The 143,494-nt window shown below is 36.1% G+C and overlaps 12 protein-coding genes across 17 annotated transcripts; 8 read left to right on the forward strand and 4 right to left on the reverse strand.

Moving 5' to 3' along the window:
- Nucleotides 1-263: 263 nt before the first annotated feature.
- On the reverse strand, nt 264-21,364 carry LOC110690647 (pullulanase 1, chloroplastic-like). Its single transcript, XM_021867500.1, has 28 exons — nt 20,904-21,364; nt 19,809-19,956; nt 19,662-19,714; nt 19,237-19,345; nt 18,706-18,842; nt 18,391-18,590; nt 18,106-18,255; nt 17,646-17,706; nt 16,968-17,088; nt 15,496-15,586; nt 15,307-15,400; nt 15,092-15,187; nt 14,864-15,004; nt 14,453-14,503; nt 13,334-13,404; nt 13,073-13,165; nt 12,080-12,170; nt 11,853-11,924; nt 10,629-10,685; nt 9,518-9,586; nt 9,318-9,374; nt 9,152-9,226; nt 2,437-2,525; nt 2,218-2,295; nt 1,966-2,104; nt 1,595-1,704; nt 1,384-1,483; nt 264-775 (listed from the first exon to the last, which is right to left on the reverse strand). Exons 1-28 carry the CDS (start codon nt 21,117-21,119, stop codon nt 665-667), a joined length of 2,880 nt encoding a protein of 959 aa, XP_021723192.1. The 5' UTR covers nt 21,120-21,364; the 3' UTR covers nt 264-664.
- Nucleotides 21,365-23,357: 1,993 nt separating this feature from the next.
- LOC110690648 (GDSL esterase/lipase At5g03980-like) lies at nt 23,358-26,331 on the forward strand. The gene is made up of 5 exons (XM_021867501.1): nt 23,358-23,835; nt 24,301-24,474; nt 24,597-24,745; nt 25,045-25,318; nt 25,840-26,331. The coding sequence occupies exons 1-5, from the start codon at nt 23,526-23,528 to the stop codon at nt 26,082-26,084; spliced, it is 1,152 nt and encodes a 383-aa protein (XP_021723193.1). The 5' UTR covers nt 23,358-23,525; the 3' UTR covers nt 26,085-26,331.
- A 794-nt stretch (nt 26,332-27,125) lies between these two features.
- On the forward strand, nt 27,126-33,056 carry LOC110690810 (GDSL esterase/lipase At1g31550-like). The gene is made up of 6 exons (XM_021867695.1): nt 27,126-27,202; nt 30,280-30,436; nt 30,802-30,981; nt 31,476-31,615; nt 32,245-32,518; nt 32,645-33,056. The coding sequence occupies exons 1-6, from the start codon at nt 27,143-27,145 to the stop codon at nt 32,875-32,877; spliced, it is 1,044 nt and encodes a 347-aa protein (XP_021723387.1). The 5' UTR covers nt 27,126-27,142; the 3' UTR covers nt 32,878-33,056.
- Nucleotides 33,057-39,813: 6,757 nt separating this feature from the next.
- Nucleotides 39,814-51,811, forward strand: LOC110690649 (protein FAR-RED IMPAIRED RESPONSE 1-like). Of its 3 annotated transcripts, XM_021867503.1 has the most exons (4): nt 39,814-40,855; nt 40,982-41,093; nt 42,127-43,417; nt 51,238-51,811. In XM_021867503.1, exons 2-4 carry the CDS (start codon nt 40,986-40,988, stop codon nt 51,561-51,563), a joined length of 1,725 nt encoding a protein of 574 aa, XP_021723195.1. In that variant the 5' UTR covers nt 39,814-40,855; nt 40,982-40,985; the 3' UTR covers nt 51,564-51,811. The 3 variants fall into 3 exon arrangements, with proteins under 3 accessions (XP_021723195.1, XP_021723194.1, XP_021723196.1); XM_021867502.1 differs by having other exon boundaries at nt 39,814-41,093; XM_021867504.1 differs by lacking the exon at nt 51,238-51,811 and adding an exon at nt 43,742-43,857 and having other exon boundaries at nt 39,823-41,093.
- LOC110690650 (protein FAR1-RELATED SEQUENCE 2-like) lies at nt 43,891-45,348 on the forward strand. The gene is made up of 2 exons (XM_021867505.1): nt 43,891-44,832; nt 44,932-45,348. The coding sequence occupies exons 1-2, from the start codon at nt 43,906-43,908 to the stop codon at nt 45,235-45,237; spliced, it is 1,233 nt and encodes a 410-aa protein (XP_021723197.1). The 5' UTR covers nt 43,891-43,905; the 3' UTR covers nt 45,238-45,348.
- A 2,404-nt stretch (nt 51,812-54,215) lies between the features above and the next one.
- LOC110690769 lies at nt 54,216-56,088 on the reverse strand. The gene is made up of 7 exons (XM_021867660.1): nt 55,843-56,088; nt 55,737-55,744; nt 55,552-55,651; nt 55,359-55,451; nt 55,193-55,282; nt 54,968-55,102; nt 54,216-54,375 (listed from the first exon to the last, which is right to left on the reverse strand). The coding sequence occupies exons 1-7, from the start codon at nt 56,086-56,088 to the stop codon at nt 54,265-54,267; spliced, it is 783 nt and encodes a 260-aa protein (XP_021723352.1). The 3' UTR covers nt 54,216-54,264.
- On the reverse strand, nt 55,743-56,731 carry LOC110690770. The gene is made up of 2 exons (XM_021867661.1): nt 56,678-56,731; nt 55,743-56,596 (listed from the first exon to the last, which is right to left on the reverse strand). The coding sequence occupies exons 1-2, from the start codon at nt 56,729-56,731 to the stop codon at nt 56,114-56,116; spliced, it is 537 nt and encodes a 178-aa protein (XP_021723353.1). The 3' UTR covers nt 55,743-56,113.
- Nucleotides 56,732-74,218: 17,487 nt separating this feature from the next.
- LOC110690651 lies at nt 74,219-86,857 on the forward strand. Of its 4 annotated transcripts, XR_002505124.1 has the most exons (8): nt 80,944-81,012; nt 81,957-82,029; nt 82,115-82,198; nt 82,302-82,514; nt 85,128-85,218; nt 85,333-85,437; nt 85,524-85,964; nt 86,596-86,857. XR_002505124.1 is itself a non-coding variant. In XM_021867507.1 (7 exons), the coding sequence occupies exons 4-7, from the start codon at nt 80,659-80,661 to the stop codon at nt 82,587-82,589; spliced, it is 840 nt and encodes a 279-aa protein (XP_021723199.1). In that variant the 5' UTR covers nt 74,219-74,540; nt 74,644-74,690; nt 74,811-74,904; nt 80,251-80,658; the 3' UTR covers nt 82,590-82,690. The 4 variants fall into 4 exon arrangements, 2 of the variants coding, with proteins under 2 accessions (XP_021723199.1, XP_021723198.1); XM_021867507.1 differs by lacking the exons at nt 85,128-85,218; nt 85,333-85,437; nt 85,524-85,964; nt 86,596-86,857 and adding exons at nt 74,219-74,540; nt 74,644-74,690; nt 74,811-74,904; nt 80,251-80,904 and having other exon boundaries at nt 80,949-81,012; nt 81,957-82,198; nt 82,302-82,690; XM_021867506.1 differs by lacking the exons at nt 85,128-85,218; nt 85,333-85,437; nt 85,524-85,964; nt 86,596-86,857 and adding exons at nt 74,220-74,540; nt 74,644-74,690; nt 74,816-74,904; nt 80,251-80,904 and having other exon boundaries at nt 80,949-81,012; nt 81,957-82,198; nt 82,302-82,690.
- A 9,577-nt stretch (nt 86,858-96,434) lies between these two features.
- LOC110690811 ((-)-germacrene D synthase-like) lies at nt 96,435-98,478 on the reverse strand. Its single transcript, XM_021867696.1, has 4 exons — nt 98,342-98,478; nt 97,714-97,855; nt 97,124-97,372; nt 96,435-96,889 (listed from the first exon to the last, which is right to left on the reverse strand). Exons 1-4 carry the CDS (start codon nt 98,476-98,478, stop codon nt 96,581-96,583), a joined length of 837 nt encoding a protein of 278 aa, XP_021723388.1. The 3' UTR covers nt 96,435-96,580.
- A 1,199-nt stretch (nt 98,479-99,677) lies between these two features.
- LOC110690771 (protein FAR1-RELATED SEQUENCE 6-like) lies at nt 99,678-102,511 on the forward strand. Its single transcript, XM_021867662.1, has 3 exons — nt 99,678-99,728; nt 100,496-101,786; nt 101,868-102,511. The coding sequence occupies exons 1-3, from the start codon at nt 99,678-99,680 to the stop codon at nt 102,509-102,511; spliced, it is 1,986 nt and encodes a 661-aa protein (XP_021723354.1).
- A 5,895-nt stretch (nt 102,512-108,406) lies between these two features.
- On the forward strand, nt 108,407-112,787 carry LOC110690653 (acetylajmalan esterase-like). Its single transcript, XM_021867508.1, has 5 exons — nt 108,407-109,077; nt 109,791-110,003; nt 111,123-111,271; nt 111,769-112,042; nt 112,314-112,787. Exons 1-5 carry the CDS (start codon nt 108,801-108,803, stop codon nt 112,538-112,540), a joined length of 1,140 nt encoding a protein of 379 aa, XP_021723200.1. The 5' UTR covers nt 108,407-108,800; the 3' UTR covers nt 112,541-112,787.
- Nucleotides 112,788-129,240: 16,453 nt separating this feature from the next.
- On the forward strand, nt 129,241-134,555 carry LOC110690654 (probable pectate lyase 5). Its single transcript, XM_021867509.1, has 4 exons — nt 129,241-129,915; nt 130,518-131,376; nt 131,899-132,104; nt 133,976-134,555. The coding sequence occupies exons 1-4, from the start codon at nt 129,752-129,754 to the stop codon at nt 134,247-134,249; spliced, it is 1,503 nt and encodes a 500-aa protein (XP_021723201.1). The 5' UTR covers nt 129,241-129,751; the 3' UTR covers nt 134,250-134,555.
- The last annotated feature ends 8,939 nt before the right edge of the window (nt 134,556-143,494 follow it).

Here is a 143,494-nt window from a genome sequence, read left to right on the forward strand (position 1 = left end):
GTTTTCCAACTCTGATAATCTGTTTTATCAAGCTGTAAAATTGTGTTCAGACTATGTACTGTGTGCTGGATACGTGGTAAGACAGTGTTTATTGTGTGCAGGATATCTGACTTAAAAATCTCGCGTATCATCAATTCAAATCGCAAGGTGTATTTACCCTGTTGTGATCATTTCTTTGAACTAAATCAGGAACTCCAGCAAGAAAGCGTGATCTCAATCAACAATCATTAGAAGTTCCCCTCCTTGTTAAGAGTTCAAGACAATGAAAAGCATGTATTCACGGCATGGAATTTATTGAACAACAGTATAGGAAAAACAACAGATTTTTTATTCTGCCACATTGTTTTATTTCTGCATAACAAAATCACTACTACAACATACGAAGCGAGTAAGATTAAGGCAGGTCTTACAGGAAATTTGAGATGAACTACGAAGTGAAACTGACTTACAAAACCTTAAAATTACTTTTGGAGAGAGATAAAGACTTAAAGACAGTTTTTATTTGTGGCATTATTGTTCTGAAGCTATGAAACTATGAGCCTGCAGTAGTTGCGGGCATTGTCGTGTTGTATGTGTGTTGAACATTGTAGGTGTGCAGATAGGAACTCCACTTCATGACACTCCTATGCAGTCGCCATCTTGGACATCAACTTCCAAGTTCATCTTAAACATGTCGTGGTTCAACAAAAACAGCAGTCGTCTTAGGAGGTACAGTAAAGCATCCAGTAGAAGGCTCATACTTTGACTCCTTAACGATCGTGTCTCCTGACATTGACTGCAGAGTGCAGAAGGAGACAACAAAGAATTAAAATGAGTGACAAGAATTAATTTTGTTAAGAGTGACATAGATTATTAAGTTGTAGTTCTAGTTCACAAATCACAGAATTTGAGAAACGTCATAGGTCATTATAAGTGGGTTTCCCTTCCAAAGGTTTATATAAGATTTCAAGGACGAGATACAAAATTAGTGGTGAGACTGGTGACCATAGTTTCTTTTTTTAACGTGCTATAGCACCTACCAGTTATCTTAAGGGATGGCAACAGGCTCCTTCGAATATGGATTGGTTTGCAATAATTCAGTCCGAGTTATATTTGTATAGCAAGTCATTATTCATGGATCAATTCCACATAAGGATAATCTGACAGTTATATTATAAAACTTTAGGTCAGGATTATCTGGTTCAGAATAAAATCATGCTGTCTAGTTTCAGTTAGACTAGGAGTGGTAAATTTTAGGTCAGGATAATCTAGTTCAGAACAAAATCATGTTGTCTAGTTTCAGTTAGATTTGGAGTGGTTTATTTTAAATAGTCATGCTATATAAATTTGACAATTCTAGATATTTGGACCAAGAGTGAACAAGAAAGCATAAGTATTTGTTACCAGTACTGGGTGTAGCTGTAGAGATTTAGCTCGAAAATCTGGGTTAGTAAATTTGGTTTCAGTAGGCTGAACATTGATCATTACAACAATATATTGGAACCTGTAAAAAAAAAAAGGTATTAATATACTTCTTCCCATCTATCAAATGTTAGTAGCTGACAAAATTAACAAACTTAAACTACAGAGAAGTGCAAGAGTTTCACAAAATTACTTGGGATCTATTTGCGACAAGCCAGAGGCACCCGCATGACCATCTTCAATGCTCATAGCAATAAGTCCAGGAATCCAAGAAGGGACATTATTGTGGAAGCGTACTCGATCCTGAGAAACATCGAAGATCACACATAAATTTTATTTCTGCTACTCAGTAATCTAATTAAATAAAAGGAATATGACTTCATTTTTAAAATGCTAAGATCAAACATATAATCTTATAATCCTTCCCTAGTAACATAACTGCTCATATTAGCAAAATATAGGCCCATGCAGTTAATTAAAATATATATCTTGGTTTTAGTTGAAAGATCGTATGTTTTTGCGAAACCATATAGTTTGATAGTGATGCAAATAACCTGCTTTTACCTCAATATCCTTGGCACTTCTTAAACGGAAAAGTGGGGAAGAGTATCTAATTTGCAATAAGTTGGTGAAATTTTCAACAGCAGCAATAATGTGACTCTTGTCGGGCTTGTATGATGGATTTTCCAGTCTTTGCTTGATTCTGAAAGGGTATATCCATGAAGATAAATATATTTAGTATTTGAGTTGAGCAAGAAGACGATAATGATGGAATGGCAACATGATATGAAACCATATAAAAGAAACAAAGCTTACATAGGCCAATTGTTCTGATTTTGATCCTTGGGAGGAAGGCCAACGCCCCAGTTGTTGGTATTATAGCTGAAGTCCAATCTGATGAAAGACATAAGAACAGGAGTGCATAAGTATATAGTGTAGTGAAATAAGATGAAATCATCATTGATAACACCATTATAAAATGCTTGGAATATAGCTGACATTTAGACAAAAAATACAAATGGAATCATCACAAACCTGTTAAACCAATCACCAGAGTTGTAAGAATCACGGTCAAGGGACTTTGAACGTAGTAACTCATCACCAGCATGGAAAAAAGGTATTCCCTATATTCGTAGAAGACATTCAGAAAACATGGTATTTTATGCAATATATATTGTTTTAATCAGAGGCATATAAGCTTAAAAACATTATATAGTATGAATCTATTCAGTCACACCAAGTCAAGGACCTTTCTGTTTTCTTTATTGATTCTGTATACGTTTCTTCCCCTCTCTAGTCGAGTATGTTTAACTTATGTCTTCATCACTTCTCACCACAAATTCTCTATTGCATAGAATACTCCGATAACAACTTCAATTTAGTTGAGAAACGTTAGGGGTAAGGCCAGAATGTGAAACCTTCTAAAGCCATGCCAAAGGAGAAAATTTACCACAGTTGTAACATTTTTTTTATACAGGTATTCTAGTTTCAAATTCAGTAATAACTCAGAGTTTGTTCTGGAACATATATTTATCTCCCCCTTCTCAAGTTATAGCAACACTTACGCTTTGTTTGGATAGCAAAGAAGGAAGGAAAAGAAGGGGAAGGAAAATGGAGGAAGGGAAGGGAAAAGAAAGGGAGGGGGAGGTGAGCTCCATTTTCCCTCCAAATCTCTCCAATTTTGGAGAGATTATGGTTATTATAGAGAAAGGGAAAATGGATCCCTCCCTCTCCTTCCCCTTCCTTCCCCCAATCTTTTACCCAAACAAGAGATTTTGTCCCCCTCCATTTCTCTTCTCTTCTTTTCCTTCCATTTCTTCCTATCCAAACAAAGTGTTAGGCTGTGTTTGAATAGAACTTTTGGAAGGAAAGGGAGGGGAAGGAAGATGAAGGAAGGGGAGGTGAAGGAAGGGGAAGGATGAAGAAAACCAAATCCCAAATCCCTCATTTGGATAACAGAGAAAATGAAGGAAGAGAGAGTGAGGGAATTTGCTAGTTCTTATGAATTTTACTCATGACCGAGTTAATGTGTTTGTTCTTATGATAATATGAATTGAAGTTTTCAATTTTTCAAAATCAATAATTTACAAATCAAAACATCAAAATATAAAATTCTGGAAAATATAAAATTCTTTCATCCATAAATTTTCCAAAATAAGAAATTCTGGAAAGCAAATTTTCTTCATTGTCGATTTTCCAAAACAAAATTTCTGAAAATTGATTTTTGCCAAATTAAAACCAAAATTTCTGAAATTTGATTTTCGAAAATCAAAACAAAAATTTCTGAATGATGGTTTTAGAAAAAGAAGATCGTATTTTCAGGAAATTGGTTTCTAAATATCAAAACCTTTTTTTTTTCTTTAGAAAATCGATTTTTGAAGATCAAAATCAATTTTGTGAAACTTGATTAATGAAATTAAAAATCAGATTTCATGAAAAATCAATTTTTGTAAATCAAAACCAGAAATTATGAATCTCAACATTAGAATTTTTTATACTTTAAAATCTATTTTGGAAAACAAAAGACGGATAATGGTTTGGATATGTCGGCAAATGATGCGGCGAAAGATGACAGTGGAAGATGACGGCTTGTGTTAGAGGTAACTGAGAGAATATGAGAGATGAGAGAATATTTGCCGTGCCATTCTCATTGATCAAAAGTCAATATATAATACAAGCGATACTAGGTTAGGGTTAAGGCTATATTAGTAAATTACAAACTAATTATATACGAGATTATTTACATAATCTAATACTCCCCTGCAGTCAAAGCGGGAGGACCATGAACGCTTAGACTGTCCCGAAAATCATCAAATAAAACCTTAGGCAGACCTTTGGTGAAGATGTCTGCAAACTGGTATCGGGAAGGCACATGTAGGACACAAACTTCACCCCTTTGATCTTTCTCACGAACAAAGTGTATGTCCATCTCAATGTGTTTAGTGCGCTGATGCTGAACTGGATTACTAGAGAGATATATCGCACTAACATTGTCACAATAAACCAATGTTGCTTTCGGAATAGGAAGAAAGAGCTCGAGCAACAAATTGCGAATCCACCGGGATTCTGAAACCACATTGGCAACCCCTCTGTACTCTGCTTCACAGCTGGACTTAGACAAAGTGGGTTGGCGTTTCGAAGACCAAGAAATCAGATTATCACCAAGGTATACACAATACCCTGATGTAGAACGACGAGTGTCCGGACACCTGCCCCAATCAGCATCCGTGTATGACACAAGAGAAGAAACAGGAGATTTATGCAACTGCAAACCAAAATCTGTCGTACCTCGAATATATCGAAGAATGCGTTTCAACGCATCCATGTGCTCAACAAGGGGTGAGTGCATAAATAAGCAAACCTGCTGAACTGCATAAGAGATATCTGGGCGAGTGAATGTCAAGTACTGCAAAGCACCACAGAGGCGCCGATAAGAAGTAGGATCGTCATACAGAGCACCCTCCTGAGTGCTCAATTTGCCTTTGGTGTCAACAGGAGTAGGCGAAGGCTTGCACTTTGCCATTCCTGCTTTTTCCAAAATTTCCTGCGCATACTTCCTTTGAGAAAAAAATAAACCATTTTTACCTCTAGTAACAGCAATACCCAAAAAATAACTCAGAGGACCCAAATCCTTCATAGCAAACTCAGAGCTAAGCCGAGAAATAATATGTCGTCGGAGAGAATCCGAAGAAGCAGTAAGCACAATATCATCAACATAGAGAAGTAGATAAGCAGTATCATTACCATGGCGATAGATGAACAAAGAGGTATCAGATTTGCTATTAGCAAAACCAATAGTAGCCACAAAATCTGCAAAACGTTTGTACCACGCACGGGGTGCCTGTTTCAGACCATATAGTGACTTCTCCAATAAACAGACATGATCGGGTTTGTCAGGATCTTTAAATCCCAAAGGTTGATACATGTAAACCGTTTCATTCAAATGACCATGTAAGAATGCATTTTTCACGTCCAATTGATGAATTTGCCAAGACTTAGCCAAAGCAATGCTAAGAACCACCCGAATAGTAGCCGGTTTAACAACCGGGCTAAATGTCACATCACAATCAATGCCCTCCCTTTGAGTTTTACCATCACTAACAAGACGAGCCTTATGTCTCTCAAAAGACCCATCAGACTTAGTCTTATGCCGGAAAATCCACAAAGACCGAATTATGTTCACATTCGGTGGTCGCGGAACCAATTTCCAAGTACCATTGTCAATAAGAGCATCATATTCTTTCTGCATAGCAATTTTCCAATTATGGTCACGAAGAGCGGTAACCGGGTTCTTAGGAATGGGAGATATGGAGGTAGTAGTATGATGTGTTTGATCCTGGTATTTGGGATTTGGTTTAACAATGCCATGCTTGCTACGAGTAGCCATGGAATGAGAAGGCATCGGTGATGGTGCGGGAAAGGAAGAGGGAGGAGTAGAGTGAGTGAGAGGAGGAGGGGCACCTCGGAGCTCTGTGTGGGTAGGACCCGAGTGGGCCGTGGCTGATTGAACAGACCCACGGTCCACAGGGGGCCTATTCTGCCCAACAGAGGTGGCGGTGCCCGGAGGTAGGGTGGCTGGAGAAGATAGGTTGGGTGGAGGAGAAGAGGGTGCAAGCACGGAGGGAGGCAGCATACCCCGCAGCATGCTTGCGGGCTGCAAGCATGCACCGCAGGCTGCCTGCGAAGCTTGCTGGCCTTGCGGGGTGTTGCGAGGAGCTGCCCAGCCAGCACCCGATGGAAAACGAGCGGGCTGGGCAGTAGCTGCTGCATTCTCGCCACTATGTGTGGGAGATGCGTGCGGCTGCTCGGGAGAGGCAAGAAAATGCCGCAAGAGAGGGCCATGAAAAGGAGACTCGGCCTCACCCAAAAAATCATAAGTGTGAGCCATGGGTGAATGAATTTTAGAGAAGGGAAAAGACAACTCATCAAACCACACATGTCTTGCTACAAAAATTTTTCGACTCGACATATCATAACACCTATATCCTCTATGATTCGAAGGATAACCAAGAAAAACACAATGGACGGAACGAGCTTGGAGTTTATGTATCTTAGAGGAGGGAAGAAGTGGATAGCACAAACAACCATTAGGCGGGATTCTTTTGATAAAGAACTTGAGTTGGGGATTTGTAACCAAGAAGTTTTGTAGGCAAGATATTGTGAAGGTAGGTAGCCATGTCCAATGCATAGTGCCAAAAGGAAGGGGGCAAAGAAGCATGACATAGAAGAGTTCGAATGATATTGTTTATCGTTTTTATTTTTCTCTCGGCCTTACCATTTTGAGGAGAAGTATATGGACAACAAAGACGGAAAGTCATGCCATTTTGATGACAAAATTTAGTGAAAGCATCATTGTCAAATTCTCGACCATTGTCACATTGGAAAGCTTTTATTTCTCTCTCAAATTGAGTTTTAATATATGTTCTAACACGATTGAATAAATTATAGACTTGAGACTTAGAAGAGATGGGGAAAGTCCATAAAAAATTCGTGTAATCATCAAGAAATAGAACATAATATTTATGACCAAGGGAGCTAAGGACGGGAGACGTCCACAAATCACTATGAACAATATCAAAAGGCATAGTAGTATGAGTCGTAGAATCATAAAAAGGAAATTTCATTAATTTTCCCAAAGGACAAGAATGACAAACATGTTTATTCGCCTTATTACAATTGATAAGATTGCTACTACGCAAAGAACTCAAAATTGCGTTTCGACGGAATAGAAGAAGAAAAGAGTTGACGATTGTTGAAGAAAGGATAAAGATCGCCACTGCTATTACACCTCACTATTTTGCTCCCCGTCTGCAAGTCCTTCACAGAAAACCCAAAAGGATCAAATTCAATTGAAACATTATTGTCAATAGTGAATTTTCTAACTGAGATAAGATTTTTGACAAGTTTGGGAACATGGAGGACATTTTTGAGTTGGAGTGTGTTTGGATTCAAGATTTTGTGACCATAACCGTGAATTGGAATTTTGCTACCATCACCAACAATAATCGAATTATTATTATTTCTATGTAAATGAGAATATGACGACAAGTTACCTTGAGAGTGTGTCATATGGGATGTAGCACCGGTGTCCATATAATAATTCGGGTCGGCAAGAGTCATAGTATGCATAGCTTGCTCAATGTTGGTTGGCATATAACCTGAAGCTTGAGATGGATCGTTCACAAAATAAGCTTGAGATGGTCTCGGTCCTAGCACACCGGACTGAGAGGACATAGGTCTAGGGGCTGCCCACTGTTGTGACCCTTGACCTTGAGAGGGATTTGGGCAGGGAGGCATCGCCCACGGTGTTGGCTGCCAATAGTGCCAAGGAGGGTATGCTGCCCACCCTGCCTGCTGCTGCTGTGGCGCTGGTGCTCCACGCTGCTGCTGCTGTTGCGTGGAGCCACCACGCTGCTGCTGCTGCCCGGCACCACCCTTCCCCTTGGTGGTGCCGCCCTTACCCTTATTCTTCCGGCCACCGGAATGCTGATTCCCCCCACGAGAATGAGAATTGTGAGATTGATCGTTGTTGTTGTGCGGTGCCGAGAGAGAAGCTTGCGAGATATGAGCCTCAGCATGGGACTCGTGAGATAATTCCGCAGCATTCCCCTGTTCCTCCAACTCTAGCATAGAACGGAGGGTGTCAAACGAGGGTAAAGGGTTTAGATGACGAACGGAAGTGCGAAAGGGTTTATACTCCTCCGAGAGACCCTTTAAGAGTTGCAAAGCCATTCGATTATCGGAGACAGGATCTCCAACATTCTTCAAACCGTCAGCCAGAGATTTGAGTTGGGAGCAATAGGGACGGACACCATCAAATTGTTCTAGCCGAGTGTTTGTGAATTGGGCATCAAGTTGCAAAGCCCTAGCAGACTTGTTATTTCTGAAAAAAAATTCCAATCGATTCACGCATCAACGACTTTATCATCCGAATCAATGATGGAATTGAGAAGATCAGGGGAAATTGTGCTATAAATCCATCCACGCACAATATCGTCAAGTCGTTGCCAAAGGTTCTTGTCAACTGGTTCGGATTCCTTAGCGGTGGCCGGAGTAACTGGTTTTTCTGGTGGTTTGATATGGTTGAGGACCAAATTTGCGCGGCAATGCAATTGAAACACAGTAGACATTGTACTGCTTGCCATCGTAATCAAGAACTATGGGTATACAGGCCTTGATATTGGAAACGACAGTAGCAGGGTGAATCTTGGAGGATTCGGCCATTGATAAGGAAGAAGATTAGAGGAGAAGAGAAGAGAAGAGCGGAAGCGAATTAGGTCGTATCGTAACCTAAACTCGTGATACCATGAGAGAATATGAGAGATGAGAGAATATTTGCCGTGCCATTCTCATTGATCAAAAGTCAATATATAATACAAGCGATACTAGGTTAGGGTTAAGGCTATATTAGTAAATTACAAACTAATTATATACGAGATTATTTACATAATCTAACAGTAACAAACGAACAGTATGTGTGGGAGAATATTAAAACAAGTTTTCCTTCCTAATCTTCTCTAATTTGGAAAGATTTGTTTCTTAATTGTGGAAATAAATTATTTCCTTCCATTTCTCTTCCTCCCAATTCCCTTACCTCCTATTTTTGCTATCCAAATGGAGGAAAACTCATCTCTTTCTTTCCCTCCCCTTCCCTTCCCTCCATTTCTCTCCATCCAAACAAGCTGTTAATTTCAATTGGCATTAGTATAGCACAAGATTTTGTAAAATACAAAGAATTAAGAATTGTAACCTGGGTAAGAGCTATGATACTTGTAGCTAGATGATTTACCCTACATCTCTCGTCCAGCGAAGTATAGGTAGCAGTCTGGATAACCAAAGAAATTATATTAAGTTCAAGGTAAGATAATCTTCAGCCCCTTGACTGGAAAAAATTATGGACTTTTGCAAATATGCACCTTCAAACTGACAATATCGAAAAGAGTTTCATTATCATGAGCTGAGACATAGTTGATCTGCAGATATAAGGTAAATGTAAGAAATAAACAAAACATATTTAGCAAGCCTTGGGATGCATCTAATGAAGTTTTATATTCAAACAGATTTTTTCACCAAAAAAAAAAAAAATATTCAAACAGATTTTCCAATTGATACTCACAGTTTCTATAGGCTGCATAGCATACCCAACCGGTGATCCACCATAGGTATAAACTTCAGAACCTTTTACCTGGAAGGCGAAACAAAGGTTTACGCAAGTTGACCAGCATAAGAAGAAAATAGAAACAGAGCATATAGGACCTTATCATCACCTTCAGAAATCAATGATAAGCTCTAACAAAATAATCAAGGGCACTACTGCACTAGGAGGAATTCAAAATATGAAAGATTATATCAGATTAAGCTGGGATTTGATTCCAGTTCCAACTCATTTTGCAGTCCACGGTAGATGATTCTAGGTAGTGTCATTTGGAAGGCACACAAAGAATTGAATAAATGCTATAGCTATCAAATATCTATAGAAAAATGACTTGCAATGGAGTTTAAAAAAAAATGTCAACTATAAGCTTATTAGGTGTATTCTAAGTTTGGCTAAATGGACGTCATAAATTTAGGATAAAAATATTGATATCATGGAGATCATTGTCATGAAACTTATAACAGAACCCATAAAGTTAAACACCCTCATTTTCACATCAATTGCTTAGCCATATAGGCGATTTGACATCATTCACATTACCCACACCAATTAACCTTGAACTTTCTGTCAAAGAATCCCCATAGATGATATGGATGACATGTTATGGAATGATCAACACATATAGGAAAGATAGAGAGGTGATGCATACATCTTTGAGGGCTAATGATAGTAAATTGCTATTGATCAACGGAGACATGTTACGAAATTCAGGTGCTGATGATGAAAGATGCTGCTAATGATAGTAATTGTTATTGTAATGCTAGCAGAAGAAACATAGCAAAATTGAACACAAATCAACAGTGATCAAGTCCATTTAAAAAAGTCCATTTAAAGAAGTCCAATTTAAACTAAGAATAAGATTTCAAAATGGAGCCTGATAAAAAAATACCATCATATTAATAGCTAAGTGATACGACTTTTTTTAAAGGCTCTAATGAATGGTGAAGAGGAGAGAGACAAAAATATGAAGCCCACATCATATTAAAAAAAAAAAAAAAAAAAAAAAAACCCTTTTGAGATCAGCAACCAAAAGAATTTGTATTCATCAGAATTTTGCTGTAAAAGTAATTACCTGTCTGCCATCACAGTTAGTCAGCATGAAGTCTCTCAAGTTTGCTGCCAACCCAACCTAATTTATACCAAAGAAAAAAAAGAGAGCTTGATTAACTCACTGCAATAACATAAATAAAGAACTGAATCTGTTGCTGATTGCTCTGTAGATGGTTCAGATGGCAAAGAATATTACAATTACAAAATTGAAAATATAGCAGAGATTATATGGCAACCGTGACTTCAAGAAGGAAGTGATGACTTTAAGAGACAGTTGTCAGTACAAATTAAAGACATTGAATCTATAATCTGCCTGAAACATTACTAGTCCACCTTCAAATTTTCCCACTAAAAAAGGAGGGAGAGAGCGCAGGGTGGGTAATTGGTTTTAGCCTTACATATATATTATACCCTTCAGAAAGAGTGAACAGATTGAACACTGATACTAATCACAAAATGAACCTATCCCTTCCCTGCATTGGGATTTAGATTTTATCCGATATAAAATCCTTCTAATATGACATCAGTCAAAAAGACATATAAAAGAGCAATAATAATTTGAATACATAACTCCTCTGCCATCAGATTATTCAAAATTTCTTTTTAGGATGTCCCAAAAATTTGTTAGCTTTGCAGTGACAATTTTGAAGGGAAATTGTGTTTGGTTGGAACTTGTAAGACATAAAGATATTAGGAGACCAAAAAAAGATGTTCCTTTGATTTTGTACCTTTCTTGAGTATGATAAGTAAACGCAGATGGAGTATACACGATTTTTCACCTGTCAATCTCTCATTCTTGACAGCAAAACCGCCCATCAAGAGCATAATAATTACTAAAAAAAAATGGGACTGTTCTCTATACATTATGAAAAACATGATATATGTCAAATGAGTAAACTATTCTGATCACATCGAAGGTAAACGAAAAGACAACCCTTAAAACCTCTACCTATGGAAAAATAAGAATATCAATGTCACTCCAATTACCAATATTTTTCAAAATAAAAATCATTACTCTGCTGAAATACTTAAAGATAAACATAAAAATTAAAATGTACCAAAAATTTAGTCTTTATCTTCTTCAAGCAAGAAAAAAATTATACAAAGCAAATCCTTTGCAAGGCAACTGCTTTCTTAAAACAGCACAGAACGAGGTACAAACTAATTTTATAAAGAATTAATGTTTAACCATTACTGTATCCTTGTCATTATCAATTGAAAAAGCAGAAGGAACTGAGTAAAGAACCTGTATATGATCTTTTGCCACAGCGAGCATACGATCTGCATTAGCTTTGCCACCATGGTCATTATCATTAGGCTGCAGATCAGGAAAGATTAAAAGATTCAAGAATGCCTGTTGCTTCATTTTACTTTATTGACGAGAATTATACAATTTTAGATAAAAGATTTCAAACACAGAGAAACTACAAAGACAAATTACTTAGTGGAAGATCCACATGAAGAATAATTTACCTGTAAAGATAAGCCAGTCACGTAACCTTGCTGAAGAAGGGGGCCAAAAGGGCCCCCGCCAAGCACTGCATCTCGAATTCGATCATTAAAACTGAACAAGATTTGGCAGGATTAAAAGTAATTGACTGATAGTAGTTCTGCTTGGCTAAGATATTATATATACAGAAAGCATAATAAGTCAAGATGATTGAACATTTTATTTATTAAGGAAATGAAAATAAATGTGAATAGTGATTACTTTAAGTTAACCCACTTAAGACTACAGGGATAAATTCCTCACATCACTTCAAAGAATTAAAGTGACTTGTAGTTTAGTGGCATCCTCAATTCCGCGTCACTTGCCCAGAAGCACTGCCCAGGTTTGATACAAGGTGACAAAATTATGTTCTCGAAGATCTTTAGCGGTGGTTCCCAGGGGAGAGCTTTCACACCATACTTTGGTATTACTTATAAGGCCTCAGAGAGCCTGACCCAACAGGGTCAGTCTTGGTGTCTTACTAACTAGTAAGCTTCGTGTACTTGGTACAGTCTATATCCATGAGGCATGTACACTTTTTGTCTATTTGAACACTTATAGATTTTGAAATCCAGACTGACAAGAAATGGGTTAGAAGTCATAGGACTCTTGCCTTCTAAGCTATCTTTTAGTTATGCTTGCATACTCAACCCAAACATAACTAATGTGGATAGGAGATGTTTATATTGTATTTCTTTTCATTAGTTATTCTATCTATTGCAAGTTTCCATTACATACTTTGCAGTTTGGAACTCATATAATACAATAGGATATTCAAACTAACGACCCAATCCCAGGCTACATACTAGTTAATATAGAAACTGAACAATTAAAAACCACATGATATTCCCTCTTTTGTGCGATATAGACGTTAAGTTAAGCACAGAGTATACATGACATTCATTTTGATCAACCATTTTTGGTCACAAAAATATACATATCACATGCATTGAAGGGGACAAACATTAAACATTTACCTTCCAATTCCTGTGCCACTAAGATTCATTTGAGATGCATTTACTCCACGTGCATTATTTGCAACCTCACCAAAGTCCCAACCTTCACCATATCTAAAGGAAGATCAAATGGTAATCCAAACAATAGAACCAAGACAGAATAGACAGGATTTATTTATTTTTTTTTAAAAAAAAAAAGCAAACTCAGACTGGAAGGGAAATACAATTATACTTGTGTATACAAGTGATAAAATTTAGAGACCACCAACGGTTGTCACTTACATATAAATGCTTGAACCTTCTACACCATCTTGGGTTTTTGAAAGGCCTTGGAGCATACTTGTTGCTTTCACCTGTAACCAGTTTAAAAAAAGTTGTTTAGATTTAAATTTTGAGCTGATTGCGTGACACATAATCACATACTTATAGAAAGCAAACCAAAGAAGTAGTGTATTAACTTAGAATTCTTTTCATCTATCAACCAATCAACCAAAGCCTTAATCCCATAAGAGGGGTCGACTACATGAACAGTGATTATTCCGTGTAGCGGGTATATTCTTTTCATCTAGATACAGGTAAAAGAGCCAATTAAAGTTATTTCCAGCCAAACAGTTCAGTCAGCTACCAGGCAATTGTTACTTTCATTTTTTTTTTTTTTTTTTTTGTTTTACGCTTGAAGGTAAGAAAATAGTAATCATTAGGAAGCCTTCCTCGCAAAGGGAATTCCTAGTGTATACTTTCAATTGCACAATTCAGAAATTGCATATTTAACTAGCCTATGTTTCCTCTAGGAATAAAAAAAAACTGAGAAATGGTTTGAAAGGGAAAGATTATACATAAAATAATAATAATACCGTATACTACCTACATTTCTTAATAGTTGCATCAATTTGACTAGACATGTTTGCCAATACATTGCTTTGACCATTAATATCTTTAATAATGCTTTATAACAACTATAAAAATATATTTTTTGAAAATATACATTGAGATTAACACAACAGCAATTAATGATGAGATTTAGTTTATATATTAGTAAACAAACGTGGCCAAAGGTAGTATAGGAATAGCATAAAAGTCAAGATGGTGCAACTATTGAGAAATGGAGGAAGTAGGTTATAAGAGAGTGGAGGTTCTCTGGACAGCAAAGTAAATTAGGTATCATGAAATCAAGATTCAAGCAAAACTATTTATCTATTCACAGGTTACTAGGAATAGGAATATGAAGAGCTTATGTATTTATCTATTACATGACCGATTACATTTCACTCACCCATCAGTCAAGGTTATCTAAATTAAGCTAGAAGAATAAGAAAGAAAGATCAAAATCATCATGACATAGAAGTACCAGTGTACTACAATCTGTAATTAAAGAAAACTCTTAAACTATCAAATACATACCATTGTATGTTTCATGATGTGGCCCATGAGATCAAATCTGAAACCATCAACCTGCAAGAAAGGGTGGTCATAAAATACAAATTACAGACATTTGCATGATGAAATTGAGATAACAAAATAAAGAACTATTGAAAAACAATAATTGACAAAAAGGGAAAGCTCTCAGCCTAGTCTAACACCAGGTGCTAGTCCTAAAGCGTTCTGTGCCCTGCCATCTAAAGCTAATAGCATACACACAAGATAATCATATTCAGTTTTCTTGTCCGTTAATAAGAGGCCAAGCTGCAAGCCATTGTCTATGAAAAGGAAGATTCCAAGGCTTCCCTCTTCTTTCAATCCAGCAATAAGCAACAAAATCACAAAAGAAAGTATAAGGGAGAAAGATTTGACAATTCAAAATCAGTCAATCACCTTATAATTGACGGACCAATGTTTTAAATCATCCAAAATCAGACGTTCAACCATGTAATGCTCACTAGCCGTGTCATTTATGCATGTGCTATTCTCAATAGCACCATCATTATCCCTTCTTAAGTAGTAACCCGGAACAATCTATCAATAATACGTTTAACATCAGGTTAAACAGATGGGAATGAAAATTCATAGGAAAGCATAAAATGGAATGAACAATATGCACACCTTGTCAAGAACAGAGTTTACATCGGATGGCCCACTGCTATTTAAATGGTTATAAACAACATCCAACACTACACGAAGCCCGATATGATTTAGTGCCTGTAACCAAGTCAATATTTTAGTTTTATGATGGAATGGAAAGCTAGATCTGAATTCTAGCTCTAACAAAGATCACTTTTTCCCCATGATTAAAGAAGACTAGAAGGCAAGATACACACCTGGACCATCTTTCTGAACTCAATTATACGAGATGGGCCATTAGGATCGGTTGCATAGCTTCCCTTAGGTGTCCCCCATAAAACAGGATTATATCTTCATAAAAGGAAAAATTAGTAACAAAATATCAAATAATACTGCAAGAGAAGGGAATTTTGAGCTAACTATAGTCCAAAGGGATTGAAGCCTACCCCCAGTTATACCCATCCTCATCACGGATGGCAGTTATTTGAGCTTGTTGCTCTTCTGAATCAGGTGGTAGTGTTTCTAACATCTTAGTATCTGAAAAAAGGTTCTTATCATTGAAATGACTAAACAAAGAGCCCGATAAATACTAAAATTACTATAAAATTCAAATGACTTCATGGAAAATGGATAAGAATCAACTAAGAGACGGCAAGAAACCAATAGGAATACTAAAATATGCTAAAATGGCCGAAAACAAATGCAAGCTAAATTCGAACAGCCATAGACAGCTTGTTCCCTAAGGACCTTTCATCCGTTTCAAGTAAACATCTCATTTTTTAATAAAACCTTTTTTGGCCAGAATCAACATTCAAGCATTAACCACAGTGGGTAACTTCCTAGATATGATACAGTGAGTGGTGCACACTGAGCAATACACCAAGCTTTTAGGGCCCCATTTTTGTTCCCATCCATTGGGTCTATACTCACATCTATCTAAAATTATAAAATATCCTATTTAAGAACCTCAAATAAAGAATTGAGGCATATCAACAAAGAATAAGACTATTCTCAGATTTACTGACAAAGGAGCCTAAAGGAACGCACCACTTTCAGAGAGCCAGAACTAAGAGACAATAAAAGGAGATTTATTCTGGCAAAACTTGGCGATTTTTCAGGAATATAATGTTATGTACTGCCTTAGTATTTTCTGATTTAAAGACTAATTAAGAGATAAAAGCTTGATACTTTGATTAATAATGGCTGAAAATTGGATACAAAAGGATAGATTAATAGCTTAAGGCTATCACTCTCTTGATAACTTTAGGTTATCACTCTCCTAGTAACTTGAGGTTACTACTCTCAACATTTTTTTCCTCACAATTCACATGATAGCTAATGCATACACTATCCCTTATTTATACTAAGGCTTAGTTAGGAATAAGGGCTACTAACCTAAAAGTACTAAAATTCCCAAACTACCCTTGTTAATGTTAGTCTATTACATATAACTTAGTGTCAACACATGTAGAGGCACAGGCCATATAATTTTAGATTTAAATCCTTATCCCCAGGAAAATATACCTTGACACAATGCTTGCAATAAATTTTTTTAAGTTGACACATTCAAGTGTAGTTAAAATCATGGTTTATTATTCTACATGCTCTACAACAAAATTGATAAGTTCTTTGAGGGCTATAAGATCTTGCAGACTTGAAGTATTCAAGCAAGAGAATATGCTTGCTCTCACATATTAGGCAGAAAAGTTTCAATAAAGTCTATGCTGCTTAGAATGTTAGTGTTTGCAACGCAAATGGAAACTTCAGTTGGGGAGCAATCAACTAAGCAAATAATTTCAAAGGCTACTAACACAATTTCAGCAATGTTTGCTCCTATATATAGATAAAAGTTCATTGTTATGTGTAATCTACATATGTTAGCATCAAATTGTTAGAGAAGACAAGCAATAGTAATTACCAACAAATTTCCATTTCTTTTTGTCATCATCAACTTCAGCAAACTGGAAGCTTGGCAGTAGATGCACGTGAGTAAGACCAGCAGCTGATAACTTCTTCAAATGATTAACACCAGCAGAGTCCTTCAAGTAGAAGTTTAATCAGTAAGGCTTCATAAAATATCCTTTCTCATTGTAAAGGTAAGCTTAGCCACTATAATTATACACACAATGAATGTAAAGGTCTGCTTAACCAATGTAATTATACACACAAAGACTGTAAAGGTGAGCTTAACCAATATAATTATTAAGGTCTTGTTTCCCAACACTTGGTAATAGTCATTGTAACACTCAATAACACAATTTCTTCCTGTGAGCGATGGAATCGATTACTACACTTTGGATCAGATGCAGCATCAAGTGAGAAATTCTAAATAAACTTGGCTAATGTGAAGAGTAAGGGAAATGAAATTGGTATTACAGTAGTAGTATTACACCCCTTTCCCCTTTCTACTGATTTCTATAATTGATCCTTCTGGGGGAGGGGGGGGGGTTGAAGTACTTTTACTTGAACACGATCAGTTACAGGATTCATAATTTAAAACACGAGTCAGTTCAGTATTGAAGTTGATATACTGAAGAAAACATCCAAGCAAGAATAAAAAGTTTTTAGAGCAGACAAACAAAAATTATATAAATACCTGTGATGTAAACGCAAGGTATCCACCACGAAGGTCAGGGCTTACAGTAAGGTCGTAAGCACTGTAAAAGAGCACAGTTGTTAAAGCCATTAGCCCACAAATCCTCAACAGTGCCCAAATCATAAGATTGATAACGTTAAATCACAAAGATCAGAAAAAAATAAAATTGAAGCCCTGGAGATTTACAATGGAAGCATTTATATAAACCTAAATCTTCCCAAAAATTGAGCCAACCCAAGTGTGCAAATTGTCAAAAGTTATTTCCTGAAAGCTGTTCATTTTTCCTGGTCTCAGTAAATTAATTTCATTCAAAAGTTGTAGCAAAATAGTATCTATCACTAACAAGGGATATATATATATATATATATATATATATATATATATATATATATATATATATATATGACAGTAAAATTCACAAAATTTGTATTTTCTGTTTCCAAGATATTACAAAACCCACCTGAAATCTCTTATGTGCAGCTCATAGATACTGATGTCAGAAGGAGAAAGAAGATGAGGCTTTTCATCAGCCAGATTATCCCATCCTTCAGGCTTTAGTGATTCAGACTTTATATCAGCCAATAACGTTCGCTTTACATCTGCTGAAACCCTATTTTAACCAAAAAATAAAACAAATGTACCCTTAAATATATGTTTTCTATTGATCCTGTTGATAATAGCTATAGTAGATGAAGGATTAAAAGCACTGCATTCCCCTTTCACGTTTGAAGGAAAACTGACATACCCTCTGGCATATGGATCAATAGCAAAGCATTTTTCAATTCTCAAGGTGGTATGATGGTAGACAGTGACTTCATACACATAGTAACACCCTTCCCAGCTTCTTGGTCCAACAACAATCCAAACACCACTTGATTCATTTAGCTGAACAGTTTGTAACGGTTCACCACCTAATGGGTCCCTATATATGCTCGCATTCACGGCCTACTTGTTTAAACAGATAGCACACAATTTCCTCAAATAAGTACATAATGATCTAAAATAAGTGCAAGTCGTGAAAGAGATCTGGGAGACAAAAGGAAAGAGAAGGACAACATACTTGAGCAGTAGGAGCCCATAAGTTTAATGATATGGAGTCCTCTGAGAAAACAGCACCTAGAGGACCATCATAAGAATATAGCTCATCGATAACGCCAGGTAGTTGCAAACCAGTAACATTTCTGCAAGCCCCATCACCTGTACAAGTATAAATAAAGCATTGTCAGTAACCAGGGCTAGACACCAGCATGCTTGTCACGATCAAGGTTTTTACCAGAGACATCAGATGCACCAGGAAATTCATCAGATGGACAGTGAAGAACAAAGATTGCATATATGCAAAAATGATTATACTTAGAATAATTGGATGCATCAATCAAATTTTATTATTTTTCTAGTGTTGAACACAAAGGAAATAAATTGCCACTCAAACATTGAGAACACAGAAACTACTCAGGAAAATTCTCATGTCCTTTGTAGCTGTAAAGTGGAGGATAACAAGGCAACTATAAGAACTAATTTATCTTTCAGAATGGCGTCAGTTTGAATAAATTTCTTTTAAATTGGCCAAGGTCACAACTTGAAAGCTTACCACTGAAAGCAGCAACTGCTAGTTGACACTTCAGCAGACTTTCGACATCCAGGTTAGCAGGAGCTCTGAAGGCTGAGTAACCTCTAATATGAGGAAATTTTTCAGTAACCTAAAAAATGTAGATAGATTAGATCAAAGCAATAAAGAAAGAGAGTATTCAAGCACTGGATCACAAATTTTACAAAAGTACATACTAGTATGAACTACAAGCATGATTTCATATCACTATCCTTGTAACTTTGCAAATGGTATTCATACTTTCAAGGAAGACTTGATACGAACATGTGGAGTTATGAACATACATATGTGTTATTAGACAGGTAACAAAGAGGGGGAAGGGTAGGAAAATTATAATCCTATTTGCTAGATAATAGAGGAAAGTGACAAGGACAGTGCATATTATCGCGATTTATTAAGCAGCTTACATGTGCTGGCAATCCCCCATTGACCTTGTCAAGCTTTATCTTCACATCATAGCCTGTCAACTCATATAAGAGCCAAGTTAGGGTAGAGTCTCTTTTCCATTATACATGAATGTACATATATCAGAGAAGTATGACATAACACCAGACCTTCTATCCCATCATTCGTAACCCTTAGTGCAGCAGTTTTACTTGCAAACAAGTAGTATGAACCATTTCCAACATCAACATTCCAGGCAAGGATATACTTGCTCGGCCAATATGCTCTAGAGCTATTTAAAGTCCCTTGCAATTCAATCTGCAATAATCAAGTTTTCACTAGCCATTAACACATTTGTAAGGTGATGAATCAAAGCTTTGTAGGAAACTGCACCTAAGTCACTACCATGATAACTGTATAGCATAATGATTAAAACCAAATCTAACACATTAGGCTGGTTCGGCTAGCTCCATAGACTAATTGCCTCATGAATCCACCAAAAAAACACAAGTTATATACTTGTTTAAAGACATTATAAGGAGTCAAAATTATCTCAATGTAGCTAGTAGATAAATCCTTACTATCCTTCATCAAGGAACCTTAAATTATTCACCCAACCTTCACAAAAATTAGTGCTCTTACCATTTTAAATAAAAATTATCTCCCGCATTAGTGTGAACTCTAAGGAAAAGAATCATAATGGTCGATACCAAAAGTAATACTAATCGAAAAATGTAGAATTATGTGATGAAAGTGAAGCTTTTTCAAGGTAATCCTTCTTCAACCTCCCATCACCTAGTTTCAATTTTGCACTTAGTCAATCCGTAGAGGTTTAGATGTATACAACCTTACCTCTAACTAGTCGAGGATAACACAAATCATGATACATTAACCTGACCCTAAGGGTTAACTACCTTCACACTATGATTAGCCACTCTCATATTAAAAATATATAAACTTTTATGAAACTACATTCTTCCTCTTTTTGTCTCACACAAGGGTCTTTAACTCTCAACGTCAACCAAACATTTCTGTTCCAAACTTCCAAGTAAAAGAACACACTTCACAAATCACAGAAATATTTATGTCAGTCACTCCAAAATTTCCAAATATTCATCAATTTCATACTCAAATACTCCATAATTTAAACAGAATATACACTGACATAAACAACATAACAATACAGAAACTTACTCTTTAACATAATTATTCATAAATTTGATCAAAATTTCTAAAAATCAATAAAAACAACAATAAATTTATACCTGAGAAACAGAATCAACTTCAACAGCCATTGAGCAACAAAAGCAAGATAAACCCTTCTTTGATGAAGAATGGAAGATTCTAGAATTAGACCCAATGAAAATGGAATTTGAGAAAGATGGTAATTTCTTAATCAAACTAAAATTAAAGGGTACTACACGAAGATTATGGTTATGAAGATTAGAAGAAAGAGCAAAGGGGTTATATGGTGAAGACATTTGAAGATGAAGCTTTTGGTTATGGCGGTCGAAGCAGAAAATTTAGTTGAGCAGACGAAGAATGATGGTGTAAAGTGGGAAAATTGTGTAGATTTTGATGGAAAATTGGGAATTTCATGGTAAGTCTGTTAAGATTTGTCATTTGGGGCAAATTGTTTCGTCTTTCTCTGCAAATATCTCCATGCTATCTTTGTCATTCGTGTTATTTTCTGTGATAATGAGTCTAAAAGAGTGATGAGTGATGTTGAAATGCTGATTCTTTTAAAAAGTTTCTTGTTCGGGTCCAGGGCTCATGGGGTAACGGTTAAAGTGCGCGGCATGGCCGCATGGGTCGAGCTAACATGAGGGTCGGTCAGGTACGAGCCTACCGTGATATGAGGGGTGCGTGACATCGGTGATTCAAGGGGTATTGTACAACTATGAATCGACTTGCTTGTTTTTCACCAATTTACTTCGTACAAAGTAAGGAGTCTGTTAATATGACATGTGATTTAAGTTGTATGCTTGTACATGACCTTTGTTTATGAAAGATTGACATGACTCTAACACGTTTTTTCTTGGTCTAATAAATCAAGCAGAATTCGCTTAGCTTAGCATGACATATTGATTAACACGTACAACCTGACCATATAAGGTTATGAACTTATGATGATAACAAGCAAATATCAACTAATGCCTTGTAATCTTCGTCTTAATTTTTGTTGAATTGAAACGTATTGTTCGATTTAATATTATATTTACCGAACTGGATTTGCTCCATTTACTGAACCTAGCTTATTAGTTATTTAACTATATAATATTATTTTAAGGTGAAGTGAACGTGACCTAAATCCTTTAAGTGACTCGGTTAGAGCTAAGGAAAAGCTTGAAGCACAACAAGCTTTAAGCGAAACTAGAGCAAGCTAGTAAGATGGAAGATCAAGTAAGAAACGTGATGAAGCTTGACTTAATTTGATTTATTTAACCCTCTTATATTTAACCATCTTATTTGTTCTGACACAACTTTGGGAGCATTGGTGAGTAAAAAGCTTGATAATATGTTTGGGAAGGAAAGGGAAGGGAGTAAGAACTTTAGCTTGCATATTTCTCTCACTAAATAGGTCCATTCTAAGTGTTAATTAGGAGAAAAGAGAAGGTGGGGAGGAATGAAATTGCCTTGCATCTCCCTCGTAATTGGTCTTTCCACAATTAATGTGTAATAAGCTTGACAATATAATATGCTTGGACATAGAAGGCATCAAATAGTATGGCCTCATTATTGGTCTTGAGTCTCTTGAGTAGCCAAAAAGGGTTATAATGGGCCTCGTTTCACTAAAGATGTTTTTAAGTAAACTTGGGTTGTCCAAGTTACTCTTGAGTCTTGATGGGTTTTATCTTTACAGGCTCAAGTAGAGCCGTCAAAACTCACATTTTTAAGTTACCCAACAAGAAATACCTAACTTGAATTCCAAATTATATCCTAATAACCGTATTATATTAAAATAATTAAACATAATGGCAATAGAATTAAAAATGAGCCAATCTGAACTTAAAATCAACCTAGCTCAAGTCTTAACAATAAATAATTGACGACCCGACTCGAATTGACATGACTTGAACTCAATATGAATGACGCATGGGAACCAACTTATGGAGGGATGGAGGAGGCTTGGGCAATGGTGGGTGTATATATTAGGGAAGACACTAATATAGAATTTCAAAACTTACATTAACTCCGTAACAATATTTATTTTTAACATAACTAATTCCCTACGGCAAATAAGACGTGAAGCTAAGTATGCTTATTGGTGTGGATGGTAGTTTATTTAGAGGTGGGCACTAATAATGAGGTTTGGTCTTAACATTGATGATTGCAAAATTCTGATTTATTTAACATACAATAATAATGCAATTCATATTGTTACGTAAAACTTAATAATCTCAATAATATGGCCCATCATTTTTATCATTATTTAATTTTATGTGACCAAGGTCTAGTATTGGGGGATATATGATTGTCCATTATTATTGTATTATTTGAATTTCTATGCTTAGAGATTGATGCAATTTATAAAAAATTACATGCTTATGCTTTGGTTCTATCTAAATTAAATCACACGCCAAATTCATAAGCAAAGCAAAGCAACTAGCTTGTGTAATTTCTAAGAAATAAAAAGCTATTCAAAATGAATGATGAAGCATAAAATCTTCTCTAAAAGAATTCATAAACCAAATGATTTCATGCACATTCTAACAAAAGAATAAATATAGTTATGGAGAAATTGTCTTCATATCATCAAATAGTTTGTTGCCAACAAAAAAAGGTCAAAACACATTATTATGATCATGTCAAAACACCTTATATATACTCCAACTCTTTAAGCAATGAGTAATCCATGAGTTGTAGTTTTCGGTTGATCAACAACAATGGAACACTTCTTGTTTCGGTTGTTCATGCAATCTCTCTTGTTCTCCTCATTGTTGTTATGTGCTAGTGCTACTAATGTTACTCGTGACCGAAACGTTGTGGGTGACTCTCTTGTAAGCAAAAGAGATCTAATTAGATTGACTAGGGAGATTGAGGCTATCTACCAATTTGGTGACTCTCTTTCCGACACCGGCAACTACATCCGAGAGGTCAATGGGGAAGAGTCCACCTATAGTAGGCTTCCTTATGGCCAAAGCTACCACCCAACGGGTCGTGCCTCCGATGGCCTTATCATGGTGGACTACATTGGTACGTATCATGAACTTAGATATATACTTCGTATATGATATATTGGTTTAATGTATGATAATATACTTTCTTTGCTCTTTTAATACTTAGTTTTAGTTCAGACAGTGTTTTATGACTTTATTAAAAGACATTAAAAAATATATTATCCACTTAAAAGTAATAACTCACCTTAAATTAGATATCAGTAAATCATTCTTCTTTCCTTTATTCTCCTTTAATTTGGTACGTAGTCAAGTAAGTCAACGGGTTTGATTAAACCACAATGAAGCAAGATAATGATGTCCAATTTACCATTACTAGAAATAACATGCATGATTTAGATTTATGACAACTTTTTCTATAAGGTATACTTTTAATGTCTCACAATAAGTTATACTCGGTTATATATATATATTTATGTGTGTTTTTGTGTCGTGTTTTTTTTTTTATGGGTGACTAATAATTATATGGAATTGTGCATGATAGCAATGTTCTTCCATCTACCACTGCTGAGTCCATATCTTGCTAAAGGAAGCGACTTTAGACACGGGGCCAATTTTGCCGTAATAGGCGCAACTGCTAATGGCAAATACAATTCTTTGGCTAGGCAGCTTGTTTGGTTTAAATATCACCTCATGACTACTTATCATAATTCAATGGGTACATTCTTGTTTAATGCTACATTAATTCGTTGAATTTTTTGGTTAAATTTCCAAAACTTTGGATAACTCTATTCATTCCCTTAATTTCATGTACATAATGATTTGCATGATTAATTGCAGCAATTAAAAGACAACTACAAAAGTCATTGGTGCTAATGGGAGAGATTGGAGGTAATGACTTCAATGGTCCTTTTAACCAAGGCAAATCAATAAAGGAGGTAGCTAAGCTTGTCCCCGGAGTTGTGCAAACCATAAAAAATGCCATCGAGGTGAGTTGAAACTTGAATGACTAATTAAATAGAAAACAGGCTAGTCACATCAATTTAGTTCGGGTTATATTGAGTCTATATTTCTTTTAAGAGAATTATGGAGTACATACTAATTTTGAGGTCATATTATTCAAGTCAATCTTAGTTATGGTCAAACACGGGTAAATTAAACTTGTTTTGTGTATAATCCAAGTGTAATTTGGTTTGGGTTGGATGATTAGGTTAGTTTTTTTATAATATTATTGCCATTACAAAGAGTAGGTGATTCACAATATCAACATTTTTTGCATAATTTTCAGGAAGTGATTAAACTTGGGGCTACTAATATTGTGGTGCCCGGGAACTTTCCTATCGGATGTGTGCCTCTTTATCTAGCTAAATTTGCTACAAATGATAAATCTAAGTATGATAAACTTGGGTGCTTGAAAGACTACAATAATTTCGCAAAGTCCTACAATATAAAGTTGATTCAAGCCATCAAGCAATTGCAACAAAAGCACCCAGATGTGGCAATCGTATATGGAGATTACTATTCCGCATTGATATGGGTCATTGCTAATGCTCGACAATTAGGTAATGTTCAAATACTTTGTTAATTGAACTACGTTGCATGAGTACAAGCTCTATATATTACAGTTTAACCACATATACAGATAAATGAGGTTTCATCTTAAATAAAGTCAAGTAAAAATTAAAGTCGCCTTTTATTCATATACACACTTAGTCATGAATACCTTATTGATTGAAACTATACTTATTAAATCTTCTTCTTTAATTCTAATTTGACAATTAAGTCCAACATCCTCCACCTTTCCTTTCAAAGTAGGCCTCTATTAAAAACTGACTTACAAACCATATGTACTACTCGTATCTTGCTTTCATTTTTAATTATATATTCATACCACCTTGTGAACCAAATACCAATGATTTCTAACACTCTATCCCCCCCCCCTCCAAGCAATGTTTTGAAACAATATAAATGTTGGATATAATAATACATTTACTCGTAATATTGTTTGGAACATGTTCCATAAACATCATTAACTTTAATTTGTACTTCGCATACAGTTAACAAATTGTATATTATCTTACAGGGATTGAGCAGGATGAAACCACAAAGGCTTGTTGTGGATATGGTTATAATCCTTATAATTTTGGCACAACTGGTTGTGGCAGCCCTGGATCTCCCATTTGTCGAGACCCTAGTAAAAGAATAAGTTGGGATGGAATTCATTTGACTCAACAAGGATACAAAGGGGTTGGAGACCAATTATTAGAACAATTCGTACCCGTACTTGAAAAACAAATTCGAAGGCGATTGAGGAAACCTATTAGGTAAAAACCTAAGAGACAAATCAAATGATCTTAGGTGATGTGAAAACAATTCAAAGAAGACAAAAGGAGTCCATATATGTTTACTTATTTTATGCTCAACCATCTCTTGGCAACATTTAGTGCACTTAGTAGATATTGCTACTTGAGAGTTTTACACAATGGTTGACTTCACCTTTTTATATATATATGTGGTCAAATCGAAGATATAAAAAAATTATACTCAGTTAATATAATATACAAGTATTTATCTAGCTTGTACAATCTCTCTTTGCATCAATTTTGTTATACGGGTATAATTATACATTTTATGAATATAGTAGTTTTTGCAATTCGGCTTATTGCTCGTATGAGTCATATCATGTATGAAATATAATGAAAAAGTATCTTTTACTTAATTTTTATGTCTCCTTGTACATTTTTTTTGTCGCATGCTTTATTATTTGTTACAGTCGTTTTTGGCGTCATTATTAAGAAATTAAATTAATTACGATTGATGAGTTTTAATTTTGAGATGATGATTGATGAGTTTGAAGTCCAACATCATATCAAATGAACAATAAGACAACATCCATATTAATTAGGTAGGTATATAAAAATAGGAGGTGCGATATTATCAGCCTTATATTCCCCCCCCCCCCCCCCTTAACTTATTTTCTTACTTCTTTTTTACCTTATTTTTATTTACCAAATAAGGAAATGTAGCAAATAGAAATACACATCCAAACGAAGCATAAGTAGCAAATAATAAAAGACAGAGGGAAACTTTTTGTGAAGGTAAAGAAAATCATTTTTTTTTTTGGTGAGCACGAGGGGCAAGCTCAATAAAGAAATCATGATTTAATTATTAATTATTGTAAGAGTAAGATGAAATAATCAAATTTGGGTGCCTTAAACATTGTTGAATTTCATGTTATGCATAGGTGATCTGAATTAGTTGTCACACATTAGAATTAAGTGAGAAAGTAACACTATAAGCATTAAACTCATTCTCATTGATAAATGGTTACAAAATTAAATCTCACTTGTCTAGTGTGCAGATCACATTTTCCGCTATCACCGTTCATGACACACGGTTCAACACTTCCTATCATCAATTGGTTTTCAGATACATCATGTGAGCTAGTAAGTGTTCCAAACTCTCTTATTATTTGGGTAGCGCATATCTAATTTGTTAATCTTAATAGCGCATATCTAATTTGTTAATCTTAATACAATGTAAAATTTTAACTTATTACTCCCTTCAACCTTAATATTTTGTCTCATTTGAATTTTCACGATCTACGAAATACACCTTAAAATATAAATATATTCAAATCTATACATTAAAATAATATAAAAATTTGATATTCTTATACCAGAAAATATAACAAATCTAACTTGTTTTCACTTGCCTATATTATTATTTATTTATTTCTTAGAGATTAATGAGGATTTTTAGTGGTCAAAACATTCAAATTTTGACCGCAAAAAAAATAATGGAGTTCAAAATGTTAGAGGACCAACTCAACCAAAAGCTTGAGACCCGAGAATATGTTTTATACTCTATCACGTTTCCTCACACGAGAGCTCGTTGGGCTAGAAGTGTGGATGTAACATGAGCCAGCCTCATACCCAGTTCTTAATATTTCACTTAAAGGTGGGAGGGTGGATAAGATTTGAACCTTTGACCTCTATGTCACGTTGACTCTAATATCATGTTAGAGGACCAACTCAACCAAAAGATTAACCTAATATGGTTGAAACCCAAGAATATGTTTATCACTCTATCACAAAAATTGGTATAGAGAAGTAATTTTATAGATGTCACTAACAATAAATCTATCGCATAAGTACGGGGCCCAAATTTGAACAATATAAATGCTTTCGTAATAAATTGGGTGAGTGGAATTCATGACGAGTCTAATATATCTGACAAGAATAATCTAATGTTTGACAAAAATATTCTAATGGATTTTGTGTGAAAAACTACCTTTTAAAAAAAATGTTGTAAATGACTACCTCTTTTTTTAAAAAATGTTGTAAATGACTACCACTTGCCGGAATCTGGCCGTTGACTCACTTTTCCGGCGTTGACCACCCCATGTGGTGGCCTTTTCTCATTTTTGACCATCCTCACCCCCTCCTCCTCCTCCATTTTCTAGTTTTCAAGCACCCGTACCCCTTCGCCGTCACCTTCCCCTCCCTTGTCTAGTTTCCGACCACCCTTACACACTTCCAACTGCCGCGCTTGTTGCCCCTTCGCCTCCCTTTTCCAATTTCCGGCCATCCCCCACCCCTTGCAGCGCTCCTTTCCCCTAGCCCTCCTTAACCCTTATTGCAGCCCTGGCCTCAAATAAATTATCAATTTCCGGGCACTCCCCTCCCTACCCCCACTTCCATTGAATCCGGCAGCCCTTTCCTTGCCAACCTCCTTCAATTTACTACTCATTATTCCCCCGAACACCTCGAAACCCTTCCCCTTTCCCTCAATTCTTGATTTCCGACCAACCCCTCAAATAAATTATTAATTTTTAGTCAAATTTCATCCCACCCACGCATCAAAAACCCTCGAAATCCCGCCCACCATCCTTCGACCCCCTCAAAAACCAGATCGCCTTCCTTTCCTTTCCTTTCCTTAATTGAGGAGTTATGATGTTGTTGTTTGAGGATCGCGGAATTGGGGAGCAATTGAGGGTTTGTGTTGGATTTGTCGGGGTGGAGGCGGTTTCAAGTGGGGTTGGGTTGGTTTTGGGATGCGTGGGGGCGGTTGTAAGGGTGTTTTGAGGTGGGTTGAGGTGTTGTGGTGGTGGGGCGGTGGTCAAGATGGCGACATTGCTGGTGGTGCATGCATAGAAAAAAAAAAGAAGAAAAAAAAAAGGTCATGTGACCTGCACGTGGGTGGTCAACGCCGGAAAAGTGAGTCAACGGCAAGATTCCGGCAAGTGGTAGTCATTTACAACATTTTTTTAAAAAGAGGTAGTTATTTACAACATTTTTTTTAAAAGGAAGTTTTTCACAAAAAGTTGTATATAAAAGGTAGTTTTTCACAAAAAATCCTATTCTAATATATGACATTAATAATTCTAATAACTGACATTATAATGATGGTCCTTTAACACTAATATATGACATTAGACTATTAGATTTTCAATTTCAGATATTAGATTAATAATGTCATATATTAGAATGTTATTGTCAAATGTTAGAATATTAATGTCATATGTTAGAATATTATTGTCAAATATATTGGACGCACAGTAAGTCCAGTTTCACGCAAAAGTTTCTCAAATGCTTTTACGTATTTGTACTACGGATATTAGATTTTACTATTTTGAATGCACATGTATTATTATCATGCAAGGTATTAGTCAAGCAAATTAGCAAACATTATGCCAAATAAAGCAGCATTCAGATTGGATTGATTATTTATTTATTTATTATTATTTTATTATTTTTGTGTTCCACCCAATTCATGTCCTTTGTTTAATTAGGATTCGGGGTTCAATTCTTAGTGATTTGGTTCTAGTCCTCTCCTAACTATTGTTGTGGGGGATCGAAGACATGGTCCTCCCTATATATCCAGATCAAGATAGTCTTTCTCAAAGCTTTTATATTTCTGGGGAGAAGGAAACTAATCAAAGCAATTAAGGGAGCTAATCATATCATATCATACAAAATAAAATACAATTAAAAATAGATATGTATATGTTAAGATTGCCATATAATATGAGGCTTTTTTCCTACTATGAGGAGATATTATATAGCAATATCTCCAATCCATAGAAATATGGAAAAATCATATTGTATCATTTTATGATTGTGCATGGAATCTGTCCAAAAAAAATCACAAAAACAAGCTAATATGATTCCATGCACATTTTTATTTAGTAAGAAAATATATGGAGAAATTGCCATATAATACTCCTCAGATTATGATATTAAATTGACAAAATTGCAAATATTACCTATAATTTCCTAAAGAAAAGATTTTTATTATGCTTTTTACCTAAATAACACTGTTTTGGCCCTTATAAAAACAGTCACATGCAAATTGTTAATCAACAAAATAAACAATGAAGCAAGTATTATTTTACGTGTTGGTGCAATTTCTTTTGTTCTCCTCAATAATACTTGTATGTGTTAGTGCTACTACTATAACTCCCAATGGTTTGGGAGCCTCCCTTAGTAGCAAAAGAGAGCTAACTTCTTTGGCTAAGCAGTTTGATGCCATCTACCAATTTGGTGACTCACTTTCCGACACCGGCAACTATGTTCTAGAGCCCAAAAGCAACACCGTCTACAACAGGCTCCCTTATGGTCAAACCACACACCCAACGGGTCGTGCCTCCGATGGCCTTATCATGGTGGATTACATTGGTATGCTTCATTAACTACCTTAGCTACTTATATGAAATATGTGAATACGTCGTGAATATGTATCCTCAAATTTATTTGTTATTTATTTTATATACTATATACATCCGTTTCTTATTAGTTGCAATAAAAAAAAAAATTATATGTTTTATCACAACTAATAATCAGCCCCTTCATTGCAATTAATGAGAAATACTTTAGCGCGTCACAAACTAAAATATTGTACAAACTATAAAAGTTGTTATCCTATTATAGCATGATTTTATATTAGAATATGTTAGGGCGAGACCATCTAACCCAATACTTGCGCTTTTTAACTTGGTAATTTTGATCGACTAACTAATTATTTCAATGTATTTATGATATAGCATCGTACTTCAATCTACCACAACTGAACCCATATCTAGCCACCGGAAGCGACTTCACCCACGGAGCCAATTTCGCGATAATAGGCGCTACCGCTAATGGTGGACTTAACGACAATTCCTTGGCTAAGGAGCTTGATTGGTTTAAAACTCACCTCAACTCTACTTACTCTAATCCAGCAGGTACATATTTCCTATGTCCCAATCTACTTGCAATATTTTGACTGAACACGCTTGCCAATGTACATGTTTGACCGTCGATATCTTTTATTATATATTTACAAAAGCTAAGTTGGGACGGAGTGAGTACATTGCACTTGGATGTTTTTTTTTTTTTTTAAAAAAAAATTTAATTAAATGAAGAAGTTTGGAATTTCATTTATAACAAAATGATCGGTACGTAAAAATTAACATATCTCAAGATTGCCTAAGTTTTTCATTAATTAACAAAATCATTTTGATCTGTTTCCTTAATTAAAAATATAGTTTTGGAAGAAAAATATTGCATAATTAATATATCTTCTCAACAGTTATTACTTTAGTATATACGAGTAATAAATGATTGGTACATTGTTACGTGCTTAAATTATCAAAGCATAGATTTACCATGTCAACATGTTCTCTTAAATTGTACGTACGTACTAACGTACATATTATTATGATAACAACAATCAAAGAAAAACTCCAAAAGTCGTTGGTGCTAATGGGAGAAATCGGAGGCAATGACTTCAATGGTCCTTTTTTTCAAGGACAACCGATCGAGGAAGTATCTAAGCTCGTTCCGGGAGTCATAAAGACCATCCACGATGCAGTCGAGGTAAGTTGAATCTACAACTGACTTAAATTAGGGCTTGTTTGGTTCAAATTATTTTGCTTATCTGATCTGGCCTGGCCTCGTCTAGTCTGGTCTAATATGGTCTGGTCTGGTCTGATGTGATCTTAATTTCAAATTTGACCAAACTTTGACCTCAAATATATGATAATCTATACTATCAAGTGGGGTGTTGTTAGATTTGTACTAATGTGTATTTTATTAATATGTAATTTTCATAAGTTTTCACATTACGAAATTCAAGATATTTAGCGATAAAAACTGCACGCAAAACGATGATCTGATTTGAACTTATTTTTTCTTAAATAAGTAAAAATAAGGTGAACTAAACAAGAACTTTGAATATATATGGATCGAGTTTGATTTGGATCAATTTGGATGTTTTTTTTACGAGAATTTGGATGTTCGGTCAATATAATATTGGTTGATATATTTTGTTACAACCATAAACATAATTGTGTATTAACCATTAAAATTTTCTTATAGATAATTAATCAATAATATATAGTCATATGTTAATTTTTGTTGCAATAACAAAAACTATGTTGTACATATTAATATCGTATCAATTGTAACCATGTTTCGATCTAATCCTTTGCTTGATTATATTTCAGGAAGTGATAAGTTTAGGGGCTACTAATATTGTGGTACCCGGGAACTTTCCAATCGGATGTGTGCCTATTTACCTTGTTAAACATGCGACGAATGATACCTCAAAGTATGATGAACTTCATTGCCTAATTGACTACAATAACTTTGCAAAGTCCTACAATCAACAATTACTACAAGCCATCACTCAATTGCAAAGCGCGCACCCGGATGTAGCCATCGTCTATGGAGACTACTATGCTGCCTTGACTTCGGTCATCACCAATGCCCAACAATTAGGTAATCTTATTCAAATAATCTTACTTAAAATTATCACGCTGTCTTCCAAAAAAAAGGTTTTGGTTTAATTTCTTGTCGTTGTTTGGTTGTGAAGTATGTTAACGAATATATATGTATATTATATAGGGTTCGAGGAAGGTGGCACTGAAAAGGCTTGTTGTGGAACCGGCAATAATCCTTATAACTACGGTGATAAAAGTTGTGGTAGTCCTGGAGCTCAAGTGTGTCCGGACCCTAGTAAAAGAGTAAATTGGGATGGAGTTCATATGACTCAAGAAGGAAACAAAAATGTTGGACAACAATTGATTAAGCAGTTTGTATCTGCACTTCAAAAACAAATTCGAAGACATCGTAGTTGACAGTGATGTTGGAAAAAAAAACACAGAATATACAAAGATGGCCAAAATAAAGGATACACCTCTTATGTATGTTCAACCATAAATGTTTAGTGCATTTTGCTACATAAAATTTAGTTTGCTTAATTAATTTAATGAACACAAAGATCAATACAATATGTTTTTCTTGTTCACCAATTTAATCAAATTAACACCTTCAAATTTTTGTATGCTTCTTGCCTTCTACTATTGTGAAAGTACTTGGATCTTACCTTCCATTTAAATCATCCCTTGTTAATTTTTATATTTAACCTTATTTATCAAGAACAATAATTTTTCTTCATCACTATAACTTGCTAAAGGAAACACAAGGGAGAGAAGCCCAAAATCCCACAAACAAGACCCCACAACAAGGTTTCATCCTAAAACCGATTGGCACATATTCTTAGGTGCACACTCATGCACCTAGAAATAGGTGTAACAACAGCACAATATTAACATTAGCTTTTCAGAAAGTGAACATGCATTAGGTTTCTTCTCCTTCATTTTTTATTTTCTCTCTCCTCTGTTTTTTTTTTATTTTCCCCCTTTTTTACCCTTTTTTGATTGAATTTGTTTCTTACAACATGAAAGTAGTTATTAAGTAGTATGAATTTTTGTGTGAATTTCGATTTTGTGCTTTAATTTCGATTGATTAAGGTATATATGAATCTTTGAATTCACAAATTATACTCTATTTTTTCTCCTTCCTTCTTTAATTCCTTTTTCCTCTGTTTTTTTTTCCTTTCTATTTTTCTCGTTTTTTCGATTTAACGATTGAATATGTTACTTACAATATGGAATTGGTTGTATATCTGATTTTTTGAATTCATATGAATTGATTTTTTTTTTAGCTTCGATCAATTTCATTTGTGTATGAATTTCATTTGATTTTCTGCATTTTTTTTTATCAATGAACATAATCATGCAAAATATGAACATATGCATAGGTTCCCTTAAATGTGAACATTAGCTTTTAATAAAGTGAACATAAGCATAAAACATATGAACATATGCATTTCAAAAAGTAAACATAACAATTCAAAATATGAACGTAAGCATTGGTTTCCTTAAAGTGAATATAACCATTTAAAAGGTGAACATATGCGTAAAAAATATGATCATATGCATTTAAGAGAGAGAAGTTATGCTTAAACAAACTTAATGAGAACAACAAATATTTACTATGAATATTTACATTATATGAACATATAAAATATTATTATGAATATAAGGCATTTTACTATGAACATAAAAAATTGAAGAAATAAAAATAATATGATTATGAAACATATGCAGCATAATTCATAAGTATTAAAAATATGAACATATGCATTAAAAATATGAACATATGCATTGGTTCATTTTTGAATGCGTATGAACATAATTAAGCATTTCAGAAGGTGAACATATACATAAAAAATATGAACATATGGATTTAGAAAGTGAATATAAGCATTTCAGAAAGTTTACAAACGGGTTCAAAATATGAACATAAGAATTCAAAATATAAACATATGCATTTCGAAATGTGAACATAAAATATCCGTTTGATTACACTAATTTTTTTGACAATTCCAATAATAAATTTCGAACAATAATCAAATAAAATTAAGTGATAATCATATAAATTCAAACAAAATTAAGTGAAATTTACATAAAATTGCCTTTTGGGGGAGGATTCTTTTCATTTTTCATCTCTTTCCTAATGTCCATTGAAGTTTTTGCAGTTTTTTAGTGAAAGAATGAAATAGAGGAGAGATAAAGTGAAAAAGATGAGAGAGAAAATCATATAGAAGAAGAAGATTTTTGAGTTTGGAAATGATGTTACATTTATTGGGTGTGGGTGGGTGTATTGTAGTTTCCGTGTTTTTTAGTTTTAGGGCTATTTTTTAATTAGGTTGTGTGTAATTAGGCTTTTGGGCTACATTGTTACACCTATTTAAGGTGCACAAGGGTGCACCTTAGACTAATTGACCAATTGGCATTAGAAGGAGTAGCCCGCTTGGGTTATAAACTAAAAAGTCTTTACTTTTTTTTTTATTATAAATATATATATATATATATATATTTTTTACTTTTTTGTTTTGTTTTTTTTTTTAATATATATATATATATATATATTACTTTTTTGTTTTTTTTATTTTTTATTCTTAATGTGGGACAAACTATATACTCACAGTTGTACCCAGTGGCGTATCCAGGAATTCCGAACTGTGGGTTCGGAATCTTAAAAAACAAACGATACTCATATATTAATTAAATATTCAATATAAAAGTTCAAATTTTTTATTACAAATAAATGGATTAAACAGTTATAAAATAATAAATAAAAAAAACCCTACAAAAGCATTCTTCGAGTTTTATACTTTGAAAGCGTGCTAAAACATTACTACTTCTATAAATGATAAATCTATAATTATATTGCAAAAAATCAATATTACACGAAAATTCGAAAAACAAAAATCCCAAGCCCCCAATAAACACAAATTTGATAATGAAATTTTTTTCTAATTATCAATTAAAAGACCAAGTAAAAATTTTAAATTCTAAGTTTCTAAATTCAATTTATACGTCAACAATATATCAAAACTAATTAAACAAATCAATAATTAATCTAATTATCACTAATTTACAAACAAATAATTATTTAAGAATTAAGAGGAGTAGAGGAATAAGAGGACTGTTGAAACTAATACGTACTAAAGGATAAAAACAAGGTTAATTTTTAAATTACCACCCAAAAATGTAACCATTTTCGAACTAACCACCCGATTAATTTTTTATTTTAAATAACCACCCCTTAAATTAAATAAATGCTCAGATTACCACCCATTTTAAAAATCCGGTGGATTTTCCATCTGTAGGCCCCACCTAACACTTATTTTGACCCTTTTGATTGATTTTTTCCCCGATTTTTCTCTTTAAAAACGCTTTCTAAACTTTAATTCACATTTCTTTCACCAAATTCAGTTCAGTTCAGCTTCTAATTTCCTTCTTGTAGGCGTCGTTCGAAGTGCGCCTACGTTAAAAGCATGTTGTGAATATGCTTGGCACTCATAGGAAGTGGGAATTGACATATACGATAAGGGACACGATTAGGGACAAGGAAAGTAGGGAGCCGCCAACAAGTTTTTAAGGAACTTGTAAACCGTTCACGGATCATAAAAGGCAACCACGATAAAGGGACAACGATAGGCAACCACGATTGACCCGTGAAGGTTACACCCCATTCATAATCTATAAGATTACTAACTCCATATGGTTCGGAACCACGAAAGGAGGATCGGGGATGATGGTACGAAGTGAGTCATGGAGTCACATTCGCCCGTATTGGCCTCTACTCGATTCTTATAGTGAAAATCATTCCTGCGATCTCAAAGGCATACAATAAAATATTCAATTTGCTCCAAACTATTATTAGGCTAAATTGGTTGAATATTAATGCAACATATTATTCTAAAATATTAGTGATCACTTGATTAAACAATAAGATTAAAAAGGAACCTAAACCGGTTGTCCAAATTATCTTATTAGGCGTGATTTTCAATTACATATTCCCTTTAAACATGCAATATGGTGATCAAAATAAATAATAGAATCAATATTAATATAAAAACCAAATTAATCATAATTCTAACAACATAAAAATCGTTAGAAAAATAACAATAATAAAAAGAGCATGATCCTTACTTTGATTCTGTTTGTTTGCAACTACAAAATAATAAACGAGTTAGTAACTTCAAGGAAATAATAAAACAGTAATTAAATTAAATTAAATTAAATAAGGTTGATTTTGGGGCCAAACCCTCAAACGATTCTACCTTTCACGCCTTGGTTTAAGGACAGATCCTCGAGTAAAATATGGACTCCTTTGAGTGCTTGAAGAAGGAATTTTGAAGTGAAAAGGGTAGGCTAGTGTTTAGGTTAAGAGCATAGAAGAGAGAAAAAATAAGAGTAATCGAATTCTGGTCTCCCCGTACATCAGAAATGAGGGGGTATTTATAGGGAAATGTGCTGAGGGAGCACACGGAACCCTAAAATGATAAAAACCCTAAAAAAGTATCCCGTGACACGGTCAGAATGTACCGTGACACGGTTAGACTGTACCGTCAGACGGTACAAGTTCCCGTGACACGGTCAGTTTTGGAGTGACGCGGGAAATTTTCAGAAAACGGAACGGAAAATGCGTTAAGGGTTTACGCGGAAAGGACACGGAACTTCCCGTGTCACAGGAAGTCCCACCGTCAGACGGGAAGAGTTCTCGTGACACGGTCAAGCTGTACTGTGACACGGTCAGTTCCAGTCCATTTTTCCATCTAAATTCATTTTTAACCCTAATTTCTTTCGGCTTTTTAAGTGCCGATTGATAATTTCGGGCTTTTTCTGACTTTTATTATTCGGGCTAAAATAATAAAAAATAAATAAATAAAATATTTGGGCCAAAAATAATAAATAATAAAATAAAAAGGTTTGGGATTAAAATTAATTAACAAGTTTGGGCTAAAATTAAAACTATGCTTTTACCAAACACCAAGACTGATCCATGGACCTTTCAAAAATATGAATTTAATAAAATACGATTTTTTAAGCACTCTTGGGATTAAATACTAAACCCGACCAATAGTGGCGGTGAAAGGTTATTTATCATCGGGTTTGGTTTCGGGGAGACATTTTTAGGTGTCTACAAAAGCCCCCATTTTTAGGTGTCTACAGAAGCCCGGACGTGGGCTGTAAATGGTCCGATTGTCCCCGGACGTGGGCCGTAGATAAGACCTGCAAAAATAAATTTGCCAATGGACTCGTATACACTGTGATTGACTTGACAACTAACTTGACCAAGTTTGACTTGATGTGACATGACATGTGTATGACTTGTGTGTGTGTGTGTGTGTATATATATATGTGTGTGTGCAGCAAGCAAACGAAAATGCAAAAGCAAAAATTTTCCGTCAATTTTTGTCATGAGTGGAGGATACCGACTTTCTCCCGAAAAAGAAAGATGTGAAAACTGAACTTTTATTTTCGAACTTCCTTCGATGAAAACTTGGAAAAAGTTTTTGAACTTCCACAAAATAAAATAATGAAAAAGGAAAGAAGTTTTGAACTTCCTCCTTGAGCAAGACGAAATAAATCGTATGGATTGAATTGCTTGTCCTGTAAATAATGTATGCATGATGCATGTTCTTAGGCTAGGAGGCTAAGGACAATTACATCATGTGACACGATAGATGAATGAACTTAAGTCATGGAGCTAAGCATCATATGTGGTGTAAAGAAGCGATTTTGAACGTCACTTAGGTCTGGAAGCTAAGCACGTATAGTGATTATTGCATAATGAACGTTGCTTAGGTCAAGGAGCTAAGCACGATATGCTTTGTATGATTAAAAATCATTGATATATAAATGTTTCTTAGCACATTATGCGAAACAATGAACATTGCTCAGGTCAGGAAGCTAAGCAAGTATACAATGTTTCTTCTACTGAATGTTGTCTTCAAATATGATGAAACATGCACAGTGTTGAAACAAGATTTCATGATAAAGGGCTCTTAAAGGGAAGGATGATTTGGATATGAATATGTGAGTGAAGTGTGTGAATGTGATACTAAGGCTGGCTGCAAGGGTTATGGTGATGGAAAGAAATGTGAGAAGAGTCAAAGATGATGGCTCTTTAGGCTGGGTAGGCTAAATGATGTGGGTTCAAGCCCCCAAGTCTAGCTCTAAATGGGTAGGGGTAAACATTGGATATCCTTTGACTCGATCATGCATGGATATGAATATGAATGTGGCCGCACCTCGATGTGAGGTTGCCTACGTATCCGTTAGGAATCAGGCCGAACGTAGCTCTAACTGAACTTTGCACAAGTGTATGTACACCTCAAAGAGGTCTTTCAAGGGTTGTTTGTAAAGATTTTTTAAAATTTAAAAGATAAAGAGTATGCGAGGATGATAAAGATGAAAAGAGTATGCGAGGATGATAAAGATGTGAAGCAAAGAACCCTAACGCTGTTGTTTGTAAAGATTTTTAAAAATTTAAAAGATAAAAATCATTTAACTTTTAAAGGTAATAAATTAGGAAAATATCCTATTTAGAATAAATGATTTCCAATATATAATCTATTCAAAATTTAAAAAGATAGAAATTTAGGAAAAAGATCATAATTAGAATAAGTGATTTCCAATATTAAAATGCAATTTCTATACTTAAAATATATTGATTCCATAATTTTTGTTTATTGATTAGTTCGAATCATTGTCCAGGTTCATCGTATTATAATTTGCCATCGAAGTAAATTCTATTATAATAATTGGAAATGTCCAATGTTACGTTTGGTCATTATCTTTTTATAATTAATAAAATTCAGTTAAAGTTATGTCATATTTGTATTTGGGTCAATACCTTTTTTTATCACAAACAGTGTTTATAATTCGATCTCCGATTTTTTGGATCAAAAAAAGTTATGAAAAAAAATGTGTTACAGTTTCTTCTCAGATTTTCATGACGAACATATATTACCGAAAAAGTTTAAATTTTTTATTTCTTATACCTTAAATCGCTATATTCGAATCCGATGCTTGATTTTATACAATTAAAATCTATAATTCAAAGATTAAGAATCCACCCACAGGATGATAGAAACCGATTATGTGTACCATAAAATTGCGAAATGGCTATATAAATCAAGCCTATTTTTCGATCACAATTGATGCGCGATTGAAATTAAGGTACATGGAACATAAAATCGTGGTTGATTTCATTATTTGATGAAAAATTTGGATGAACTAGGAAGAACATTGATGAACATCGAAGAATGACGAAGAACAAATTTTCGATTTTTAATTTTTTTTATTCTTAATTTTAGATTTTATTAAAATTAGATTTAGATAAAATAATTTCGAAATTAAATTAAAAATTTCAGAAAATCAATAATTGAAATTTGAAAAATAAGAAAATGAATTAGAAAAGCAAAATACCTTAACTATCCTTAAATAAGGTTTGACCAAGCTAAAAAAATAAATCTAAAAACAACCAATGAAAATTAAGTATAGTGATGGTCATTGTGAGAGTGACCGAGGAAGTATGTACCTAGGGCTGGCAAAAGCTGACCCGACCCGACAACCCGACCCGAACCCAACCCGAAATAAATGGGTTTTGATAGAGATTTTCAACCCGTTTATGTAATTGGGTCAACCCGAACCCGACCCGAAGTTAAATGGGTCGGGTTTAGGTTGAAAATCCCAACCCGAAACCAACCCGCATAAACCCGTTTATTTAATTGGGTCGGTTTCAGGTCGGGTCAACCCGAACCCAACCCGCTTAACTTAATAAAAAAATAATAAACGCTTAACATAATGTACCACTACCTGGTATGGGATATGCCCAACCCATACCATAATAAAAAAATAATTTTTGCAATTTTTTTAAAGCTAAAAAGAAAAAAAATAAGTAAAAGTGACAGGAGGGGGTAAAAGGCTGAAACCCGCTAAATTGAATCCAACTCGCGCGAAAGGTATTACGAAGGCCGGAAAACCGCTTAAACTATATCCAAGAAAAACAGAGTAGATCTGGTTCCGCAACCTGTCAACTGTATGAAGAAGAGATCGTTCTTCTCAATTTTAGGGTTTATTTTTGTTAATTGAAACATTATGAGTGAATTGGTTGGGTTATAATTACTCCTTTTGAGTAGTATAAGTGGATTTTCGTATCAGTGGGTTTTGGTAGTGTTGTTTTCAATTTCTTCGTAGTTTTTTTGAAGTATCTATGTAATTTGTGTTGGAGCTATGTTTTAATCTCTAAATAATTTCTTTTTTGCACAATTATTTAATTATTTTGTAAATAATATACTGCAATATGGGGAGTATATGATAGAAGTTGTTGGATCTTAGTAGGCCAATTTTATGAGCTGTTGAACTTTCGGTGAACTTGTTAAGGCCATTATAAATTTCCTTGAATTTGGAGGTGGGCTTAATTTCTGAATTGAATTTAGTATAATTCCTTAGTTCTAAATTGACATTAATACATTATTTGGAGTTGGTATATTTGCTTTGTTTGATATGGTCCTTGACTCACAAACTTGTATTGTAGTGACATGGCTTTAGTTGATGATGATTTCAACCATTCGGAGCATGGTTCGGAGGAGGGCTTTTGTACTCCTCTTCGATGTGTGGTTGAGACTCAAGAAGGACAGATTCACGAGGTATAATTAGTTTTGTGCCTCTATGTTTTTTTATGTTCTAACATGTCAAAGTTGTTTTGTGGGCATTGTTAATACATGTACATCATTTTAAATCAAGTGAATTGGAGTACAGAAATTATATATGTGAATTGGAGTACAGAACAGAAATTATATATAGGAAGCAAAAATAATGCATGACACAAAACAGTAAGCTAATGGGTAATCATCCGAAACTACAAAGGTGTAAGGCCAACGGTTTGCCTCAACATTCAACTGCAATAAATTTTTAAAACACATTAGTACTTTTCTAGCAAAGAACTGACAAATTTGTTCAGTTCCTAAAAATCAGAAATTTGCTTGATTATAACTTGAATACCTGCTGTTTACCATCAGGACTTGAACTTTAGAAATATTGAACTTTGAAAGCTTATATTATTTGTGTTTGTTTCTTTTTTATGTGAAGGAAACTTCGTAATAGATTGTTCACATAGCAATCTTTCCTGTTTGGATGTGAGAAACAGAGTTCATACAATAGGACAACAATAAAGAAACCCAATATATCAAAATAGGATGTTTTTTAGAAAACCATGTAAGTGTGAACTTAAATAGAAGCTTAATACACCACTTGCTCCACAAAGTATTCAATGAAGGTTGAAGACACCTCAGATAATTTTGTCATTTTGTTTCAATTAAATCATCTTCACTTAACTGAAGTTTATCCTACTACAGTATTTATGCTCCTTACACCTACCAAACTTTATACAATAAATCTACAATTGGTCTTGAAGAGTAGTAAGAGCAATCCAATGAATCATAGCAATTATAAGTAACCTCTGTCAAAGTAACAATGCCAGAAAACAATGTAAGAATAGATGATTTCCTAAACACATGAGGTGAAAGATCCTTATAAGGTCTGTGAGCCTGTAGATAATCAGAAATATTGAACTTCCTTATAAGGTCTGTTATACTTGTCAAAGTTGTTTTGTGGGCAGTTTTAATTGTAGACTTCCTCATTAGAGCATTTAAAGTTTAATGTATTGTGTTTATTTGGCAGGTGGAGTTGTTATCAACCCCTATTGATTCAGTTGTAGATGAATTCAACCATTTGGAGGAGGGCTTTTGTACTCCTTTACGTTGTGTAGTTGAGAATGAAGAAGGACAGGTTGAAGATAAACTTAACGACCCTGAAGTAGGTATGGTTTTCAGTAGTTGGGAGGAGGCTGACAAATTCTGGAGGCAGTACGGGAAGCAGCGAGGTTTTGGTGTGCTACGTGCAGCTGGTAATTACAAAACTGAGAATGGTAGAAGTGATAAAACTAAGCTGAGGAGTTACATATGGAGATGTGAATGTGCTGGGCAGCCTGATATAAGACGAAAAGTTAATGGGAAAAGGGTTTATGGTGGTGGTTTAAGTTTGCAATTAAATCGTAGGAAGACGAAGAAATGTGGTTGTCTTGTGCAAATGAGGGCAGCTTGTAAGCAGGATGGTTCATGGGAAGTTAAGAAGGCAGTTGTAGTGCATGTGAATCACAATCCTACTCCCCGGAAGTCGAGATATATTTCAATGTTTCGGCAAGGTGAAATAAATAGTGTGGTTAAGAGGAAGCTCTTTAATGACTGCAGTGCGGGCAGTAAAGTGACACAAGTACATCGTAATTTGGCAAAAGAGAGGGGCGGAGTTGAGAACATGGCCATAACCGAAAGAGACCTAAGGAATGTTCTAGCTAAGGAGAAGAAGTTTAAGATGAGTGGTGGTGATGCAAATGCAATGCTTGCCTATTTTGATAAGATGAGTGCCGATAATCAGAACTTCTTTCACAAATATAGGGTAGATGATGAGGGTAGGTTGACCGATGTGATGTGGGTTGATGCCCGGAGTAGGGTAGCGTATGAGGAGTTTGGGGATGTTGTGTGCTTTGACTCGACATACATTACTAATGAGTATAAGCTGCCTTTTTCTAATTTTGTTGGTGTCAATCATCATGGCCAGACCATATTATTAGGATGTGCCCTTGTATCTCACGAGGACACCGACACATTTGTGTGGTTGTTTAACAATTGGAAAGAGTGCATGAGTGGCAAAGTCCCTGGTGGTTTCTTGACAGATCAGTGTCCGACAATGAGAAAAGCATTGAGTATTGTAATGCCCGGTGCGAAGCATAGGCGGTGTTTGTGGCATATTCTTAACAACTTCGGCACCAAATTGGGAAAGTATTCGAAGTATGAAGAATTCCATGACGTTCTGCTTAATGTCATATATGACAGTTTGACCGAAGAAGAATTTGAGGTTAATTGGACCCTAGCAATGGAGTCATATGGTCTTGCAAATGACGACTGGCTTACAGGTAAAACTGAAAATACATCTTATTTTAATGTGCAATAGTTATTGATAGGTATGGACAGCATTATAATCTCTTGAAATATTTCTGGATTGCTAGACTGAGAATTTAAAGCATGAATGTGTTTTTTTTTTTTTTTTTTGGGTGTTTATTCTAGATTAAAAGTGCAATCGAATACTCTACATTGTTAGAATTCCTAGATATGACTGTTAAGTTAATCTTCAGCCATCATAAGATGTCTTAGTCAGTCACTAACAATCTAAGAATTAGGACCTACTGCTGCGGAATTCTAACAATCTGTTTTTTTTTTTTTTTTTTTTCTTTTTATAGTGTTGTATGATGAAAGACATATGTGGATACCGGCTTATATGAAGCATTTGTTTTGGGCGGGTATGAAGACTACACAGCGCTCATAGAGCATAAATAGCTTTTTTGATAAATATGTAAAGAGCGACACTTGTTTGTATGAGTTTGTAGAAAGGTATTGCGATGCTATGGAGAATCGGGTGAATTCGGAGAAAGAAGCTGATGCAAACTCTGCAATGAGGGTCAGACATGTCCTTACGACTTTCCCTTTTGAAAAGGTTTTTCAAAAGTTCTACACAGATGCTAAATTTGAAGAAATACAGGAGCAGTTGGCAAGGCTGTTGTATGTCAGCGTTGTTTCCAAAACAGAATTGTGTGGTAATGTTGTTGAGCACTCTGTGGAAGATAGAGTATGGATCTATCTTAAAGACCAGAGGAAGGAGATTCCTATTGACAAGAAGAGAGTTTACAGGGTCCATTTCAACATTGAAACCAAAGAGGCGGCTTGTGAGTGTAAGTTATTTGAGTGTCACGGAATTATGTGCAGGCATCAATTCAAGGTGTATGATGTGAATGACATAACTGAAATTCCCAAGAAGTATATATTAAGGCGTTGGCGTAAAGATGTTCAAAGGCGTCACACTCGAGTGAAGGTGGCTTATCATGATCCTTCAAAAACAGAGGAAGTCAAGAGGTTTGATAGCCTGATGGTCCGTTTTGAGAGACTTTGTCTTAAAGCATCAGCGCAACAAAAGTATGTTGAAATGGCTCTTGAAGGACTTTCCAATTTAGAGGAATCCATTGATGCTGCCATCATGGAAGCAACTGATGATGCTAATGTAGCCATGCCATCTGAGGATGCAATGCCATGTGATGATATCATGACCGAGGGTTATAGTAATGTTGTTGGTGTCGAGGATATAGACCTTACACCACATGTTGTACTAGCAACTAAGTCTACTGACTTACCTACTCATGTTGGGGACCCTCTTTCACGCAAGAAAAAGGCCCATAGGCCAAGGACTAAAAGATTCCTAGCCTGTACAGAAAAGAAATGGAAGAAAGCATCTACTTCGGTGCAGCAACAAACTCAAGCTACTGCATCAGGCATTCCGGTAATATTACTTGCTCTTAACTATTTATATGCTAAATATATGTCTTCTATTTTGGTGGCTTACAAATTTTCTATATTTTTTTTTGTGTCTTTTATGAAGGTTCACTGTTATGGCTTGAATGTTGATGAACCTGTGACTCCAATTTCGAAGCCAAGGAAAAAAAGAGCTAGGAAGGCCAAGGCCAACACTGATGTACAATTAGTGCAATCTGTTTTTGGTAATGATGGGCCGGTGTTAAGTCCACAAAATCGGTGGGTTGGAGGTATTGGATATGGTCCGGCCTACGGTGAACTTTGCTACTTCACTAGGTCTTATAATAATTGTCCAAACTGGGTAGCACGGGATGTCCTTCCATTTGTTTCCGGTGCTGGACTTTATACAATGGCAACAACACCTTCCAATTAGAGGGCCTATATTTCCCAAACCTTAGAGGGCCTATTTTTGTATAAAGCTACATTTAACTTATATTCCTATTATAAGCTTCCCCTTCAAAAAAAAAAAAAAAAAAAAAAAAAAGCTTTGGCCTGTTTTGCTAATCTAATCTTATGTAAAATCGAATTATTGCTTCTGATAATATTAGTTTATGTGTTGAAATCACTAATATAAATTTTCTGATAATATTAGTTTATGTTTCTGATAATTTTCTAGTACATTTATTCTAGATATAATACAGTTATTATACACCACAAAATGAATGTTTTTAAAAAAATTGATACATATCTTATAAGTCACTATTTCTTTAATTTTCCTTTCCCCGGAAGGACATACATATATCTTATCTTTACTAATTGAATTTCTTTACTTCTTGTAAATCTTATCTTATACTTCGTATATATGAAGAGTGGTTGATATTAATTTACTTTGAGTTAAACCTTTAATTTACTTTGTACCTTTTGCCCAAGTTTTGCTTAGAAATTGATTACCGTTAATATAAATTAGTATACTGTTATATTGTAGATAGACATTGTTGTTTTTCAGGAAGCTACTGTTATATTTTAAGTACATACTGTTATTGAATTGAAACGGATATTTTTTTCCTTAAAAGGACAAAATCAACTTATCTTATACTTCGTATATATGTAGAGTTATTGATATTAGTTTCATTTGAATGTAAACCAAGTGTTTTGCCCTACAGGTATACTTTGAAATTGATTACCGTTAATATATATAAGTGTACTGTACTCCCTCCGTTTTTAAAAAAGTTGTTCCATTTCTCTTGGACACGCAAGTAGATGATATCTTTGATCGAGATGATTTCAACAAGTATGAATTGTAACAACTGAAAATTAATAATGTATTCATCGAGATGATTTCAACAAATATCTACAAGACTATTTTTTGGACAAAAGAATAGTGCAAAAAATAGAATTAGAGCAAGTGTTTAAAAACGAAGGGAGTACTTTGTATATATAAAGAGTTATTGATATTAATTTACTTTGAATTTAAACCTTTAGTTTTAACATTTAGGTATACTTTGAACTTGATTAATGATTATAGAGTTAATTATACAGTTATATTATACATAGATACAGTTATATTCCTAGTAGGTACCGTTATTTAATTGATCCATTCTTATTTAATTGACTCAAAATTTAGGATGAGTCACTAGTAAAAGCAGAATGTTATTACAAACTTCAAATACGACTCTAGGACAAACTACTTTACAAATATTTGTTACTTTAATACTACAAAGTAAGAAATTATAGAATCAACTGGCATCCCAATAATTATAACTAATTACAAAATATTTAATAGTTCATTTCAATATTTAATTAGATTGAATGGACGCATATACTTATACGTTGAAGTGACATAGTTATGGCCGAATGAAGTGCTCGAATCTTCGCCGTTCAAATCCTTCTCGCTCTATATGGGCGTGAAGGTATGACCCATCTTCAATTCCTGCTTCCTCAACCGTCACACGATCATCCAAGTTGACCCCATTTAGCCACAATCGGACTCGTTGTTCATCTACGTTTCAGTCGGTGGCCCATCGTTTATATAAACTCAAAATGGGTGTATTGTTTGATGCTCTAAATTTGTAAGTGTTGCGACGTTCAAATAAATCAGATATGTGAAACAGTTTACGATTGGTGGTATTTACTCCCACTGGTCGAACAGAAATAGACTTCCCTTCCTATGCGTAACAGTATAGAGGTAGTAAATAACAGTATGTAGAACAAATTTAATCAAATACAATAACAACATAACAGTATAATATTGTAATATTGATAAACGTTAAATATCATTCATACTACAATAAACTTTATGTACTTACAGTGTTATAGGCTAGAACTATTTCATTACTGCAGAAATCTCTGTCAAAGGGTGTCTCTGTAGGCGTAAGAAGTTGACCTTTGTGATAAAAGCGCAAGATGCTTGGCCTAACTCCGGCCCTTTGTGCATAATGAATAAAGGTGGAATCGAAAGTTTCCTCCAAATCCAATATGTACACTATACCTTGATCATCCATGGTTTTATTCGATTAACTAAACTACCAACATTTAGACATAATCAACATAGCAACAAACCATAAAACATAATCTACCAAAGATACCAGCTTAAGTAAAGATAATTAACCATACTAAATTACTCCATTAATTTGATAAAGAAAAACCAAACGTATCACATGATATTAGTGAGTACATTTGTGTACTTTAATGCGACCCCCATATTTTCAATTTCCCATTGCTATTATCCACGTAATAGGTCTTCACGTTTAGGGCAATCTTGGTGTACTTGTATGCTATCCCCTTTTTTTTTTTGGGTTTTGCTTCCCTACAGATGTCCCTAAAGCAACATCCACCAAGAGCTTCCGACGTATACACTTCGGCAGTGGTTCTTTCCTGACCTTGATGTCAAATGGCTGCAATAATTTAATGTATGATCATTAACAAAAAATTTATGTACATACGAAATTTAATAAGTAATGAAAATTTGTATTAGCATTACCTCTTGATTATTGGGTTGGTCTGCCATTTCCTTTAGCCAAGAATTTGAAATGATGTACCATAGTATGACAAACAAGTTTCTTATATAGGCACCATGTACCCCTACGTACTTTAATAGCCTTTGAATTTAATAGTACAAGTTTAGGCTGCACACATTTTATTGTCTTATTTGATAAAAAAATTGACAGTTCAACAATAATCAGTATGTCATGTCTTCTCATGAAAATAGTTTGATTATAGTTTGACTAAGTGTATTACTCGTTTTACTACCGTGTATTTTATTATTGTTACTATAAATTCAAGAAAACGTGAATTTTATTGTTTTGTTCTTTCTTTTCAGACCCTTTAAAAAAGGAAAAATAAATTTATTAATTAGTTTTATGCTATTGTATTATTTTTATATGTCACCTTACTTCTTTATAATTGCTCTTTTTTTTACTCAAGCAGTGAACTTCACAAAATTTCAACTATGGCAGAAGTTCAAAATTATAACAATGTCAACCAAATCCTCCCTTCCGGGTATTACATCGTACCACCATCCAAAAATACCATTTTCTAGGAGCCACCAAAAAATCTATCCAGAGCTCAATTTTAATGACTTTAAGTACTTTATCCCATCCCCCGAAACGGGTATAATGGTTCCCGTCAAAGAAGAGGTGCTGAGGGCCATTGTTTTCAGTCCCGAATCACCTTGGGAGGAAAATCTGAAGGCCATGGTAATGATTAGTGAAGATGGTAAATCTAAACCAATTCATCTGCCGAACATTGTTGATCTTGTTGGAATAGTTAAATTGCCAAGTACTTTTTGGAAATTAGAAAAGTGGTGTCTTGATTATAGTAGTAGTTGTGCTACAAAATTAGTACCTTCATTTCTTGAGAAGATAGCCGACCCAACTCCGGACCTGAAATTCGAGGGCCCGGTTTACTCTTTGGGTTTGGAGAAGGTTCAGTCTGTGATGGGCTCCTTCACTGACGGACTTCAAATTTTTTACTCAACTGATCGTATATCGTCTATCGACTATATGATTTTTAATGGTAGGGACAACATTATGTTTAAGTACAAGAGGTTCATGACGGTTCGCCTTGAACCGGAGTACGTGCCGGGGTTGCTAGAGTTTCCCATAGGTTGTTGCATAATAGTGTGGAACACTAGAGGTGTTAGTAGACCATCTTTTGTAGAAAACCTTGCAAGATTGATTTGTCTCCATCATCCAACCATGGTCATACTAACCGAAGTTTGAGTTAGCAAAATCCATGCAGTCAATGTGGCTAATAGCTTTGGGAATTCCATGAATTGGGAGATAGTTGAAAGCATGGGCTTAAGTGGGGGTATTATTGTCATATGGGACACACTTAAGAGTACGGCAAAGGAAGTCCATATCAAAGGCGCTGACAAATTACCGATCCTAATGACGGGAGGAATTGTGGTATTAATTTATATTAATTCATAACAACAATTTTATTTGGGATTTATATGTTATTACATAAGTAAATGAATTAATAACAAATCTAATTTATTGACAGCCTGTAAGGGTCGTAGAGGAAGGTGGCCCGTGTATTGATGACCAAGGTGCGGTGGACGAAGATGGGATGGCTTCGTTCAACTAAGCTGTTATTTAGTTTTAAGTACGGTTAAATTTAAGAACTGAACTGTTTTAGTATTTTCAAGTACCGTTATATGTAACGTAGATTTGTTTTCATAGTGGTTTTTTATCACAATGGTAAATCTTGTGTTGTCATTCGAATATTGTAATTTGTGTTTTATTATATTGTCATTTAAGTTTTATTATTAATTTTGAATAGCCCATCTGTTTTGCTAAAGTATTTACATAATTTAATTTGGATGTAGAAGTTTATCACTCATATTAACATTATACTAAACTGTTCCTCCTACAAATTAAAAACCAAAATTGGCACCGACATAGTAAAGTAGCACAAGTAAAACCTAAGTTCTTATGTTAATCATCTATAGCTTCATTTACTATTGATAAACAACTATTGTTATGCATAAACAGCTAAAAGTATGTCCAATACTATTACTTTATTTTCGTATATGAAAGAGTTGGTATTAAAATGATAATGACAGAGGTCCAATTGTATTTTTGGTAAATATATATTGCCCGGAAGTTCTTTTTCGATAAAATGGAAACAATTCAACTTTCATGTCTTAGGTAATTGAGTTAACTTAATTACAATCAAATAAGAGACAGATCAAATTCAAAGCTTTTGTATCTAATACATACATATATTATAATCACTTCGCATAGTTTGTATTTCTACTACTTAGATGTATAACAATAGAATATAAAACTTACATATACAATAATATCGGTTTAAATATGAACTTCGTTAACATTATAAGTATACCATCATATTATAAATCGATATTGTTATATTATAAGTTGAAACTGTTCTATTATCTAAAGATACTGTTATATTCTAATACATACATATATTTGTTAATTTTATTATTTAACTTATTTTACTTTTATATATTCTACATTGGCGTTGTTATACTCTAGATAGATACAGTTATAATATAGATAAATACAGTTATATTATAGATAAATACTGTTATATTTAGGTTATATACTGTTTGATTGAAGTTAGATACTGTTATTTTCTTCGTAGATAATATTCTCTATTTGCTACAGTGTTGTAATCAATTCTTACAATAAAACGCAAACATCGTATATATGACACTCTTTTCTATTGCCAACTTAATTTGTTAAACCCCACCTTAATATTCAAATATCAATACTCCATTATCATCACTCAACAATGGATACATACTCAAATTCCACATAATTAACATTATTGGCTATGGTTAAACCTTTTAATCCAACATGGTATGATTTCATTTCACCTCCGCTCCGTCGTCAAGAACAAGAAGATGATATGGTGGCGACGTTGAGGAATTGGGTAGATACAATCATTCCTTTAGCAACATCACACCTCAACGGAGCACCCCCTATTCAAGCCTTGTTGGGATATCTAACTTTGAAAGCTCGTAACCAGTCCTTGATGTTCTCCCATCAATTGGCTACGATTAGCCGTACCTATTTTGTAATGCAAGGTTTGGAGTTTCATCCCTATTTTCCATACTTAAGCCCTTTTAAGATAAATAATCCTATGAAATTCCTAAAAGAGGCTTATTGCTTAATGTACTACATGGTTGATTTGTACAAGATATGTTTTTCAATTAATTTAGGAGAGTTGCGTCGTTATATTTGGCGTTGCAACAACAACGACCCTAAGTTTCGCCACCTCTGTAATTTCTTCACTTTATTCATGGGACTTGACGAGTGGAATGCGGTTGTTGACTACCTCATCAGTACTCATGGAGTGTGTTGGGCATTGTTGGTTGTTGGGAGAGAGTTTGCATCTGCTCATATTACAGAAAATTATTTAGTAACAGTTGAGTGGCTCAAATTTGGTGAAAGTGATTTTGTAGAAGTTTTTGAGAACAATCAAGTGGAATACAACTCTTTCAAGGCCGCAATTTGTACGATCAACGGAGTAGACATTACCAATCATCCAGATTTGATGAATCGTCCACCGTATAGAAAAGATGGCTTTCCTTCCGCTTATGTCGATAACATGTCCAATGCTGTTCTAACCTATGTTGAGAAAGTAGATGACGGTTGGTGTCGCGGGTCTTCTACATCCGAGGTTGAAGGAGATTCCAGTGATGATGGTAAGGATTGGTGTCGTAGTTCTTCCACATCTGAGGTTGAGATCAGAGGTGATTACAGTGATGATGATGATGATGATTTCTGAGATTTGATGAGTCATCCCTCTTAGCAAATATGGGTTTCCTTATTGTCTTTGTTTGGTATCCAATCTAGTAAAATTGTTAATTATAGCATTTTATGTTAAGATCTGCTAATTATGTCATTATTAATGTGATATTAATCTAATAGGTGAACTGCTATGTTGTTTTCCAAAGGACTTGAGGCTAGTTATGTTTATTTTATGTTTTAGTTAAGGACTTATTAATCTATGTAATTGTTTTTATTTGGATCCTTATCAATTACTTGGTGGAGTTTTATTTAATTTTATTGCACTTAAAGGGGCTTCTCCATATGCAGAATATTTAATTGTGTTGTCAACTCAAACTGAACCTACAATGTAGCCTAAAGTACTTTAATTTATTTACAAAACCCAATGAAGCTGACTTTCACCACCTGCACAAGCTATTTCTGCACATATAATTGTATGTCTACTGTTCACAACTTATTTTTAGGTATGACCTTGAACTTGGTGTTCTGTTACATATTAATACATACTATTATATTCACATAAAATACAGTTTACGTTTATTACATACTGTTATACATAAAATAATATTGTTTTGGTTGTTACGAAGTACAGGGGTAGTAAAAATAAAGAATTGGAACAAAATACATGGATGTCATGTTAACAAAAAGTTAATTATCACTACAACCAATGAAATATGAGAATATGAGCTTCTAAATAATTTCCCTCCAAATGTTGGTCTATTGTATAATGTTTTCCCGCCAACATTACCACTCTTTACCTTAATATATTACCACTCACTCTTCAAAATATTGAAAAACCTTTCATTTCTTATTTCAACATTAACCATGAATGAAATAATTGTTCCACGGGAAATGTTCCGGAATCACGCTTTGAAGCCGGTTCCCTCCACTTTCAAGTCACCAAGTAGGAAGTCCAAATCAATTGGTATTCTTTTATATCCTACCTCTACCTCTCAAAATAGTCTTAAAGTAAGGTTCCTTCGAAAGATGGAGTTGTTGAATTTCATTCTTATCCCATACAATATTGAATCATGTTCAAGTAGCCTAATTGAAGTGCTATCAAATGGTCAAATTCGGCCATTTCATGTTCCAGACATGTCCGATCTTGCATTGTTTCCGAAACAAATTAAGGTGTACTTTGAGTGGTTACTTAATAATGCCACCATAGAGGACTTGTTTACTCGAATAGATAGTGTATTAGCACTCAACTTCCCCCGAATTAACAACTTCGTGACAAAATATGTCACCGGGTGTAGGTATGCCACCTCCTTTAAGAGCTTCTCGGACAGGATTGAGTTACTCTCCATGGGAAGGTTTTGTGGCAAACGCATGTTGATGATAATGAAGTCAGTGAACACAACATCTGATGGTAGAGATGGTCGAACATTTACATGTGACTTGGAAGTCAATTCTAATAGAAAAGAAACTTGTTGTGCTAAAATTAAAGTAGAATTCAAAATTCTTTTCTGGAATTGCAAAGGAATGTCTGATCAATTCTTCCATTCCCGAGATGCCAAAGTTATTTTCACCTTACAACCAGATATCTTAGTCCTCACTGAAACACGTGTGTCAAACTTCATATTCAAATTGATACTACGAGATATGCAACACTACTCCTCAGCAACTACTGAACCAGAAGGTGTTTGTGGAGGAATTGCAATTATAAACATTAGCAACAAATGCAATATGGTTGAAGTCAAACAAAGCCCTAATCAATGGCAAGGGAATTTAGTATTGCAAAGTTGTTAATTTAGTTTGTATTAGTTATGAATGTATTCATGTGGCGAAAAAAAAAATTGTTTACTTAATCAATGGCAAAGGGAATTTATTTTGTATTCATATGGCGAAAAAAAAAATAGTTTACTTAATATTCCGGCCTGAAGTTGCAACAATACTACTGAAAATTTTCTAAACAATTCATGGCTAGTCAGTGAAGCAATGACTTAAATATTAATTAGGAGTTAAGCTTTAGAAAGCTTGGGTTAATATGTTAAATATTAAAAAGCTTGGGTTAATATGTTATGCTTTACAATGGAGAGGATTTTGGGCCAGCTAGGATTTTGGGCCAGCCATGGCATTTAATACAGAAAAGCCCATAAACCATCTAAAATAAAGCTAAACAACCATACTCCTACGCCCAATTCAGTCATAATATGTACAACAACAACTTGAGTTGGGTAACCATGTCACAAAAGACCCAAACCCAACCAAAAAACAGGCGTTAGTCCATACAGTTCTACCCCCCCCCCCCCAAAAAAAACAGGCCTTAGTCCATACAGTTCTTCCCCCCCAAAAAACAGGCCTTAGTCCATACACTACTGCCCCCCATACTACTCAGATCACACCGTGTTTTGTTTGTGGTGAAAGAAGTGTGACAACATCAGATCGAACTTCGTTAAACTCGGACATCAAATCTTCCCACAGCAGCCAGGATCTCTGGAGGTTAATGTCATCGTCCTGCAAGAGAGTAAATAAAAAAGAATTACATATTTAATCTAAAACAGGACTTTAATAAGGGCATGTATCAAAGTTGGGTAAAACAAACCAGCTTCACATCTGTAAGTAGCCTCTCCGCATTCCGCTTAATCGCGGCTAACATATGGACACCACAGCTGTGCCTAAAAATACAATGGTAGATAGATTATAAATCGTCAAACAACACTAACTTTCCTCTTTCCCCAAAAAGATTAAATTAATCCTTACAGGTCCCCTTGCTGAGCCATTTGTAGGGAAGTTCTCCGCCAAGCGGTCACTGTACCGACTTCCCATTTTGGGTCCAAGGATTGAAAAACCAAATCCATTGCATATGCCTGGAATTCAGAAAGAAATACACAATTAACAAAGTGAAATGCGATTAAGCAATAATCTAAACGCATTGATTAAGGGAAGGGAAAAGATTCCCAAGATTCCCAACCAACTTAATATGGTGACAACTATTCTCATACGAAAGTACGAATATGAGTGGGAGAATTATTATAATTATTCTACAAATCCAAAAGGAGGCAATAAACAACCAGAAAAGCAAAACTAGCGACAATAGAAAAGCACACCAACAACAATAAATTAAACACATCTCAAGTTTTAATCGGAAATCTAAACAACAATAAAGTAAACGCATTCCTATTGAAACGGGGCAGTAGGTAGCCTGAGAGCAAAATCCTTGGTTATGAGTAATATTAAAAGGCAGAGAAAGACCTAACAATAAATTCCCCAACTAAGATGAATGTCAAGGAGCACAAGGGTTTCTTCTAATACCATTACCAACTAAGATGAATGTAAAGGACCACAATCCTAAACTTGATCAGTATAAATTATCATCTAAATAACTAGAAAATTAACAAAGTGAAATGGGATTCAACATTTATTAAATAGATGTTATATATTTACAATTAGGATATGTACCAAATGATCAACATTGGCAGAGTGGACCTCCGACGCGGAAGAGGTCTGAATGGAATCAATAACCAAAATTTCTTCTCGATTCACTGAAAAAGCCACGCACCACCAGTGACCTTCAAAAAGAACTGGGACAAACACCTGCAGCATGGAAAATAAATAGCATATTGTAAGGCAAAAACATTATCAAGCAAAACAAAACAATACGTTCTAGTGCTCTATGATACTTACAACATTTATCCTCTTTGGACGAACACCATCCATCTGTGGTGTAAACACACGTGTATTAATTACCATCTCCCTTCTTTGGAAAACGCGCATCTACAAATATCATTAGAACATCATTACACCTTGTTGCTCGGAAAAAATTATAATACGCAATAAACCAAAAACTAACCGCAAACATAGGATCCAACATGAAACGCTTGCTGCGATCAGCATAGCGAGCAGCCCAAACTTTTTCATACAACTTGCCAGCAGCACTCACATACTACATAAAAAGACATTGGACATTTACCCTGATTAATTGACAACATAGCAAGTAACTAGTGCCCTATATAATTAATAAATCCAAGGTAAGAAATTTCAACCGCATCAAAGACTTGGCCCCTTTCTGCAGCAATTCCAGCACACATATGAAGCGTCACTTGTATCCCATCAACACTTAGCAATACATGATTGTCCCTAAAGCTGTAATTATAATTTTTTTAAGAAGAAACGTAAGTCATACTTAAATGAAGCACTGTATGAATAGAATAAATATTGCATGTAATACCTTTGTGACTGCAATCAGCGCGAGACATTGGAATGAGATCTTATGTAGTCATAAAATGGAACCCGTAATCTGCGGAACTTCCTCGGCCGCCAAGTGTTCACATAACCTTCAGGAAGCAAAGGTGAGTCTGAATTTTTCCTTTTTTGCCGACTTCGTTGTGGGCTAAACCCTCTCTCTCTGCCATCCTCTTCTGAACTATATCCAATTTCAATTTCAATTTTTTCAGGGCTTTGTAAAGGTTTTGGAAACTACATAACAGCAGGTCCAAATCTCCCACCCTCTGCTGCTCATAAGCCACCACCTCTTGCCTCTCCCTCTCAAACTCCATGCCCAACTCAAATTCCAACTCCATTCCATACATCCTATCACTCTCGCACTTATTTAACAATTGTATCTCCATAGGCCAACTCCAACATCAAGACCATTCCCAACTCCATCTCCCTTTCAACTTCTATTACCAAGTCAATAGCGAACTGAAACTCCAACCCCAACTCCAACTCGACTAGCAAATATAATTCCCTTTCTCTCTCCCTTTTATGACTATCGGTGTCATTTTGACTTTCTGTATCTCTGTCCAAGTCTAAGTCAAAGTCTAACTCATATGCTGTAGGAGATTGCAAGTTCCTATGGTCCAACTCATTATCATCCATTACATCACCCGACATTAATGGAGAATCTACAGCATAGTCATGAACATTTAAGTCGGGTTGCACATGTGCATCACCAGAACCTGATGCCAAATCCTTTTTCTTAAAGTATCCGTACCGACGCTTTTTCACACACCTAATGTTAATCAGTTCATCTACTACATCTACACACTCCTGTTGACTATGCACAGCATTGAACATCGATTGATACACCTGCATTAAGAATACCTTAAGTTAAGATGTAAGATGTTGGTTTAGATTCATTGCTCAAAACATAAATAAAAGTACGAATACCTCCTCCATGACCACAGCTGGTCTTTTCAAGGGCATCACATCTTCTGTATTCATTTCATGGGCACGGCCATACGCTGCTTTTACATTCTGGAAAACAAAGCGTATGGATTTGTGTCAGCAATATGATGACCATGTATAAATATAAAGACTATCATCAGGGCTTGTGTATCTTCTGGTTTTTTTGCATTAAAATATAATCACTTACACCAAGTTTGCCAAAATCACCATTCACATGCCGATCCCCCTTCTTTGCCTTTGATATCTGTCGTGTGGTCCACACTGCCATCCTAGGGAAGACACCCCATTGAATAGGTGTTCTTTTCAATCGATCTAGGTAAAAGATCTACAATATAAAATTCATTTAAAATAAAAGACAACCCAAATGTTTAAAAACAAAATAATATATAATGATTGATTGTTAAGGAAATATACCGCAAGAAATATTGTACACCCTCCACAACTTTTGGAAAAACCCATTGGGTAGAACCTCTTGGCAAAGCTTCCTATAGCATGCATAAGCTGGTCGATTACTAAGGAGCACCAGTCATAGGACTTTGCATTTTCAGCTACAAACGCTGCAGGTAAAAACTGGGGGCATAACCTATGGCTTGTTGTAGGACACAGTATGTCAACTATAGCAAGGAGCAAAAAGGCAATCTTGAAATCTGAAGGATCCTCCAATGGACCTTCAACTGCTTCAACAAGGCTTTGCCGGCTTTGCCTAGGAATTCCTTCCACCAAACTGGGTGTAGTTCTGCTGTACCTACTACGTACACGGTCCAGCATGGAACTCATTTCTTCGGTGGCTTTCTTGGGTACCGACTTCTTTCTCATCGGAATACCAAGCACCCAATGAACTTGAATGGGGCTAAACCCAAACTCTTTGCCATCAATGGTAACCATAGACCTAGAGTTCACATCCACCCGTATCGCAAGCCAATAACATAATTCCCGTGGAAGCTGAAAGGAATGGTGTCCTTCGAACAAGTGTATTATTCTGATAGCGGGTTCAGAATTATTAGAAAGCTAATATATTCAGTAAGGTCAAGTGATCGGAATGCCTGGGTGGAGGCCGCTTCCGATCAATAATATTAATATAATTAATATTACAGCTTAATCTTGACTGAACCCTTCGGGTCACACCCAAGCAAATATATGCGAACCAACTCGACGAATTAATTCGAAAAAAATTAATTCGTCGCCCGAGTGTTAAATATTTAGACGTCGGTAATTCGAGCTTAAAGCGTCGAAACCGATCGTCGGAAGTCGAGTCAAAAATCATAAGAAGACGAGACAAGAAAACAGTAATAAATCAACAATGACCAAAATACCCCTAGCATCGGAACATCGAGTGCTAGGGGGTATAGCCGAGCTAGCAGCCCGCACCAAGTGCGAGGCTTGCTAGCAAGCTGCGGCTAGCAGCCCGCACCTAGTGCGAGGCGTGCTAGCATGATGCGGCTAGCAGCCCGCACCTAGTGCGAGGCAATCTAGCAGCAGCCCTCGGCAGCAGCAGCACGCACGCAAGTGCAGGTGCCTGCTGGCCGAGAGTGCTAGCAAGCAGCCCGCACTTTGTGGTGCGTGGACAGCTAGGCCGAGACAAGGGCAACAGCAAAATAAGAAGCCCACTTGGGTGCCTTGGTGCCCAAGTGGGGTTGCCATGTGGCGCAAGGTGAGGGAGAGAGTGGGGAGCAAGTTTGGTCCTCATCTCCAAGTGGTCCTCACCTACTCCCTCATGTATGCTTGACACTTGTTGATTTATTACTAGTTTGCTTAATAATCTTATTTTAGCTTTAAAATAAATTGTGAAAATCTCATTGTCCCACATTGATGAGAGAGAATTTCATACTCTCATTATTCCCTATAAATACCCAACTTGGGGCATTTGGAATGATACTTGAGTGGGAGTTAAATAGAGCATTCCATAATATTGGAAAAACTCTTAAACTCATATAACACTCGGGTTTTGGTCGGACCTTGCTAACCCCAAGGTAACGGACCTTAAAGTTGTGTTCGCCCCATTTGTGGGTGGATACCGTCGGAGGCGCGGCGCTTGACGTGCTCGTATCTTTCAAGTAAGAGCTCCGGTTTTTGGGCGAAGCTCGCTTCGAGGGTAAGATTCGTTATCTTTTCTTTGTGTTTATTTATTTATGCTTTATGATTTTAATTATTGCGAGTGGTTCCTTGGGTCGGGGTTTGTTTCCGCGGTGATTCGGACTCACCAAACCCCAACAGAAGCTGCCTGTCAACAAGGGCATACAGTCCAGCAAAACCCATTTCCTTCACTAACTTTCGTTTATCTTCATCAAATTTGCTTATTGTTGCACCAAAACTCTCTACACGACAATTAACATTTTCAGGCTGCACATACAAGTTAAACTTGTAAGAAAACCTAATAACAATAATTTACTAATTCCAAATAATTAAACTTAAGACAAATAAGTCAATAACAATAATTTAGTGAGTCCAACTACCCTTTTCAGTTCCATAGAGCATCTTTCTATTACTTTGCTGAGTTCCTTCATCTTCCCACCCCCGCTAAGAGAATTGTCCTACAAAGACAAAACGGTTTACATTGAGTAACCTGAAAATAGGGCTCAAATTACAATACAAACCACAGAGGGAGATAACAACATATACATCTACAACAACTGCCAATGAAAAACTCACCCTAAACACATCCGCACTCAGTTTACAAGGGCGACAGCCTTCACTTGCACTTGCATCATTACCCGCTGATGAATCAATCACAACCTTGTACAACATATTATAAAGAAGTTCGGTCATTTGAATTTAACATAACATATCAAAAATGGATAGATAATTTGTAAAACAAACACACAAAGGAACCACAGAGACAGAGCAAACAGATAAGAAATTGTCAGAGGTAAGCAATGGATAAGAAACCAAAACCCAAATAATTGGATAAGCACTTGTTAAATCAAAGGTTTCATTCTAAATGTTTATTATTACAGCGTTCCCCAAGACAACAGATGTTTCTAAAGACCACTGATGGCAGCACACCCGAAATTAATACGAATGACTACTTTCCTATTATTTAGAGGTGATCCTGCTGGTGCACTGCACCCAAACTTTCCTATTATTTAGAGGTGATCCTGCTGATCAGATATACATGATAGTTGAGCTGCGAAGATTAACATGGTAATCTTCATTTGTTTGACAATTCATAAGAGAGGTGAGGGGCATTACTTGGTAGTCATAATCTTCTTTACATCTCTTTGTTTTCTGTTTTTATTCCCTCCATTTCACTAGCAAATTTTCTGTTTCATAAACAATTCATACACAAATAGCATTCTCTTCTCATCCCAAAATTGACATATTATTAGGAATATTAGGAATTATTATATTCTTATTTCTGGATATATCTTCATACACTCAGATATGGTATGGTTGAAAGTGTTTTCTGAAATTTTTATGTAAATATGCATAAGTTCATTCAGTTTTGTCAGGTTTAGTGGCAGGTTGTAGCTAATTGTTAATACAATTTTCTCAGTATGTCTTTCACCCTTTCAATAAACATGTACTGATGTACCATCCGTCATATATCCGGGAGTGCTGTAGGAAGTTATTGGTTTAAGTTTCAAAAGCTTATCATGCTAGATTTTCTGAATAAATAGAATCTTCATAATGCAATCATGGCATCCTCATTTCAGCTCTGCCATCTTATATTGATGCTTGCATATTAGTGTCCAACATTATTGCTTTAAATATGCTTCACAAAGATTAATTAATCTCATATGGACCTGGCTTGTTATTTCATTATGATTAAGATATTACGAATAAACTGATTTGGAGAAGATATTATATTTAATGCAGGGATGCTTATAGATTTGCTGTTAGGCCTCGGATTGTGCAAAGCTATAGATAGTATGCTAAATTGTGAAGGTACTAATTTTCTATGGTACTGCTTATGTTAGAACATATGATTTTGTTTTTTCGTGTTTTCAATCAATTGATGAACTGTGAAGGGATTATAAAGAATTAAGAATACTAATTTTATGCTTTGAGATGAGTGTGAAATGTTTGCTGTACTAAATGTTCTGCTTGTCATATTCGATTGAATCTTGGAGCAATAAGAACAAGGAAGTTTCGGGTTAGAGAGTGTATTTTTGCTAATAAGCTACGCATCATATATGCATCTATTCTGAAAAATATAGTAACACGCAGGTACTAGCAGGGCAAATGAAAAGGTTTGAAAATGCGCTGAGAATGCTTCAAGGGAAAGATGCTGATATTTCATTTGTGGCATCTGAAAATCAGGTGAGATTCTTAGTCATAATCACATTCTTAGAGAAATTTGATGTAATTATTGTAATGGGATAGTAATATTCTCTGAATAACTGAACAAGTGATTGATGAACTTGGTTTCGTAACAGGAATATATAGAAACTACAGATCACTTGCCAAAAGCTAGGATACTGGATCTTTTCCAACAGAGATGCTCGCGTTCAATCACAGTGAGATTCTTATGACCGTAATTTTTCTAATCAAGAAACTAAACCAAAGATATCTTACTTAGAAACCTCAACCCAAATGAAGAAACGCATTTTTTTTTTTATAATTTATTTTCGAGCATTTTTTTACTCCGTATATATATATATTCAAGTTTTGCGCTCGAGTGAGATTAAGAAAGAAGGATTGCGAATTAGTATTTGTTGCTGATTAAGTATTGGGTTCAGTGTTGTTATGAAGTCTTGAATCACTGCCTAATCAATTTTATTATCTTCCTGAGCTAGCTCTTCTCTTTTTTTTTTTTTTTTTTTTTTTTTTTTTTTTTTTTTATAGATTTTGGTTCTTATTTGCATGATTTTGGTCCGAAATGGAGTGTCCAAACGTTGTATTTCTATTGGAGTGTTGAGTATTTGTTACGGGTACTTGCTTGAAGTGAAATGAAGAGTCGGGGTAGCATATATGATGCGGGTTTCTACACTACAATTAGTAATTAGTTTTCGATGCTTGTTATTGATGCTAGAACTGGGTGTCGCTATTGTTGTTAGGGTTTCAAGATGAATGGGGGTTTTGGTAGATTTAAGCTTTTTAATTGAAACTTCAAGGCCTCTTATGTTAATATTTGATTTTCAATATTGCAGCGTATAGGAACCACCCTCCTACAAATAAGTTTGAATAATAACTCTCTTCCAGCATCGGCAGAGGCAGTCCCTGATGCTTCCGTTGCTAAACATAGCTTCCCGAAAGTTGAATCTTCCCCTGAGCCACAAGCAGTTGCACTTGCACTACCGTTGAATGAACAGCATAAGCGAACAACATAAGCACCATCCCAGAGATCCTTTCCTCACCCCAGAATAAAATAAATGTAGTATCATATCGAAGGCCTCTTTCACCATACCTTGCAGTAATGATTTTCCTTTCTTTTATATCTTCTTATTGGTTATAATGGTCTTTTTACTTTACATCTACTCTTATAAGCTACCCTGCAAGAAATTTGTGACTCTTACAGATGCTAATCTACTTCATCGTACACCTTGTGAGCCATCTGAGACCCCTGTGTATCTGTGCAACAAGATTCTTCAGAGATAGTGCTAAGGTTTATTCTTAAGATTAGCTATATAAAAATCTTTGGAAGTTGGAACTGGGTGGGAATTGGGGGAAGTTGATTATACATCAATCCAAAATGGAAGGCCATGCGAAATGGTCAGATTTACTTGTGTATTTTGATCAAACCCTGGATAAGCTTTTAAGTGTTAGTAAACAGGATAAAAGTGGTAGAGGGTGGGTTAGGGGCCTCTAGAATATAGAAATGATACAGTATCTGGGTATGATAGGTCATCTAGGTATAATAGGGTAAAGCTAATGGGGTGCATGTTTCTGAAGATACCTTTAAAGCTGTTGCTGACGCTTTGAGGATTTTTGCTTTTCTAATAATTTCTGAGGTTGGTTTGTGTTTTTTTTTTTTTTCTTCTTTGTGTTAAGATATATTGCTGTTATAATTATCCTTTTAATGTACATCAGTTGGATAAATAATAAAGTTGACAAAAATGTTACGATTAGAGTTTAAAATGGTTCATATTGTAACCAATTATATTATGATAATTGAATTTAAAATAAAATAAAAACACTATGATAATTGATACACTATTTACTATTTAGATTTTTTAATGGTTATTCTGGTGTGCTTGTGTAAATTATGACCACGCCAGTTATTTATACATTTTTGTGTATCTTAGCGCGTGGAAAGTAGCTGTCAAATTAACTCTGTAATTCCCGGTTTCTTGTTGTAATCCGTGAGCTGCTGAAACCATCATTTTAGAATTTCGTTATTCCTTTTATGTTTTTTTAAAGGGATCATATTTCCTTATCCTAATACATTGATGAATTTATTCAAGGGAAGAGGGTTGGCAGGTTTTCTGAACCTCACAAGCCAGATTAGGTGACAGAACAAGTTGCTAGCAGGACAAGAACTGCATTGCCACTGGCCCACTACCATATGATGTGGAGCTAGATGTAGTAGAATCCTTCTTTTGTCAATTTGCAAAGGTAATCTAAGTTACTTCTTCTGCGTGTACATCCTCTTGGTGCAATTGTTGTAACTTGAGTTGTTAGTCATGCCGGATTAAACCAAACGGGGCCATAATGTGACCCAATTTACTATTCCGTACTTGTGTAGTTAAATAGGCGTGCATCTTGCCGTTTTATTTGCTCTCTTTCTTTCGCACTTGGTATCGCTATCGGTCACCGATACTTCTTCAGTCTTTCCATCTTCAAATAAAAGTTTACCGGTGTATATTATGGAGAACTCACGTATGATGTACGGAGTATGTATTATGATGAATTTCTTTTTTATATAAATATCATTGGCATGTTTTCTTTTTTGTTATGTTTAATCATTTGTTCACATTTACTGAATTACACTGAGTTGATTGGAGCTAAACTGAATTGACCTGAGTAGAGCTGAAATAAATATTTTATAAGAGAAGCAAATTAGGAGCTAAATTGAACTGAATTGATTGGAACTGAACTGATTGGAGCTGAACTGAACTGAACTTAAGCTGAAGTGAACATGTCCTATTGTATTGTATAAGTTAAAAGTTACTTCCTCCGTTCTATTAATATTGCAACAATGGACTTTTTACACTATTCATCACTCTTGTTTGACCATATATTATGAGTTATACGTTAAGCAAAATATGGTCAAGTGAGATCTTGTTGGGTTCGTCTCATATAATACTTTCACAATATAAACTTTTTATAATTTTTACTCTTACACAATTATAGATATTTAGCATATAAAATGTGTTTTGGGATGCGTAATTTCCTCCTTGTTGCGTATTAACAGAACGGAAGAAGTAAAATATACCAACTAAAACTACAAAAATGAAGTATTGGCAATATGACTATATGAGTACGGGATATATCATTAGTTGATATAAAATACTCATATGACTATATGAGATTATTGTTCACACGTACTTTCTCGATTTTCATTCGTCATTAATGTGTAACTATACAAGCTATCCGATGATGAAGGGTCTGTTCATATTTACTTAAATGAGCTGAACTGATTGGAGCTGAACTGCACTGAACTGAACTGATTGGAACTGAACTGAAATGAATATTTTATGAGAGAGGGAAATTAAGAGCTAAACTGAACTGAACTTATTGGAGCTGAATTGAACTGAACTGAACTGAACTGAACTGATTGGAGCTGAATTGAACTGAACTGAACTAAACTGATTGGAGCTGAGTTGAACTGAACTGAACTGAAATGAAAATAAGTAAATATAAACAGGCCCGTAACGTTACAACTTTTTATAAAACACCCAAAGTAACAAGTGTTGCAATTTTAATAATGAAAAAAGATATTGTAGTGTTATTGATGAGGTAGTAATGCATGCAGAGATAAGATTATTGATAACAAGATTGTACCATAATTTCATGGCCTCAAGATTTTTTTTTTTGGTGTTCTACCCGTTTCACCCTTTGGGCTAATCCGGATTCGGGGATCAGTTTTGGGTGGTTAGGTTCCAGCCCCCTCCCAATTGTTGTTACGGGGGTTCGAACACGGGTCCTCCCTACTAAGTGTAGTCTTAATCACCACTACACCAACAACCAATTGGTCATGGCCTCAAGATCATGACTTGGGAGGGGCAACTCTTACAGAGTTACTTCCTCTATCCACTACTCCGTACTCTATATTTTTTTTTTTTTTTGTTATAGTAGTTTGCTCATTTATGACTTGATAACTTAAGGTTTGTTTTTATAGACTGAATTCAACTGAGTAAATAAAAAATGAATCACATACTATGGAGTATGTATTTACATTTCACATGTCAAATACGAAGTTACTACGATTACCGAGGTACTAGTTTTACCGAGACTTCGTATTTCAAGATAAACGGGGCCCACTTGCCACAACTAAAAGATTTGTGGAAAACGCCAAAATATGGATTTTGACCATTGCAAACTAGGGTGAGCATGGGACGGGTACCCGTACCGTTAGTACTAACGGTTCGGGTACCTGATATCCAAAATCCCTAAAAGTGATATCCATATCCCGAATCGATAAGTTCGGGTACCCGGATTTTCGGATCGGTTATCGGGTACCCAATAAGATATCCAATAATGATAATTAAACTTAATTATGTAGTTATTATAATATAATTTAACACTAATTAACAACAATATCATATAATTTTGACCAAATTATTAATAATATTACAAATCATTGATATTATAAAATAATTATATAGTAAAGTAAGAGTTTAGATTTAAAAAAAAATAGATTTAAGTAGGGGAAAAAGGCAAAAAAATGCTTATCGGAATGGATCGGGTAATCGTTAATTTTAAAATAATACCCAATAACCATACCCGATAACAAATTATCGGAACGGGTACCCGAACCGTTATGATTATCGGATCGGGTACCCTAATTTTCGGAACGGTTACGAATCGATTTTTCGGGTTTTCGGTTTTTTGGGTAGTTTTGCTCAGCCCTATTGCAAACCGCAACAATTTTCTATTCCTTCTCCACAAAAATACACCGTAGGTACTACTACTGGATTTTGTACCATAAGAATATAGTAGGATTACAATGATTTTTTTTATTTTTTGGGGTCATAAATATTTGTCTTACTATGTAATAATTACATAAAAAAAAAAAAATTGTATTATTTGGTTCACTCATCAAATGTTAAACTAGTATGAAATGTCACATGAGACATGCTCCATATTTTGTAGTGAATTGATTTTGCAACTATTGTTGCATTTGATGGAGATGAAAATATGTGGTTGGTTCTTGAAATATTTGGAGCAATGTTTTATGATAGGGTTTTTTCTTATGTTAGTAATTATATTTTCTAAACTTTTTCGTGACAAATTTTGTAATGGTTTATCATATTTTGGATACGTTTTAGACAACAAACAAAGTGTGAAATATTAGAGTAAAATCAATTATAAATATAAAGATAATTTTCTTTCATACTTTAAAGGTTTTCACAATCTGGAGGAATTTAATCCTTTATTGACAATTATAGGAGCATTATTAGAATGATTCCTATGCAACAAAAATTGCTTTCTCTCTCTAAAATTGGGAGCATCTCTCAATAGAAAGTGAGTTTACTAGCTTTCAGCTAGAGTCCTTAGCCCTTATCTTTGTTTGCATGCTTGTTTTCTTCGTTTCTCTATCTTAATCTCCTTTTGCAGTGAAGGGATATCAATTGTTTGCTTGTGTCCTTAGTTTTCTGATTCTCTTATTCGGATTTCAAGACATTTATTCTCAGTATTAATTTGCTCCTCGTTTCTCATAAAAGGAGTTGGCCTTTTCCCAGTTTGGACTTCTTCCAACATTCACTGAGAGGCGCTTCGTTTTATTCAACCCTGTAACTCATTCCTGCTTAACATCAAAATTCCTCATTCTTCTGTCTTTTTCTCTTCTTCTAAATGTTTAATTCTTCTGTCTCTTTCACTTCTCCCCTCTAAGTTTCTTAATTAAATTCTTCTTCTTTATTTACCTAGTTGGATTACGAGAGGTGAAATACGGGTCCACAGATCTGGCCCATATTTTCTGTTCGAATGTAGCAGCCATAGAGATCAGGAAAGCCTCGTACGGGCTAGTACAGCAATATTCGATGGGAGAATAATTAATTTTCGAAGGTACGAGGTTGACCTTGCGCCTCAATATATGAGCTTTACACTCACGAGTGTTTGGGTAAGGGTTTACGGTCTTCCCCTTGCCTACCTCACTGAAAGTTGGGCGAGACAAATATTTAGGCACGTGGGGTATATTGAAGAACTCGACCATGAAGGAGATGGTCTCCCTGCCCATGTTGAACTAAGGGCTCGAATCCTGATCGATCTCTCTATGCCGCTGATTCCAGGGTGTTTTATACCTCTTGAAGGTAATCGGGTAATTTGGGTGTATTTGAGATATGAGGGCGTGTACAAGTTCTGCAAGTCTTGTGGGTGCGTCGGTCACTCGACTTATAGATGCAAGCTTCACTCGGTGATAGCAAGAAGGAGAGTGAGGAGAAGATTGGACGAGGTAGAAGCAGACTGCATAAGGGTGCTATACGGCTCAGCCGAGTACCCCTTCTACACAAACTTTATTCGAGGGCTCCCGGATTGGTATAGGTTTCGAAACTCGGGAATTGATCTCCGTCAGTTTGAAATCCCGGAAGAATCTCCGTTGTATAGGAGAGTGCCAAGAGAAAACATGGGGTTTGATGAAGGCCACCCGTATGATGAACCGTTTTCTTCTCAAGATAGTAATGGAAGCGAACAGTTCCATATAGGGGAAGAGGAGCTGTCAAATGATGACTCAGAGATAGTCGAGATGGAGACCGATCCAATTAGGCCGGACCTCGAACTTTCTCCTGGCAGGCGCTTAGGATTGAGAGGGGATCCGTATGCGGAGTTTGTTCGAGAAGGGTCTCTAAACCGCAATATGAGTAATCCTATTTTGGGGAATACTCGGGTTTCTGGTGCGGGGTGTGAACAAGCCTCGCAAGAAATGGAAATGGAAATAAGGGGTGGATGGCCAACCCCAACAAGGCCGACTGCTGTCAGAATAGGAAGGGATCGAGCTGCGGGTTTTTTCCCACCTCCGGCACGGCGCCTATTTGCTGACTCACAATATGAGGTTGGTGAGTCTTCCTCGGCTCGAAATGCGCCTAGATCGGGAGGAGGTCCAGGTACAATTTTTCATACGCTTGGGATCTCCGAGTGGGCTGCTACCCCCTCGGATTTAGCAAGGAACGCAGCTGATTTGCTAGGTGTCGAAGCGGGTAATAACAGAGGTCTAGAGCTGCCCATCGGTTCAGGTTCGCAACATTGGTTGGAGGGGACTTCGATCATGGCAACTCGAAGGCTTAGGGAAATTGAACAGTAGGCGGAGGAGGAGTATGCGTGCATAATGGAAGCAAGTACAATTCTGTCGTTGGGGATTCGTAGTGCGAGAAGGGAGGAGATCCAAGCTATTCACCGAACGGCAAGAGCCACTCTCTCACCTTTTCTTAGGCTGTCTCCATCTGCTTTGGGGGGGGCTCCCAAACCTCCCCCTTACGGAATTTGATCCTCCTAATACTCCGGTATCTCATCTTAGCTCTTTTAACTTTACGGAATTATTTAATTATGATGATAGTGCAAATGACAAAAAGCGGATAAGGGAGGCAGTTGGGCACCTTCCACATTCTTGTGATGGAGACTCAATCAGGTATGATGAATCTGTTGTGGAATGGGTAGGAAGGAAGAGGCTTAAGAGGCTTCAAAGATGGTCCGAGAAAGGGGGCTTCTCCATATGGCTCAAAGATGAAAAGGGGGGCAACAAATTTGCTTCCAAAGCAATCTCTGATCCCGACATGGCAAGGGAATTTGATGTGGATATCGATGGTGATATTCGTATGAGGGGCAAGAACAAACGTTCTCAAGACATATCTTCGTCTTCCTCCGAGTCATGCAAGAGGCAAAAGAGTGAGGAGGTGACATCAGTTTTTAGGGAGGTAAGGGATGATATGGACATTGATCTTCAGTTCACTATTTTTGAATCAGTGAAATCAGTATTGGAGGGGTGAGGAGGCTGCTCCCAGTCAGCTCCCGAAAGGAATATGAATGTTGTGGCGTGGAATTGCAGGGGTCTTAATGATCCACACTCTCTTGCAATTCCCTACCTAGTGTGGCTCCAACGTTCCAAGCTACCTATGTTTTTGTTTCTCTCGGAAACTAAGATGGATTTTGATAAGGCGGCGGATAGTTTAAGTGGTCTAGGTCCTACTTCCTATTTTGGTTGGGATTCGGAAGGAAGTAGTGGGGGTCTCCTAGTTTTAGTTTGGTCAAATGTTGTAGTAGATTGTTTGTTTTCCTCAAAAAATTTCATCCTTTGTAAGATTTATGAATGTAATGGAAGTATTAAGTATGTACTTTTTTTTATGGCGAGCCTAGAGTAGAAAATAGAAGTATTGTTTGGGAACAACTTCAATGGTTCCTAGAAGAGTACAGAAATGTTTTGGTCATAGGTGATTTTAACCAAATAGAGAGTGGAAGTGATAAACTTGGTGGCTCCACTCAAATTAGAGGGCTTGATGCCTTTCTAGACTTTAGATTCAGCAGCAATGTAACGGAGGTTCCTTTTTTGGGGCCTAGGTTCACATGGAGCAACAAAAGGGAGGGCAACGAGCTCATCCTAGAAAGGCTAGATCGTGCCTATATCATAGAGGAATGGTTTATCCATTCCCCCGATGGGAGAATCTCTCATGAACCGATTGTGTGTTCTGATCATGCAACTATTATTTATTGTGATAAGCCTAGCTCTTCTCCTTCTAATAGGCCTTATCAGATTGAAAATTGGTGTATGGCCTTCCCGGAAGTCAAAGAAATTGTTAAGACTACTTGGAAAGATGAAATTCGGGGTTCACACATGTTCCAGTTGTCGAGAAAACTGGGTATGCTAAGATCAAAGATTCTGGTGCTTGGAAAATAAAAAGGTCTGGGGGATCAACTGGAGGAAGCTTTCTAGAGATCTTCAAAGTAAGGGGTTGAAGGTCAACACTCTTCAGGAAGGGGAAGGGTACATCCAGCATATAAATTTGCTCATTCCAGAAAGCCAGCTGAGTTTTAGCTTCTGGAAACAAAGGATGAAGGCTAATTGGGTGAAGTTTTGGGATTGCCCAACCCCTACAATGTATAGGAAGGTAAAGCAGAGGCAACAAGCCAACGAGATTCTTACCCTAAAGAATGACAATGATACTTGGGTAGAGGGGCAAAAGGATGTAGAAGAGGTAATTCTCTCTTCAATCAAGGATATTTATAACCCGGTGACTAGTGATAATCATGGAGAAGAAATTGATCTTCTTCTCCGTCAACTGGACACCCCTTCTCTTTCTGAAGAGGATCGGGTTTGGTTGGATAAGGGCTTTACAGAGGGGGAAATCAAAAAAGCAATGTTGGATATGCACTGTTCTAAATCTCCGGGTCCAGATGGTTTCATGGTAGACTTCTTTAAATTCTACTGGGAGGAGGTAGGGAATTTAATTGTTGACAGTGTGAAGCAGTTTTTGAGATCAGGTAACATGTTGAAGGAATGGAACCAATCTCTTCTTGTTCTGATCCCAAAAGTTAAAGTGCCGGAAGTCGCCAGTCAATTTAGACCTATCAGTCTCTGCAACACGATTTATAAGTGCATCTCAAAATGCCTTGTTAATAGGCTAAAGGTCATTCTCCCCAGGCTTATCACGGAAAACCAGAGTGCCTTCATTCTAGGAAGATACATGGAGGACAACATCCTCCTGAGTCATGAGCTTATGCACCTTATAAATTCCAAGAAAGGCTCAAACTATACAGCAGTTAAGATAGATATGTCAAAGGCCTATGACAGGGTGGATTGGCTTTTTCTCCTTAAAGTCATACATGCCTACGGTTTCTCTGATCACTGGGTGAAGATGGTTTCACAGTGCATCTCAACGGTAAGTTTTAAAGCTGTAATTAACAGGAAAACTTCAGATCACTTCACACCTAAATGCGGTCTGAGACAGGGGGACCCTCTCTCCCCGTATCTCTTCATTCTCTGTATGGATATCCTCTCGAGAATGTTATCTCTTGCAGAGGATATAAATCAATTTCAGGGGTTAAAAGTGTTACGCAGGTCCCCTTCGATCTCTCATCTTTTCTTTGCAGATGATATTATGCTTTTCTTCAAAGCAAACGAGGCTTCCTGTGATTGCATCACTGACATCCTTCAGAGGTTTGGGAAAGCCTCGGGGCAACAATTAAATCTCCAAAAATCGTTTATAAAGTTCTCTCTAGGGGTCGATAGTGGTAAAAGGACAGTTGTGAAGGAAAGTCTAGCCATGCCTGAAATTGGAAATATGGGGATTTATTTAGGAGCCCCGGTTGATATTCAAGGTAAGAAGAAGTCTCACTTCCAATTTTTGGTGGACAAAGTTTCAGAAAAAATTGTTTCTTGGGCCTCCTTGCGTCTGTCTCAACCTGCAAAGTTAATTCTTATCAACACAGTGCTCATTAGCATGTCAGCCCATGTCATGAAGTGTTTGAAACTTCCTCAGAGCATTGCAAACAAGATTGACTCCTTAATTACTCGGTTTTGGTGGTCTAATAATGGCAACAAAGGGCTACACTGGGTAAGCAGGAGCATCACTCATCTACCAAAGAGTATGGGAGGATTAGGGATTAGAGGCTCTTCAGCCCTAAATGATGCTCTCCTCTTCAAACAAGCCTCTAGGATGCACCAAAACCCCCAGTTGCTACTCTCGAGGGTTCATAAGGGTTTTCAAGAGGGGGGTATTCGCAACTTTGCTAATTCCCTGTGAGAACAGGAAACCCCTCTATGGGAAGATCTAGCCTTCAAAAGGTTACCCAGGTGTTCAGAGATGGGTTTGCTTGGAAGGTAGGAAATGGGGAAAATATCATGGCTATCAGTATGCTCTGGGTAAGGGGGGAGATACCACTGGTTAACTCACAACAATCTCTAAGGGCAGTTGTAGATTGGAAAGTGAAGGACTTTATAGATGATGACTCGGGCTCTTGGAAAGCTGGAAGGATTAGGGAATGTTTTGAATGGGAAAGTGCCAAATCCATTCTTTCAATGGAACTCCCGCATTCTAGCGAGGATGATTTCCTTTACTGGAAATATCATCCCTCAGGAAGGTACACGGTGAAGACTGGCTATTACTTTTTATCTAAAGATTTGGGACTAGAAAATTTCGCTTTCCAGGATAGGGACCAGACCTTTGTAAAACTGATTTGGAGAATGGATATCCAGCCAAAATGGAAGCTCTTCCTATGGAAACTTTTTCATGATGGCATTGCAGCTAAAGCAAATCTGGCTAGAAGGGGTATCCAACTGAATGAGGTTTGTGATCACTGTGGGGTGGCCTTGGAGGACAACCATCATCTTTTTAGATTTTGTATTCTGGCAAAGGAAGTTTGGGTTAATGGCCCTCTTTTTATTTGCCATGACTCTCCTGAGACCAACCTTTTGAAAGGTTGGATTCAGCTTTATATCCTGCTCTTTTATAGCGAGGATGGTAAGCACAACCACCGTTGTGCGTTGTTTATTGCAACTTTATGGGGGCTATGGAAGTCAAGGAATGAAAGATGTTTCAAAAATGCTAGGAGTACGAGAGCGCAAGTGATGGAGTTTATAAATCTAGCAATGAAAGACCACGAGACTTTCACACAGCAAGGACACTTGGCTAGGGATGTAGGGGCTAACAGTGGGAATGACCCAATCATTCCCCCGGGTTTCAATTACGTTCATCTAGGTAAAGAGACGGATGGGTTTGATGATTTCATAGTAGAAGTGGATGGGTCCTGGGATAAGAAGACTACAAGGGCGGGCATTGGTTGGGCGGTAAAGAACAATTCTCAAGGCCATGACCTGGAGGTAGGTGGGAAACATGGAGCAGCATCATCGGTGCTCCATTGCGAGGCCTGGGCTTGCCTTGAAGCAATGAAATGGGCCCATGCCAAAGGTAAGCAAGGGATTCTTATCTTATCCGATTCAACCTCTCTTCTGGACAATTTACAGGATAATCTAGATAGAGATATTCTAATAACCTGGATTCTAAAAGAATTAAGGGAGGTTGGATCGGTTTTTTCGAAGGTGCACAATCTTAAAAGTTCAGAGGAACCAGGTTCAAAAGGCGGACGACATAGCTAGGAATTGTCGGACTACCTTGTCTAGTTTTCCGTAGTACTTTGTTTTCCTTTGCTATTGTAAAAAAAAAGGAGCATTATTAGAGCATGTATAGCTACCCTTTCCTCTTCACTAGAACTATGAAGCATGCTTATTAGATTGATTTGAGGATTTTTTATGAATATACGTATAAGAAATGAGGTGAAGATTGTATAAGGATAGAGGATGAGCTAGTAGATGGAGTAACAACCCTAACAGGTTGGATAAAGATTATTTGAGGAGGGCGCATTTTGCATCATATTTCAACCCTAATGGATTCTCACGTGGGGGGCGTTATAAAGTATAACACGTAATCTTGGGTCTCAATTATCAACTCAAGTTTTTAATTGAATTGGTCCTTTAACGATTACCTTCCAAAACGAAAGTGATTGTTCTTCACTTACTACTACTTGCATGCCTAATTCCTTATTTGATCACCACTGCACCTAATTATTAATCAAACTCGCTCATCGCCAATTCCTTATTTTAATTAATTTACAAATTACAAGTATACAACCGCACCCTAAATCATAAATAATTATAAAAATATTGTACGTTAGCTTCCAAAGTTAGGCTTTGATACAATGTTGTTCACCAAAACAATGCTCCAGAAGGCACCATGCAACAACGTGTAGTAGACAGTCTGCCTTCTGTTGCGAACATAGCAATGTTGAAGGTGCATGTTTGATACTTGGATAATTTAATTTGGCATAATTCTCACTGTCTTCTACCCATTTTTTAAGATGCATGTTGCATTGGATGCTTGGTTTATCTAACACTAGCACATCACAACTAAGGAAAATCGTACCGTTTGAATCCAAATTGATTCATAAATAATAAGTCATACATATAATATTTGATTGATTGGGGATCGTCGTTATTTGGAATTGAGTTTTAAAACGCAACATACATATACAATTGTCATACATTCAACAATTTATAAAAATCAACGCCACGCCTATTTCAATGCAATGGGAAAAAAATGTTCAAATGAAAGTTTAGACAATGACTATATTTTAGAATGATTTATAATAGAAGTAATTTGGTAATTTATATAGTATTATGTACAAGCTAAGCTTATTTTTGAGGAGTTAGTTTGTTGTTCATCTAAAATGTCTTTAATATATATATATATATATATATATACTACTACTACAAATCCCTTAGTTTCTAGACGCAGTTGGCTCGACGCAGTGGGGTGGGCGTCAGCTGAAAAATTTGATCCCGCTTTTTCTCGACGCTTTTTAGCGTCGAACGGTTTTCTAGACAGCAAAAAGCGTCGAGAAAAAGTCACGTGTATATCGTTCTGCATTCCTCGACGCTTTTTGTTGTCTAGACTACAAATAGACGTAAAAAAGCGTCGAGAAAATGGCACATGTTTTGCACGTGGTAACATATATCGCTTTTCGTCGACGGTTTTTCGGGTTAACTAGTGCCCTTAAAAATAATTTTATACGAGCCGTGCCTTATTATTTTAGCCCGGGGCTTTTAAATTTTGTGAAAAATTAGGCGGTGCTTTTAAAAAAAAATCAAAATTACCAATGCAAATTAAATTAAAATATTAAAAATATATTATGAACTAGTTTCCTTAATTCCAAATAAAAAAAACATCGATCAGTTTCATTACTCAGCTCCATCAAGAACGACCACGCTGCTACTTTCTCTCGTCTGGTGTCGTTCTTCAACTGCAGCAGTGATAAGGTAATGTAAAACCTAATTAAGTCTTTCTATAGATCACTCTCGCACTCATGAATTCTATCAATTCTTCATTATTTTGTAATTTGCAAATTTCTTAACAAATTAGGGTTTGAAGTTGTGAGAAGTTCTTGCTGTCAATTTCATCAATTTAGAGTAATCTTCTTCCCTTTCTTTATAATTTTGATGTCTTTATACTCGATTTTCGTTGTTATACCTTAAATTTTAATTTTTTTTCTTCAATTTTCAATGAAATTGGGAATTGTTGTCCTATAGCTAAGTCAAAACGAAAGTGAAGGGATCGAATTACGTTCGTATTGGAGCAGCTACAATAAAGACGCAGGACAAAGGGAATCCAAGCTTCAAACAGGTGAGTAGTATATTTTTGTTTTCTTATTTGATGTCGTGAATTATGTTGATGTTATGTTGCTTGCGTGCTATTGCTGTTCTATTGGCTAGCTAGAGTCGTTTGTTGTTGTTTTGTATTTTGGGAAATAATATGTGTTGATTCACTTGAATTTTTCTATGAGTATGTCTCTGTTACTATGTGTTCTTTCTTTTATGTTTGCTGATTTTTTAAAGTCAATTATATTAGTTCTTAGCTTAATGTGCTTAATATCTTAATGGATTGTAATTTTGTAGTTGTTATTGAAATTATGTAATGATTTTCTAGGCGAGGCAGGGAATTCGGGTTGGATGTTCTGCTTATGATATGTTGTTGGATGATTGGTATGTTTTGGGGATACTTTTGGAAGTCTGATGCATTTTTGGTTGTTCTGCTGGAATTTAGTCTGTTGGTGTTAGTTATGCTTTGGTCCGAAGATACAATTGAAGACTGCCTCACACCAGTTTGTATGATCCTTGTTGTTTTTTGTTTCGTACTTGTGAAGTGTGGTTTGTTTTGTGGCAATGTGCTTCTGTTTGTTTTATGTATTGGGAGATGATGTTCTTCTGTTGGTGTTGTTCTTTCTTTTGTGTTTGCTGAATTTTTTTAAGTCAATTATATTGGTAAACTAAATTTCTCCATAGTTCTTAGCTTAATTATATTGATAAACGGAGGATAGGTATTATTGTTTAGTCAATTATAGAAACAGTTCCTTCCTGTGAACTAACTATTTTTGTCAGATTATACACTTTACCAAAAGAATACTTTATTCGAACAGTAATAATAAAATGATCCATAATCTGGAATTATTTATATACCTGCAATTTAATGGTGAAATATTGTATAAATCTAGAAGTCAATGTCATTTTCTAAAGGAATAAAATCAAGACTTATGTGGGAAATTGGGTATTAGGACACGTTGAGTTTCTGTAAATGCAAATCTCATTGTTTACATCAATTGCATGGTATTATCACTACTTGTGTCAGATTATTTATTTGGACTATCTATATTGCTAGCTAGCTTTTCATATTCATAATCTTCTTCTTCTTCTTACATATTACTATATAAGACGGCAACCAATTTAATAATGCTAACACTATTAGTTAATAATGCTAACACTATCTATAATTATTTATCAATAATATTTTGTATAATAAATATTGATTAATAATTATTCATTTTCTTTTGTAGACATGGATAATAGTTGGATAGATTTACCTAAAGGTGATCCTAACTATTATAAAGGTTGCATGAAATTCTTAGACCTTGCTAAAGAGACTATTTCACAAAATACATTGTTAACTCGTTGCCCATGTAACAAGTGCAAGTTAAGTAAATGGTTTTCGGTAGATGAAGTTGGAGGCCATATTCTATTTAATGGATTTTATAAAAATTATAAAAATTGGGTATTTCATGTTAGAGATAAAGGGAGTACAACCTCTAGTATAAGTAATAGTCAAGAAAAGATCGTGGGTCGAGATGATATGGACGGGTTACTTAGAGCAGCTTTTAGAGTTGATGATCCACAACCCACTCAAGAACCCCATAATCAATCATTATCTGAACCTAGTATCGAGGATGTCGATTTGTGTGGCATGGATGAGGGGTTAGATCATAACACTCAATCACCTTTCACAGGTGAAGAACATGTAAAGTATAATAAACTCATGGAAGCTTCTGGAGAAGGCTTATATGAGGGTTGTACTACCTTTTCAAAGCTTTCATTTCTATTGCACTTGTTTCATCTAAAGTGTATGTTTCATTGGTCTGCCGAGTCATTTAATAAACTACTTGAACTTCTATTAGACGCATTTCCTATCATTAAGGAGTTTCCATCGTCTTATTATGAAGGCATGAAAGTAATCAATGATTTGGGATTGGGATATGAGAAAATCCATGCATGTCCAAATGACTGCATGCTATATTGGGGTGAATTTTCAGAAAAAAGTGAGTGTCATATATGCCATGCATCAAGGTAGAAAATTGTGAAAGGAAAGGAGGGTGATGTAAGTGAGAAAGGTAAAGAAACATGTAAGAAAGGTGAGCCGGCTAAAGTAATGCGGTATTTTCCCCTCATCCCTAGATTAAAGAGACTGTACATGTCTTCAAAAATAGCAGAGGACATGAGATGGCATTATAATCTGAAGATGATGGCATTCTACGGCGTCCTGCGGATGGAGAGGCTTGGAACAAATTTGATGAAAAATATTTAGAGTTTGCCGCCGATCCTCGTAGTGTTAGATTGGGCCTTGCTAGTGACGGTTTTAATCCATATCGTCTAATGAATACCAACTATAGTACGTGGCCAGTGGTCCTTATTCCATATAATTTACCGCCATGGCTTTGCATGAAGTCGTCATCATTCATTCTATCTACTATTATTCCTGGTAAATCCGGTCCTGGTATGGATATTGACGTGTACTTGCAACCACTGATTCATGAGTTAAAATTGTTGTGGCTAGGTGTTGATGCCTTTGATTCTTATAGTGGAAAGAACTTTAAATTGCGAGCAGCCTTACACTCCACTATTAATGACTTCCCGGCATATGCTATGTTGTCGGGTTGGAGTACAAGAGGCTACAAAGCTTGTCCATCTTGCACTGATTCCACGTATTCATATAGATTTGGCGGTAAACTTGTGTACCCCGGGCATCGAAAATGGTTGCCAATTGATCACCCGTATCGTTCGCAAGCTAATTCATTCGACGGGAATGAGGAATATGGTCTTGCTTCGGTTCCTGCAAGCGGTACTGAAGTTTTGAAGCAACAAGATAAGGTAAAGTATGTTTATGGGAAATCCAAAAATGTTCCAAAAAAAAGAGGGAGAAAGAATGCTGATCTGATGCTGATGATGATGATGATGACGCCGACTTAGTTCTTTGGAAAAAGAAAAGTACATTTTTTGAGTTAGAGTATTGGGAGCATAATCCTCTTAGGCATAATTTAGATGTTATGCACATTGAAAAAAATGTGTGTGATATTTTATTAGGAACTCTTTTAGGTATGGAAAACAGTAGAGATGATAGAAGTGCTCGAGTAGCCCTTGAGGGTAAAAATATAAAGTCTCATCTTTGGATTGACCCTCGAGGTGACATCCCTCCAGCCCCTTACACCATGTCTAATGAGGAGAAGGAACGGTTTTTAAAAGTTTTAAAGAAGCTTAAAGTTCCTGATGGATATGGATCTAATTTGCAAAGATGTGTGAACTTGAAGCAGCGAAAACTTATTAATATGAAAAGCCACGATAATCATATCCTCATGCAAGATATCCTTCCTGTCGCTTTAAGGGCGTCGAATGCCACAAAAGTTATTGACTTGCTTGAGGAGTTGTCAGATTTTTTTAAAAAGATATGTTCAACCACTATAGATACAAGAGAATTAGATGCCATTCAGTCAAAGCTTGTGCTGACTCTTTGTAAGATAGAGATAGAGTTTTTACCTACATTTTTAACAATCATGGTTCATCTAATTATTCATTTAGTGGATGAGGTTAGACTTGGCGGACCAGTTCATTACAGATGGATGTATCCCATTGAAAGGTTTGTGTTTAAATACTTTTTTTTTCTTTTGTTATTATAGATAAAAATTCATTCCAATATTTTCCAAATTCTTTCACATTCACACACATAATCACTTTTTTTATTTCAAGGTACTTGGCGTTTTTGAAATCTCATGTAAGCAATAAAGCGCAACCGGAGGGATCTATAGCAGAGGGGTAACTTTTATGGGAGACAATTGCATTTTGTTCGAGATATTTAGAAAGTGTTGAGACCATATTTAATAGACCAAGAAGGAATGAAGATGGCGTGCCCGACGATGAGAACTATCTGTTTAACTCTGGTGGTCGTGTTGTTGGAAAGAAAGAAAATGTTCGTTTGGATGATAGAAGTTTAAAACAAGCACATTGCTATGTTTTACTTCATTCTGATGAAGTGACACCGGTGCTTGAGTAAGTAGCATTATAGGTTTTTTTTTTTTTTTTTCTCTTCGTTAGTAATTTGACATTTTGAATTTTCTATAGTGAGTTCATAACACTAAAACGACAAGGGAATGAAGTTGGAGGAAGCCAAGCAAATGAATCCATTGAAAATCAATGGATAATTAATGAATTTCCTGATTGGTTATTAAGCCAGGTTATATGCTTCAAAATTAGGAATTTCATTTTTCTTTATCTTTTTTTTAATACACCAATCTTAGATTAACTTTGTTCATATTGAATTATAGGTCAATAATCTAAATGATAGCACGGTAGAAGAAAAGTTAAGAAAAGCCTTAGCTCGTGGCTTGAGTAACCGTGTGAGAAGGACGAAAAGTCTTTTTATTAATGGCTATAAATTTGGTATTACCGATCGTGAGAAATTTCGAACAACTCAAAATTCTGGAATCATGGTGGAAGCGGAGGGTCAACAGTATTATGGAAAACTGAAAGATATATTTGAATTAGATAATTACGGTTTTTGTAAAGTTGTAATGTTTCGTTGTGATTGGGTAGATATACATAGGGGTATCAAAACATACCCGAGCGAAAGTGTTCGTGTCAATTTCTCAAAGTTGATGCACACCGGTCGAAATTTGCATGATGATCCATTTGTTTTCTCATCTCAAGCAAAACAAGTTTTTTACGTCGAGGACGAGATACAAAAAGGATGGTTTCATGTTGTTAAGACTAAGCCTAGGGACTTGTTTGATATACTTGAATAATTAGCTACTTTAAGATCTTTTTTATACTATGTTTGTTATTTGATATGACTTGTTGCCAATTTAGTCAGCTTAACAGAAGATTGATTTTTTTTTTTTTCTGTATTCTTATGTTATTATATTATATTTGTACATTTTATATTTGGTATGCTTATTGTTGCAATATATAGAATGATTAGTCAAAGCTTAAATTCCTTATTATCTTCTATGTTATTGGTTGGATCAATAATTAATTTAAAATTTGAGTGATCTTCTATGATTTGTTTTGCGCTGCTCCATTTATAGGTTGGGTAGTTTGTTTAACCCCATATAAGTGAGTTAATAAGGGAACCTTTTGATTCGGATTGCTTGATAGAGGAATAACTTTAATAAGTTTTTGCGCTGTTCTTCTGCTATTTTCTGTACTGTAGTTGCTGTTCTTGTGCTGTTTTCTGTCGTTGGTGCTCTATAATTGCTGCTGCGTTTGCTTTCTGCTGCTGGTTGCTTACTTGCTGCTATTATTTGCTTTGATTTTTTTTTTCTCAATCATATTAATCTGGCTTCTGTTTCATATTTTCATTATTAATGTTATTCTCTTATTAGTTGTTGTCTTGCAAGTTTAACATGATCTTTTTGTATCATTTATCTTGTAGTGTTAGAAAAGATGACTTATCGAAGCAAGAGGGCAAGGGACATACTTGCGGCTGCAACTAAGGGACGAGATACTCTGTCGTCACAGCCTCCAAATACAACTATTGCAGACTAATCTTCTGGAAGTGAAGCTGCCTCACAACCCACCAAAAAGCAAGTTGTTGGTTCATTAAAATTTGATGAGGTGCAGAATGAGAAATGGGGGCCATTTGGTCCACCGAAAACCACTACTTCTGCACAATCACCTTCTATCAATCCCGAATCTATTTGGAAGAAACCTCCTACTACACCAACACCAAGTTTAATTATGGAAGCTGCTAAAGACAAACAAGGTTGCTCGCAAAAAACTACACCCAAACTTACTGCTATAGTCTCACCTAATATGCCACCTAACATGCCACCTATTGCACATGAACCATTCAGGCACCCTTCTACTTCTTCTCCTGCTACTCACCAACCATTCAGGCACCCTTCTACTTCCTCTCCTGCTACTCACCAACCATTTAGGCACCCTTCTACTTCCTCTCCTGCTATTCACCAACAATGTGACCTCCATCAACCTTCAAAACAAGGACTTCAGAACCAAGCTTCAAATGCTGCCAAAAGTTCAAATGCAGCTCCACAGAATAAGAATCAAACACAACAAAACATTGGTGAAGCTTCAAAAGAGGTCCCGAAAAAATCCAAGTCTCTACGGTGTAAGTTACTTCCAGATTGGCGTGAAGACATTGAGTTCGATGACAAGGAGGAGGTTTTGACCATAGGTAATTTATCTTAATTAAATCTTCCGTTTGTAGTTTTCAATATTATGTCTTGTGAATATATAATTCTGAAGTTTAGGCTAATGATCAATTGCTGTTTCTTTTTGGTCGCCTCTTCAATTGATCTACGGCTTTTTAAGATTTTTATTTGTCATCTTGGTTGTACTCAAAGTGACCGAGTTAGGCTAGATAGTTTGTTCAGCATTATGCCATCTGGACTTAATTTTAGGTTTTTGAAGTTTGCTGGTATTGTTAGTAGAATTTGCTGCTTCAGTGGTATTCTTTTTCTTGCTATTTGATGTTTTATTGAAGATAAAATTTAGTTGGTTGTTTGACTTGTATTTGATTTGGCAGTCTTATAATATATTTTGTGCTGTTTTATAGAATTATATTCTGATGTTATGTATTCTGATGCTTATCATGAATAAAAAGGCTTATATTGTTGTTCTGTTTTTTGGCCGTTACAAAGCTGTATGTGAGGTGATGTTTTTGGTATGTCCAGCCCTAATATATGGGTTTTTTGGACACCAGCACTTAGTTTTAAGTGCCTTGTGTCTTGAATGGATGAATCTCCCGATGTTCATAATTTATTTTGTAAGGTAATTTAGTATACTGATTGACCTTTGCTATCCAGACGATGAGATTTTGTGAAGATCCTAGTGATTATAGAATGTTTTGGACCATTAGTTATTGCTGTTGTCAATTGTTGCCCTGGTCATTGGAATAATGATTCTCATATCTTTTCTTAGTTGACTTCTACCATATCATGTGCTACTCTATTCCCTCCTCGCTAGACAAAAGACTAGATCATATCTTTTCTTAGTTGACTTCAACCAAATCATGATTATGTTGCTGATTTCTATCTTTGATAGTTTTACTGATTTATTGAGATGATATAATCTTATGATGTTGCCTCTGTTTTCTGTTAATTACCTTACATGGTATAGATGACAAGGGTAATACTACATTGGTGAGTGGTGTAATTCATCCAGTTGACGTTTTGAGTGCTAAAGGCTTCAAGTACGTTGTGGAATTCAATGATCTTTGCAAACCGATTAGGAAAGGTGGACATGTTTTGATTAAATTTATTGGTTATTTGGCAAAGATGGAGTCCCATTGTCCACTTGGACCAACAGATTGGAAAAAAATCGACGGGACTATAAAAGGGAATGTAGTTACAAATATGCGAGTACGTACAATTTTCCTCCACTCAAATTTCTTTTCTTTTCTTTCTATGGCGTACTATATACTTCACTATATTTCAGTGTGTTACACTAATTTTTTTTTTAAAGGACCACTTTGTGATTTCCGATGGTAAAGAATACGACAAACAAGCTTTGCAACGTGCCAATAAAGCATGGAGACAATATAAGTTTGAATTGAAAAAGCTATATTTCAAGCCAAAAGAAAAAACAATGGGTGAGAAGAAAACACAACCACCAGCAGGAATTAGCCCCCTGAATTGGACAGCGTTGTTAGATTATTGGTATTCTGATAAAGCACAAGTAAGAACAATTAGTTTCATCATGTTTCTTGGAAGGATTTGTTGGAAATATTCCTTTATTTTAATTATTATTTGAATAAGTTGGAAATGAGGTTAGGGTATGTTGCTAAATCCGAAGTGTATTCTAAGTTTCTTAATAGTTTATGAGTTATGAATGAGTCTAATGACTTTCTCCAAGCCTGAGCAGATAGTGACATCATTTCTAGATAGGATTTTTAGTCCGCTACGTTAATAAGGAATTATTTTTTACAGTGCTCAGACCATCAGGCTTATGTGGTCGACTATCTAATTTAATTTTTTTAGTGTCATCTTATCTTATGCTTGTTTGTTGTCGACAACATAAGCCTGAGTTTCTGTTTATATGTAAGTGAATTCTTATTCAAGCTTTTAACTTCCTTACAAACTATCTAGAAATTATTCTATAGGTTCAGGGGCTGTTTGGTTTTAGGCTAAGGGTAAGGGAATGGTTGGCAATTTTTATAGGATATTTGTTACGCATGTTATACCTAATTTGTTCTTGCTTACTGTAGACACCTAAAAATGTCTCCCCAAATCCAAACCCGATGATGAACAACCTTTCACCGCCATTATTGGTCGGGTTGAGTATTTAATTTTTGGAGTGCTTAAATCCATATTTCCATTTCATAAACCAACCCTATTACTAGCCCATTTCCCAAAACCATAACTCATTTTCCTCTTTTCGTGCCTTTAAACCCAAAATAATTCATTTCGTGTCCTTTAAAATCATTAATTTCGTATCCTTTTTATAAAAACGTTTAATCCAGTTTATTTTGGTCCATAATCTGGGTCCAATGATTGAATTTTTGGATGGGGATTTAAAATAGCTTTCCAACGATATATTATAAGCCCAAATCCGAGTTATAACGAATAAGTTATGGCCAAAATATTAAACTAGCCCAAACCGAACCTAAGCCCACCTTACCTACGACCCAATGATCATGTGGAGGGTCCAAATTATTTAATCCCATTCCTAAACCAATTAGGATTAATTAGAAGCTTCTACAAGTTTCTAAAAGATCTTAATTATCCGTTTTGAAAAGATAAGATTAAAGAGTTTGAAATTGAATAAAACTTTTCTTTTTGAAAGTCCTATTTCTATCAGAATTGAAAGACGTTCAAAGATAGACATATATGAATTTCGTGCCTCATATTTTTTATCTGAATTTTATATGGTTGGATATCCCTTGAAATTATCTTTCCAATGATATATTATAATATCAATTCCGAGCTATAACGGAAAAGATATGAATAAAATGTCAAACTCTATCCAAAACTGACACCGACTCACTATTTCGGCTATATCTTTTGTTCTACAACATATTTTAATCTGATTCTAATTGGGTTAGAAATTAGACTTCAAAATCTTTCCAACGATATCTTATTCATCTTATTCCGATTTCTGGATCAAAAGATATGATAAAAATAAAAACCGCAAAAACTGCTGTCTATCGCAAGCGTTTTATCCGATTCGAATTCTTATCTTCTCTTGATTCGACCCCTCTTTTCCCCTTATAAATAGAGGTCATATCTCCCCTTTTTTATTCATCAACTAGCTTGATCATCAAATCCTTCTCTCTTTCTTTTTTTACACCAAAAATCATTCTCTTCTCTCTCTCCCATATTCTAAGCCTTAAACCTATATTTCTAATTCTATCATTTCTTCCTTAAGCACTCCAAGGAGTTCATACAATACCCAAAGTTCTATACTTAAACCAAGGTGTGAAAGGTATAAATGAGGGTTTGGACCAAATCAACTCTACTTTTGATTTAATTTAATTTAATTTCCATTTGATTTATATTTTTATTGAAGTTACTAACAGTTTATTCACGATGTAGCAATTCAAGGAAACGCGGAGTGTGAGTAATTAAATTAATCACTTAATTACTCTTATTTTTATTCTTATTGTTAGTATCATGATTAGGGTTATTATTATTATTTGATTTGACTAACGCTATTATTGTTAAATTGCTTCCAATATTAATGTTTATTCTATTATTTTTATTGAACTATATTGCATGTTTAAAGGTAATATGTAATTGAAAATCACGCCTAATAAGATAATTTGGACGACCGGTTTAGGATCCTTTTTAATCTTATTATTAATTGAAGTGATCACCAAATTTTTAGAATTATGTGTGCATTAATTTTGTACCAATTTAGTTAAATAATAGTTTGGAGCAAATTGAATATTTGTTTGTATGCCTTTGAGATCACAGGAATGCTTTTCATTATAAGAATCGAGTAGAGGCCAATACGGGCGAATGTGAATCCATGACTCACTTCGTACCATCATCCCCGATCCTCCTTTCGTGGTGCCGAACCATATGGAGTTAGTAATCTCACGGATTATGAATGGGGTGTAACCTTCACGGGTCAATCGTTGTTGCCTATCGTTGTCCCTTATCGTGGTTGCCTTTTATGATCCGTGAACGGTTTACAAGTTCCTTAAAAACTTGTTGGCGGCTCCCTACTTTCCTTGTCCCTAATTGTATTATGTCAATTCCCACTTCCTATGAGTGCCAAACATATTCACAACATGCTTAACGTAGGCGCAGTTCGAACGACGCCTACACTTACGCTTAATTAATGCAGAGTTTGGCAGAATGTGGAAAAAGGGCACGATCTTTCCTTTCAGTATCACAGATGTGGCAGCAATAGCTATGCAAATCAATAAGCTGATTATGTACGGCTTATATACATATATGTTATTGTTATGTTTTGTCTTCATTCATTGTGCTTCTTGTTGATATTGCTATATCTCTTTAATACCCTTTGCATTTGCATTATCAATTCATAGGAAGACGAACATGGAGAACCAATGAGCTTATTAGCTCTTTGGATTAAATCTCACTCGGGTAAAGATGGAAGCTTTCTCCTTGGCACAGACACTGAAGATTTTGTGGTACAATCTGATGTCATATTTTTTTTAGTTTATAAATTTTATAAAATGATGATGACTAATTGCATAATCCCTATTATTTTGTGTAGGATGATGTAAAAGCTAAGGTTGAGCACGCAACTTAGGTTGATGTACCCTACGAAGTCACAGACAGAGCTAGAAAATGAAGCTTTTGAGAAAACGATGTATAGCGATGAGATTCCGATCGTCCTGTGGGTTATGGACAAGGGGTAAACAAGGGTGATATCTACGGAGTGCATGGTGTGTTAAGGAAAGAAGGGTACGGAAAATTCCAAAGAAGAGTTAATTTAATGGATAATGTTAAAGAAGATGTGGCTACTTTGTACAAAAAGAATGAGGTGCTTGAAAAAGAAAATGAAAAGCTCAAAGACCAAGTCCAAGAGAATAATTTTTTGCTGAAATATCTTGTTGGACACTTTTCTCAAATTGTAGGTAAAGTTAGTGAGGGTAACACTGATCCACATATGCTAAGACTTGCACAAGAAGTATTGGGTATGACACACCATCAGGTACATCATTTTGTTTCTTAGGTACTGAACTTTTTTACATTATGTTACATATAATTTAATTTTCCCTAATTATAAGAGTAAGTGTGAGGGAATTGATGTTTTGGTAATTTAATTCCTGGTGTTTGTATGTTTGATGGGATCAACAATTGGTACTTTGCCATTATATTTTTTTTATGTCCTATGGGTAAAATCAATTTTGCGTTGTTGGGGTGTGGATTTTGTTGATAATAGGAGATGCCGGCAATCTTGAATGCTGGTTCATTTGGATGATTTTTCCCTGTTTCCTCTGTTATTGTTGGGGAACTCAAACTCTCAATTGTTTGTGCTAGTATGAGGGGTTTAATGGCTGCTACTACCTGTCCTTCTGCTACAGTAGCTCTCTTTAGGGCCGAATCTCAGCCACTGGTTTGTATGTGGCTACTAAAACTGAAGGTGGGCTTTGGTGGCTGTCAAGTGGTTCAACTAGTTTTAGGGGGTCTGAGAATATGGTGCCTTTGGTGCAGGACAAGTTCATATGCTACTTAGTCACTTTATCTTATTAAATTAAATGCAGTTAAACTTCGTATTTATACTATATAATAATTTATTGATTTATATTTTCTAATTTTTATTGTAATTTTCACATATGAAGGTTGGAAGAGGTACGATGAAGGGGCTAAAGCAGAAGGACAATGATAAAATGAGTTAGATTGTGGAGGCAAGTAGACTTGACAGCTAGCCTAATTCGGTTTGGTGCGACGACTCTATGATGTTAATTATTCTTAGTATATATTTGTTCTTGTTTGGAGACACTAGTATTAGTAGCAAACAAGGTTTCTAATAGTAATTATGTTGTTAATATTTTGGATCATTTTAGAATGATGTTAAAAATATGTTGGTTTAAATTTTTAATATATGTATTGAAGTTTTTTTCTATATATATAATTTTAGGTCTAAATTAGATTGGAATTTTTTTTTTTTTTTGTAAAAAGGTACGAATAATCTCGATGCATATCCATGTCGAAAAATGTTAATTTAACTAAAATATGGACATGAAAAAGCGTCTCCACTTTTTTAGATTGTAGACTTCAAAAAGCGTCGACAAAATTGAAAACATGAAAATAAAAATTAAATAAATTAGAAATTGTGGTCACAAAAAAGCGTCAGAAAATATCAGATACTGGAGACACAAAAAACGTCGACAATATCAGATATTGGTGACACAAAAAAGCGTCGAGAAATTCTTTCATACGGCGCGAAATACAGAAAATTTAGACGCTCCGTATAAATATTAGGACGCAAAAAAGCGTCTAGAATCTCGACGCGTTTTTACGTCTTCATAAAATTCTCGACATCAAATTTCTCGACGCTTTTAAACGTCGAGAAAAGCCTTAATAAGCATCGAAAAAAGGCGGGATTTCTAATATATATATTATCTAATCTTATCTTTTGTTCTCAAAAAAAATCTAATCTTATCTTTTAAAATGTTTGTTGTACTTTGTATACTATTAGCACTCGTGTGATGCACGAATTAGAATAAAAAAATTCAATACAATATGAAATAATTAATTCACAAAATGTGGGTTTTTGGAAAGAGAAATATCACTAATACGCTTTTGGTTAATTGATGTTCACACTTTAATAATTTTGGAGGGAAAAATCTATATGAGAAATTGACATGTGTACAGTGATAATGTAAGCGATTTTTTATTTTAGTTATTGTTATAGATTGGAATAAACATGTATCGCATGTGTAAATCTTGTTAACATATAACCTAAAAACCGATTGACTTACACTACCCATAGTAATACAACTAGTAACATGTATTTATAAGATCTTCATACATACATACACGCATGACGCATGCATGAATGCATGATGATATGACCTTATAAGGTGTTTGCCTTTTCATTTTTCGAAACGATTTTTTATTGTAGCAAAAACTCAATAATTATTAGTTGTTGAATTATGTGTTTTAAGTTTTAATACACTTTATAATATCTTAAAATACATTACATAAGGAGTACATGATTAATTGCTTAGCTGTTGAATTATGTCTTTTAATCTTATAAGACTTAATAATATCTTTTATTTATATAAAATATTTCAATATCTATCTATACCTATATATTTGTATTGTACATTCAATAAGTTGTTGGATGTATGACTATTATGTAGGGGTTAAAAGTTTAAAACATACTCCCTTCGTTTTAAAATATTTGCTCCACTTTTCTTTTCTGACCGTTTTTAAATATTTACTCTATTTTCTTATTTGAAATCTTATACAATATTTAATTCATTTCTCTAACCTAATGGACCCAACATAAATCATATTTTATTAATTTCATATTCCCTCTCCTCTAATTCTCTCAACTACTTTTGTTTTTTACAATTTTTTTGTTCTTCCCCCTACCCGACTACCTTCATATTTTATTACTCACTCCAATTTCTCCTAAAACTCCGCATATGGAGAAATAGAGCAAGTATTTAAAAATGGAGGGAGTATAAACTGCTGCGTAAAATGTAAGGTTATTATTATTGTGTCTATAAATTTGGTGAATACAACGAGTAAGGCTCTGTTCACTTCACCTTATTTTTGTTGAACTGAAATTATTTTTACAGCCCTTAAATTATTTTTACTAAATTCAAATAATTTTTACTGAACTGGAATTAATTTTGCTAAACTGAAATTATTTGTATTGATTCTCTATTATATTTCTTCTACTGGATTAGGCTCGTGCGATACACGAAGTAAATATTATTTTACGATTTTTACAATATTATTTAGCTTATTTGTGTTTAATATGTATGTAGTACAAACAATTTAATACATCTAATAAATTGAGAAATTAATAAAGAGTGGAAGCCCCAATTCATATAATCTGTATAAAATATAAGAAAATAAAATAGTCTGACCTTCCTTTAATTTTTTCAATCAAAATTGCATAATTAGTCGATTTAAATATAAAATATGTTAGCAAAATGTATAATTAATTTATCTCTATCAAATTTTTATTTATATTGAAAAAAAATAATGAAGTCATTATTGTTTTGGCGGAAATTTTTTTATAAGAGGTTGACATGTGGAAAGTGATGATATCAGCAGTAATTACTTTAGTTAATTTAAAGATAGATTTACTGGTTTTACTAAACTGAAATTATTTTTATTAAACTGAAATTAATTTTGCTGAATTGAACTTATTTTTGCTAAACGCAACTTATTTTTACTAAAGTGAAATTATTTTACTAAATTATTTTTAAAGGTCAACTGAAGAGGGCCTAAAATAAGTGTTGGATTATACAGCTACTACGGCGGATGGTAAGACAAGAAGTTTATATTTTTTTCCTCTACGGCCTACAGGGAGTTAGGAAATCAGACTATTTTTCTTATATAGTTATGTGGAACATTGTTCATTTATTTTTCAATTAATAAGATAACATAATATATTATATAAAAAAGAATAAAATAAAAGAAATATGAATGACATAAAATACTATTCAAATCTCTTTCTTAATTGAATTACTAATTGATTTTTTTTCCCTACGAGATTAATAATTAGATTTATAAACCGTACATTGCAAAATGCTCGGACATTAAACAAGTAAGGGCCTGAGCTGAGCTGAGCTGAACTAAACTGATTGGAGCTGAACTAAACAAAATTGATTGGAGCCGAATTAAACTGAAGTGAACTGAACTGATTAGAGCTGAACTGAACTGAATATTTTATGAGAGAAGGAAATTAAAAGCTTAATTGAATTGATTGGAGCTGAATTGAACTGAAATTCAGCAAAAGTGAACAGACTCTTAAAGCCACAAAGAATACTCTACACTCTACAGCCGAAGAATAGCCAAACTAAAGTAAAGATTAGTCGAGAATTTCCTAAATAGACCCACTAGAAACATTGCCAAGAACATAAAATAGCAAACGAGAATGAAAGCTATTCTCTAGTACCTTTTCTTATTACATTCAGATTTGCATTTGCAAGGGATTGGACTGACAATCAAACTACCGGTGATGGTCGAATTATTCTTTTCGGGCAAAAACCCAACTCCGATATCATCACACACAAGCTTAATCTCGCACTTGTCAAAATAGTGATCACGAGGACGTACATAGTGACCCTGAGCTTGTAAACCAAACCGTAAAACATTTTCTCGATAGATCGAATTCATGGTCTCGTTTCGAAGGTATTGTGCATTGATGAGCATTCCAAATTGAATCTGGCGTTGTTTATCATATTGAAGAAAAGCATCAAGTGTCGTCGATGAAATAATCTCATCATTTTGGTGATACTCTAATGACACTTGCATTTGATCAAAATACAATAAGCCTTCATCCTTGTTCTTTAATGTGACAGTAAAGTTCAAATCAGCTGTTGCAAGTTTCTCAGTATTATTATATACTTTCATGGAAAGAGAATCAACCTCAAACTCTGGAACAGAATTACGATTGTTGATACGGCCGACGAAAACAAACATTAAAACAATCAAAAGGAAGAATAATATGAATACACTTGCGCCGATCACAAAACGTACTATTTTGCTGCAGTTGTTGCTGCAGTTGTTGCTGCTATTGTTGTTGTTGTTGAGTTCCATTTTCCTTCTATCTTCTTCAACACCGACCACAACATAGAAAAATTACAAAACATTGAAAAAATGTTTATACAAAGTATTATAAACTTTACAAGTTTGCAGCAGTCTAATCCAATTAACACAAACAAACATGTTTAAGGGCTTGTTGGATACTTAGATATCGTTTTTTTTTTTTTTTTTTCAATTTCATGACATATTATACTCCATTATTTTAAAAAACAAAAATAAAAACTACAATTATACCAAACGGTACCCTAAATCCCTAATTAGTGCTTATTTTATTTCATCATCAACGAACACTAGTGAGTACTAATCCCGGGCACCGTGCCGTGCCGGGCCGCCGCAGGCCGTGCCTGGCGGGCCACGGGCTGGTTCGTGCCGTGCCGGTGGGCCCAGGATTTCGTGTCGTGCCGTGCCGACCATTTTCACAGGCCAGCCCACGGCACGGCCCTCGTGCCTGGCGGGCTCGTGCCGTGCCGGCCACGTGCCGGCCTGCGGGCTGGCAGCGGGCTGGTGCAGTTTTCAATTTTTTTTTTTTTTTTTTTTTTTTTTTTTTTTTTTTATGACAACATTATAAATTAATAAGTTTATAATGTATATAAGTTATAAAATTATAATTATAAGTTTTATAAGGTAACTTATAAGTTTATAACTTATAAGTTATAAGTTATTAAGTTATGAATTTTATAATTATAAGTTGAATATTTATGTTTTATAATTTGTATATTCAATATTTATATTTATATATTTACTTTATACTATTACTTTAAAATTTAATGTTTATGATTTATTAGTAATTGGTATATTTTTTTTTTTTTAATATGAATTTACAAATTGTAACAAAACGGGGAAAAAAGGCAAATTGGACTTTGGATGTGAATAATGCGTACTTTATATTATTATTACTTGAGTTGAGAAAATTGTACAATGATAACAATGATAAAAATCATACAATGATGGTATTAAACAAAAATTGGAAAATGATAAAATTGATATTTTTAAAATCGTACAATATACAATAATTGTCTATTCTTCTTCTCCTTCTTCTTGCTCGTCTTCGTCTTCGTCTTCGTCTTCGCCTTCGCCTTCAAGGTCATCGGCTAGTTGCATAGATTGGGAACTAGCCGAACCCGAACCGGAAGCGGAGGTTCCTTCTTCGTTGTCGTTGTGGTCGTAAGAACGGTCTTGTGAGCGATTTTCCGCATCCAACCAATCTTTGAAACACACGCACATTTCTAGTGTTTCGGGTTTTAGACTTGTTCTTCTATCGTCTAAAACCCTTCCGGATGCGCTGAAAGCTCGTTCGGAGGCGATGGAGGAAACTTGGATAGCAAGAATGTCTCGTGCCATTGCCGCCAAAGTTGGATGCTTCGAGCTTTGTTGTTTCCACCATGCAAGGAGGTCGAGGCTGTTTATCTCATCGTCGTCCATGCCTTTGGTGAAGTCGTAACTCAGGTACATCTGCAACTCCGAGACGTCGCTTTGCGTTCTCCTGATTGATGAATCACCTGAAAACCTTGAAATCAAGTTAGTAGCTTGTGAAAATAAATGTTTGGCCTTTTTACTTACGTTTTTGGATGGTTGGGAAGGCCCTGAGCGAGGAACGGTGCCATATTTGGCTTCATAGACTCTATATAAAGCAAAAAACTGATCCTTCACATTAGTCTTATAGTTTTCTACATCATCGTCAAGAAACATGCATTGAAAGTAAATGTCAACTAACATAAATGTGTTTTCATACTTTTGCCTAGGATCTAATATGGAAGCAAAAATATAAATCAAAGGAATCTCACTATAATATTTACGCCACTTTTTTTCCATTGCTGGAAGATACTGATCATAATCACTTTGATTGCGACGATCAGCGAAAAGTTGGGCGAGTAAGCATGCATTAGAAAGAAAGTTTTGAGCACAAGGATTGTAAACAGTAGAAAAACAATACGTCATGTTATATAATAACTGTAAAAATTGCATATATCTTTCACAGTTTTTCCAATCATCATCATACAAAGCATTTTGTGGAAATTTTTGGTTGTAAAATAATGTTAACGGGCCCTTGTACTCAATTGCCTTTGTTAACATGTCATAGGTGGAATTCCACCTAGTTGGGCAATCGGTTCTAATTTTTATTACCCTTATCTTTTGTTGTTTTAGAAAACTCTTCCATTCTTGGTATCTCATGTTAGAGCTATTAATAGACATAATAGCATCTCTGATTTTGCTGTAGTATGGGCCAATTGCCCGAACTCCATCCTGTACACATAAGTTAAGTACATGGCAAACACATCTAGTATGAAGAGCTTCACCGTCTAATAGTACATCGGTTAAGTTTTGTTTGATAAGATTAGCTGTGTATGTCATAGAGGTTGCATTATCAAAAGTCATAGACATCATTTTATCTCGAAGGTTGTATTCGTCTATTGCTTGCATTAAATGGTGAGCAATGTTAATGCCGGTGTGTGGGTATTCCAGCATTTTGAAATGTATTATTCTTTTTTGTAACATCCATTGATCATCTACCCAATGGCAAGTCACACATAAATAGTGATATTTATAACCACTATCCCAAGAATCGGCTGTTAAAGATACTCTACAGTTAAGGTTACTCAATTCGGCTTGTAACCGGACTTTGTACTCTAGGAAATTTTTCATTGCGGCGGAACAAACGGTTTTCCTAGAGATTCTTTTATGTTGGGGTTGTAGTGCTTTGTTAATGTAGGTGTTGAATGCGTCACTTTCCGAGAAAAGAAAAGGTTGTTCGGCGTGTACTATCATTTTTCCTAGTTAATCCCTATCCCTCTCATAGTTGTATGTAAAGCCGTATGGATGGAATTGGGAAATTTTGGGCTGGGTTGGATCACTAGCTGGTTTTGCACAAGCTTTCATGTGTCTAGATAAGTGTCCCGTCCCGTTTTTGGTAACTGCCGTGAATACACTATTACATGTTTTACATTTTGCCCATTGTTCACCATCTTTACTTAGGACAAAATAACGCCATACCTCACTCCTTCGGTTTTTCAAAAGTAGCATCTCAGTTTCGGTTAACCATTCATGATGTGTGTGATGGTTAGTAGTGGGACTAGTGGGAGTGGCAGTAGAAGGGGTAGAACCGGAGGGAATTCGGGTACTTTCTTGGCTACCTTGGCTAGAACAATAGTTTTGTTGATTACCGATATAATTAGGTGGAAATTGGTATGGTGGTAGTGGAAATTGGTTTAGTGGTGGTGCTGGAAATCCCGACGTATTATATGGCTCATAGCCCGGGGGGAAGTAATGGGGTCATTGGTTTGACTCGTAATTTGGGGGCTCGTTGTATTTGGTGGTTCCCTAGAACTACTACTACGGATAAGTCGGCCTTTCCCCCTAGACCTAGATGATGGGTTGTTCGATGCCATAATTAACAATTAATTTTTTAATAAAAAGTGGTTAACTATAATAATAATAATTATTAACAACAATTTTAACAATAAAAATATCAATAATAATAATTAATAACAACAACTATAACAATAACAATAACAACAAAAATAAATAATAACAACAATTGTAACAATAATAATAATTAATAACAACAATTATAACAACAACAATAACAATTAACAACAATAATAATTAAACAAGATTATTCTAATAATAACAATAAAACAATAATAAATTTAAGATTAGTTTAGATCTTACAACCGTGCTTCAACGCTCCACTAATTACGATTACGAACTTTTTAATTTTTTCCGATATTAGGAAAATAATTAGAGAATTTAAGAGAATAATTAGAGAATTTAAGAAAATAAGGATTATTAGAGATTTAGAGAATATAAGAGATAAGAAGAAGAGATTGTGATTTTTTGATTTGGGAATGAAATGGAGGTGAGTATTTATAGAATTTTTGGGGAGCAAATTGGCAAAAAACTAGTCGTTTTATAGCCGTTTTTTTGGCTTCTAGCTACATGAAACGGTAATATTACCGTTGGCCCGCGGGCCGTGCTTGTGGGCCGTGCCTGTGGGCCAGCACGGCGGGCCATGCCCGTGCTCGTGCCGGGCCGTGCCTGGGAATTCTCAACCGTGTCCGTGGCACGGCCCGTGGCACGGAAGTTGAACTTCGGGCCGTGCCGGGCTGCGCCGAACGGCGGGCCGTGTCGGGCGGCACGCGGGCCAACCCGGCCCGTGCCCAGGTTTAGTGAGTACATTATAAATACATTTACTATTACAATAACATTGAAAGAAATGACAATTTCACATAATCGTGTTCGATCACCGCAACAACAATCGGGAGGGGACTGAAACCTAATCATCCAGAACTGATCCACGAATCTGGATTAGTCTAAAGAGTGAACCGCGAGAAATACCAAAAAAAAAATATCCAATGTGAACTAACGAAGTTATATACTACCTCCGTTACATATTATTTGCAATGATTAGACATTTTTTTTCTCTACTTTATGCCAAATCATTGCGAATAATATGTATCGGAGGTAATACTTACAATGTAATCCATCGAAACAAGTAAACAATAACAAATTAATCAATTATCCAAGTATCCAATAATAAATCAGCAATTATAAATTAATTATCCCACAAATTCCAAGTAACCTTGATCGAATAATTCACTTCAATCCAATCATCCAAGTAATCCAACTCTAATTGAACAAAGCCTATCAATTAAATACTTAAATTTATAAGTAATTAAACATTAAAGGGTTCTGCAATAGATTAGCAACCAATTTTGATTCAATTATCAAATTAGGCTCGAAAAATCACATAAATTATTTTAGTAGGGATATTTGATTCGATTATCACATTAGGCTCATAAATTTATTTTCATAATATTAGAATTCAGAGGCAAAAGTTGAGATTTTCGAACCCTAATAAACTAATTGCACTGACAATTAAATTAAATTAAATTAAATTAACCCTAGATTGTGAAATTGATATGATTATTACAAAAAGAGACGACAACTTACCTCAGAAGCTGCTTCAATGGCGGATACCAGTGCGCTTCAATGGAGAACTTAACGGGAAGTGCGCTTCAAATGGAGAAGTAACAGGAGAAGGAAACTATGCAATCATCCGTTTTATATTTCTTGTTTTTGACAAACAATTCACTGGGCTTGGAGCCCAATTAATACAAAACATAACCCGACTTGCCTAAAAGTCCTAACAAGATAAACTTGCCAAATATACAAACATAACATAAATACACCAAACCGACTCTAATATCTTTATACAATACCATCTAATTATGGATTCTTAATGGGACCGGTTGTGTCTTACATATTACAAGAATTCACAATTGAAAATAAATAAACCACTCTTGTCAAAAAATAAGAAGAAAAAAAGAAATTAAAATAGTTAACCTTAGTTGAGTAGTTTGTTACGGTTAGAACTTTAAAAATTATATCATTACCAAGGATAATCGAAATAAAAAATTATCTACCAATTCAAATAAGCAAATACAAAGGGCTATCATTGATAATTCCCCAATTTAAAACGTGTTCATATAAAATACAAGAAATTATTATAGGAGACATGTTATAATTAAGGGTATGTTCTCATTGACTGAACTTAGCTGAACTGAACTGAACTGAGCTGAACTGAGCTGAACTGAACTGAGCTTAGCTGAACTGAACGGAACTGAACTGAACTGAATTTCAACGTAAGAGAACATGCCTAAGTATATCAAAATCCAAAGTTTCATGCTTAGTTTATAATCAAGGATATCATTATCCAAAGTTTCATTTCGTCAAAAAAAAAAAAAAAAAAAAAAAAAAAAAATCCAAAGTTTCATGCTTAATTTATAGGAGTTAGGAGACATGTTATATACGAGTAAATGGAAAATGGTAATATTCAGTAATACATGAACAAATTACAAATAAACAACGCACACTTTCGTGTGTATACTCAAACATTAAGCTCCACACAATAACATCACACAAGTACCAACGTCAACAACAACATCACCGTACAATATATATCAGACATTTAAGTCTAGAATCTTTACTAGAAATAGTAGTACAAATTTTATTTGGCGACCCAATTCAACTTATTTAAAGAGGAATAGGCTGAGTATAAGTTGAGATTATGTCGCCCTTAATCAGTTTGGCCGAGTAAGTGTACCCATCAATGACCTTGTACAAGGCATCCACCACTCGAGCAAGGTTGAGGACTCGTTTGAGCACTGCCTTTGGAAGGTCGTCGTCTCCTGGCCTAGACTTGATCAGAAATTCCTCATTCAATTCCTTCCATGCATCTTCAACCATTTTGTTAAAAATTTGCACCACTTCTTCTCTACTCATGTTATAGTCTTTCATATAGCATTCCACGCCCGAGGCAACATGGCCTCTAGCTTGCTCCTCCTATTATATAATATGAGATGTGTTATTTGGTTAGAAGCATGCATCGAATTAATTTAGTTAGTTTTATGTCGCATTGTAGGATTTGTATATATAAAGATTAATCAGAACGACCAGCCAGAATCCTTTGTCCCATGTTATGTGCGCACTTTTTAAATTGGTCATGCTGACACATGTGGAACATTGTAACAAAAAAAAAAAAAAGAACAATTATTGTGACACAACGTAGTAACGTACTTCATGACTAACAACATCATCCATGATGCGTCCAATAATTTCACAAGCTCTAATGGCCTTGTTAGGGGCTTGTATTATCTGCTTAAATGGTTTCACTTCCATAATTTCTTCCATTCCCAACAAGGATGTAGTAAGAATTTGAGCAACCCCTGTGATTCTTGCATTCACCATATATTCTTCAAATGTAGGCACATATTTTGCTTTGTACCACTTCGCTTCAGTGTAATAGCTTCTTATCAAATCCATTACCTAAATACATCAAAGTTTATAGGAACACCTAATTATGAAAACAAACCATACAATTGCTTATTCTGCCTACATATTATATATATCCCACTATTTTTTACGTCTTTTTATCTTAACGATAAACCTATTAAGACATATAAGCCCGCGCCAAAACCACAATTCGTAATAGTTTCTCAAAGATATATATAAAATTGTAAATAGTGGAGAATTTATAGAATTCCTATATTATTAACTCTATTTCTCCACAATTAAGTGAGAATTATTATACATATATATGTGACCTTATTAAATGGACCGATTGAGGAGCACAATAAATCAAAGGAAGTTACAAATTAAAGACTCACCCGGTCTTTAGCGAACTTAGCTGCATATGGTTTCCCAAGCTCTGTCATTTCTTTAGCAAACCCATTATAAATGTTGTATACAAATTGAAAAACTAATTTCATGTAATCTTTAGGAAACTGCTCCATTGCGTTCAAGTCCCACCTGTATCATTATTCATTTAGCATATGTGAAACTTAAACTTTTTTTTAAATATTTTATTCTCATTTCGCCCTACATTAATTTACTATTTATATATATATATATATTTATATATATATATATATATATATATATATATATATATATATATATATATATATATATATGGAAAGAAAGAACTCAATAATTTTCTCACTAATTTAACAAAAAAAACAAAAAAAATTCTATAAATCTCACTAACTATTTATATATATAAAAAAAAAATCATACGAGTCATACCTTTGTTTTAACAACCCATGTCCCACTAACTATTTATATACTAGTATATATATATATATATATAAAAACTCACTGCCAATTAATAATAATGCAATAAAATAAAAAGTCATTTATTTTGCATAAAATCGACAAACTTAAGTGACTAAACCAGGAAAAAGTGAGTACATTATTGATACATACTTCGTAACCGTAGTTTTGTGTAATTTATACCTTTCAAATGCTTCTGTTAGGAGCTCAAGTTCTTCAAATGTTCCATAAGCATCATAAGTATCATCCAATATTGAAATGACAAGGAGAACTTTAACAAGTAACATTCTAGCATGAGAATATTGAGGTTCATAGTACATTGCTATACAAAGTATTATAAACTTTACAAGTTTGCAGCAGTCTAATCCAATTAACACAAACAAACATGTTTAAAATGCTAAATAGGATTATGCCACCTAAAATTAGTTAAAGTGCCGCATAAGCATAATTGACATGAGATTTTAATGGTTACATTAATTAAATACGAAATATTATCTTATGAGATTAAGAATTTTATCTAATATTTAAAAAAAATACAAAAAAATGATATATTACATACAACTAATAAAATACGAAGTAACAAATGTAATCACATAAATATAAAAAATATTTTTTTTAAAAAAAAATATAAACGATCCGTACATCGCACGGGTTTCATCTAGTAATAACATTATTATAATTATGAATAATATGCACTATCACCCAAATAAACTGAAATAATGTTTGGATAATAGTAGTAATAATAATAATTATAGCATTATGATTATAAATATAAATTATAGTATAAATATAAAAAAAAGTTGTCCTACACTCCTACCCCATATGGTTACGAAATTGAAGACCAAAACATGCTACTTTAAAAGTTGATGCTAAAAAGATGGACCGTGATTCTTAATAAAAATGCCTAGTTGATGATAACATCATGAAGCCCACCTTTGCTATAGGCTCAACACACGCATGTGTACCAAGGCCCAACGGAAGCAACATCAATATTATACTACAATACCGAGTAATTGTATACTACTTTTTTTTTTTTTTATTTTTTTTTTTTTGACAAGAGAAATTGTATACTTCTTCGTCAACTTTTAGTTACAAATTTAGATATTATTTGTGAGATATAAAAATATTCCAAACTTGCTACTACAAGTTAACAAAAGTAGTACATTATTATATCGACTACCTCCGTCCCTAAAAGATTACCCTAAATAAAAAAAAAAATTAAGTTAATTTGAGTACATAGATTGACAAAATTACTGGATTGCTATTCGTCGCTCCTTTTTTACCAGGCGTCGCTCCCAATTTTAAGTGAAATGACCATTTTGCCCTTAGCTTATTTTTTGCTATTTAAAGGTTCACCGAGTAGCCATATCCATTCACGAGCATATTAAAATCATTATGGAGCGATTTCACTCAAAATTTCGTTTTCAAAATCCCGAGTTCCAAAATTCCCGAGCGAGGGCAATACAAATCGTTTATTTATACAAATAGTAAATTCCCGAGCCGAATTTACGGGCTTAAGATGTGGAATGACGGCAACGTTCGTACACCGGAGGCATCGTCGGAAGATTCTGTAAGTTTTTTAAATTTTTTTTTTTGTTTCTGTTAAATGGACATCCGGATGAAATTTCCGGATGATCCTTGGGTCATCCGGAAATCTCATCCGGATCCTTCGGGGTAGATCCGGATATTTAATCCGGATCTAGGGGCATCCGGAAATTTCATCCGGAAGTAACATCCGGACAAAATATCCGGATCTTCCACGAAGAATTCGGATGAGATTTCCGGATCACCCAAGGATCATACGGAAATTTCATCCGGATGTCCTTAAAAAAGGTTTTTTTTTTTTAATGTTTGTTTCTTTTCTTTTCTGTTTTTTTCCATTAGTTTTATTGTTAATTGTTTCCATTACTGTTATTGTTATTTATTTTATGTTTTATTCCATTAGTGACATAAAACCGAAATTATTGTGTAAACTATTATTATTATCGTTATGATTAATTGTGGTATTATTATGATCCATTTTAATATTGTTTCGATAATTTTTGTTTATTACTATTATTCGTTGGTTTTTTTGTGTTATTGATTATTATTATCGCTGTTACGGTTGTTATTATTGTGTTTATTATTATTGTTTTTAATATCGTTATGTTTAATTGTGTAATTATTATGATTAATTTTATTATTCTGTCGATAATTTTGTTTATATTAGTGTTATTGTTAATGTTTTTATTGTTTATATTATTTTTAGTATTGTTGTGGTTATTTTTAATACTGTTACTATTATTGTCTAGAAGTAACGAGTTTGTGTTTTATGTGTGTTATAATTATTTTTTATAGGGTTCGGAGGACGAAGATGCTGCCGACGATGTGAATTATAGTGCGCATTTTGCCACAGACACGCTGTTTCCAACGTTTGATGAGGCAGTTAATTGGGCGTATGCTGTTGCCGTGAATCTCGGTTTTCTTTTGGTTAAATCGTCTTACAACAAAACTAGAGACGGTCGGCCGTACCGGTATTTGAGGTGTGATAGGGGCCGAAAGAGCCAGCCGAGAGATCTTGAGAATGCAATTAGGGTGGACACCAAAACCAAAGCAATTGGTTGTCCTTTCTACATCAAGATTTATTATGTCTTCGTCACCGACAGTTGGAAGATACGGACCAAGAATGATGCAACTGGGACCCATAACCATCCAATGATTGTCTATCCGGAGGGTCATCGTAAGATCAGTGGCTTGAGCCCGGAAGCCAAGAAGGTTGTGCAGGACATGACAAAGTCCAAGGTTGCACCGCGGAACATCATGGCGACAATTGCAGAGCAATTTCCCGAGGATCATCCAAACATCCGACATATCTACAACTGCCGGAATGACTTGAGAGCGGAGATGTCTGATGGGAGAGGAGTTGTTCAGCAATTTCTACATTTGGCGAGAGAGAACCGGTATATTTACTGGGTCATGTCTGATGATGTCAACGTTATGCAGCATGCGTTTATGGTGCACCCGATCACGGTGAACATACTACGGACGTATCCGTATGTGATCGGTATGGATTCGACATACAAGACCAACCGATACGGGATGCCGTTCTTCGAGATAGTCGGTGTGACACCGACAAATCAGAATTTTCTCGTCGGTTATGTGTTCATGCGCAACGAGTGCACGGGAAGCTACCGGTGGGTCCTTCAGAGATTACGAGAGTTGATTGGGTATGATAAGGAGCCGTCGGTATTTCTGACAGACCGTGAGCTTGGACTTTGTGCGGCATTGAGAGAAGAGTTTCCAGCGACATCGCATTTACTTTGTCGATGGCACATTAACAAAGATGTGGAGGCCCGGGTCACCAATATGTTCAAGAATAAGAAAATTGGGGCGCAATTCAAAAACGGTCATTGGAAACGTATCATGGATGCCGCGACCGAGGCGGATTATAACTCAGCTGTAGACAGAATGAAAACTCGGTGGGCTAGTTTCCCTAGTGTGATTAGTTATGTCGAGAGAACCTGGCTTTGTCATAAGACCAAATTCGTGACATTCTGGACGAACCAGGTTCTGCACCTCGGTAACACGAGCACTTGCCGAGTTGAAAGTCAACATTCGGCCGTGAAGATGTGGTTCGAGTCTTCGACAGGTATGTTGTGGGAATACCATGTTTTTATTCCATTTTTTTTGTAAATACCAACAGGTTTTTAATATTACAGTTCGATGGCAGGTTCTTTGGATACCGTCTGGGACCGGGTACATAGTCATATTGGCAACCAGATCATTAACATCCGTAATTCATTGGAGGCGTCAATGTCGAAGATCGGTGAAAAGTACAGACAGTTGCCACTGTCTCGTATCAACGGCAAGGTGTCTCAGCATTGTCTGAAAGTACTAGATGACGAGACAAGAAGGATGAGGGAACTGAGTTACCAGGTGCATGACCGGTGTGGATGTGCAATGCGTGTGACTCACGGTTTGCCATGCGCTTGCCAGATTCATGACTCGTTGGTTGCGGAAAAAGGGTTGTATAGAAGGCAAATTCATCCGTTCTGGAAGACCTTGGTCATCGGCGATGGTGTTAATGTACCGGAGTTTGTGGACGATTCTAACGAAGAAGCTGCACATTTCCGTTCCTTGGTTGATGAGGTCGTTGCAAGTGATCCTGCTGTACTTCGAAATGTGTCTCGCATGATTGAGGAGGAGCTCCATCCGGATCATTCAAACCTCGAAGAGCCGCAAGTGAATCACAACGTCCGAGGTCGCCGAAGGAACAATGATACTAGACGACACCCAAGTTACTTCGAACACGTGGACCGTCGATACACTCAACGTGGTACGCAGGAAACAGGTACGGCTTGCTCTTGTTTTTGAGATGTACAAGTATTTCAACTCCTGGCGGCGTCATAACAAAAACATAATTCATTCAGCGGCAGAAGATCAAGCTGACATTCGTCAATGCCGATATTTACACTTGCTCCCAGGACCGATGTTGCCTTACATCACGGGATGGAAGGATGTCATTGGCGATGGTAACTGTGGATTTCGATGTGTGGCCAACTTCTTCCTAGGAGATCAAGGGAGCTGGTTTGACACTCGAGAAATAATAGCGAATGAGGTTGCCGCTCACCCATTGTTGTACGAAAGGATATACGGGATAGGAAGGGTTTGGATGAATGTGGACCGCATTCGATGGGATGGTGGGGCTGTTGATTCAAGGCACTGGATGGTTGCTATTCAAGATACGCAGCCACATGCCCCCCAAAGCTAGGGATAACGGTCCCATCCTCCGGACCTCCTGGCATCGCCTCCTGCACTACCCATGCCTCTGCCGTGCTTGTGGAAGGCTGACTGGTTTGAGTACTGCTGACAAATCTCCCAGTCTGACCCCTACGCACCGTATGATAATAACGAGAGTCATACTCGTCATCGCGGGAAGCATGACTTCCCTCGTCCTCCTCATCGTCAGTTGAAGGTGAAGGCACTCCACCCGACGAGTACATGGGGAGGCTGCGTTCTGGCTGCTGCTCCCCCGACCAGTTACCAGCATACCCATACTGCTGCTGGTGATCGAACGGTTCGGCCGTATTTCCTAAACGGCCTGACTCCCGCCTAACTGAGGCGTTCAAACGTCGAGATATTGCGTGACGACTTCCCGAACCCTCAATCTATGTTAAATACGTACATAATCAGAAAAGTCATAAACCGAAATAAATTTTCCCACGCAAAACCCACAAAAAAGAACCAAAAAACATAAACAACCAAAACAATAAAAATCACAAACAAATAAAAAATATTTAACAAACATAAACAAATTACACGAACAAAAATTAAACCTCACTGAGATAATAACAACAAAATAAAAAATAAAAATCCGTACAAAAAAAATATATACAAACTAATATACAAAAATTAAGAACGTAAACGAATAACAAAAACAAAAACAAACCTCACAAAAATAACAACACAAGGAAAAAAAAACAAATAAACGAACCAACACAAACAAATCAAAAACATTAACAACCATAAACAAACTTAAAAAAATAAAAAAAGAACCTCGCAAACAAAGAAACAAAAGCATACAAAATAATTCGACACAAAACAAAAATCACAAACAAATTAAAAACAATTAACAAAGATAAACAATGTAACAAATTACAAAATTAACAATAATTATATAGTTACGACAACAAAACAAAAACATACTAACACAAACAAAACAGAAATGAAATAAAAATAAAAATAAATATAAAAATGCAGAATCAGAACCAACCAAAAAAAAAATTAAAAAAAAAAATAATAATTCTGGGAAAAAAGACATCCGGATGAAAAATCCGGATGACCCATGAACATCCAACAGAAAATTCCGGATAACCCTGGAACATCCGAATTTTTCTGTTTGATGTTCTTGGGACATCCGGATTTTTCATCCGGATGTCTTTTTTCCAGAAACAGGGTATTTTTACGCAATTTTTTTTTTTTCGATTCGATTAACTTCGCAATAACAACAACAAAGACGACAGCAACAATAACAACAACGACTCCAACAACAACTACGACGATAACAACAACAAAAACAATAACAAATAAAACAGAAAAAATAAATCTGGAATAAATCCAGAATTTCTGGATTTTGGGGACATCCAACTGAAATAATCGGATGTCCCAAGAACATCCGGATTTTTCAGTTGGATGTTCTTGGGACATCCAAATTTTTCAATCGGATGTCCCTTTTTTTCCAGAAAATCTCGTATTTTTCCGGTTTTTTTTTTTTTTTTTTGCGATTTGAGTACCTGCTCGCCGGATAATCCACCGCCGCCGCGACCACCGTACGTCACCCTTAATCGCCTCCGGTCACCCATTGCAAGTCGATTGTGATTTTCCGGTTATGGTTTTTTTTTTTTTGGATTTAATTTTTTTTTTTTTTTTTTTTTAGTTTTCAATTTCTGATTTTTTAGAGATTAGAGATTTTAGAGAAGAGATTTCAGATTTTAGAGACAGAAAATTCAAGTGTGAAGTGTGTAGTTCGGGAGTCTCGAGGCTATTTATAGTCTAGGGGCAATTTCGGAATTTCAGGCAAAAAAAGCGAGCGACGCTAAGTAAAATGGGAGCGACGAATAACAACTCCCAATTACTGATAGGGATAGAAGAGCAGATGGGATTGCAAGCCGGGAAATTTACCAAAAGTGTAAAGGGTAATCTTTAAACATTAGAATCAATTACATAATACTAAGGCCCTGTTCTCTTCACCTTAAAAAAATAATATTAAGTAAAAATAATTTCAGTTCAATAAAAATAAGTTCAGTTCAGTAAAAATAATTTCAATTCAGTAAAAATAAGTTCAGTTCAGTAAAATTCAGTTTTCTTAAAGAAGAATTATAATAGAAAATCAGTAAAAATAATTTCAGTTCAGCAAAAAATAATTTAAGTTCAGTAAAATTAATTTAAGTTCAGTAAAAATAATTTAAGTTCATCAAAAATAATTTCAGTTCAGTACAAATAATTTCAGTTCAGCAAAATTAAAGTGAATAGAACGGGGCCTAAAAGCGAATAAAAAAAACACTTGTCAATATTGCGTGCATTAAATATTTTCCCTCCAAATGTACCTTCTTAAAATAAATCATTGTTACTTAGGGGGAAAAAAATTGTACTGTATCTAAATTATGATATTTGTTTTATATAAAATTTAATTCCTTTCCAAAAATATTAAACTTTCCATTATACATGTTACATGTAATTTAAATATTTTCTCTTACATGTTTTTGTTTTTAATATACACCATACTTTTAATACATGAGTTTTATATAAATTTTTATAATATTATTTTCAAAAGTATTTAACAACCGTGCATATGCACGGGATTTAAGCTAGTTTAAGTGTATGAAGCAATCTTTTTGAGATGAAGAGAGTAATGAATATGTGAAGAAAATTAATTAATTAGAATTGATATCTTAAATCATCTTATTTGGGCATAGTATTAGATTAGAGAGTAACTTAGACAAGTTTATAACAATTCCAGTACATCCAAATTATTCTTTCCTTATTCTTTAAATCACAACCATTGATTGAACTTATGTACTACGATGTAAATACTCTATAATGCAAAAAATATATTTGTATTAGTTTCATACAAATTCTTACACGAATGAGTTTTATTATTAATATAATATTATACACTTCATATATTAATAGTCAAAATTGCATATTAGTAGAGCACTTAATAGCTCGACACTCAAAGCCCTACCATGCCTAAATTAAACTAAGTCACTTCATAGGCTAGGCATGAAACCACCTACACATTTTATCGGACTTAGCTTGGATTAAATATCTTGCCCCTCCTCTCCTCTCTACTCTCAAGTGTTGACCTATTTAACTTGGCTGACGAATCTGTGAGAATTATTGGTCCACTAAGGTCCTTCTCTTTCAAATAAATTTAGAAAGGAAAAAAAAAAACAAAAAACAAAATTAGGATAAATTTCTTTTACTACTGTATGGACGAAGATTTTGACTTGGAAATTAATGCAAAAGCCATTCTTTATGCCTTTGTTTTGTGTGGATCCTAATCCGATTCTGTTCCCACAAATTTGCTTCAATAATACATTTTGTTTTAGACTTAGGACCTGTTCACATTTACTGAACTAAGCTTAACTGAACTGAGCTGAATTGAACTGAACTGATTAGAGCTGAACTGAACTGAACTGATTGGAGCTGAACTGAACTGAACTGAGCCGAAATGAATATTTTATGAGAGAGGGAAATTAAGAGTTGAACTGAACTGAACTGAACTGAATTGATTGGAGCTGAACTGAACTGAACTGGTTGGAGCTGAACTGAACTGAACTGAAATTAAGTAAATATGAACATACCCTTAGCCTTTTTTGACATTTGAAGACAAATAAGTGTGACTTTAGCTTAAAATTATTGAACATATTATTTTAATAAATACTACGAGTAGTATATAATATACATTATACAATATAAAATAATAAATAAATCAAAGAAGAAAAGAAAAAGGGTAGGTGTAAGTTTGGTTACCCAAGAATGCATGCAGTAATTTGCGGAAGTGATGGTACAACATAAAATCCATTAATCATTATACTATATAGTTTAATGGTCCATTATCATCATAATTAAGTCAATCAGATGAATTAATATGAATTAAGTGCTCTTGCCCCAATATTGCTGCTACTATATCATACGGAGTATGTACTTATATTTGCCTGTTATTGGTTTGTTAGAGCCAATAAAAGAGTGACACATAAAAATGTGTTAGTTTATGTTTATGATGATTTCGTTTAGTGGAAGAAAAAACTGCCCCAAAAAACTAATCATGTCTCCCTCTAAGCTTTAGCTGTACCTAAAAGCATGGAGTTGAGATTCTTCCATTAACTAAACATTATCTTTGAGTGCTTTGAATTAAATGAATGGCTAGCATTTTAGTTTTAGTTTGTCTAATGTGAACTCAAAGACTACCCACTTTCTATTCTATGCAAAATTGCTAATGCACGGAATATATTAGACTTGTAGAGAAATGAAAAGTTTGAAATTTAACATTATTTCTTATATATACACAAGTATATAGTAGATTAATGAAAAAAAAAAGTCATAAGTATGTTTGTGCAAATAAAACCTGGTTAGTCACGCACTTAAAAATTTAAACGTCCTATGATCATGATGGCATGTAATTGGAGTTTATTTTAATTAGTTATGGTATGGTGTTATCTTCAAGGGATTATGATAAATGTTATGGTAACAACCCAAACCTAAGTTATCACATTCCATCAATCTTAAGATGATTGAAGTCTAAGTAGGGAAGAAAAATTGGACATTAGAAGAATTATATAGGGATGATGTTTATCCGCGCGATTCTTTTTATAATATTACTACATATATTATTTCTCAATCCAAATTAATTTCATGATACGATAAATCAAATCATCTTAAAATGAGTGGATGGAAGCGGCATGGAACTACTAACTATGATCGTGATCGATCATAAATTTGTTTACTTGATAAGAATGATAACCTAGGAACATATATACCATCATCTATAATAATTTAGGACCAAGCTATATGTTCGATGGGTGAATTGAAAGTTATGGGACTTAAATGTATGATGTTTACCCTTATTAGGATAAAGAACAATTCTTAATCTACTGTATTCTTATTAATCAGATCAATTCAGCTTAATTAAAATGAGACCTACACGGGATTCTCCTGCATTCTTATTAATCAGATCAATACAACTTAACTAAAATGAGTCCTACACGGGATTCTCCAATAAAAATGAAAATTGAAACTTCAAAGCATCATATCAAAATGGAATTAATGAAAATAAATGACAAGAAAGTATAATTATCTAAAACTTTAAACAACAAATTAAAATAAATGAGCATTTTCTTCTTTAGAAATCGTGTACCGTATGACAATCGTAATAAGTTAAAAGAGAACTACTAGTTATAGAAAAACAATCTTAGTAATCCTCGTAATTGAAAAGTGCCAAACTAAAGTGTAATCAAACATCAACCTCCATAAAGTGTCATGAATGTTTAGACACTAGACCATTAGATATGTTAGATCAATCTCAACAATTCAATCAATCTAAAATACTCTGTGCCATATACAAATATAATTTTGATATAGCTAGCGTAATTCACCAACTTATGCTTTAAAGACCTAGTGAGTCACAAAACAACTTAGTTTAGAAGTTAGGTTAATATATAAATTAAATTATATAATATGATTTTTATTGGTTTTGTTCAGCTAGTATTTTAGATAGAATTCCATTAAAAATATGCATGCCCATTCTGTTAATGTATATGTTAAAATTAATCATACGCTAAAAAGAAGTGGAGTAGCATGTGTACATCTTACTATAAAAGTCAACCCACCAAATAACACCTGCCTTCCACAAAAAAGTCAAAAATAATAATATTAAATATTTTAAATTTTATTTTTATTTTGGTTTTCTTTTTATTTTTTAGCATGCCTTACCATAATCATGAAAATAAAAAACAACCATTTTTTCTGACCAAAATCATTCCTTTTTTTCCGTTATAAAATCCACCTCTTTCATTTCACTTCTCCCAACTCACTCCAAGTCATAACAATAATAATAATAATAATAATAATAATAATAATAATAATAATAATAATAATAATAATGAGGCACTTCTCTTTGCATTTGTTCATGCTATATGCAACTATCATTACATGTCAAGGTGCCTTACAAACCTCCCTTAGAAGCAAAGGAGCAACACCCATGACAATGCAATTTGAAGCCATCTACCAATTTGGTGACTCGCTTTCCGATACCGGCAACTTAATCCGGGAGTCTACCGGTGCAAAGACCGCTTTCGCGAGGCTTCCTTATGGACAAACTTACTTCCACCACCCTACCGGGCGTTGCTCCGATGGTCTTCTTATGGTGGATTACTTTGGTATGTTTCATTTACACCCATACACTTAACACTTCATTCAAATTTCCTCTGTTTCCTCTGTTTTTCTTTTTCATTCCATTGTGATAATATGCATAGAACCTATATTAGTACATATATATTGAACACTATAGTTGTCCTTTCTTTTAAGTTTTAAGTTTTTTCTTTTATAATAAACCTAACTACATTTATTAATTCATTTTATTTTTTTGACAACATATTAATTCTTTTAAAATAAGTTAAATTATAAGGAAACGGAGTAAATAGTTTAATACATTAAAACATACGGACTATATCATTTATATTTATAGCTCTTGATACACAAAAGAACAAAGAATAAACATCACAGTTTTAAAAATGATGCTCCGTATGAGATAGTTAAATTAATAATAAGTACTCTCTCTATTTTTTTCATAAGCTGAATGTTTTGTACGGGAGAAACAGAAAGTCGAGAAGAATAATAAGAAATTGAGTAGTTAAGTACCATTAACTAATTAATTAACTAACTATAAAATTTCATACAACTAAATATAAGTCCAAAATATAATGCAATTTTTAACTTTTAAAATCAAACAGCTTGTAAAAAAATTGCACTTTCCCAACCCCCTACCAAAAAAAGTATGAATTTTTTTTCAGAAATTAGTCAATGAGTTAGAATAATTGTGTGGGACTTTTACATCTCAATCTAACTGTTGTTCAATTTTTTTGAATGGTAGCTATGTACTTTAACCTACCACTGCTGAACCCATATCTTGCCAAAGGAAGTGACTTTACCTATGGAGCCAATTTCGCCGTGGCTGGCGCTACTGCTCTCGACGTAGCCGCTTTGGCTGCTCGAAATGTAACTCTACCTCTTACACAAAGCAACTTGGATATGCAACTACGATGGTTTAGATCCCTCCTCTACTCTACTTTCTCCGGTCCAATAGGTACGTGTTATGCTACAATGTACCATTAGATGGCAACACTAACTATTCTTTTTGTAGTCAATAATAAATAACGCGTATGCATGACTGCATGGTACCAAATTACGAGTATTAGTATATGACATTTTGTCAATGACTATCATTAATATGTGCCTAAATATTTATGATTTTTTATTAATGGTATAATATCGAGTGGTACAAAACAGTTATGAAGATCAAATACCACGTAAATTTCATAAATACAGTCCAATTTACAATGGAGTACTCCATAATCTTTCTTGTCAAATTAATACATGTAGCATGCGTTTGGTAGGTTATTGCTTGTAGGGTTTCCAAATCTTTGGAGAGCCTCTTTTATTTATGATAGTGTTTATATTGACAGAAATTTGTGTACGGAGTATGACATATTCTTGCACCAAATTTAATGTGGAAATAAGTTAAGGATTTTAATTTTCAAATCTTTGAAAAACTTCTTTTCTTATGAAAGTGCCATAATTTTAAGGACACACAATTTCGCAGGACATACATTTATATCTTTTTTTAAAAAAAAATGGCAGGACACATTTATAATCTTACACTAATTGTCAAGTCAAAAGTCTTTGCTATACTTTTATACTCCCTTCGTCAGTTCCTTATTTTTTGCACCATTTAATCTAAGATATTCCCATAAAAGTGGGCCTATGGTGTTAACCAAAAGTCCAAAAGGGACTAATGGAGTATTAAAAAAAAATATCGTGTAAAAAAAAAGGTTGTGTATGAAGTTTGTTTTTTCTTTTTTTTTAAGTAAAAATTATGTAAAAGGCGTATAAATTGGACATACAATAATGACAATGAATTATTCGTAAGTTTGTCGTAACTTCAATTTACTTTTACAGTGAGAAATAAATACTCCATAAATAACAAAAACTTAGGGAAAGAAGAGAATTTACCTTTACGCTATCAGGAATTTGATTAAAGCAATCCTAAAAGTTCACAAACTTTTATGATCGATCTAAAGAATATTGACATAGTATATTGTAATCACATGAAGAAATTAATACAATTAACTGGTCCTAAATCACAAAGAATTATGTCTATTTATTTAATAATGACATTTCCTTGTAATTGCATGCATGGTTGCAGAAATCAGAGAAAAACTCCAAAAATCATTGGTTTTAATGGGAGAAATTGGAGGAAATGACTACAATTTCGCTTTCTTCCAAGGTAGAACTTTGGAAGAAGTATACCAGTTCGTCCCTCACGTTGTACAAACCATTAAAGATGCAGTTAAGGTATGTTAATTGATCAAATAAAGTTGCTACTTTATAAAATTATTACTTGTAGTTGACTTACTTGACTACTACTCCGTATAGTTATTCACATTTTACGTTATAATTCTCTCAGCGTTTGAACTTATAAGTTGTCAGATTATCCTAATCTCTATAAAATTATGTGTCAGTGTCACAATATAAGATATCGTGTGCACTGAGTTGAGTGTACTATAAAACTTATTGAGACATTTTGGACTTACTTTTGGATAAGTAATCCTTATGTTGCTAAAGTTAGTAGTTACTATGATTATTTTATAGGACATAGTTATGATTTTGTATCTTCTTCCCATCAATCACTTAATATTACCTACCATTTTATGAAAATGCTATCATAGATATAAATATTGTCTACATCACTTTTTTCGGGATGACCTTAAATAATAAGTGTGTTTGGTGTTAATAATTCGGATTGAAGAGAGTAATATTGAGCACAAATTTTCTCTTAACTAATATTGCAGGAAGTGATACGGCTAGGGGCTACTAATATTGTGGTGCCCGGGAATTTCCCCATCGGTTGTGTGCCTCTTTATCTTGTTAAATTCGCAACCACGGATGCATCGAAGTATGATGAACTTGAATGCCTTAAAGACTACAACGACTTCTCAAAGTATCACAATAATCTTTTGATAGAAGCTATCCAAGAGGTGCAACACGAACACCCGGGTGTTGCCATTGCATATGGAGACTACTACTCTGCCTTGACATGGGTCATTAGTCATGCTCCTCGATTAGGTAAAATAGTTAGTCCATTTGTGCACCCCTCCCTCTTTAACATACTATACTATTTTAATGGTTGGACTTTTTGAAAGGTTTTGTAAGAATTCTCCATCCACTAACAAATTTTATTCCACAAATTGCATACACATGCGTGTATATCTAGCTGAATAACTTTAATGGTAAAGTAAAGATAATTTGATGACAGAGGAAATATTATTAATTAACCAATTTAGTCTTTGTATTGTTACTAAAAAAAACAAAAGGTTTAAAATTTTTACTTTTACAGGTTTCGAGCGAAATGGATCGAAAAAGGCTTGTTGTGCAACTGGTCGCAATCCATACAATTATGACCTAAAAAGAAGTTGTGGAAGCCCCGGAGTTCCAGTTTGTCAAGATCCTAGTAAAACAGTAAATTGGGATGGAATTCATATGACTCAAGAGGGTAACAAAAATGTAGCCAGATGGTTATTGAGAAATTTTGTAACTACACTTCAAAAACGTCTTCATCCTTAATCGAAGTAGTAATAAATTATTACACTTTTTGATTGAGAATTTTCCTATATAAATTATATTCAGATAAATCTGATAGTCTAACTAGGCTAATGTCAATTAAGAGCCTTGTTTTGAATTAAGCTCCATTGACATTTCGAGATTGTAACTGATAATAGTCGATGGGCCTATGTTGGATGATCCAAATTGATAAAGAAAATGGACTTGTATTGCATATAATGGAATCAATGGAACTATATTGTCCTCTGAACACTATAAATCTTAAGCACCAAACTACGAAATATGTCATATTACATGTTAACAATTTAGGAATGAAATAAATAGGATTGGATCATGATATTCATATGAGTTTAAGTGTTATTCATGCAATGTTTTCAAAAGAAAAAAAAAGTGTTATTCATGCAATTTAGTCATAAAATCAACTGCTCTATTATGCTTTAGGCCCAATTGTGTGATTCATAGATATTTACATTAAACTTAACTAGACTTTAGCCAGAACACTTTTATTGCAAATCAATGCTAGACTAGAGACAAGAGGCCCATTACACAAATCAATGTACCCTCTTTACTTCTTTAGCTCATTAGAGTTAGACCTCACTATTCTAGTCTAGCACCAATAATGAGCACCATTTTGCAATTATAACTTGGATTACGCTTAAATAGGGTTTACAACCTCTTACTTGAAACGACGATATGGGCTATATGGCGAAAAATTTGAACCTAACCCAATCCAATACTACGCAAGCATGAACCAACCTGAATATCACTTAATCTTAGTCTTTTTTTTTTTTTTTTTTTTTTAAAAAAATCATATAATAATTATCTTATATTGTACTTTGTATATAATTAACCATATTTTGTAGATGGTTCGACAATAAAAAATGTGAACACGGGCATTCATCACTTGAAGAAGAAAAGATAACTAAATTTGCATGAATTGATAACACAAGTAATAAAGGCCAAATTTTTACTTAGTGTCTAAAAAAAACATTAAGACCTTAAGAAAATGGGCCTGACAAACTGACAATAAAAGTCCTAAAATGTGAGCTACTTTTGGACTAAGCCTAAAGTGAAAAGGGTTTAAGTTTGATTATGACTTTTGCAAAAATTATATAAAAAAAAGGCTTATCCAAATCCAATGATAAAGTCTGTGTGATCCAACTTACGTCTGGGCAAAGAATCTTTGATTCTCATCTAAAATCCAAAAGAATAATAATTGAGACATAAATTTTGAAGAGGAAAACTTTTTGCACTGCAACTTGGAATATCTAATCTTCTATTTTACTCTTCCATTCCATCTTTTTTTATGCCTTTTTTAAAAAATAATGTTCCAGTTGATGTTGATATTCTTATATTGTACAGTAATCTATATCAAAAATGGATATTTAATTCTTACAAGCTACTCCCTCCGTCCCAAAAAGAATGACCCATTTGAGTTGATTACGCGGGTATTAAGGAAGTTAAGTAAAAAGAAGTAAAAGTATATTGGAAAGATAAATTTATATGGGGTTTGTAAAAAAATAGAGAGGGAAAGTAATAAAATAACATGGAAAATCAAATTTTTATATGGGGAAGCTAATTTTGCACAAATATTATAGCAAATTGGTGGGTGTTTTAATGCAAATGGGCCATTCTTTTTGAGACAAAGCTTTGGCCAAATGGATCGTTCTTTTTGGGACGGAGGGAGTAGTACTAAATGTTCTATACATCTTTTCAGGTAGTGCAAAATTATTTTGATCCCAAAAATTATATTCTATTTCCACGAGAGAAAATATTTAGGTTATTATAATTCTAAAAAGGGGAATGCATAGATTGGAATTCGGACAAGATCGAGTGATTACAATTTGGACTTCATTGATTCCAACTTTTTGGTACAATTTAGTCTAAACCCTGAATAGTCCTAATCGATGACATGATTTACTTTGAAAAAGAAAAAATTACGAATTATAATTTTAGTAAAATCATTAGATAAGAAGTTTTCTGTTTGGATTGTATTGGACCAAAAATAACAACCAAAACAACACCGTATAAACATCATAATTACATAGTTAACTACTCATCCCCTTAATTCCATTTTTAAAAAATGGTATGGAGAAATGGATAATTTCGATATTCCAGTTCAATCTGAAGGGAAGGTTCATTGTCCTAATATTCATGCATTCAATTAGGGGATAATGGTTTTCCATCAAAATTTCTTATGGCAAAAGCTAACGAACGCCTCAGGCGTGTTAGATAAGTTAGCTAAAAATAGAAAAAATTAAAATAAATTAACATTAATTACCGATCGACGTGTAATTTGTCATGCTTTTCCAAATTATTACCATAATTTGTAATGTTTTAAATGCTTTTTTGTTAGCAAAATCCATTTCTTATTATAGATTTTTTTTTTTTTTTTTTTTTTTTTTTGACAGGATTATAGAAATTAACTCCATACAATTTAACTTAATTTTTAGAATTTTGGAAGGTGGTGGTTTGCCTTTGTGTATGACACCTTTTACTAGGATTAATCATTAGATTTATAACATGGAGAAGGGGATCTTGCAATATATATTAGGGTGACAAATGTTGATTTTAAATTTATTTTTTTTGAAGGGTGATTCTAGAACTTAAAACTTACAGAATGTAGATTCTAAGTATAAGATGAGACCAGAATCTTGTAACTTGTACGTGCATTATAAGTAACCGTATAGTTGTAAAACCTAAAGCAAAGTTTAAGGGGCAACATCTTGATCCACCCAAAAACAAACAAAGATCCGCCTTGTATGAGATAATTGATTTACTAATTTCTTTTTTTTTTTTGAAAAACTTGATTTACTAACTTCTTTATCTCTAGTAAATTTAAAAAATAGATATTTCAAAAGTCATACTTGTTTAGGGTAAAATTACCCCAATTACGTGGCCCAATCTCATAGCGACACGTGGCCCAATAAGAAGGCGACACAAGTCCCTATGAGAGGGCGACACGTGTCCTCCTGATAGGGTGACACGTGTCAGCTGCCCTAAGCGTATAATGGAACATTAGAAAGAGAAAAGGCCTTTATTACATCAGGCCCAAATCCCGAGAAAAACCCTTGAAAGCCGCAAAACAGCGCCCCCCTATGACACGTGGCGGTCTCTGATTGCGCAGCCAATCACGTCACGGAATTTTAGGGTACAAACCCTAAAGGGGCACATGCTCCCACCCCTATAAATACCCCAATCATTTATGATGGGAGGGGTGGATTGTGACATAACATTAAAAAGAGCACTAAAAGAGCTCCAACTTCTCTCTACTTTCTCTCTCTAGCTTTTCCGATTACCGATCTCTAACTTGATCGTCGGAGGCGAATATTCCGATAAAGGAATATTCGTTGTTTTGCAGGTGTCCGCGTCTCGTTGCCCGAAGAGCGTGACCAGTATCCGAGGAGTTCACAAAATACCCCGAAACATTTGGCGCCGTGTGTGGGGATACTCGTCCGTTATGGCAATAGATGGTCAGACACCTAATACTGGTCCTCGTCCAGGCGAGGACGGATACGTAGAAGATTTACACACTACCATACATTCTAGCAATCCTTTAACTGCCTCATTTCAGGAGGCCGAGCAACCACATGTTACCCCAGCTACCGTAATGGGCGAGCTGACCAAGCTTCGCCAAGAGTTGGCCTCTAAACAGCCAAAGGGGGGAGGTGGTGCCTCCAAGAAAACGCACAACAAGACCAATGCAACTGATGCTGGTAATACTCCATTCCGCCGTCCGCATGGAAGGTCTCCCCGAGTCCCACGGACCAATCTCTCTAGTCTGTTGGCGAAAACACAGTTGGCTGGGGGGAGGGGTAGACAGCCAAGAAGAGCGGAGCCTGAGACTTCACAACATTTCAAGGACGCAAGGGATTACATTCGGCACAAGCAAAGGGAGAGGGCCGCATATTCTGACACGGCCTCTACCCCAACTATGACGGATGAGTTCTCCAACCAATCTTTCTCCCAATATACCAACACAACCGTCTCTAGCAGAAGCCAAGACGCTCACACTATTACTCCCATTCCAGTTCAGCCATCACAATATCAGCCCCCTCAAGTTCTCAATGGGTTGATTCAGCCAACTCCCCAGATCTTCGGACAGTATGGGCCGTATGGCCAGACGTTCGGCCAGGCTCCCTACCTGGCTGGACCGTCCGCGCAGCCTCAACCCATTGGCTGGCAGATGCGCTTGTTGACTTTAGGAGACAAGCCGCCTCCGTTTTCGCAAGACATACTAACATCCCCCCAACCAGCAAAAGTTAAGAGTGTACTAGTGGGTGCCTATGATGGTACGGGCAACCCAGAGGAGCATATTACCTCGTACAGGAACTTGATGTACTGGCAAAGCGTAGATGACGCTACTTGGTGCAGATGCTTCCCGGCCACCCTTAAGGGAGTGGCTCAGGATTGGTTTAATAGCCTTCCGGCCGGGTGCATAAATTTCTTTACCACCCTCAGTCTGTTGTTCGTGGGAAATTTCTCTTACAACATCCCACCAAGAAAGACAAGCCTCAATTTGGCAACAATTGTCCAAGGAAAGAATGAAGGACTACGTTCGTACGTCCAAAGGTTTAACCAAGAAAAATCCCAAATTCATAATCTCCCGGACGAAATGGCATACTTAGAATTTCTCCGGGGATTAAGGCATAATGGTTTCAAGTTTGATTTGGTAAGAAAAAAGATTTGGTCGTACGCAGGTGTGTTGCGGGAAGCCGAAGCCTACATTGAGGCCGCGGACTTCTGTTCGCTCACCAAATCAGAACAGCCGACCAAGGGGGCTGAGAAGAAGCAATCTTCTCAGCAAGACTCGGTCGGCCGAAAGAAAGAAGGAAACAAAAGAAAAGAAATCTGGGTAGCTGATGACAAGCAACCCAAGTCAAAGAAAAGCAAGACGTACAAGCCTCAGTATGAGTTCAACAAGGACGGCTACTCCATTTTGATGGAGATAAAAGACAAGTTTGAGTTTGAGAAGCCTCAGCCTTTGAGAGGCTCGGCCCAGTACAGAAACAAAAACAAGTATTGTCATTACCACAAAGATGTGGGTCATGACACGAACGATTGCATCAATCTGAAGAGGCTATTGGATAAGCTAGCCGACAAGGGTTTGTTGAATCCTTATGTGATGAAGTCCAAGTTCACCTACAAACGGACAGACAACATGTCCGAGAAAAAGCAACAAAATGATAAGAAAAATGACAAAAAAGATGATGGGAACAACACTGACTCAGGCTTTGTGGCCGTGATATTAAGAGGCTTTGCTTCAGGCGGCCCTACCATGAAAGGAATCAAGCAGGACGCTCGAAATTTGTCAAATGTAATGCAAACAGACGCCGTTAAGGCCGAGCCTTTTCCTGAAGTGATCATCAGTGAGGCTGACCGTGGGGAGGTCAAGGCCTTGCATAATGATCCCATGGTCTTTGTCATGAAGATAGCAAATTTGAAAGTGGGACGAATATTGATTGATACGGGCAGTTCGACCGACATCATCAGCCTGACCGCCCTAAGGAATTTAAGCTTCCCAGAAGATGCTCTCCAGGACATTACCTACCCATTGGTAGGATTTGGGGGGAACGTCATTCATCCAGTCGGACGGATAGATCTTCCCATCCGCTTCGGGCAGAAGGGAGAAGGGAGAGATATGGTCGTCCGCTTCGTAGTTGTCAAAGACTTGATAGGGTACAATGTCATTCTTGGCCGCCCTACTCTGAATGCAGCCAAGACGGTCATTGTGCCCACTTGATGTTGTTGAAGTTTGAAAGATCGGACGGTAAGATAGGAACAATTCAAGGAAGTCAGAAAATGGCTAAGGAATGTAATCAGTTGGCCGTGAAGCCCACAGCACGCGGCCCAAGAGTGTCCGAGCCAAAAGAGGAAGGAACCTCACTCCAAGCATACCAGGTCGGCCAAAAGCGTAAGGCGGCCAAGGTAGAAGAAGCCTAGCAATTAATGACTGTCGGTCGGCCAGATGAGTTGAGGCCCCAGCCGGCCGGCATTCACCAGGATATAGTGCTTGATCCCAACCACCCAGAACGGACAGTTAGTGTCGGCACTATAGCCTTGGGAACGCTTGGGGATGAGTTAGTTCAGCTGTTAAAGGAATTCAAAGATGTGTTTGCATTTGAAGTTGGTGAAATGCCAGGGAAGTCCTGACCTGGCCGTACACAAGCTGGCCGTGAATCTTATGATAAAGCCTGTCCGCCAGAAGAAGAGGAATCATGGAGAAGAGAGGAATCAGGCAGCCGCGGCTGAAGTGAAAAAGCTGCTGGATGTCGGTTTCATTCGGCAATGCTTCTATCCAGATTGGGTGGCTAATGTAGTTCTTGTGAAAAAGCCAAATGGAACTTGGAGAATGTGCGTGGACTACGCAAATCTGAACAAGGCGTGCCCTAAGGATAGCTTCCCCTTGCCCAATATTGACCGTTTGGTTAATTCCACGGTCGGGCACGCCCTAATAAGCTTTATGGACGCATACTCCGGATTCCATCAAATTCCCTTGTGGGAAGAAGACCAAGAAAAGACAGCGTTTGTGACCGAACAGGGGTTGTATTGTTACAAAGTTATGCCATTCGGCCTCAAGAACGCCCCTGCTACCTTTCAGAGGCTTGTTAACACAGTCTTTAGAGATCAGCTCGACCGTAACATGGAGGCGTACATTGATGACATGATTGTCAAGTTAAAAGAGTCGGCCGACCATCTGAAGGATTTACGAGAAACGTTCACCGAACTCAGGCGGCATAAGATGATGTTAAATCCAAAGAAGTGTGTCTTTGGTGTTGAGTCCGGTAAATTTCTTGGATTTTTGATTGATCAACGTGGAATTGAGGACAACCCTGAAAAGATTCAAGCCGTCCTTGACATGAAGTCACCAAGAACAATTAAGGAGGTGCAAAGACTGACCGGTTGTTTAGCAGCTCTTAGAAGATTTTTGTCAAGGTCAGGGGATAAGTGCCGCTATTTTTTCCAAACCATTAAGAAGAAAGCTATGTTCGAGTGGACAGAGGAGGCTGAGGAAGCATTCGTACAGTTGAAAAGTCACTTGTATACATTGCCTCGCCTCGTCAGTCCGCTCAGGAATGAGAAGTTATTCATCTATCTTTCCATCTCCGAACACTCTCTAAGTGCTGTCCTCCTTGTTGAGAGGGACGGCCACCAGGTCCCAGTCTATTTTATCAGTCATGTACTTCATAATGCTGAGCTTAAGTACCCCCCAATTGAAAAATTTGGCCTGGCCTTGTACATGGCATCAAAGAAGCTACGGCCGTATTTCTTGGCACATTCAATTGTGGTCTATACAGACCAACCCTTGAAGAAGCCGTTTTCAACTTTAGAAGCAAGTGGTCGCATGCTCAAATGGGCTTTGGAGCTCAGAGGCTTTGACATTACGTTCGAGCCAAGAAAGGCAATCAAGGGGCAAGCTTTTGCGGATTTTTTGGTTGAAATGACACGGCCTGATCTTCAGCCGGCCGGGGACCAGGTTTGGAAAGTGTTTGTGGATGGTAGTGCAACAACGACCGGGTGTGGTGCTGGTATTATATGTCAGTCTCATGAAGGAGATAAGTTTGAGTATGCATTGAGATTTCAGTTCCAAGCGTCAAACAATGAAGCTGAGTACGAAGCATTGTTGGCCGGCCTAAGGATGTGTAAAGCGGCCGGGGCAACTAAAGTTGAAGTATGCTCGGACTCCCGGCTAATAGTTCACCAGGTCAATGGTGGCTTCGAAGCCAGGGAGCCGGCCATGATGAAGTACATGCAGCTAGTGAAGGAGGAGGCCGAGTGCCTAGAACATTTCTCTCTCAGACAAGTTCCTCGTTCAGAAAATCATCAAGCGGACACGCTCTCCAAATCGGCTTCCACGGCATCATGTGACACTCCAAGATCAGTATTTTGGGAAGTAAAAGAGAAAAGGAGTATTGATGCCGAGCCCGTTCAGATAATAGATAGAAGTTCAACCTGGATGGAGGAAATTATTTCCTATCTGAAGGATGGAATTCTTCTGGATGATCCCAAAGAGAGTTGGCTAATGAAGAGGAGGGCGGCCTGGTTTGAGATGAAGGATGGGGAACTATTCAAAAAGGCTTTTGTGAAGCCCTATCTTAAGTGCATAACTCCTGAAAGAGGGCATGATGTGTTGGACGACCTTCATCAAGGACACTGTGGCTCCCATATTGGAGGACGAGCCTTGGCTTAAAAGGCGACACATCTGGGATATTACTGGCCGAGCTTGAAGACGGACGCCATGAAAATGGTGAAAAAATGTGACAAGTGCCAGAGGTTTGCAACCCTTATTCATCGTCCAGCAAATAGTCTCTCGGCCATAAGCAGTCCGCTCCCTTTTGCAAAATGGGGCATGGACATTTTAGGGCCATACACTCCAGCGTCCGGCCAGAGACGATATGTACTAGTGGCGGTAGACTACTTCACTAAATGGGTTGAAGCCGAGGCCGTCCGGGGCATTAAATGGACGGGTGTGTCAGCCTTCATTTGGAAAAGCATAATCACTCGGTATGGGGTGCCTCAGTCAATGGTATTTGACAATGGACCTCAGTTTGAGACGCGCCAACTCAAGAAATGGTTGGGGGACCAAGACACAACTCATTGTTTTGCTTCGGTTGGCCGACCACAAGCCAATGGTCAAGTTGAGGCTTGTAACAAGTTGATCTCAAATGGAATCAAGCGCAAGCTTGAAAAAGCAGGCGGCCTATGGGCAGATGAATTGGTTAATGTTCTATGGTCCATACGGACAACAGCAAAGAGTTCCACGGGAGAGACTCCATTCTTTTTGGTCCATGGAGCTGAGGCTGTCCTCCTAATTGAAATGTACTAGCCCACTTTGCGGGTAATGCTATATGATGAATCGGCCAATTGGGAGGCCATGAAGACCGCCCTAGATTTTCTTCCAGAAGCTAGGGAAACGCGGCACTTAGACATGAAATATATCGTTTAAGGATGACAAGGGCATATAATCGCCGAGTGTCTAAGCGTCCGCTAAAGATGGGCGATCTGGTGTTGAGAAAAATGGAAGCTGTTGGCCGTGCCAATGAGGACGACAAGTTGACTCCAAACTGGGAGGGGCCATACCGAATCAGAGAAAAAGTCCGAGACGGCACATATCGCCTTGAAGCCATTGATGGCCGTCAGATCCCACGGACGTGGAACACTGACAATCTGAAAAAATATCATGTTTAAGCTTTTTCTCTTTAAGTACTTAGCCAAAAAGCTGTATATAAAGCTAGGTTTGTTGACCGAGCCATATAATTAAAGCCATACGGTCACAACAATGTAATTTTGACACATTAATGAAAAAGTCAAGAATTGTTAAACTATTTTGTTATTCTACTTGTTTTTATTTGCATGTTATGATTTAAGTTGAAAGGCCGAGTGAAATCACTTACTAAGTTGCTTCCAACATAGCAACACGGCCTATCAAAGGCTTACTGAGTGGCCGAGGTAAAAAGGGTAGCAAGATTTCTTCCAATGAAGCAACTCGGCCACAAAAAAAAAAAAAAAAAAAAAAAACCGACTTAAGTCAGAAATCAATGTCCGTTCCAATCCAGGACGGACGATTAAGGCAAGGTATTCTGAACTTGTTTAATACAAGTGTCCTTTACAAATGGGGCAAGGGCATACCTAGGCACTTAGCCCGGCCGAGCCAGGAATCTCTAAGTTGTGATAATACTTGGGATTTCTAGGGTACGTCCGAGCGATAGTTTCAACGGACGACTCGCATAAAGCCAACTGAATGACCAATTAAATTGATTCGGCGTTTCACCTAGTCCAAGGGCAATCATTACTATGATTTGATTAACTTGCTAGTTGTCATACCCTTTAAGGCATAAAAACTACCAAGTTAATCAAACCCCTTAGAGTATGGACTAGGCGAACACCGAATAAAGGGGCATATCCCTAGGTTCGTACGAAAAAAGCATTCAAAAAGCATAAAATTGCGCAAAATTGCTAAGTATGAAACAGAAATAAAGAACCGCTCAAAAGGCGGACAAAATTTTCATTAATAAGACCGCTCAAAAGGCGGCCGAAATGTTTACAAAACCTCTCAAACAGGCGGCTTCAAAATAAGAACAAAAAAAAAAGTACAATAAAAGCTAAGTAAAGGAAAGCTTGAAAGCTGAGCAGACGGCTGGTGGAGGACCTGAGCTCTATTTAGCCGTATCGTCTTTGGCAGGCTCCTCCATATGCATCTCACCCTTGGCCGGGGCAGGGACGGACGCTTCACCTGGCCAGATGGTTTTTCAGCACCATCGTCCGCCTCTTCCTCCTCCTCATCTCCCTCTTCTTCCTCCTCGTCCTCCCCGGACTCAGGGGAAGTGACAATCAGCTCTGGAGAAGGTTGGCCGGCCTTCTTGGCGTCCTCCCTGAGACAGATATAATTCAAGCGCTTAGCAAAGCGCTCTTCATAATAGGCCGCCTCACAATCGGCCACCATCAGCTCAAAGGCATCGAAGAAGTAAGCCTTGAGCCGCTCTTCCGCATTTTGCTCAATGCGGACGACCTCTTCAGCGCTGGGCGGCCGAGGAGCTTTAAGATGCTCAGTCAAGTTTGAGACGGACTTCTTCAAGGTTTCCACCTCGGCCTTCAGCGCATCCGCCTTGTCCAGAGCAGTCTTAAGGTTGACTTGGGCCAAGGCCAACTCACTCCTTAGGCTCTCAGCAGCCTCAAAGCTCGACCTCCACTTTTCCTTCTCCGGGACGGCCTCGTCCCTCTCTACCCTCATGGCCTCCCTGGCCAAGGTCTCTTGTTCGAGAGCCTTGCCCAGTTTGACCAAGTCTTCAGTTTGTCGCGCCGCCTTGTCGGACAGCGCGGTGATTTGGGTCTCTAGACGGACCCTTTGGATGGCGGTCGTCCCGGTTACGGCATCCTCGGCCTTTCTTACTTCGAGCCAAGCTTGCTTCAGCCGCTCGTTTTCCTTGTCCTTCCAATCAAGGAAGGCGTTCAAGCGAAGGAAGAGCTGCGAACAGAAGAAGGAGAATTAGTCAAATAATAAGAAAAATATACTAGGTGTTGGGGAAAAAAGACTATGATAAGAAGAAGTACCTCAGCGCTACAGTTGAGCATGGGGCCGAGGAACCCCTCATTGATTCCCCGCAGCTTGTCTCGCTGCGCTTGGGGAACCGCGCGAACCATGGCCTCGCGCATGGCCTTCCTGTCCGCACCAGTGAGTGACTGGACGGGCAGCCTCATTTGCATCTCCTCTGAGATATCTGCGAACGACCGTGTAAAAATATCAGCTAAAATGTACAAGTAAAATAAACCAAGACGTACAAGAAGAAAGAAAGAAAAACTAACCAGTGGAGAAGCTTGGAGGAGAGAGATTGACAGGAGGGGGCGGCAATGGTGCGTCCCCCTCATTTCCAGAACGGCCAGCAGCATCACTGGCCGACTGACTGGCATTTAACCAGTTAGATTTTTGAACTACCTCGACATTCGGAGTCGAGGTTAGGCCGGTCGTTTTTGCCTGGGATGACTTACCCCCATCGTCCAAAGGGACGGACGCGTCATGGACCTGATTAGCAACAGGATCCATGGACTTGGAGACCTCAATTTGTACCAGCCGAGGTTGTTCTCCTTTGGACTGCGTTGGAGCAGTCTGCAACTTTGTCTTGGCCGCTGTTTTAGAAGGAGTCTTGGTGGCGACCGTCTTCCTTCTCTTAGATGCGTTCGCATCTTGAGTTGAAGAAGCCGGCTGCTTCCTTCTTGCCCTTGGAGTGGGAGTGGCCTGTCAAAAATACAAGTAAACTTGTTAGAAAAGGCACAAAACAAAAAATTTGTCAGTGTCAATGTAAAGTTGGGAAGGAGCTCCCTTCCAATATGCCTGAACGGACGAAGAACGTCCGCGCAAACTTAGGAAGCATGCTCCTCTCAATACATCAAGGCGGACAACTAGAAAAGAAAGACTCAGAAAATTAAACAAGTATTTACCTCCTTGGCTTGCTCGTACATCTTACGACGAGCCTTGTATCGAGCCAAGTCCACTTCGGACATCTCCACCTCACCCTTTTGTTCAGGGTCAAGCATAGCGTACGCCTCCGCTGCAAAAAGAAGAAGAAAGTGTTAGAATAATTTTCTAAGTAAAAACTTATGTGCGTACAAAAAGTTTATATGTAAGCGTCCACCTTGGGGCAAGTTCTGGTACAGGCCGTACGCAGACATAAAAGTAGTGTCCCTGAGCCAACTGGATAAAGGAACCCAATGGCGAGGAACACGTACAATCTTGTTACCCCGCTTGACCCTATTGACCTTGAAATACTCAAGTTGGTATTCTTGGCTAGGATGGACGGGCGGCTTGTCAGGTTTATGATCCCCACGTTTGAGCTGGATAGGTTCAGGAAGACACCTGTTCATACGTAAGTTGAACTCCACGTCCTTGGTTTTGACGCGGTAGAAACGGTGCTTCCAGTCCCTCCATTTGCTGACACGGTCAATCACCACCATGTAATCCCTGGTTGAACTCAAGATGAGCCAACCGTTTGTGTCCTTCTCCAGCCGTGTTAGTGAGTGCATCTCACAGAAAACAGCAAAGTCCGGCTTGAAGCCTTTACAGATGCACGTGACCAAATACCCAAAAATATTTAACCAACTGTTTGGCGTCAGTTGGAAAAGGCCAATGTCATACTCGTCCAGCAATGTCCGGACGAAAGGATGAAGAGGAAAGCGGAGGCCCACATCCAAGGCGACCCTATACACGCAAAAGGCCCTTTTGCGCGGCCTCTCTTCCTCCCAGGTGGCCACAACAATTGCCTTCCTGGGGACTTGAATCTCAAACCCCTCCCCAAGATGGAGGGATGCCTTGTACTTCTCAAACTTGTGCCCAAGAACTTCAAGGCCGTGTTACCTACCGTACAGGCGTACGGGTCCCTGAAGTTGTCAATGTTGGCTACATCCTCTTCAGCCACCGCCTCACCTTCGGCCTCACCTTCTGCCATTTCACCTTTGGCCGTCTCAGCTTCGGCCTCTTTCTCAACTTCTTCTTCTTCCACTTGGTGAGAAGGAGCACTCCCAAACTCTAAAGACAGCACCCTATCCAGGTCTGCTGCCTCGGCCGAGCTTCGACCTCTAGAGCTGAGTACGCCTATAGGGGAAGTGGCGTTCTCTTCGACTAAGGGACGTTTGCGCTTGTCCTTGGCAGCGACCGCCTCATTTCCCGAAAGAGGGGCGCTGCGAATAGGCAGAATGAACGGTTCTCTGATTGAGATTCCCGTCCTTGGTCTGTCCGCTCTGCCCTGTTGGAGCAGAGGTTGAGAAGAAGTGGGGACGGACGAACCAGCAGCGTCCGCCCCAGATTGGGAAGGATGGTCATTACGAAGTACCAGCTCAGCCTCATCCATGACCGTGCTGACATATTGTGGGAACCTAAGTTCCGGGATTGGAGCGGACGAGGCGCCTTGAGCTCTTTGGCGTTCCTCGAAAGAAGAAGTAACATCCACGACCAAGTGATGAGAGCCAGTGGAGGTAGTTGTCTGTGGTGGAGGCGGTCTCCACATTAGTATTGCTTGGGTTGTTCGGGTCATAAGGGACCCTAGGGTGAACTAGACTACCGTCTGGGTTCCTGGCCGCATGAAGCTCACGCGTACACGTGGTTCTAGCCATATTCGCCTGTATGGACAGAGAAGAACAAGTGGGGGTGAGTACGTACGCACTAGACATAGACTCACTCCAAGGAGAAGACAACTCTTCTCCGTCCACTCTAGACTCCTCAGTCCCAGGCGAACGGCCGGCCTCATGAGGAGAGTCGGACGAAGCCGAGTATGGATCCAGAATTGAAATAAAGAAAAAACACAAGTAAAAGTAAAGAAAGAAGTTGTAGGCGGCCTACCTTTGTACGTGTTGAAAACCTTGAAAGTGTTCTTGGTGTTGTTGAAGATTGACCGGAAAGCTCAAAAAACGTCCAGAAAACTCAAACTCACGACGGCGCTCTTGAAGATTTAGGGGGAGGATAACTTTCTCTCTCTAAAATGCTCTGCCTTCTCTCTAGAATTCACAATTGAGTAAAGTGCTAAAATGAGATTTTACCTCCCATATTTATAGAATGAATTTATGGGGGCAAAATGGTAAAACCATCTTTCCCGCCTAGACATTCAAACGGTTACTCTTTGAGAAATTACTCGAAGAAAGAGACGGATGGCGTTAGGTTTCCGTCAATTCATGTGGAGATTCAGACGGACAAGTGACGGCACGTCTAAGTTGGTTGAATCACAAATTCAAGAATTTGCACCTCAAACACTTAGTCTCCTGAACTTTCAAATAACCTAATGGGGGAATTGCGTCCGCCCAGCTCCCAGACGTTTAGTCCAAAGAGAGATTTCAGACGGACGCAACCTGGTTGGAGTACCAGAGGGTACGCTTGAGTATGAGGACGTCCAGTCCAAAATATGTGGACGTTCAGGTGAGCCAGGAAATAAGCTCACCCTAGAGTATGAGGACGTCCAGTCCAAAATATGAGGACGTCCAGTCTAAAATATGTGGATCGTTCAGGTGAGCCAGGAAATAAGCTCACCCCAGAGTATGAGGACGTCCGGTCCAAAATATGAGGACGTCCAGTCCAAAATATGTGGACGTTCAGGTGAGTCAGGAAATAAGCTCACCTCAGAGTATGAGGACGTCCAGTCCCAAGTATGTGGACGTCCAGATGAGCAAGAAAACAAGCTCACTCCAGACTATGAGGACGTCCAGAGCAGAATATGCGGACGTCCAAGGTAGCAAAAAGACATCTCACTCCAAAGTATATGGACGTCCAGAGCAGATGGGAGGTAAACCCAACCCAGAGTACATGGACGTCCAGATGGAGGATCAGAGGAGGTGGCCAGTAAACGTACGAGCCACTCCCTCTGAGGGGCAAATGTTTAGGGTAAAATTACCCCATTTACGTGGCCCAATCTCATAGCGACACGTGGCCCAATAAGAAGGCGACACGTGTCCCTATGAGAGGGTGACACGTGTCCTCTTGATAGGGTGACACGTGTCAGCTGCCCTAAGCGTATAATGGAACATCAGAAAGAGAAAAAGCCTTTATTACATCAGGCCCAAATCCCGGGAAAAACCCTTGAAAGCCGCAAAACGACGCCCCCCTATGACACGTGGCGGTCTCTGATTGCGTAGCCAATCACGTCACGGAATTCTAGGGTACAAACCCTAAAGGGGCACATGCTCCCACCCCTATAAATACCCCAATCATTTATGATGGGAGGGGTGGATTGTGACATAACATTAAAAAGAGCACTAAAAGAGCTCCAACTTCTCTCTACTTTCTCTCTCTAGCTTTTTCGATTACCGATCTCTAACTTGATCGTCGGAGGCGAATATTCCGATAAAGAAATATTCGTTGTTTTGCAGGTGTCCGCGTCTCGTTGCCAGAAGTGCGTGACTAGTATCCGAGGAGTTCACAAAATACCCCGAAACAATACTCATCATGTATACTGTATGTCTGTATCGTATATCGATATATTAACTACATTTGATAAAACAAACTTAATTGAAAATTTAAAATCTGTAATTAATTTTGTATCCCCTACTCTTATTCAACGGCTCTATTTGGCCCTTTATATGCAAAATAAAATGATAATTGGATACAGTAGGACAATAGGTGGTGGACGAATATAAGACTATGTTTGGCAATGATATCAAAAAATTAGTGAAAATTAATAACTTAACTGAAAATAATAAGGTAGTAACTAAAATTGAGCTAATTTAATACTGAAATAATTTAACTAAAATTATCAATTTTAATACTTCGTATTTCAACATTGTTAAAAAATTTCAAAGAAAATAGCACAAACTTTATTATAACTAGACCTGGCAAGGTCTGAGTCGGGTCACTTTTGGGTTGGGTCATTTTGGGTTAGCTAACATTCGGGTCAGGTATGGTCGATTCGGGTTTCAGGTCAACTTCAGGTCAGGTATCAGGTCGGGTCAGTTTCAGATCGGGTATGTTTGGGTCAGGTCAATTTCGGGTCAATTATGTTCGGGTCAGGTCAAAATCTGGTCGAGTCATATTCGGGTTGTTTCATTTGTGAATAAAGCTCAAATCAATGATTTTATACGGAGTATTTATTTGGTTATTGTTATAATAAATACTATCAATTCAGTTTATGAGCTTAGTTACGATTGAAGATGAACAATTTGAGTTATTTTCAGTATAAGACATTTTAAGTTCAATTATAGGGTAATTTTAGTTTGTGATATTCCGGGTATCGAATCTGTTCGGGACAATTTCGGGTATCGGGTTTGTTCGAGTCAAACACTTCGATTTAATTTTGGGTCGGGTCATTTTTGGGTCAATGTTTTGGGTCAATTTTGGGTCATGGGTTGGATCAATTGGGTCGGGTCATCGGGTCTGGGTCAGGATTGCCAAGTCTAGTTATAGCATAGAATAAGATCTTTTTCACAATCAAGTTGAGTTTTACAATACTTTGAGCTCAGTGGCGGAACTTGGGCAAAATAGTTTGGGGGGCCAAGGTTTGATCCTTCAACCTTTTACTAAAAAATAACAATACTTAACCGCCGCCTCAATGAAGGGGGGCTGGACCCGACCCGCCTCAATGAAGGTCCGCCTCACCTACAAATTAAAATGAAAACTATCACAAGCCTAGCTAGACCAACCCAAGTTCAATCTCAACTCGCTCGGTTATCACCTCTAATTTTACATAACTGTAAGATTAAGATTTTTTTTTAAAAAAACTCGAGTGTATATATTAAAATTTGAGTATTGAATTATCAATAAATTGCGGTTAAAAGTTAGAAAACAAACTCTATGGTTAAAGTTTGGTTTCCAAACACACTATTAGTATTAGACCCCCAACTAGGCCAAGCAATAGCCGCCGCATGCATTTGCATTTAAACTATACGAGGAAGCAAAGTAGAGATGAAGTAGAAACATAATTTATCAATGGCAGTTTATTCCTCTCTTCTTTCTTCTTCCTCTCTTCACTCTGCTTCTTTTCTCAATCACAAATTAATTCACAAATTTATCTTCCTTTCTTTCCTTTGAATTATCCTTAAAGCTTTCCAACAAAGTTAAGTTACTTAATTTTTCACAAAAACTCCTTTCACACATTCAATTGTTTTCATCATATTTCATGTTACTTCTTGCTGTATAACCTCATTATACTTTCTTTCTCTTAAAATTTTCTCAACATTTTCATATATTCTATACTCATTTTTTGGTGGGTTCATTTTACCAATTGATATTGGTTAGCAAGTATGCTTCTAAGAGCCCACATTTATGTCTTTTTCATTGTCCTGATTTTATGTAATTGTTTGTTTGATTTTGTTTCGGCTTCGGCTTCGTCTTCGGCTGCTGCTTTTAATCTTAGTCTTCCTCATGAACACCCTTTCCCTGAACATATTGTTCGAGAATTTCACAGGTAAGAATTGAAGCTTATTTTTCAATATAGTAAAGCTATAATCTTGTGGGTTTAATTTGATAATGTTGTAGTCATTTTACTTCATTCATTCTATATTAAGCATTCAATATAGGAATAATTACATTGTTAATCTCTGTCTCTTGCTTCAAAATTCTTTATAGTGTTGAAGGAAAACAATGAGAATGTACCAAATGCATTGTACTTAGTTTTTATGCTTAATTCATTTTGTTTCAAGCATATAAAAAAATTATTGCTGTAATGCAGTAATGATCTCGTATCCGTCCTCGTGCAACCTATATTACTACGGTCATTCAAATATTGGCGCGGAATTTGAACCATGAACTGTTTTTTTTTTTTTTTTTGTCAGAAATTTGTCAATTCTAGTTTTCTAAGCTCTGTTTTCCTCTGTTTTAAGATGAATTCGCATACCTCATTATGATATATTTACAATCTAGATTACACTTTTTCCATCAAATTTCATCTGGGTATTTTCAATTTTTTAATGGGCAATTTTTAAAAAATAAAATAAAAAGAACTAATGTTATAATAATACGATTATTTAAACATAATAACATAGGTTATGTTCTCTGCTTTTCTTGCAGGAGAGTTAATGTGTCTCTAAGCAGAAGGAAAACCCTAGAAACAACCCAAGAAAAGGACCAGTTTTCTTGTGTAACTGGTAATCCAATTGATGATTGTTGGAAATGTGACCCTAATTGGGCCGGTAACCGGCAACAGTTAGCCGATTGCGCAATCGGGTTCGGCTACAAGGCACTTGGTGGCAAAGGTGGTCCTATCTATGTGGTTACGGACTCTTCAGACCCGGACCCTCATAAGCCTAAATCGGGGACCTTACGTGACGCCGTTAGCCAACCCGGACCAGTTTGGATAATATTTGCTAGTGACATGCTTATTAAGCTTAAAAGTCCTCTATTAGTCACAAGTTTTAAGACAATTGATGGACGTGGTGCTCATGTTGAGGTAACGGGTGGAGGGTGCATATCAATTGAGCATGTTACAAATGTGATTGTTCACAATATTAATATACATCATTGTTACCCTGCTGACTCGGATGGTGACGGGTTACATATTTTTTCGTCTAGTAATATTTGGATAGACCATTGCACGTTGTCTAATTGCGCGGATGGTCTAATTGATTGTACCGTGGGATCAACTGCCATCACAATTTCGAACAATCACTTCTCTCATCACGATAAGGTTATCTTACTAGGGCATAGCGACGACTATGTTGCTGATCGAGGGATGCAAGTCACGGTGGCATTCAATCGATTCGGTGAGGCATTAAATCAACGTATGCCTAGGTGCCGGTTTGGGTACTTCCACGTCGTGAATAATGATTACTCGAGTTGGGCTGAGTACGCGGTGGGTGGTAGCTCTAGACCTACCATCAATAGCCAAGGGAATCGATACATTGCACCACCAAATCCTAATGCCAAAGAGGTAGAGACCATCTTTTGGGTTAAAGCACTTCAATGCATGTTTTTTATTACTACTCTTTTAGATCAATCCAATGCCCTTTTTACTAAGTTCACATGCATTCAAGAAAAAGATGAAAGTGGCTAAAATGTTGCTTTCCTATAATAAAGCATTCATAACTTTGATAAGATTCTTTCTTGATTTAGTGACGCATTATAGATAAGTTTTGCTTTATTTAGTGTTTAGGCTATTCAATATATTGTGCAAGTGTTTTTCAAAAAAAAAAAAAAAATATTGTGCAAGTGTTGCATAAAACCTATTGCAACTTTGCAAGATTGAGCTAGCTAAAAGGATGGCCCCAAAATAGAGATAGTTACACAGACATTAATAAGACCATCTCATACACGATTTTGCCTCTAAATTATTTTCACTATATTTAATTATGATATAGTAGAAGGCCAGCGGTCGGGTCAATGTGACAATATATATCGAGATAGAAATTATAATAATTAACGTGTGTACGTGTGTGTTGATTGGGCAAGGTAGGTTACAAGAAGGTTGGATGCAGATGGGCAAGAGTGGGAGAGCTGGAATTGGAGAACAGAAGGTGATTTAATGGTGAATGGAGCCTTCTTTGTGCCATCAGGTGATGGGGTCAATCCTCAATATTCTTTGGCTTCAAGTATGGAGCCCAAACCTGCTGCTTTTATTGACCAACTTACTCTCAACGCAGGCATCTTGCTTCCTAATGGGTATGTTTCTTTTCCCTTTTTGTCTCCATCTCCATGCTTTCAAATTTTATAATTGTAAGAGGTCAAATATGGTCCTGGTTCATATGGCCGACCCTATTTGTGAGAATTATGTATTTGGTGTTATTATTATTGTTGTTGATTCATTATATTATTAACATTGATGATGTGATGTCGCTACATCCTACATGCATATTAGCGTAAGTGTTTAATGTTATTATTGTAGTTAATTCGTTATTTTATAAATTTTGTTAATGTAATGTCACGCTGCATCCTAATAATGTGAAAAGAAATCGTGATCATTTACTTCATACGAGTATATAATAATTGATGACTACCAAGTCTCCTAAATAGCTAGTTTTCCAAAAGAAGTTACACCTAGTGATGTGTGTTAGTCATTTACAGTCTGAATGAATGATATATACATCCAAGTGTAAAATAACGACAACTAACAAGAAACAAGATGTATGCCCGCTTTTGTGTTCTACTACTATTATTTTATATAAAATCTCATAAATTTGTTTGAACAGCTTAAATTCGTCATATCCTCAACTATATACTTGTACCCTTTCTAAATCTAAGTCATGGTTAATTACTAATGCCATATCTTCACCAGGTCACCCATGTTCTATTGCATATATTCTGTGGTCTTTTTCCTCAATTCTCTGAAGATATTTTCAGAGTCTTGCCCTACACAATTTTCTATATGTCATTTTTTTTCCCTTTATTTTCTAGATAATACATTTATTAATAGAAGAAGTGATTACAAGTACTGTAGGCCAGTAGGAATCTTCTACAATCTACATAAAAGTTCAAAAATCAAAATACTGTGATTTATTGATAATAAATTTGTTTTTAAGCAATGAAGGAATATCATTTGTCTAAAACATTGGTTTGCTAGTTATTGTTTGATTTTGATCTTATTTACTATCTTTTATCATTTGTCTAATGTGTTGGTGTCTAACACACAAGTGATACTATATTGATATAGTTAACGAACAGATGGTATGCATTAATGTTAAATTGAGAATAAATAAATTAATTAAGCAGGCGGATAATATAGTCGAAAGAACGGAGGTTTATCTTTTTTGCATGGTCATTTAATTGAGTGAACATGAAGGTTTTTTGAAAGTGGCTCATTACATGTTGATTTAGTGTACACTAAAATGTGTTCCACACTAATTAGAAAGAAGCTTTTTAGTGTAAAACTTTAACATAAGATATATTGTAAATTAGCAACTAAACCAACATAAATAGAAGACATTCACTTTAATTTATTCTAGTACAGTTCTTAAAGTGAAAAATATTAGGACACTTTTTCACATGGAAATATGGAGTACTAACATCATGAAAAAAAGGATATTATCATGAGATATGGTCGAAATTATTGGCCTAAATTTGGTTTGCAAGTCAAAGTTGTAAAGTAGTACAATAGGTATCAATTATCATGTTTAAGAATTTTTCACTGAAATTAAGGGGTTTGGCTGACGCATTTTCTCATGCACTTGTTTTGGAATTTATTCTTAGCATATTGTACCTTTTTTTTTTTTTTTTTTGGTATGTTTTCTTTTTATTTTGATCAAATGAAGTTAACATTTATGTGAAAGCTTATTTTAGTATTTTTGATGTCGATTCATATGATATGATGCAATGATAAGGTGCGAATAGGACAAGTCGCGCCACAAATTTATTACAATGGACTATTGTAGACAGTACACTAAATTTATTATATAGTCATTTGAATTATTTTGATTTTGTTTTCAATCCATCATAAATGCAAAGAAATTAACGTTTTTATTTTAACCCTTGTTGGAAAGCTATGTATCAATTAATTGTTCACCACGTTGTTTATTGATATATGAGTGATTATGCAGAGGCATAGCAAATCCTGGATCAAGAGGTAGCGGCATTAGTAGTGGTGGCGGGCTAATTCCTGGCGGCAATGGGGGTGGTGCCCCGGGAGGCATGTATGGCACGGGAGACGGTTACAATAATCCTCCAGGAGAAGGAGGCTATTATGGAGGGGATGGAGGGTTGTTTTTTAGCAGTGCACCTCCTTCACCTTGTTGTCAAACTTCCATCATTATTTTGTCTACAATACTTATTTTGACTTTATATTTTACCACAAATAATTATTTTGTTATGTAGCTAGGCTATAAGTTATTTATAATTTATATAGATAATTCAAGTCATCAAGAGTATATATCTATAAACACTTCCTCTCCCCTCCCATAACAAAAAATTAAAGTTACAACATTTCAACAACCAATTATGAATTGCTCCCACCTTTCATCAGACCAAATTATGGCTAAGTTGAAAGAATTAAAACAAAAAAAGAAAAAACTAACTTGTTAATTAAGCAAAAGGTTTTGCATGACCCATCCATGATATGAATCATATGATTGTCATTTTATTTAAATGGATGTAAAATTAAAGGCTATCAAATTGTCTCTTGAATTAAACCCTCTAACTAAGTGGGAATTAAAAGATTTTATTTTATTTTTGCAAAATGAAATGAAGTGGAATTTTATATATAGAAAAATTATACAAGTAATAATCAAATGGGACCTTAAATAAGAAAATATCCATTCAAAACAATAGTTCAAACACTAATTTAAGTACCAAACTTTAGGATGATAAGTTGGTGTATGTAAAAGGCTCATTTGCCTTTTTATTATAGACAATACGTCTGAAAAAGATAAACATAAAAAGTACTCCCTCCGTCCCTTATACAAAGCCTTTTTATAGCGTTTAAGAGAAAGAGGCTTCTAATTTAGGCACAGAAGGAGTATATGTTAAACTACTAAGCAATAAAACAGAAATTACTTATCTCTTGATGCGTGAACCAAAGTGACAATAGCCACGTCGTGGAAAACCACTGACCTAAAAGACGATTCCGCGCTACCTCCCGATGCAGTAGACTAGAAGCGGTCGCCCTCCAGGATAAGCACGGCGCCGGAGTTTATGTGCACTCACAAACCCGACTGGAACTCAGAATACTTGCCCAGAAAACAGAACAGAAGAAACTCGTGTTTAGATAATTTTAGAGAAGAGAGATAACTGATTGTGTTGTTTGTTTAGACTGAAAAAACCACCGAGTATTTATAAGCTGCAGAGGAAAAACGGGAAGCATAAAAGGTGGGAAGAATCTGGCCAAGAAAATGACCAGATTCATTTGGTCAGTCAATAACCGAGGCAAGAAACAAGGAATTAATCAGTCAGCTATAATCAAGGGATTAATGACTGACTTGATTCCGTAATCCCAACAGTCAGAAAAGAATATTCCCAAAAGACAGAAAAGAATATTCTGTTTAACAAAGAAAAGGAAATAAAATTTCTCCAAAAAGATAACAAGGACCCACGCCCGCGCATCGCATTCCCCAAGACCCGAGCCCGACCCGACTCGGCTCAGCGCGCGCGTGTGGAGTAACACTTAACTCCCACTCACTCAACTAAGTAGTGTTAATACACTACAATATAAAAACAAGGAAAAACCTTTCCCCCCAACCAATTTGGGATTTTCCCCTTTCATTTGTTTTTCTCTCTCTCTTGTTTTTTTCCCATCTCTCTTATTTTATATCAAGAACTTCCAACAGTATAAAATACGAAGTGATAGGGTTTTGATTATATACATGTATAAAAGTTGGGAAAAAAATAGCATTGAATAGTGGAAAAGATAAATTATAGTAGGACGTTACATGATTGTGAATTTATTTAAAATGAATGTAGGTGAATAGTGAATTATAAGCTTTCGAAATGTCTCTTGAATCAAACCTTCTAATGGGTTTAAATGGACCCTAAATATGTATTAAAGGCTGGTAGAGAACCACGATTAAGACCAGTAATATGTTTTATTGGTAATTTAATGATGATTTGAACGGATAATGATGCTTGCTGCATTATTTGAACGCCAATGACTAATGACAATAACTGGGAAAGGGAGGGAGAGTTGCTAGCTTGATTCAATATTGATACATAGAGTATAAATTGATTAAGCTTTATAAAAAATGGCTAACATATTAGCAAAACCAGTGAATATTAATTACAAATTTGATAAGACAGAAGGTCAGGATCCGATCTCTTCATCTTAAAACAATAATTATCCATATGCATAATTAAGAACACGAAAAATGTATCATGTCTTGGTAAGGAGCTGAGATGTCTCATATTTCTTTATTAAATCACCAATAGAAGTAAGAAAAATTAAAAAAAAAAAAAATTCTCTTATTTTATTCAAATAATTACAAAAAATGTATCATGTCTTGGTATGGGATAACATAATAAGTGAAGATAACGAGATTTTTTTTCCTTTATCAAAACTAAAGTAAAGTAGAAGGTAAACTATTAAACCGAGATTTAAATTAACCAAGAGAGCAAAACACATTTTTTCATACAAGTTTTTGCACAATGTATTAAAAAACCAATTTATGTATGAAAAAGTTATCAAAAAGTCTAATTACATAGAGACACAAACCAAAGTTCCCACGATTATTTTTGGGTGATACCAAGTTCGGCGCAGCCGCGCAAGCTCAAATCTCGACTGAGACATTATTTTTGTCTCATATAATTATTTTATGTAATTATTCATATTGCACCAACCAATACACATCATATTCCCTATAACCTCGGTATTATTGTTAATTATGCATATGAAAATTTCAAAAATTTGAGTCACAATCAAGAAAATTGTGTGATAGGCCCAAAGCAGACGAAGAAATTTTCAGCAATTTAGGGTCCTACTATGTATTTTTGCATTGTTTATCAAGTGGAGTTGCAATCAACTTTGGGAAAGGCATCAAACCATATGGTAAAAGGGCCCATAAATTGTGGGCACACATTAATGATGTGTGCCCAAAAGTATTTCCACCCTAATCTTCTATTCTTCTACTTATGTGTCTTGGTCCTTGCAAAGTTCAATTGTATAATAAAAAAAAATGTATTAAGTGGGTTGAATATATAATGCTAGGGAATTTCAAGAATAAGAAATGAGAAATGAGAAAGCTAATAATATCCTAACAATTCTCATTCTAGCAAATATATATATATATATATATATATATATATATATATATATATATATATATACAGAGAGAGAGAGAGGCTCACGTAAGAACCCTCCTCTATAGGTAATGAACATCTAATGAATTAAAAAAAATCATACCCGAATCTAAGAATTGCGTTAATCTAGGGCTTGGCGAAACCTGAAATTGCTCAATCAAACATGTTTAGTGCAAGTTTCTGAGTAACAATCGTTGATTGGAACAGAAAACATGAAATCGGCGTGAGGTACAATTTTTTTGAATTTTTTAAATAATTTTTTTGTATTTGGTCCTAAAATTTGTTATATATTCCTATTATTTTATATTTAAAGAAAATGTTTTATTTTTAATTAGTTTTTATTTAAACTTAAAATTTGCCAATTTTGCTTACGTGACACTTGAATTATTAATTATAAACGAAATTAATTGTAATACCCCGTTGTTGACTCGAATGAACAATACAAGAGGGGGGTGAATTGTATTGCAGAGGAACTAGGGTAATTTTTCAAAATTCTAAAGAGACTTAAACAAAAACTTTAAAGTGCAAGAGAGATTTTACGTGGAAAACTTCTTGGCCCTAATCAAGAAGAAAAACCACGACCACAAGTGATTTTAAACTCAATTCTTAATAATAATAGGGCAAACAACCTATTACAAATTAAGACTCTAAACTCAAGTTCCTCTACGAACTTAAGTTCCCCCTCAACTGATCCCTCAATCAATTGAGCTCTCGAATCTCTCTCTTTCTCCTTGCTTCACTCTAAGCAGTTTAAACACTCTAGAGTTTACCCAAACTCTACCCCAATACAACTCAAGATAAAACTTCTAAGATGCTAAGTACAAAGACACTCAAGGATTTAAGTGGATTTTTGACTCTTTTAGAAAAGCTAAGAATTGTAATGCTCAAGTGTACTTTTAAAAACAGAAAACTAATCCTATTTATACAGGAGGAAAGCAGTTGAAAACCTTACGTTTGCCTTAACTCCCACTACACCACAACTTCCATGAAATAAGGAAGTGCAGTTCGTGGATGCTTGGGCAGCAAGCTGAAGCACACAATAAGGAAGTGGTTCCTTTATTTTCTCAACCTCCTTGACCAAGTAAAAAGCCGTTTTAAAATTGGTTTTACCAAGTCAGATTTTCCAAAATATTAGGATAAATCAGAACAGAAAATCTTTTAATAAATAAGATATTTTTACTTAAAAGATAATTTTCCGAAATAAGATTAAATCTTGTTAAAATAAGGAAAATAAAATCTTTATAAACTGAAATTAAATCCACTTAAATCCTATCAATTAACAATGTACTTAACATATATACAAGAAGCCTAAAATAAATAATAAAGATACAATAGACTCCTTGGAACACAGTGAAGCTTCGACTCTGGAGCTTCAGTTCCTCACTCAAGGAACTTGGCTTCTGATTGTCTTCTATGCTCATCCACAGCTCATCCTTAGACCTTGTTCCATGCTCCATTCTGACTCTAGAACTTCGTTGCATATAAGAACCTGTCAAGTACATCAAAGCTAATTGACAAAAGTTCAAGCCCTTATGGGTTTTCTTAGGTTCCTTGAGTCATCATCAAAACTTAAGATCAAAGATCAACACCCGTATTTTTTAAAAGTATTTTCTATTTAATTAATTAATTAATTATTATTCTGTTAAAAAGGTATTTTAATATTTTATTTTACTATTTGAATTTTGAGCCAAAATAATATTTGAATTTTGGCGTCAAAAATATTTTTTAAACTCAGTTAATATTTTTGGATTTTGGATAAGATTTATTATCCATTTATTTTTTATTTTGAAAAACCGCATTATTTATATATTTTAGATATTTTAATTAAAGAAAAAACTATATTTTATTATTTAATTAAAAGGTCTAAAATTCCTAATGATTGATTAGGGTTATATATATATATATATATATATATATATATATATATATAATTGGTTAGGTTAATTAATAAATAAAATATTATCTTTAAACATGAAACCTGTGTGAGGTACAATTTTTTAATTTTTTTTAATAATATTTTGTATTTATGTCCTAAAATTTGTTATATATTTCTAATATTTTATATTTAAAGATAATATTTTATTTTTAATTAGTTTTGATTTAAACTTAAAAATTTGCCGATTTTGCTTACGTGACACTTAAATTATTAATTATTTAAGAAGTTCATTTTATATTTAAAGATAATATTATTGCTTTTTATAATCGATTTTCAGTCTCACTACCCTCACTTGTTTTGTATACAAAGTAAGTACGTAGAAGTTCATTTTATATTTAAAGATAATATTTTATTTTTAATTAGTTTTGTTATATATTGCTGACGGTTACTTGGGGAAGGGTTCGACCTTCACCACGTCCGCCTGCATCACCTTTCCCAATTTCCAAGCAAACTGCTTGATTCCCTTCATGGTGGGGCCGCCTGAGGCAAATCCCCCCGATATTACGGCCACAAAACCTGAATCAGTACTTTTACCATCGTCTTCCTTGTCATTCTGCCTTTTCTTTTCGGACTTGTTGTCTGTCCGTGTGTAGGTGAACTTGGACTTCATTACATACGAGTTCAACATGCCCTTCTCGGCTAGCTTGTCCAACAACCTCTTTAAGTTGATACAATTGTTTATGTCATGCCTCACATCCTTGTGGTAATGACAATACTTGTTTTTGTTCCTGTATTGGGCTGAGCCTCTCAACGACTAGGGCTTTTTAAACTTGAACTTATCCTTGATTTCTATCAGGATAGAGTAACAATCCTTGTTGAACTCCTACTGAGGCTCGTACGTCTTGACTTTCTTTGATTTTAGCTACTGGTCTTCGGCCACCCACACTTCTTTCCTTTTGTTTCCTTCTTTCTTTTTACCGGGCTAGTCTTGCTGAGTAGATTGTTTCTTCTCAGCCCCCTTGGCCGGCGCTTCTACTTTTGTAAGGGAACAAAAGTCAGCTGCCTAAATGTAGGCCTCGGCTTCCCACATAACGCCTGCGTATGTCCGAACCTTTTTTCTTACCAAATCAAACTTAAAACCAATATGCCTTAATCCCCGAAGAAATTCAGAGTAGGCCATTTCATCCAACAGATTATGAATTTGGGCTTTTTCTAGGTTCAACCCCTGCACGTACGAACGTAGGCCCTCATTCTTTCCTTGCACAATTGTTGCCAAGTTGAGACTTGTTTTTCGAGGCGGTATGTTGTAAGAGAAATTCCCTACGAACATCAAGCAGAGTGTGGTAAAACAATTGATGCACCCGGCCGGAAGGTATTGAACCAATCCTACGCCACACCCTTCAAAGTGGCCGGGAAGCATTTGCACCAAGTAGTGTCATCTACGCTTTGTAAGTACATCAATTTTCTGTACAAAGTGATGTGTTCCTCGGGGTTGCCCGTGCCATCATAGGTGCCAACAAGTACACTCTTCACCTTCGCTGGCTAAGGAGAACTCAAAATATCTTGCGAAAACGGAGACGGCTTGTCCTTAAGAGTCAACAAGCGCATCTGCCAATCAATTAGCTGAGGTTGCGCGGCCGGCCTAGCCAAGTATGGAGCCTGTTCGAACGTCTGGTCGTATGGCGCGTATTGTCCGAAGACCTGGGGACTAGACTGTAGGAGTTTATAGGTACTACGCAGCAGAAATAATATGAATCATATTCAATAAAGCACCTAAACCAAGAATCGCATGCATAACACACAAGACACATAATCATACCTTTGAAGCGTGAATTCCACGAAGCTATTCGATAGGAAAATCAGGGAGAGAATAGAGCCCCAAGTGTTTCTCCTCTACTTAGTCCACGAAATTCGAACGAGCCGTCCACCAATACTAGATTGGTCGAGTGATTGAGGAAAATCGCGATCACCACATTTTCGGACAACCGACCACCGCACGAACCACCACCACCACGAGACACCACCGTGTGCCGGGGAGGAGGAGAGAGCCGTGAGAGAGAGGACTTTTAGAGGGGTTAGGTTTCGGGTTTCATCAAATTAAAAGATTAGTAGATTGCTTACTTGCAAACCTAGGCACCTAGTCTATTTATAATCACATTATAATTAGACTAGGGCTCGAAGCCCAAAAGCCTCTTAATTCCCCTACATGGCCTGCCACCTAGAGTGATGAGGCCCATGATGGGCCTCGTAATGCTCGATCTAGCCCCTTTGTGTGACCTTATAGGATCCGTCCAATTGGGCTTTGCCTATTTTACTAGTCCAAAGATCGTAAGTACCTCTAGCTATGGCAAAACGACGACCCAAATGTTCGGACTTAATTATCTCCATAATTTGATCCAATTATATATCTAGTAATTGCACACGACGAATACATAACTCCTTCATAGAGGACAACATGCCGTTGAAAACCTGAGGGGACTGATAATGAAGTGGTTGTATTGGAATGAGGGTTTGAGTATGAATAACTTAAATCCTACTAGAGATGGCCGAGTTAGTATGTTGGGAAATAGACTGGTTAGAGAATTCATCCGCCATAGTTGGAGTGGAGGCCGTGTCTTATTAAGCGGCACGTTCCCGTTGTTTGTGCCGAACGTAGTCCTTTGCGTCCCTCCAATCTCGAGACGACTCAGGCTCTTCCCTTTGAGGTTGTCTTCCCCTTCCCCCAGCCGATTGGGTTTTCACCAACAAACTGGACAAGTTTGTCCGTGGCACCCTAGGAGACCTTCCGTGCGGTCGGCGAAATGGAGTGTTCCCAGCATCTGTTGCATTGGTTGCTTTGTTCTGAGTTTTCTTCAAAGCACCTTCTCCCTCTTTCCTGGGCGGCTGCCTAGAGGTAGAAGCTCGGTTTCCGTCAAACTCCTTTCGAAGTTTGTTGAGTTCGGCCAGCAAAGTAGCAGCAGTAACTGGAGGATCATCGGCCTCGTGAAATGAGGCGATCAGAGGAACGCTGGAGTGTATTGTAGTGACTATATCGTCTACGTGGTCGTCCTCGCGAGGACGAGGGTCGGTATTAGGTGTTTGACCATCTATTGCCATAACGAACGAGTATCCCCACAGACGGCGCCAAATGTTTCAGGTGACTTTTGGATTTCCTCGGACATAGTTGCGTTCTTCAGACTCGGACACTTGCAAAATGAACGAATATTCCTTTACCGGAATATTCGCCTCCGACGATCAAGTCAGTGATTTGAAACGGAAAGGCTAAAGTGAGAAAGTAGAGAGAAGTTGGAGCTCTTTAGTGCTCTTTTAATGTAATGTCCCAATCCCCCCTTCCCATCATAAATGATTGGGGTATTTATAGGGGTTGGAGTTTGTGCCCCTTTAGTGTTTGTACCCTAAATTTGCGTGACCTGATTGGCTGCGCAATCAAGTGATGCCACGTGTCAAATGGGTCGCCTCTTTGTGGCTTTCAACAGTATTTCTCGGGATTTGGGCTCTGATGTAAGCAAGGCCTTTTTCTCTTATCTTATGTGCTCTTTTTGAGCATTAGACACGCGTCATCTTCCCATAGGGACACGTGTCACCCTTTGGCTGGGCCACGTGTCACTATGGGATTGGACCACGTGTAAGGGGTATTTTTTACCCTAAACAGGTATGGGGGCTTTGATCTAGATAGTAATTAACTAAATTTTCTTTGACCTAGACAAATCCTTAGATCAAACTTCAATCTTGCTTCAAATAAAGTCCAAATGCTTAGGAGTATTGTTGGCACATGTGTGATTAGTAGACTCATTAGAGTCTATCTAAAATTATTTATGCTGAAGTTTTGCTCAAATGATTAGTATATATTTTAGTTGAGGTTCAGTATGCTTTCTAAATTGTGGAACTTTTAATAGAGGAAAAATATAGGGAATTTAACCATATGGGGGTAACTATCCGTTCGCATGCCTCGCAAGACATGTGTCTACCAGGCATTTCTAGCGAACACCAAGAACGTGCCTTGGATGCTAGTGGTGTGGGTTGGACGCCCACTTTTAACAACTCTAGGTTGGTTTTGGGCAACGAACCTTGGAGGATACTAAAAAGAAAATTTTCACAAGATTTTAAAAAGGCGAGCATGCAGTAGGCTTTATTTAAGGTTTGGAGTTGGAGAACTGAGGTGTATGTATATGAAAAGTTATATATATCAACATGAAATTCATTTTCATCTTTAAAACAAGGTATGACTCATTTTCTTTATTACTCCTCGCTTCTCCCTTCTTGATACTTCTATAGATCACTTTTTCCATCAAAAAACACTTTATATATATATATATATATATATATATATATATATATATATATATATATATATATATATATATATATATATTTCAAGAAAAAAGTTAAAATATTCTTATTATTTGTTATTTCCCATTATTCAAAAATAAGAATGAGAATATTCATATTTGTTGTTTTC

Source organism: Chenopodium quinoa, unplaced genomic scaffold, assembly GCF_001683475.1.
Source record: "Chenopodium quinoa cultivar QQ74 unplaced genomic scaffold, ASM168347v1, whole genome shotgun sequence".
NCBI lineage: Eukaryota > Viridiplantae > Streptophyta > Magnoliopsida > Caryophyllales > Amaranthaceae > Chenopodium > Chenopodium quinoa.

Bases quoted from the DNA above. Each gene is read 5' to 3' on its own strand.
- LOC110690647 (XM_021867500.1), bottom strand. From the start codon at position 21,119: ATGTCTTCACCATATAACCCCTTTGCTCTTTCTTCTAATCTTCATAAC. The intron at 17,089-17,645 runs GTATTTATATAA...TTCTACTTGAAG, and splicing joins ACCTTGCGTTTACATCACAG to GACTCTGCTGGTGTTAATCA. The intron at 9,375-9,517 runs GTGAGTATCAAT...TTATATCTGCAG, and splicing joins CTATGCAGCCTATAGAAACT to ATCAACTATGTCTCAGCTCA.
- LOC110690648 (XM_021867501.1), top strand. From the start codon at position 23,526: ATGGAACACTTCTTGTTTCGGTTGTTCATGCAATCTCTCTTGTTCTCC. The intron at 24,475-24,596 runs GTACATTCTTGT...GATTAATTGCAG, and splicing joins TACTTATCATAATTCAATGG to CAATTAAAAGACAACTACAA. The intron at 24,746-25,044 runs GTGAGTTGAAAC...CATAATTTTCAG, and splicing joins CCATAAAAAATGCCATCGAG to GAAGTGATTAAACTTGGGGC.
- LOC110690810 (XM_021867695.1), top strand. From the start codon at position 27,143: ATGACACACGGTTCAACACTTCCTATCATCAATTGGTTTTCAGATACA. The intron at 27,203-30,279 runs GTAAGTGTTCCA...TTGGCTAAGCAG, and splicing joins CAGATACATCATGTGAGCTA to TTTGATGCCATCTACCAATT. The intron at 31,616-32,244 runs GTAAGTTGAATC...ATTATATTTCAG, and splicing joins CCATCCACGATGCAGTCGAG to GAAGTGATAAGTTTAGGGGC.
- LOC110690649 (XM_021867502.1), top strand. From the start codon at position 40,986: ATGGCTTTAGTTGATGATGATTTCAACCATTCGGAGCATGGTTCGGAG. The intron at 41,094-42,126 runs GTATAATTAGTT...TTTATTTGGCAG, and splicing joins AAGAAGGACAGATTCACGAG to GTGGAGTTGTTATCAACCCC. The intron at 43,418-51,237 runs GTAAAACTGAAA...GTGATTTTGTAG, and splicing joins AAATGACGACTGGCTTACAG to AAGTTTTTGAGAACAATCAA.
- LOC110690650 (XM_021867505.1), top strand. From the start codon at position 43,906: ATGGAGAATCGGGTGAATTCGGAGAAAGAAGCTGATGCAAACTCTGCA. The intron at 44,833-44,931 runs GTAATATTACTT...TCTTTTATGAAG, and splicing joins CTACTGCATCAGGCATTCCG to GTTCACTGTTATGGCTTGAA.
- LOC110690769 (XM_021867660.1), bottom strand. From the start codon at position 56,088: ATGGAGTTGGAATTTGAGTTGGGCATGGAGTTTGAGAGGGAGAGGCAA. The intron at 55,452-55,551 runs GTTGAAATTTCT...CTTTTTATGTAG, and splicing joins GGGGCCAAGTCTTTGATGCG to TATGTGAGTGCTGCTGGCAA. The intron at 54,376-54,967 runs GTACATATCCTA...TCTGAATTCCAG, and splicing joins CTGCCAATGTTGATCATTTG to GCATATGCAATGGATTTGGT.
- LOC110690770 (XM_021867661.1), bottom strand. From the start codon at position 56,731: ATGAATACAGAAGATGTGATGCCCTTGAAAAGACCAGCTGTGGTCATG. The intron at 56,597-56,677 runs GTATTCGTACTT...TTCTTAATGCAG, and splicing joins CAGCTGTGGTCATGGAGGAG to GTGTATCAATCGATGTTCAA.
- LOC110690651 (XM_021867507.1), top strand. From the start codon at position 80,659: ATGAACCATTCAGGCACCCTTCTACTTCTTCTCCTGCTACTCACCAAC. The intron at 81,013-81,956 runs GTAATTTATCTT...TACATGGTATAG, and splicing joins GGAGGAGGTTTTGACCATAG to ATGACAAGGGTAATACTACA. The intron at 82,199-82,301 runs GTACGTACAATT...TTTTTTTTAAAG, and splicing joins ATGTAGTTACAAATATGCGA to GACCACTTTGTGATTTCCGA.
- LOC110690811 (XM_021867696.1), bottom strand. From the start codon at position 98,478: ATGTACTATGAACCTCAATATTCTCATGCTAGAATGTTACTTGTTAAA. The intron at 97,856-98,341 runs GTATAAATTACA...ATAATGATACAG, and splicing joins CTAACAGAAGCATTTGAAAG to GTGGGACTTGAACGCAATGG. The intron at 97,373-97,713 runs GTGAGTCTTTAA...TGATGTATTTAG, and splicing joins CTAAGTTCGCTAAAGACCGG to GTAATGGATTTGATAAGAAG.
- LOC110690771 (XM_021867662.1), top strand. From the start codon at position 99,678: ATGTGGAATGACGGCAACGTTCGTACACCGGAGGCATCGTCGGAAGAT. The intron at 99,729-100,495 runs GTAAGTTTTTTA...TATTTTTTATAG, and splicing joins AGGCATCGTCGGAAGATTCT to GGTTCGGAGGACGAAGATGC. The intron at 101,787-101,867 runs GTATGTTGTGGG...GTTCGATGGCAG, and splicing joins GTGGTTCGAGTCTTCGACAG to GTTCTTTGGATACCGTCTGG.
- LOC110690653 (XM_021867508.1), top strand. From the start codon at position 108,801: ATGAGGCACTTCTCTTTGCATTTGTTCATGCTATATGCAACTATCATT. The intron at 109,078-109,790 runs GTATGTTTCATT...TTTGAATGGTAG, and splicing joins TCTTATGGTGGATTACTTTG to CTATGTACTTTAACCTACCA. The intron at 111,272-111,768 runs GTATGTTAATTG...CTAATATTGCAG, and splicing joins CCATTAAAGATGCAGTTAAG to GAAGTGATACGGCTAGGGGC.
- LOC110690654 (XM_021867509.1), top strand. From the start codon at position 129,752: ATGCTTCTAAGAGCCCACATTTATGTCTTTTTCATTGTCCTGATTTTA. The intron at 129,916-130,517 runs GTAAGAATTGAA...CTTTTCTTGCAG, and splicing joins ATTGTTCGAGAATTTCACAG to GAGAGTTAATGTGTCTCTAA. The intron at 131,377-131,898 runs GTAGAGACCATC...TGGGCAAGGTAG, and splicing joins CAAATCCTAATGCCAAAGAG to GTTACAAGAAGGTTGGATGC.